Below are 125,841 nucleotides of genomic sequence, written 5' to 3'. Positions count from 1 at the left end.
GCGTCACGGCATCAGGGCACCACATAATAGAACCCTCACTCACCAAGGATTAGTACACACGGGGCAAGATCTCTAAATGGAGACCTCCAAGAAGGGCCAATGTCCGGGTCAAGTCCGAGGGACTCAGGAAATTCCCAGTGAACAAGCAAGATAATGATAAGACGAGACACAGAAAGTTTGAGAGGGAGATCCAAAATATGTAATTAGAGTATTGAGTAGAAAATACCATAAAATGTATTTTAAATAGAGTACAAATACACAAAACAAAAACTATTGAGTAGAGTACCAAAATACCTCAAATTGTATTTAAAATACAGTATTTTAAATACAATACTCCAAATACGTACAAGTCTGCCGACAAGCCGACCGAGCAGGAAGCGTTGTTGTTCATCGGGCGTCGTGGAAAGGACAAGTGATGAACTGAACACTCTTTAGGCGACATGTCTGCTCTTCTTGAAGAACCGTTTTATGGAGTTGGAGCCTAAGCTCCGCCAGCTTCGATTTCGCCACACGAATGTACCGGAGGCGGGTAAGTGATGCTGCTAAGTGTGAACGAACATTCGGATTGAAATATGGTGCTTATTCTTGGTTACAAATGCATACTCATGCAGACGCGGCGCAGTGACCAGTGTTTTCATTTGAAGAGGTCGTCGACCATCATGACTTCTCCGTGTTGTGGTCAACACTATGGGCTCTGAACCGCATGGACACTGGCATCTCCGAGGCGAAAGAGCGGACCGATGAATGCATAGCTGTGTAACATTGCGCTTACCATATCTTACTGATACCAGGAGCGCAACGTCTCCACAAGCACAACAACATGGATACCAAAATGTACCAAAATAAGCGTTTTCTTTTTTGAATGGTCATACGCAGCATAACAACGGCACATGGAATAAATCTCCAACTGACAGGAATGTATTTAGTCGTATCATATATATATATATATTCTGCACACACAGGCACAATACTGTTCACTAATTAACGATACCTCAGCACAATCGGAACAGAAACCACAACCGCGTACGATCCACCTCAACCCGGACCGTCACGGCAACACAGAGGCCTAGCCACACCTTTTACACTGCCCACAGTCTTGTTTTATGCAAAACGTATGAGACAAATCATGTAAGAACGCAAGTGAATGTCAAACGCAAATACATAAATAGCAACAGCCGAGACACAGAAAGTCGGAGAGGGAGATCCAAAATATGTAATTAGAGTATTGAGTAGAAAATACCATAAAATGTATTTTAAATAGAGTACAAATACACAAAGCAAAAATATTGCGTAGAGTACCAAAATACCGCAAATTGTATTTAAAATACAGTATTTTAAATACAGTACTCTAAATACGTACAAGTCTGCATGGCGGAAATCAGGAGGCTGAGACGACAATATTGTCACGAAGCGAAATGGGCCGGCGAGTCGTTGAATAAACAGCAAACGGTTTATTAAACTACTTGGTAGCAAGTAGACTAACACAAGAGTGATAGCTCTCTGAACACAACTAAGTCCAAAGCATGAATGCTCCAGCCTGGAGCGCACAAGCATTTAAGCGACGCGCCGAAAAGTCTAGAAACAGCACGTGCGTTTGCCAGAGAGCAGGCGATGTGTCTGGAAGCTTCTTGCTTCTTCTTCTTGAGCATGTGCCGGGATGAGATGTACCGTTTCGTGCCTGCCCTGGAAGTGTCTCGAAGATGATTCGTGGCATTGCCCCCTCCGTAGACGTGGCATCGTCCCGATGCCAGAACCTGTGTCGGCTCATCGCATTTCGTTTGCACCCTGCGAAGCCTCGTAGCCAATGTCGTCGTCTTTAACATTGTCGTCGGCGCCGTTATCGATTAATGCAGTTTTCCCATGGTCGTGATTGAGTATTTGCTGGTCACTGGTAAGGTTTTGAGCGTCGCGTCGGTCTGTATTGCTGTTCGTCGAGCTCGGAGACTGGTCGCGTCGTGAGTCAGCAGAAGCATGCTGCTGCCGTAGAGAGTCTTCAATTGCGGTGGGGTGACTACGCGCTGAAGGCGGGAGGCGTCAGGTGAAAATCGTCGGTACGGGAAACGGCGGTAGACCCGGGTGGCTTCTTCACAGTGGTAGCAGAGCGGCCTCAAGTCTGACGTTCGCCGTACGACTGTCTTGCGAGTTCCTTGTGCGTGTGGCTGGTAGCTGAGTGGTGCAGGTTGGGCGGGTCGCGAATGCGCCCAGCTGTTGCCGTGCCGCGCTGCCGATGGTGGCTGTCGTATTCATCTTCTTGGGGTGGGGGGGTTCCAATTCCAATGGCCTGAATTCCGAAGGTAGACCACGCTGTCTTCGACTAAGTCGTTTCTTTTCTTCCCGGCCGTTGAGCAGAGATTGCCCCGCACCTCCACCAGAAGTGTCACGAAGCGAAATGGGCCGGCGAGTCGTCGAATAAACAGCAAACGGTTTATTAAACTACTTGGTAGCAAATAGTCTAGCAAATAGTCTAACACAAGAGTGATAGCTCTCTGAACACAACTAAGTCCAAAGTATGAATGCTCCAGCCTGGAGCGCACACGCATTTAAGCGACGCGCCGAAAAGTCTAGAAACAGCACGTGCGTTTGCCAGAGAGCAGGCGATGTGTCTGGAAGCTTCTTCCTTCTTCTTCAGCATGTGCCGGGATGAGATGTACCGTTTCGTGCCTGCCCTGGAAGTGTCTCGAAGATGATTCGTGGCAATATGCTGCGCTGCGTGATCGTTTCGTCTGTCGAATTTGCCGATTCCAAGCTTTCGCTGAAGTCAGCTCTGGAGATTGTCTTGGTAGCCAGAAGCGGCTCATAAGTCATCATAACGTCTCCGAGATTAAAGGGGTGACAAGCAATGTCCTGTACGCGACCGATCTAGTCCAGCGCAACTCTGCTCCACAAAGGATGGCAGCGAAACAGTCTAAGAAGCGTACGAAGCCTTACACTCGATATGGAGATCTGGGCGCCAGACCAACCTCCTATTTTTTGGGAGGCAGTTTGCCATTTCGGCAACAAGAAGAACTTTTAGAAAAGGTCTGTTTCAAGAAGAGCCGGGTCAAATTGGACGGTAAACCTTTGGCCATAGAAGTGGATCGTGAAGCTGGGCAGTCCATTTTGAACAAGCCAGTCTACCGTCAGCTGTGGCCATACCAGCCACGCAGTGCAGCCTATAGGGTGTTTTCACATGACGTCAAACGAACGCGTTTGGCCGCCATGGTGGTGGTCACTTTTTCGGCCCAGCGGCCGAGTTTATCTAGCATTTGCTCGAAAACGAAGCCCTGAATGGTGTTTTGAAGTCCTGTCGCGTCCACTCCCTTCTTTTATCCCGAAGACACTTCGTCATTTTCGTTCTCACATTTTCTTTTATGAAAACTATGGCTGTTTCATTGGAAAATAGCGCAGTTTGTCATCTTTCAATGCCGCTAGCGCGAAAAGTGACCACCAGTGGGAGGAGCTTACGAGCATGCACGTCACTGCCACGTCACGGTATGACGTCGGTGAAACTCCGGATACTCCGGACCTGGTCGCAACAGCGACAGTTAATTCTTGGATCGATGGAAGTCAAATGGAGTACGGAGCTCTGATCTTTGGATAAAAGACTTCCAGTCATTATTGCACCTGGAGAAGGCCCGTGTCTCCTTGGCCCAGAGCCGTAGCGATGGGGGTGCGAGAGGGGCAGCCGCTCCGGGCGCCCTCGCCAGAGAAAACGCCGAATGGCAGGCCCAGGCAGGTTGTTGGTACAGTATAAAGCGGGAATGAAAATAATTTGAATTTACGATATCGGCATTGCGAATAAGCTTTTCCTTTTCTTTGTTTACAAAACTTCTGACGGCAGTGAGGGAGAGAGATGGTGGTGGGGGGGGGGGGGGGGGGGACTTCATGTTTACCCTGCCCCGGGCGCAAACTCGCCTCGCGACGGCTCTGTCGTGGCCATTCGTAGTTCGACGAACTTGGCATTAAGGTTAACGGAATCCTCGCGATTAGCAAGGACCCGTCAAAAGTGGCTTCACAGCCCAGTTCTACAAGAAGGTCGGCCGAATCACAGGTCCCCAGGTCCAGGAAGCAGGAAGGACCCGTCGGCTGATAGGCCGAAAAGGCTGACAATACTGATATGTGCCCACCAGCATGCTTTCCGCGGCGGCAAAACGTAATCGATGACTACGGACTCAGGTCGTCTATAGGTGTGCCTGGCCTGTGTTATCATGATAATACTATCTCTGGGGCTTCCTTAGATGCAGAGGTAGTGCGAATCTTTCAAGCTGGTTTATTCAATATGTAAGCTGTTTTCGGAAGAGAAATTTGGCCAAGTAGACTGTGAAGCGGTGCCAAACATTACTGTATTGGTCTCATACAGACTTTTCCAGATGGCCGAAATTTCAGCACACGGCACACCTGCAACCTTGGCATCAGCAAGAGTTGGGAAATAGTCTCCTTCAAGAGCCTCGATCTCCTCGTACTTTTCAGACAATAACAACAACGACAACTTTATTACAAGATGATGACTGGGGAGTTTCATCGCCAGGGGCGATACCCTACCCCATTGGTGGCGGTGATGCGGGGAATGAAATAATGAGCCCCTTCACAATAAGGATCGAAATCCTATGGTATCCAGAAAGGTGAAAAGAGCTTTGAAGGCAGAGCGTTCGTGGACTGGATGTGGCCAGGGACCAAGCAATTTTGTGAGAGAGAGGGGGCGAGAGTCTAGCTAGAGTACGATTCGGGAAGGTCGGTAGTGAGGGCGATGGAGAAGAATGTGCTCTAGATCTTCTACAGCACCGCAGTGACAGCAGTGGGGAGAGTCAACTTGCCTCAAGCGGTAACGTCACTGTGCTGTGAAAGCCACATACAGGCGCAATCGATGAACTAATGCGGCATCTTGTCGAGAAATATGTCGAGGCATACGGAAACCGAACGCTGGATCAACTCTGCTCAGTATGGCTGGGGGGAGAATGTCAGCGGTCGATAGGCGGGTAGCCAGAGGAGTCACGAGGCGCAAAAGTACGAACCGACGATCTCCTCTTAGCAGCGCAATACGCGTCCGTCTCCGAGACGAAGAAGCTGCTTCTGCGGCGCTGTCGGCCTATTCATTGCCTTCGACACCGCAATGGGCTCGAAGGTTGTGCCTCATATGCACCAAATGCTCATAACCTCCAAACGCTCAAAACCTCCGAACGCTCATATGCACCGAAAAAAAGTTGGTGGTTTTGAGCGTTTGGTGGAAATGAGCAGGAGGGGAGAACCTGCTCATAAGCACCAAACGTCCAGAACATCCGAATGCTCATATGCACCGAAAGGCGGGCGACCACAAAGGCCGGGTCTTCCTCTCCCGCATTTGGAACAAGGTCATAGGGTGATAAAGGTGGAATGAATGGCGATTACCAAGACCGCTTAATGTGTCAGTTTGAAGTTTATGTAACAGCTTGGTCTAGCCAGAACGAATAGCGCCTTCTCGTTTATGGATTTCAATTTGAGCTTTATTTTCATAGACATGGAGGCAGCCTAGGACAAAAGACTTGATTCTAGCTCGAAAGGCACTCGGCTCCCAGGGCTGTAGCAACAAAAAGCGTGGTCCCCTCCGAACATATGTCCGGGTTCACTTACAGTGCAGAAGCTGGAATACGATATTTATATAGGGTTTATATTATGCATACATAGGCCTGCAGTGAACGTTTGCGCAAAACCCTTCTTTCGAACAAGAGAGAAACCAGGAAGGTAATCCAGAAGATGTGGGTTCGATCCCTACAGCTGGCTAACCTTTTCAGTGACTTTCATCTTTTATCCTTCTTTCGAGCCTTGTTCTTCGCAAGTTGGTTAATCAATGCATCATAGTCCAGAGATATGATAACCATGTTTTCGGTTGACTACGAACTCAGAAAGCCTGACATCTCTTATGGTTAATTGAGCACAGGATATTCTTGATCGGTCACTTTCATTGTGCTGAGACTTCTTTCAGCATCAGCGACAGTAGCTGGTGTGGTCAGAAAATAGAGTGCTGACGCAAATGCATCGTGTACGTTAAAAATTGTTTGGCGTCTCTTTGTTTTGCGTCCTCTCTTTTTCTCAATGACACAAAAGGATATTCCATTATAAGTTCGCTGGCATCGATGTCTACCATTTTTACTTCAAAATTTTTGCTGCGATTCTCCAGTTCAAGTTCCCATTGACGCTGCCCCAAGTTGTTAGCGTTTTACAGAAATCCAAACAACCTTTACCACTCCACGAGTTGGTTGACAAAACAGAAGATATGGCCTGATCAGTGAGAATAAGAAAGAACTGAGATTTGAATTTTAGTTCTGCAGAAAGACGACTCTTCCTTTTTTTTTTTTCACTTTTAGGAGAAGGTAGCAGACATTGCAGAACTGCTTCATGATCTTGTCGCGTTGTCTGTACTCCGCAAAATAAAGAGAGGAACAGAAAGAACAGACGCAATTTGTACAATACAAGCCGTGCAGCAAATGGAACCGCTTTTATGTTCCTCATTAAATGGCGTCCAGCATTTATTGTTCATTAAGATTAATGCTAATTTAAAAAAGCATGTCTTCCAATTTCGAACAAATGAGGAGTGCGAATGATAGCACTTTATTGGCTATGATTCGGTTTATCAGATGTCCACAACGACGCTCCTGTATTTTTGGGCGCACGGAACCGCGCGCAACCAGGGACCAATTTTTCCGGGACGAACTTTTCCGGGACTATTTTTTTCCGAAACTCCATCCAACTGCTCTACACATTCTCGCTCCTATAGTTATTCTACCTTCGGTCTGGAAGATGACTGGTTTGGTTCTTTGGATGATTGGTTTTCAACTCATTTCTGTTTGCTCACCGTTTTAGGCATTCAAGAACAACATTATTTCCTCTTATAAGTAGAACTCGGAAATTTACGTGCCAAAACCATGAAAATGGACAGATATTTAGACAAAAAAAAAAAAAAAAGAAAACCTAAACAGGCAAGAACATGCAAAAACAGACACGTTGTAGCACATGCCAAAACTACTTCTAATGTACGCTTCACGACGCAGACTTTATACTGTGGAACTGTAGCGAATGCTACAGAACCATTCGATGACGCCAGTGCCTGACTGCGACGCTGTGCAGCGTCAATCCTCCTTCCTGCACCGCTAGTTCAAGCTCACTGGGTGTTATCGTTGAACCTCTAACATATATTCAGTTTCATGTTATTTCTTCAGTTTATTTTTACTACTCGTTTTCTCTTGTGTTTACTCGTTTATGTAGCTTAAGGCGCTATGGAGTCGACGGCGTTCCATGTTGATATCCGTTCATCGGCCACATTTTCTCTTACACGTTTTGTCAACCACACTCTACCTCAGGTAGGCGAATTTAATTCACTGTGGTGACGATGAAAGGTCTCGCCGTTGTTGGCCTCACAGAGGTGGGCAACGTCATGACTGACGGCGTTGGGGAATGTGCATCCTGGTCGACTTCTATAGGAACTGTGCCGACATATGATTTGGTCGAATAAAGACATTTAATCGAAGATCGAAACGGCAGCGGTCGTTTGATCGATTTTTTATTGGTTCACTTGGAGTGTTGAACGCCGGAGTTCTAAATGCCGTTATCCTAAGCAACATTTAACTGCGTGTAACCCGTTTGCTCGTAAACACATTCCTCATGCTAACCCACTTTGTCAAATAATAATTGATTTCAAGTATTAAACATTCTTGGCAAATAAGTAAAAAAATAAATTAATGACATTTTTCGATTATTTATTCCTGTTGTATGTGGATAAATTTTAACAATGTATTATTGTTTCTGACAATCAACTGACCATTGTATAGGAGAAAGAACAGTTTTAGTTTATTTACTTTTCGCATATGTGCAGGTGAATCTAAATTTAGTTCTTGCAACAGACATGTAACCGAAGAAGTCCTTCGAAACCTAGACAAGATAAGCAGGGCAGCAGATCTTTGTCCTTTCTCTATTTTTTTCGGATAGCGTGCATGTGTAGTGACCCAGATTGCAGATGCATACACTAAACGAGGTTGAACTAAGGTTTTATATGCTGTTAATTTAATATCGTTAGTTGTGCCATGGCGAAATTTCCTTCTTAGCATCCACAGACTTGGAGTGGCTTTCGCGCACATATGGCTATCCCGTTTCAGACCGTTCCCTTTAAATATGTCACCAGCAAGAAGGGTGCTCAGAAGAAACACAGACTATCGGCTGCTCCCAACCTGGGGCAACTTTCTTCAACATGTGTCCGACTGGTTCGTAAATTACAAACGTCTGCAAGTAACCAGCGGTCTCCCTGCAAAAAAAAAAGAAAAGAAAAGTTAAAGAAATAATAATAAAAAAAAAAAAAAAAAAGCAGAGTACCCTGATTGCCAGCTCCGTATGCTCGAGTCAAAAGTTACAGAAAAAGAGGTGCGGATGGCACAGTGCATGCAGTTTTGAACTCCCTTCGAACAAACGTCTTTCGAACAAACGGCATCGATCAACCGGCTTTCGATCAAACGGTTTTCGACCAAGCGGCGTTCGATCAAACGCCTTCGATCAAACGTCATTAGACCAAACGGCGTTCGACCAAATGGGCGGACACTACGGCGTTCAAACACCAATTGACTCACGATAGATAAAAATAAACTTCCATAAAAATTCATTCTGACTACATACAAGCAGGACCAAGCTGTTACATAAACTTCAAACTGACACATTAAGCGGCCTTGGTAGTCGCCATTCATTCCACCTTTCTCACCCTATGACCTTGTTCCAAATGTGGGAGAGGAAGACCCGGCCTTTGTGGTCTCCCGCCTTTCGGTGCATATGAGCATTCGGATGTTCTGGACGTTTGGTGCTTATGAGCAGCTTCTCCCCTCCTGCTCATTTCCACCAAACGCTCAAAACCACCAACTTTTTTTCGGTGCATATGAGCGTTCGGAGGTTTTGAGCGTTTGGAGGTTATGAGCATTTGGTGCTTATGAGCTACTACCGGGCTGGAACCCCTTGGGGAACCAGCCTGTGCCTGCTCCATAGACAAGTTTGTAAGCCATTAACACATCCATAACCAACGGTGCGGTTGAGCCTCGGATGCCAGAATTTTCAATTGCTTGTAGCGCAGATGTTAAGTCGTGGGGTAAAGTGAACGATGTGCTACAGAATGAAAAGTATGGCATATAGAGTTCCGCAGCCGTGGATGAGGTTTGATGCGAAAGGAGAGGTCAGACAATAACTTCGATGTGGAGGTTACGGTTTTTGTTGACTGTTAGCACCGGTATCTTCACGTCCGTGGTGCGTGTTATACACCCAATATTATTATTATTATTTTTTAATTGCGCTAATCTTCGGGGTGTGCGCGTTTTACACCGGAAAATACGGTGTCTAAAACTCGTTCATGAAGGCTTTAATTTTTCGGGGAAATGTGGGATAGCAGAATTGCAGCCAGTCATTTTTTGAAGGCACTAGTTTTCAAAAAATCTCGAAACGAGCACGTACATTCATGTATCTGTCGCCAAATTTTGCTATGCAAAAGAGCCGAAACCACGGGCATCGCGAGCGCAGGAAGGACACTACCATCGCCATCGGCGGCATATCCGGGTCGCAAAGCGTTTTATCTGGCCAGCAGATCAGTCTAATCAGTGCCTACACCAATCAGTTCTATCGCTTCAAAGCACGTGACCATCCGACGTGGAAGGAGACTTGCGCTTATTCCGCTTTGGGCTCATTTACATGAAAATATTTGGTGATGGATATCTCAAAGTATGTACTCGTCTCGGGATTTTTTATAAATAGGGTCTGGCTTAAATAATGACTGACTCCGATTTTGATATCTCACATTTCCTCGAGAACGTTGAATTAAAAAGTTCATTAATGATAATAATGATGCATAGTGTTGTCCGCCTGGCCGTATAACCCACCTGCAAAAAATGGCGTCCATGTTGCTCCCTGTTTTATATATATATACATATAAAAATTATGTGTCGAATAAAAATAAACACCCTGATCTTCAAACTGTACGGATACTCCGCAGCAGACATGTACAAGATACTCAAAAATGTACTTAAGGTAAGATAATAAATACTAACGTTAAAATGTAATTAAGATAGAGTACAAAATACTTCAACGCAAAATACTTGAACGCAAAAAGTCACTGGTCAATGCGGCAGGTCGCCACTACGTGACATGAATCACCTAAACCCTGAACACTACGCTAACCGCCGCTGTGTGATAGGAGTCATCTAAACACAAGTCCCAAAAAGATGACAAAGAGATACCACATAGCTCCACTAAGTATATGTGACCCAGAACAAAGCAAACTTCTAGCATGTCCCTGCTAGGCGAGGTCAGAATTCGGCATCACCATGTCAGGATACACATAATCGAACCCTCACTGGCCAAGGATTAGTACACGCGGGGTAAGATCTCTAAATGGGGACTTCCAAGAAGGGCCAATGTCCGGGTCAAGTCCGAGGGACTCAGGAAATTTCCACTGAACACGCAAGATAATGGAAAGACGAGACACAGAAAGTCGGAGAGGGAGATCCAAAATATGTAATTAGAGTATTGAGTAGACAATACCATAAAATGCATTTTAAATAGAGTACAAATACACAAAACAAAAAGTATTGAGTAGAGTACCAAAATACCGAAAATTGTATTTAAAATACAGTATTTTAAATACAATACTCCAAATACGTACAAGTCTGCGTCCGCAGGAACCACAGCCAAAACATTGCATAGGTTGTATGAAACATTCCGAATCAAACCCACCGACAACACTTTTCGCGGCCAGCTAATTTTCGGTCAAACATTTCTTTCCAAAAACGCGCCTGATTTCTTTTTCCCTTTCACAGGAGCCGTGCGTACTGCTAAGAGAGAGAGAGAGAAAGTGCGCCTTCTCTGCTGCTCTGGCGCCTATGTGTCTGGCCGAATGAGCGGCCGCGTTCGAGTGTTCGTTGCTGGACGAACAGTTTCGACTTTCTCCTTTCAAGTAGAAGCACACTGCCAGAATTGGTTAAACACGATGGATGCTAGGGCTGCACTACAGTACCTGGAAAAATTCCAGTATACTGACAAGGGGTTGAACGAGGAAGTCGAGAGGCTGCTTCGAGAACCGCTGAGAAACTCATTGGCTAACGTGGAGAAAAACACGCGTGAGTTTCTTCCATTGCATTACCTATTGCATCTGGTGTCGGTCAGACAATTTCACTGTCGATTTAACAACTTCCTCCCGTTTGGGGGGACCTTGTGCCTTCTGACGGGACCTTTTTTGTGTTTTCTTTTTTCTATCGCGTACTGACATGTGCGCGATATTACGTACATTGAATTCACCGTGCATATTGTGGCATGACCTATTAATTAATAGTCTTGTTTTGTTTTTTGTGGGGTGGTTTGTTCCGAAACAACGCAGCAGTATATTGTCGCGCCTTCCGACATGATCACTGGCTGAACAGGAAAGGAAGCAGTATACTGATTCGAACCACCCTGATATGCTAGCTAGGAATAATTTTACGAACCGACGGATTAATTATGAATAAATTATGGGGATTTCTCTATATAGCGGTTGCACCTGCTTCGCCGAAGGTGACCGGGAGCAAGGCAGTACTGGACTGCAGGAGTGGTCTGCAGGCTGGTGACCAGCTACGCAACGCACGACCTCCTGTTGACGGCTGCGCATATTGCCGCAATAACGGTGAACAACGTTCTTTTTACATGAGCCATCGTTTGCGGAACGTGGACGGCGCAGTATCTTGTCCAATTCTTCGGAACTACAGATGCCCGGTGTGCCACAACCAGGGCGGCGACACTGCACACACCATTCGGTACTGCCCTCTTAACAGGGGCCAAGTAGTAAGCGCCTCTTCAATCTACACGACTCCACGCCAGTCCAATGGAGAACTACGTGGAGCTCGTTCACGCAAGCAGCCTTCTGCAATCAAAATCAACACGCTGCGGAAATGATGTGAACTTGCGTCACTACATATCATTTGTACACTGATTCGTCTTGCAAAAAATGCATGTAGAAAATAAATTACAATAAATCGATCACTTTCATTCTCGTTGACATACAGGCAGTCAGTAAGTGTGACATGGGATATGTTTGTCTTGCGTTGGAGACGAGTCGTTATGGTCATTTCCCATGTTTGTTAAGGGAGAGGAGGCACAAGTACTATACAAGTACGTGTGCAACAGTTTTCTTTCTCCTTTAGGACAACCGCGCGCATTTTGTGCGAGCAAGAGGTGGCAAATGCATGCCTGCAGGAATATTGTTGGTGCAGCATCATATATGTGGCAGCAGTGTAGCGTTACCTAGATATTGCGTTTAGGTCAGGGCAATCATTCAGCTTACAAGGCGAACTTGGTACAGGGGCTCGAGCTGGCAGGCCCTGCCTTACAGGGTCTCGATATGGGCTTGTCTCAGCTGAATACGTGGCACGGCGCACCTTGAACCCTCTGCCAGGCCCGACGTGCACTTGATTGCTGGAGGTTCGATCCGTGCCCGAATAAATATATAAATACATACGTATTGCGCCCGTGTCGTAGGCGCCTTACCCCAATTTACACTCCTCTCGAAACTGGATGTGATGAACCCGGCTAGCACAGTCCACGTATGACAAGAACTGATGGACCCATTCCTCTGCACCAATCCGACCTGGCTGAGGCACAGAGCCTTACCGAAGAACAAGCAGTGTACTGAGAGGGAATTTGGTTTAATGCGTCCTTTGTAAGGAAGCTTTATCAAGTGACTAGACCTCGGATGTTTAGGCCCTAAAAAAAGGCCGTCTTAGGCGCCTATAATAGGCAGGAAAAGTACCGATTTAAGCTCAATCAAATTCAGTCTATCGCCCTTCGGCTCAATGGTGACGCGAAGGTTCCCGCTAATTGCGCTTCCGCTACAGGCTTTTCAACTGTGTTTGAGTATGAACTTTATTTAGCTAAATTTAAGAAGTGAGGCTGACTGGGTCAAGTCAAGAATGTTCACAGAACAGTTAAACGACAAAGAAATATTCATCAGGTGTAGTTGTAGAAGCAGTACGACATAAGCACCATTTCCAGATTTGTCGGCGTAAAGCTCAGGCGCTTGTCGCCAAGTGGTAGCTTATATACCGAACAGGTGCGTTCCACATCCGCCAACGTTAGCAGTGCAAACTTAAGAATGCCCGTAGGACGAACGTCGTCTGGTATGGCTGACCTATTTACAGCTAATACGGCAGCCACTGACAGCAAAGTTCTAAATCCCAGGTTTCTGTTGAGTACATACTTTAGTTTTTGTGCAACTCTATCCTTCACAGCCTCCAGACGCGTGATGCTGCCGGATGAAAGCGTATAGTTAGCTGAAATGTACGCCAGCTCAGCAGGAGTCTTGGTCAACTGTAAGATGTCTTGGGCGCGTTTCACACTATCGTCATCTTCCATCGAGAACTAATGTACAACCGCGCAAAGTTCATCAAAGCGCAAAGTTCGTGTAGGGGTACTCAACGGCTCTCAGTTGTTTCGGGGGGGGGGGGGGGGGGTAGCTGGATGTCAGGCAGTCTGTCTTTGAAGGCCTTCCCCCTTGCGTTCAGGCCTTCACGGCCTCCCCTTCGAGGGCTTCAAGGCCTTTCCCCTTGCGTTCCCCCTTCCCTTGCCTTCAGAAACACCTTCTTTACAGATGAGATCAGCTTATTCACGTCTGTAAAATTGTTCCTGATTTTTTTATGCAACACGATGCAAAGCGTGCGCGAGACAGTTGACGTGAATCATTCTGGGATAGAACACTTTTAGCAATGTTGCGGCGCGATGCATGTATGCTGCGGCATCAGGTAGAGAAGCAGCACTTCGTCATGGATCGAAAACTTTCATGGATCGTTGACAAAGTAAGCCACTGTGTCGCTGTTTGTCTTTTCCAGTGGCTTGCAGGATATCAAATACGGGCGGCTGCTTTTATCTTGATTTAATTTTCCGACGACTTGGCTATATGTATATCGGCCATTTGCATCCGTCGTCTCGTCCACCTCAGCAGGACTCTCCTATTTCAGAACGAATGGTATACTCAGTCCTCCTTCGTACGTGGAGCCCAAATAATTTTTTCGCAGCGTCGACTCGGACGGAATTTTCGCCTTGCATTTCTTCTCCAAGAACGTCTAGAAGGCTGGGTTCTCGAGCTTCGCCCGCGGTATGTTTGCTGCAACAAGTGCAGTACACAAATCGGCGTGCAGTTCGCTCTTCCTTCCGTCCTGCACAATCCTTGAGAAAGATTTGGCGGGACGTCGACGGAAAGTCCTTTGTGCAGTTGAACTTGTGCGTGGCTGTAGCAACATGTTGCTCTAGGTGAGATTTTTTCTCGCACGGAACCTGTAAATCGCCGATTCTTATTTTAAACAGAGAAACATTTTACGGAACTGAACTGCCGAATGTAAGCACACTCTGTACTTACTTACTTTCCGCACGGCTGACAGCACCGCAACTCCGTCAGCGGTGTAGCAGTTAAAACTCTCAATCCACGAATTAACCAGACTTCGCCTGGTCGCCTTTATTTTCGGCATTGTGCAATGCCAGCGACCGTCCGCGGAGCTCATGTTGTAATGTGTTGTGCTGAACGACCGACGTCAATGGATAGCGTCGTTCTCGCTGTAGTTTCGTTTTGCTCCGTGCCACTATGGTAGCAAGGATGTGTGGTACCCCAACCATACAATACTCTAGCTACCATATTGCCACTTCTCCCACTAGCTCTGCACGTTTTGCTGGGTGGTGCGTCGTGGTACTCTGCAGCCCGGGAACGAATAGCGAAGCAGATGGCAGATCGAGGGTCCAAGGTTGAGTTGAACGCGCCTGGGGTTCAACTTGAAAACGTGGCAGGTCAGGCTGCAGCTGTTGAATGCAGGACCAGAACTTGTTATTCCTGCGGAGGGAAAGCTTCAGCAATAAAGGATGCCGCCGGTGATGGGCCAACAAACGGAGATAGTGACGGCTCGTCTCATTAAAGCGCTGGATAACAAGCGGTTTCTCTCTCGCTTCTGTCATGACCAAGCAAGTATCCGCTGGTCTTGGCACGCCCAGACACACAGGAAGGCTACGTGCCACAAGACACTGAAGCTTAGGCTCGGAGGATGGGAGATCCCGTGTAGTACTGGCGGACTGTTAGGAGCGGACCACGTACCAGGGCTCGATGAATGGCCAAGAGAGATCAGGCATCGCAGCCCCACCTAAGGCCAGCAATGTGTCGCACTACAGCAATCCCCCTGGAGAGTTTCTCCTCTAGGCCCGCTATATGTCCTTTCCGCGAGAGTCGAGAGTCCAGCGTAACACCCAAGAGCTTGCATGGGGTACTTGCATTGGAGTACTGGAGCTGTTGTTCAGCCACAGAAAGACGATATGGAAGTATGTTCTTTCGCGTGAAGGCGATAACGTCTGTCATCTCCCACGAGATATCTAAGGCCTGCCATCAACGGGTACTGGTGCATGAAGTTCAGTGTTGACTGCAGGCGTCGCTGAAGGGCTGGGCGAGATTTCCCGGTGGTTCAAATGCAGATGTCGTCAGCATAAATAAAGAAATATACTTTCCTTCCGATGCAGTCCTTAAGACCTGCCATAACTAAGGGCTAAGCACACTTCCCATTGGTACCCCGTAGTCTGATGGAACGGGCGCGATATCTCCCCCAGCTGTGCGAATAAACAGGGTCCTACCGCGAAGGAAATCCGTGATCCAACGCATGGCCCTTGATGGTAAAGAAGCACAAGTAATCATATAGAGGATGAAAATGCGACTGACTGTATCATACGCCCGTTTCACATCGAGGAATACAGCTACCATTATCCTTTTGCGGGCCATTGCTTCTTGTGCTGCGGACGCCATGACGGAATCCAGCGCCAAGCGATGCCGACAGAAACCAGACATTTCTTGGGGAAAGAAGGATCTCTTCTCGAGCCACCATTCGAGCATGTGAAGTATCATGCGCTCCAACAGCTTTCCTACACAACTGGTTAAACTCACCGGTCTAAATTAGGACAATTGCGAAGGGACCTTACCTGGTTTCAGCAAGGGAACAACGCGTGCGCATTTCCAGGCTTCGGGCAATTTACCTTCCCTCCAGGATGCACTCACTGCTGACAGAAGGAACCCCCGTGACTGCACGTCCAGGTTACGTAGCGCCAGATGTGATATGTCGTCCTGCCTAGGAGAAGACCAGGCTCGAGAGAAATGAAGGGCGTTTATGAGTTCAGCAAACGAGAAGTCCATATCCATGGCGGGATCACTGACTGGGGCGGCATCTGCAACTTGCGCAGGTATGATGGAAGATTCATAACACAGGAACGTCGCAGTGGACATTGCTTGTGACCCAGCTGTTATAAGGTGGCAAAAAGAGAGAGCAGCGTCTTTTTCCCTTTTGTGCTGCGCCAAAGCAAGGGCGCCCAATGGGTTGTGCGGGGGAGATATATCCTTGAGGGAGCACAACACGCAAAAATATGCAAAAATGTGTATTAGTACTTGTATTAGTGCATTACTCATAAGACAGTAATACTTCTTGGCCTTCACACTCACCATTGCTCATGTATGACTCTGCTCTGGTATTCACTGATAACAGAGGCAACTGATAACAAAGGCCTTCAAACCAGATCCATGACATTACACATTTGCACTGTTTTCCACGACGAGACAGGGAGGACACGCGGGTTCGAATCCCGGCACCGGTTGTGCGGTCTGGAGTTTTTCCGGCAGATTTTCAGACAAATGTTGGCACAGCTCCCCCTGCCCCAGGACGCATACTAACCCCCCTGTCTCCCCCTCCTTCCTCTCTCCATCTGTTCACGTCTGTACGCCGCTCATAGCCACAGTTGCTTCGCGGCGCTAACACGGAATTAAAAAAAAAAACATTTGTACTGTTCCATTTTTCCCACTGGCTGCTACATTTTTCCACTATTATACCTGGAGAAGTCACAAAGCATATAGTTGAGGCCATTTTTAGGTCTGAAGAAGGCCATGTTTTTTTTAAACATGTATCTAACCGTTAGGTTGAACCACTAAAACGGAGGCGGAAGGCCTCATTCTTCCCATTGTGGAAAGACGCATGATCCTGAACAGTGAATTTTACGTGGTGGTTCGCAGTGAAATCTGTATTTTTAGGGTTAAACAGCAACCTGTGTTCGTCTGCTTTGGTGGAACGACTTTCCTTTCCAAACCACGTGCTCATACCGAACAGACGAGCACGTCCAATATTCCTTTTTGAGAAAATGCAGTTAAAGTCAAATTGTGTGTATAGATGCCTATTGTCTAATAGCACAGGAAATGTAAGCACCGAAATAAATGTTTCATGTGCGTTGGTGTTTTTTAAAGGCAAATTTTAAAGGAATATGTATTTCCCGTATTACCAGTGTATTAATACAGTAGTAGCATTACGTATTATAGTACGCGGTTTCAAAAGTATTACTGTATTAGTATTATAATACACATTTTCATTCAGTATTATGTATTATTATACAAAAAGGTACTACAGCCCACCACTGGTTTGCAGCAACCTGGTAACCAGATAACCTTGGTTTCGAAGCACTTTTCCAATTCAACCCATAAAATAGATTGTGTACATGGTACGGCTGTATGCGTTGTCGTTATCCAGCCTGGTTTTAGAATTTTAGCAAACCGTTGATAACGTGGCTTGTGTCGAACCGGGAACCAATCAGTGGATAAGATTCTGAGTCACACGACTGCGATTGACTCCGATAGGCACGATAACCTTACCAGCGGTATGCTAAACTCCTAATCTCCTTTGTCGGGCTAGTGTTGTCACATGCCGCTTTTGTTAACACACGCACGTGTTAGCCCTCTAGTGGGCTGGGCAGCGTGTACAACATCTTACCCGACAAGCTTTCATTCGGTGTTTTTCATTCATCTGAGGAAAAGCATTACGCTCGAAATGTCACTTCTACGCCCATTCCACCCCTGTCCTCCCCTATTTTATAATTTTTTTTTTTCGAGTTCACCGGTCTCTTATTTTTGTCTTCTTGTATTTTGTGTACCAGGCACCCATTGGAACTTCCCTCAACAGGATGTGCTACGTCATCCGGAGAGTTAAGTCATAGCATTTTTTTTTTTGCACTTTTAAGCAACAATGACTTTCACGCCGAGGCATATATTTGTAAGTACTGTGTCCGCTTCATTGCGTAGTGCAGGGCTCTAAATATTGCTTTGTACCGTCAGCTTTCATATTTTAGATAACGAGACAAGCTCACGTTAACGCAGTGGACTAAACCCAGTCCAAATATTGCGAGCAGAATCCTCGTATCGAGAACTCTTGTTGGTAAAAATGGGGGGGGGGGGAATATGTTTAATGCAAAGTAAGAAGGAAAGGGAAAGGTTAGCCACGGTGTGGGCTTGCTATTCCCTAAATGGATAACCAGTTGAGCGTGGCAAAAGTTTCTAACTATACATCCTGCCTGCCTTGGGGTAGTGGGCCGCATCTTAAGTGGCGAATTTCCCCATTCATTATCATTAACTTATTTGTTGTTGTTGTTGTTGTTGTTCTAACTATACACCGTTTTCTCGTGGACGCCGCCATATTGAAAGCACAGCGCCGTCTAGCCGGGGGAGCACGTTGAAAACTGTTCACTGCCCATGCCAGAAAGAAGGAAAGCACACGTGTCGTGTGCTTCCTCCCTGGCATCGCTTTCCTCCTTGCTGGAGTGGGCTGGGTGCGAAAGCGCTGGGTGTGAGGCTGGCTGGAAAACAGTGTATAGAAGCCTGTTCATCAGATGCGAACCATGTTTGGTTGTGATAATTTCACATTGAGAGCTACAGAAGCATGATTTTGGAGGCATGTTGACTCGGTTTGTGCTGAGTTTGGTTCGGCGAGCGCGATTTTTGATGTACGCGTCGTTCAGGTGCATCCATCCTTGTGACACACGTGACAACATTGCACCTGGTTCTCATAGCTGCACAATGTACGAGGCATGCCAAGTGTGTACAGGAAGGTTTTTGTTTCTGCGCTAATATGGCTAATTAAGCGATACATCGATATCGAATGAGACGACTGCAAGCCACCCTTTACCTTCTACCGCATGTAGATGTAGATGTAAAAAGTATACTTTTTCTGTAGTATTTGCGGTTCTGGCTCTTGTACATGGGTTGGACAAAATAACTCGAGCACAAACCACACATAAGACGTTCTTTCCTTAATATGGAGTAGGACCCCCTTTAGCACATAATTGAGCTGAAATTCGTCGAGGAATGGGCAAATTCTTCTTTCATATCCAATCCAATCCAGTGGGCAAATATAATATAAACCATGAACAACATTCACGTCAATTTTGTGCCACTCTTCAACCAGTACAGAAGGTAACTCCTTGATGGAAGCAGACGATGGAAATCTACTCCTGACCTTGTTCTCCAGAATGCCCCACGCAGGGTCTATATAAGCCGACGGTTGGCAAAAAGTCGGATGACAGCTGGCCAACGACTCATTCGGCCAGTCAACGTTAGCGCAGTGTTGCATTGTGATAGGCAGCGCGAGGTTTGGCAAGCCGTCGGCCAGGGGACAGATCCATACCAAGAAACGAGCTCGGGCCGCAAGCACTTGCCATGCACGACTAGGTTGACAGGCCAAGCTCTTGCCAAGCTTGGTCCAATCTCGGTATGTCGCCTTGGGGAGAGGGTAACGCGGAACGGTGTAGCAGTGCATAAGTTCGACTGATGGACCAAGTGAATGTTTCAAACCACAAGCAGTAAGAAACAGACGTTATCTTCATGGTGAGTTAATACGACAAGCAATTCATCATTTCAGTGTTGTTTGCGCACACATCAAATTAAACTTAGACACCTGACCCTTTGACTAGCTGGCAAAGAGGACTCTCGAATTTGTGGAAGCTCGCTAGACAGTCTAAGTACAGTATCTGTTCATCCTCAGGAAAGAAAGGCAATTGCTTTTCTTTGTTAACTGTTTGGCCCTACACTCTTAAAAAAAAAAAAAGGGTGTACTTTAACTCCTTTGCTTGCCACATATATAACACCCTTTTGGAGAGTACAATTACGCTCAAAAGGGTGTCTCCTCACTCCCTCAAGGGAGTAGCATAACACATTTCTGCCTACTGGAGAGTAATATTACTCCCCGGTAGGGAGAAGGTGTATGCTACTCCCTTGAGGGAGTGAGGAGACACCCTTTTGAGCGTAATTGTACTCTCCAAAAGGGTGTTATATATGTGGCAAGGAAAGGAGTTATAGTACACCCTTTTTTTAAGAGTGTAGTGGGCTCCCTTGTTATTTATATATTTTTCTTTTTTTGAACTTGTCGTGCACATTGTCTGTTGTGGGAAAGACGTGCAACAAGCAAACAATGATAAATCGCTACCTTACGCCGCGAGATAATTGAGTATGAATATGAGTGACGCCGCGGGAATGCTTCGGTGTCTTGGCGCAAGCTTGGCACAATGTAGGCTGGCCAGTGCTTGGCAAGTCATTGGCCAGGATACAGATCCGTATCGAGAAACAAGCTTGTTGGCCGATGATGTACCAACCAAGGCAAGATAGGCCAGCCTAACTATTGCCAAGCCTGGCCCGACCTTTGTTTGTTGCTCGGGAATATTCAAGTATGGTGACTGATGGGCTGGCCAGGGCAGATCTGTAAGTTCGCTTTCATGCTCCCCGGACCAATATCTATGTAAAAATAGTGGTGTTCGAGTTATTTTGTCCAAACCCCTGTACATCCTGCTATTAATTTCGTTATATAGACTTCTTCGGTTTTTCTTATTCTTCTTTTTCTTTTTTTGGCGCAGGCGTGACACAACCTATTGGCCCAACGGCAAAACTGCAGTCCATTTACTCATCACCATATGTAGAATGCACCAAAAACGTAATGCATCTGTTACTTGTACACAGAGCGGATGAAGCGGCATCGAAGTCAGTGTTGTTGAACTCAGAGAGGGCAGCGCTGCTCTGCGAGACGCTGTAGATCGCCCTGCATTCTTATTTATTCTTTTTCTCGGCAACCGCTGCTCTGTGAAGTCCGAGACCACTGTTGTTGTTCAGAGATGATGCTTTCCCCTATAAAATAATCACGAAAATTAAAGAAGAGCCGAAGGGGACCGGCTTGCCTGAACCGACATGAAATCGCCCAGAGAAGCCCGCATAGTTAGGTAAACGCACAAGGAAAGTGATCTCAACACTTTCCAGCGTAGTGGCTTTGTCGTGAGTGTCCGCACACATGGAGCCCTTGCCGCGGTTGCAACTGTCCCCACTCCCAATATTGCTATGACAACTATTTGTTGTCGGAGCGCACTGCACGGTCGCGTTCCTCGTGTGCTGCACCCATGTTTTCAAATGAGGTCGTTGACTACAATGAATTTCCTTCATCGTGGAAGAAAACCAGGTGGGTAAATGAAACTCAACATTGTCATTTGGACTGTTCGAACAGTAGTACAAAATTAATACTTAATTGGAGTCATCCACATGCATCCATCACATCACATAGATTCATCCATGGCTGCTGGTTTTGTGGCGTTTTGAGCCTTGTCTGTATTTGGTTAGGGGGGGGGGGGTTGCAAGATCTTATTGGAGGTGTTAGGGGCCCGCGGGGGGGGGGGGGGGCGTGCTGGGAAAATCCTTCAGCGGCACGACGATTGAAAAAGCGAGACCTGCCCCGCCTAATTCGGGACGTCTGGTCAATTTACTCTTAACGGGTGACTACACATGTGTAGCGCAAGTAGGATGAAGTAACTAATTGTTTCATACCTGTGGGTAGACTGGATGGTGGGGTGGCACTCTGGAACATTAGATGGGAGGAGCAGTTTGGTGACTGTGGAACTTATCCCCCCCCGCCATAAATGTCTCTAATTGGATGGTAGCTGAGTACCGATCAAGTGCTTACAAATGGGTAACTACTCTTAATTCTGTTATTTCGAACTTGTAGTTGAAGACTATGCTTCTTGTTTCGTTGTCATCAGCGGCATGGCCGAGCGGGTAAAGGCATCCGCTCATTGGTTGTAGCCAAGGTCGTGCTGAAGACCGGGTGGTGCTGGGTTCGAATCCTACCGCGGGCTGTGCTGTGCTGTCTGAGGGTTTCCCTGGGTCTTCCGGCAGACTTTCCAGATGTATGTCTGCACAGTTCCCCTTGAAGTCGGCCCAAGACGCATACTAAACCCTGTCCCCCATTCCTCCCTGCTGTCCACATCTGTACGCCGCTCATAGCCACAGTTGCTTCGCGGCGCTAACCCGACTTAAAAAATAACAAAAAATATCGTTGTCGGATGTTATTTCATGCGTTAGTTAATTGCTTGAACACATCTTCAATGAAGACGTCAGGAGCGACTGTAACAGTAATTTCTTACATTACGGTCTCACTGGGGTTGCTATATAGAGTAACTACTGTTATAGTGATGTCTTTGCAGCTTAGAAGGAATTGTGGATACGAGATTTTGCGCCCCTTGAATGAACACTTTACTGGACTTACTTGCATAATCTCGACAGGCAAAATGTAGATTGTATATTACGAGATTAGAGTGGTTTTCTGCAATAAACGCCATTATATCGTCAGTCTGGGAAGCATCAAACACAAGAAGGTATGTTGAGCTGCACGCACGAGGGCTGCTAAGAACTTCGTTTACTCTCTCTCTCAACTGAGTCTCACCCTCACTCGATGCGCTCCAGACACGGACATACACTACCATTGTTGTATTACTATTTGGGTGAAAATGATATACACGTACCGATAATGAGACAATTAACGTTTCCTGCTTTGTATCGCCTGACGCCCCAACCTTTAATGTCTTCTCTGACGTGACAATGAATACCAGAAGCATAGCTATGTAGGGCTGAAATGGTAGGCGCCGACTATATAGGTACATCATATGTACCTAGACTATTGCCACGTGAAATCGCGTTGAAAAATTACGATTGATGTCATGGTCCAGATTTGCCTGATTATCAACCTAGATCCAGGGCTAACTTGCACGAACGGTGAGGAAATTCCTCAGTGGTGTTCTCAGTAGCTTCGGTAGAGCTTCTGGCACACACTAGTGTCATCAAGGCTGCTCTTTCGTAAAGCATTGGCAAAGCTACTGAGGACGGCACTGAAGAACTTCCTCAACGTTCGTGCAAGCAGTCCCAGGGATGAAACGCGCTCGTCACTTTCCTTCACTCACTTCGAATGAGTCTACTTTTCAGCATTTCAGTTAACACTGAGATGCAGACTGAGCAAGTGAATTCGCACGCAGCTGCTGTGCAGACTCGGACGTATGCTGATGCTGAGGTACATTACTCTTCAGTACGATCGTATGTGGCAGATGTGCCTGACGAATATGTATCATTCAATAGTTTTCCTCTCCAATATTCAACCTTCACCAGGTACAGGCAGCTCAAAACGATGCGAAGATACCTAAACAAAGGGACTGGGATATGACGTCGGTGGGCTCATTCCTAAAAGAGACTTTACCACTGATGACAGCACAGCTGCAAATGGCGTCCAGGAGCACAGCTCTTCCACATTACTGCCCCGTGCGTGACAAAGATCAGCAACAACTATCTGTATCACCATTGTTTCAGCTAGCCTTTCCTGCACGTGTAAGTAGACACGCTTAAAGGTCTTTTTTAGCTAATATAACAATAGTTTTTGGAATCATGGCGAAAAACATAATTTGCCTTTGTCTTTTGCAGCTTCGTTGCAGTGGGATATCGTGGAACTGTACTGGCTCTGTCGTCGCACTATCATATCCTCTTCGTGCGCAAATTTCCTAAGCGTCTGCTGTAGTCGCTGTCGTGTCGTGCTGCAGTTGTCGGGTGGAACCGCGATACGACTTTGGTAATGCTGTTGGTAGGGAGTTGGAGAAAGATGCAACTGAGATGGCTAATGGGGGTTGTTGCGAGCCGCTGAGGACGTAGGTGGCCAGATCGAGGCAGAGACAACCCGTAGGTTGCAGCCTTGAAGGATTCCGGGAAGTCGTCCTCGTTTTCCCTTTTCATTTGGGAGTGGAAGGATTCCGGTGGCCCTCGGGAAGATGTCCGCTCGCGTACCCCGGGAGGCTCAACATTGCGAGAGGTAAACTGATGTTCTGAGGCTGGAACAACATAGAAGGGACAGATACAAACAAAGCCTCAAATTACCTAAGAAATCAACGATGAAAGATGAAAGTCACTGAAAAGGTTAGCCAGCTGTAGGGATCGAACCCACATCTTCTGGATTGCCGGTCCAGGGCTCTACCAATTGAGCTAAGCTAACACGCCACTCCAGTGACTTTCGGGGTGCGTCATCTGAAGGGACGACAAACCAGCCACTCACTCTCACTCACCCTCCTTTCACTCTTACATTTTTGCTCACTCATACACACATTCATACGACGGAAATCGACGCAAGCGGCACCTGATGAACAAGAGATAAACTGATGTTCTGAGGCTGGAACAACATAGAAGGGACAGATACAAACAAAGCCTCAAATTGCCTAAGAAATCAACGATGATATTTGATGATATCAACGATGATATCAACGATATTTTCAAGTCACAACAGGGTCCATCCAATAATTTGTTTCGGGGCCCACAACAACTACATGAGTGACGATGGGATGAGGTGATTCACCGCAGCAACTGCGGTACCATACCTCAGTGCATGTGGATTAACATATGAGCGGGATGACGATGAAAAAGATGAGGCATACACACTCGCACACACACATGACACACGCAAATGAGATATCACACACGCGGATGCGTCGTAACTGATGGGGATAGGAGTTCATCCGGTCGGCCACTGGAGATGTAGTGCTGTGAAGATCACATCTCCGCATTCATGGCAAAAGCTCTGAGGTCAGAGGAGTTCAAGCACCCAACCCACACCCAATACTTCACACGCCTATGCAATCGGTGTCAAAATATAGTATTAGGAGGTGTCACCGTTGCTCATTTTTCATTAAGGTGGTTTATACGATAATGTCTCCGACGGGCAAGGGACAGCATTTAGTAGTGCTGTGGTTTTCCTGAACGCCCATTACATGCAGTATACCCACTCACGATGGCTGGTGTCTGCATGATTCATCTGCGTTTTTATGGAGCTTGCATCGTCAAACTTCAAAGGAGTGCAAGCCAAGCAGCATTCTAAATACAGAAGGCTGTTTGTCGGCGCTTGCATTTCACTCGCACAAGTCTGCTATACTTGTTGCTGGGACACTTCACGGTATGTACTGGCTGGTACCATAGTCCAGCCACAGGCGACGATTCTTCCAGGGGCCCACAGTTCTTCAGATTTTTGTATTGGGGTTGTACTTGCATTGTTCAAAATCCGGCAATATTGTTTTGTACGTTTGAGACGTTCTAGTGGGAATTATATAACCTCGCGACGTAAAACCCAGCATTGAATTATCTATGGGAATCTTGTCCATAGAAATGTCCAGCAAGCATCGATAAAGGGCTCATGTATGTCGCTGCAAGAAGCAAATAGAGCGCGTAAAGGAATGTGGAGCGACTACCGAACACACACGTCAAAGTCACGTTCAGTCAAAGTGCCAGGAAAATAGTTACCTAGTAGGAGTTCCTAGTGAATAGTAGGTACCTGTTATCACAACCACGCTCCAGGAGGAGGACCTTTATTGCATAACGTATTGGAACGGTTGGTACATAATCTAAAACAGCGCCGAAGGTAACACAGACAAAACAGGTGAAGTCGCACTTTCAACCTTTAGTGTGAACGTGTGTTCAGTGTGTGGACGCTTTGATGGGATTCTGAAAAACATACTATATACAGGGTGTCCCAGAAAACGTGTCATTGAATTATAATAAAAAAACTACGCCACCTACAATCATGTGGTCAACGGCATTTGTTTTTATTAGGTTTTTGCTACTTCATAATGTGAATGTCGTGTACTCCGAGTTTAATTATGTAAATATTTGCGAACTGAACTCGGAAATTTGCCAAGTAAAGGTCACTTTTTTACCCCACCAATATGAAGAGCGTGCCGAATTCACTCAAATTCATGATAATTGACAGTGATATTCACGAGCTATCCCATCGGAAAAAATAGCCGAATATCATGCTTTTTGGAGCATCGGACCATAACGCGCGATGACTTTTTGAGCGCAATCGCTGTCCGCAATCGCTGTCCGCAATCCGACGAAAGGAGGTTCCGAAGCCAGCCCACAGAGTGATAGTAGAAAAAGTAACAGTTCCTAAAATTGGGAGAGGGAAAGTATTATCCAAGCGAAAGTCGGACGTGATAAGCCGTGCCTATTTTATCTCTTTCTGCGATGTCGGGGAGGGCTGGGTTTCCAACCTCCTTTCGTCGGATTGACAAAGATTGCGCTGAAAAATTCATTGTGCGCTATTCTGTGCGACCTCCGTAGAGCATGATGTTCGGCTATTTTTTCCGATGGGATAGCTCCTGAATATCCCTGTCAATTATCATCCACTTGACAAAATTAGACACGCTCTTCACATTGGTGGGATAGAAGAGTGACCTTTGCTAGGCAAATTTCCGACTTAAGGTCGCAAAAATGTACATAATTAAACTTACGTTACACGACATTCACAACAGGAGGTGGCAAAAACCCAGTAAGAACAAATGCCATTGACCGCATGACTCTAGGTGGTGTAGTTCTTTTATTATAATTCAATGACACGTTTTCTGGGACACCCTGTATAGCGCTTGCTGGTACTTACGAGTAGGATACTTATCGCGCTGGCGGCAGACATCTTGGCTCTTCAAATTCACGGTTATGGGTCAGCAGGACGTCGAGCGGAGGACAAGTGTCGCTCTGTAAATCCCTTCCAAGATGAGCATTCCCTCGCTCGCTCGCTCGCCCGCCCGCCCGCCCGCCCACTGAGCGGGGCGTGGCGTAATCACGCTCTGCTAAAACTGCCTAGTATTATTATACGTTACCCCTTGCTCCTGTCTTGTTCCCCCCTTTCGCACTTCAAAAGGCGGCTAGGGTTTCTGTTGGTAATTAAGCAGAATGTCATGAGGATACTGAGTATGAACACTTCAGTTTCTCATGCTTTTTCCTTTTCTTTTTAGGTGATATCATATTGTGGGATTTGGGGCGGGATCTTGAGAACTGGATTACTGGATCGAATGTCATCAAGGGTGAACACCACGACGCTGTCACGGGCGTACATTGGAGTACATATGTTGATACAGCGGATTCGGTTAGTTACTGTTGTTACACCAGGTGGAGTGGCATTTTTGCTGTTAATGATGTTCGTGCAACGGTAGGACGCCAGAGACCGTCAAGTACGGCAAATACTTTTTGTCTTTAGTTTGCGCCCATTGTAGTGTCTACATATGATGACAAACCCGTAGCTCAGGGACTGGTTTGTGTCCAGATACGAATCTCGAAGATTGCTGACATCGTTTCTCGCACTTATTTCTACATTTTGCCATAGTTTCTTAGCTGTAGTCTGGATGGAAGAATATTGTACTGGAAGCTCATTCATCCTAGCCAAAAACCAGAACCAAAAGAGCGGTTTATAATCACCACAGACAGTATGCCCCAAAGCATGAATATCAAGTCCGGGGCGAGCAGCAGCTCTGCTATAGGAGGTAAGATAGCACTTTCATTCTGTTCCTTCACTGCTTCATAGCTTCATATTTGTTCAGTGACATCGGTTTCTCTGAACCAGTTCGACCCTTCATTGTTCGTCATTGGAACAGAAGGAGGCGCGGTGCTCCAAGGGTCCCTCAACTCATCGAAACACTTGCCATGTGCGTATTCCTGTTTATCAAGAACCGCAGAAGAATGCTGACAGTTCAGTTTCACCGCACGTGTTTTTAAAATTACAAGTATTGAAGCATGCTTCCGTTGAAAGTATATTCACGGGATTCCATTCCACGGGATTCCACATTGTCTTCCCTGACGTTGTTCCTATGTGGAGCTAAAGTTTGTGAACCTTTGGGACATCAGCTACTACTATTTGCTCATTGCGCCAATTAACAAAGAGACAACGAACAGAAATGGCACCGTTGAACTTGTCTCACTACACCGGCCCAAGCAGCACAACATCTTGGACCAACATTGCCAATACCGGCCCAATATGGGTCCAATATTGGCAATACTGGCCCAATATGGGTCCAATCTCGGATCCATATTGGGTCGGCATCGCCGATATTAGTCCAATATTGGGCCACGACGTTGTGCTGCTTGGGGTTCACGTTACTCACTGACACTGAGTAACGTACAAGAAAAAGATTTTGGGAGGGGTTCTATGGCAACTTTACATGAGGAGGAGGATTTCACCCCACTTTCCCTTCTCCAAATGCACTACCCCCCATCCACCCCCTACCCATAGCTGCTGGCTTTTCGGACTTTCTTTGTGGGCTGTTACGGGGGTATTCTGGGAAAATCCCTGGGATATAGTATTACCACCGGCATGGCCGACCGGATAAAAGCATTCCACTCGTTACTCCAAGCCCGTGCTGTAGACTGGGAAGTGGTGGGTTGGAATCCTACCACCAGGGTTTTCCGGCACGCTTTCCACAGACTGATGTCGGTACAGTACCATGAAGTCGGCCCAGCACCCGTACTAGCCCTTCTGTCTGTCAGGAGCCATACAAAATATTTATTACGCGAAGAGAACTTTTTCGCACTTTAGTGCCCCTTTAGATCATCAAGCAGTCTGTCAAGGGCTATGCTAAATATTTTTCATTCCGCGATGAGAAATTTGCGCACTTTAGTGCCGATTTAGCTCATCAAGCAGTCTGTCAGGAGCCATGATAATTTTTTTCTTTCCGCGAAGAGAAATTTTTCGCATTTTAGTGCCCCTTTAGCTCATTAGGCAGTTTTTCAGGAGCCATGCGAAATATTTTTCATTCTGCGAAGAGAAATATTTCGCACTTTAGGTGCTCCTTTAGCTCATCCAGCAGCATGCCAGGGGCTATGCTAAATATTCATTCTGCGAAGAGAAATTTTCGCACTTTAGTGCCCCTTTAGCTCGACAATTTAGCGCGACAAATTCATTATGCGAAGACAAATATTTCGCACTTTAGGTGCTCCTTTAGCTTATGAACCAGCCTGTCAGGGGCTATGCTAAGTATTAGTTCCGCGACGAGAAATGTTCGCACTCTAGTGCCGATTTAGCTCATGAAGCAGTCTAGATTAGATTTGACTAGAAATACAAAGAAAAAAAATTAAACTTCGGTCGCACTGGTGTGACCAGCTGTTCTAGAACGCTTGGCGTGTGAGAGCACTGAATGATTTAAAAGATTATTTCAGCACGTATGTCCTTCGGGTAGGTCGTCAGTGCACACAGTGCATGAAGCAGTCTGTCAGGAGCCATGCTAAATATTTCTCATTCCAGGAAGAGACATTTTTCGCACTTTAGTGCCCCTGAAGCTCATCGAACAGTCTGTCAGGAACTATGCTAAATATTCATTTCGCGAAGAGGATTTTTTCGCACTTTAGTGCCCTTTTAGCTCATCGAGCAGTCTGTCAGGAGCCATGCTAAATATTTATTCCACGAGGAAAAAAATTTCGCACTTAGTACTCCTTTAGCTTATGAAGCAGTCTGTCAGGGGTATTCTAAATATTTTTCATTCCGCGAAGAGACATTTTTCGCACTTTAGTGCCCCTTTAGCTCATCAAGCAGTCTGTCAGGAGCATAGGTGGGCATTTTCCTGCGCCTCACTCATCCTCACCTCACGAAGCACAGACTTTCTTGGCCTCACTCACCCTCACCAAATTTTCCTCGCCAGTAACTAAACCTCAGTTACCCTCACCCTCACATTCCATTTTAAATTTTGTCCTCACAAACCTCACCTCAGGGCATCGGGATCCCGAGAGGCCTCACCATCCTCACCCTCACATGCCTTCACCTCATGAGGCTATTCACATCCCTTATGGCCTCATGTATCTTCACCTCATGAGGTCCTTATCCTCACGTGTCTTCATGTCATGAGGGCCCTCATGTCCTCACGGTGCCTCACGTACTTTCGCCTATTGAGGACCCACATGGCCTCACAAGTCCTCATCCTCACGTGCCCTCATGGCCTCACGTACCTTCTTCTCATGAGGACCCTCATGGCCTCACGACCCCTCGCCTCGTGAATACCGTTATGGCCTGACGTGTCTTCAAGTCACTAGTAGGCACATGAACCTCAAAAGAACTTTCCGTCATGTTCACATGACACATCGGCGTTGAACTACTGTGTCAGTAGCTGGTACCAATGTTACTGCGCGGCATTAAACTGTTTATACGGTTTCGTGCAGCGCTTGGATCAATTCGGTAACAGTTGTTACTGTCACAGTGAGGTTTAACGTTAGTGTTTGGCATCAGCAAAGAGGAGCCCGAACCCATCACCTCATCCGTGAGGTCCATCACGAAAGGCCTCATGGCCTCATCCGTGAGGTTCCTCACAAGGGGCCTCACCTGTGAGGCTCCTCACGGAATACGTTGTACCCTCACGTATTGATGGCCTCACGACGACTGGCCTCATGAGGGCCCTCACGGTGGGCCTCATGAAGGACAATGCCTCACGACGGTCCTCGTGAGGAACATTCAGCATGGTCTGGCCTCACTCACCCTCACCTCACGACGATGAGGTGAGTGTAAGGCGTCTTCATGAGGGTCCTCATGAGTGAGGACGCCCAGCTATGGTCAGGAGTGGTGCTAAATATTTTTCGTTTCGCGTAGAGAAATTTTTCGCACTTTAGTGCCCCCTTTAGCTCATCGAGCAGTCTGTCAGGAGCCATGCTAAATATTTATTCTGCAAAGACAAATTTTTCGCACTTTAATGCTCCTTTAGCTCATGAAGCAGTCTGTCAAAAGCCATGCTAAACATTTGTCATTCCGCGAAGACAAATTATTCGTACCTTAGTGCTCATCAAGCAGTCTGTCAAGACTCGAGAGCTATGCCAAATATTCATTCCGCGAACGGAAATTTTTCGCACCTTAGTGCCCCTTTGCTCATCAAGCAGTCTGTCAAGAGCTATGCTAAATATTCATTCCGCGAATAGAAATTTTTCGAACCTTAGGTACGTCTTTAGCTCATGAAGCAGTCTGTCAGAGGCTGTGCTAGATATATTCCCAGAAGAGACATTTTTGCACTTTAGTGCCGATTTAGCTCATCAAGCAGTCTGTCAGGAGCCATGCTAAATATTTTTCATTCCGCGAAGAGAATTTTTTTTTGCACTTTAGTGCCTCTTATAGTCTGTCAGGAGCCATACTAAATATTCATTCCGCGAACAGAGATATTTCGCACTTTAGGTGCTCCTTTAGCTCATGAACCAGCCTGTCAGGGGCTATGCTAAATATTTATTCCGCGAGGAGAAATGTTCGCGCTTTAGTACCGATTGAGCTCATGAACCAGTCTGTCAGGAGCCATGCTAGATATTTTGTATTCCGCGAAGCGAAATTTTTCGCACTTTAGCGCCCCTGCAGCAGTCTTGCAGGAGCCATGCTAAATATTTTTCATTCCGAGAAGAAAATGTTTTCGCACTTTAGTGCCCCGTTAGCTCATCGAGCAGTCTGGCATGAGCCATGCTAAATATTTTTCATTCCGCGAAGAGAAATTTTTCGCACTTTAGTGCCCCGTTAGCTCATGAAGCAGTCTGTCAGGAGCTATGCTAAATATTAATTCCGCGAAGAGAAATTCTTCGCAGTTTAATGCCCGTTTATCTCATCGAGCAGTCTGTCAAGCGCTATGCTAATATTCATTACGCGAAGATAAATTTTTCGCACTTTAGTGCCCCTTTAGCTCCTCAAGCAGTGTGTCAGGAGCCATGCTAAATATTTTGTGCGGAACGGTGTGTCATCTTCACTCAATTCAGTTTACAAAAACGCCCTGCAAAATCAGCCGTCAGCAGGGATTTTCCTACACCCCCACGGAGGTGTACACCCTCCCTGTTTTTTTGCAACACCCTTCACCTGAAATTTCTGAGATTGCAAAATACAGCTCGGCTAACAAATGCACATACCTCTCTGGGAGCTCTGTACCGCCCAGATGTCGATTTCTGGGAAATAGACCTATCCACTGTTTACAAAAAAATTACGTCAGATGGTACAACAGCGCCGCCAAGTTGGTAGACTGGAACTACTATGTATAGCAAAAAATCGGTAAGTCACAAGCACGCCATGTTTAAATGTGGCTTCTCATGATGTAAGATTTTTTGTAATTCTTTACATATTATTAGTTGTAATTTGTATTGTTAGTTACATATTATTAGTTAGTATTGTGGCCTTGTTCTGCTCCGTTTTACCGGTAGCCTTACCTTTTCGGTAGCACTTTCTAAAGATGGCTACCGGGCTCTTCCATCTTCTGTAGCCTGAAGGGCACGAGTTCCTCTCGGAGTGCACGTGGTGTCTCTACTATACAAAGCAAGCGCGAAGTAAGTCTGAATAACAAACCACACTCCGCACAGTATTACGACATTGACTTTCAGACAGGGTGTCGAACCGAAACGTTTTTCGTTCCGGTTTTCGTTCCGGTTACATCATAAACGATCCGGTACCGGTTCTGCTCCGGAGCAAAAAATAACGGTTCATACCGGTTTTTAACCGGTTCCGCTTCTGCTGGGAATATTCATCCCCCCCCAAAAAAAAAACAAAACAAATCAATGTTACAAAATGTAAACCCGTTTATTCCGCATACATGGTATTTAATATTCATAAACAGCTGTGAAATTGGTAGCTCCTGGTTCCTGTAGGTTACTGTCTGTTCAAATGGGCTTTCTTCTTTCTTGAAGCACATGCTACAAACGGACTTGTTTGTCGTGATGTCATACGTAAAGTACTTTCTTGGTGGATTGGAGCGATCGCGTCCCATCCGAATGTCTGTTGCTACTGTCTAGCCAGCAAGCACCACCGCACGAGTACGACGCAAATCGAGGAACACCTTCACTCACAAACGCGCTCGACGGCACCGTTTTATTTTCTTCGTGTCCTGTCCACAAAAGAGTTGCCACTTCGCACGGGCTTGCCCTCGCGTATACGTAAATGTATTCAACTTAGCTGCTCTCAAACAAGGGACGCGTTGCGCGACATTACCGATAAACAAGCCGTTATGCAGCCCCCTTGGGTCGCTGTTTAGTTGAGGAGAGTTTGCGGGGATCAAATTAAAACGAACACTACGGCACATTGCTAGAGAGTCACATGTACCTCTAAGTCTGTGTGCGTGCGCGAACGATAAACCATTACAAAGGGAGCCTAAGGGTCATAGTATACCGACATACATTCCACAGTAACCGTAACCCTCGTATAGTATCCATGACATGACTTCAGAGCACACGACGTCTGTTTCATTCGCCTATCCGTAGTCCAAACCGGCGAAGTTTTTTCATGGACCGAAAACCGTTAAATATATTTTTCGGTTTCCCTCCTGAGCGAAAAAAACGTATACGGTTTCGATTCCGTTCCGGTTCGCACCAAAATAGCGTTTTTTTTCGGTTTTCGGTTCCGGTTTTCGGTTCGCTCCGACACCCTGCTTTCAGACGATGCAACTCGTGGGTGGAGCCTTCTTTTCTTTCCGCGGTGGACTGGGAAGGCGTAAGACACGAAAGCGACGAAAAACGTGACCTCGTTTGTTTGTACCACTAATACAAAGAAGCCACCCGCGACCCCGGTAAAGGAATATGGCTTTGTGAAACGGCGGTGTTCTCCGCCCGCGCTGTTTCGGTTTCACTATGTCTACCAACGTCATGATTACGTCATGGTGACGTTTCTTCGGTAGAGGTCATGGTCTATTTGCTGGCCGTCAGACGAAAAACGCGACCTTGGGGCGCGGCCCGATCTGCTGCAAGTGACGTAGCAGCATCGTAACGAGCCTCCTGATCAAGTGCTCCTGATCGTACTCCCATCGAACCTTGCTACGTCGACGTCGACCTCGCTCGTTCTCTTACCTGACCCCGGAAAGTGAGTCGGTATTTTAGAGGGTGCGCAGGTCAAAGGGAGCTCTACAGGTTAGCTTAGATTATTGTCCTTGTTGAAGAACGCGTGATATTTGTCGTAGAGCATGCCGCAGTCAACAAGGGTACAATTTATATGGAGGCGTCTTTCGCTGCTCGCACGTTGTTGCGGCAAAATAGTACAGGGTGTGTATGTGTGTGTTTTTTAAATTCGTTACACATTTTTAATAAATCTATGAGTGCTACAGATACTGTTTTTGCAGGTTGATTAGACGGCCATGTACACATTCTGTTGACATAAGATGTAACTACTAGATGACTAATCACCTGAAATTCGTTAATAAAGTTTTTAATTCGAGGTTTTTGGGGAAATGTGAGCCATTAAAATTTGATAGTCATTTATTCAAAGCCACTCTAGCGCACACACAGAAAGCGCTTCACTCACGACCTTTTTTTTAACCAAGCTGTTACCCTGCCAATTAAAATGCACTATGCGAAATTATTCACTAGACTGATACGCAACGGTGGCAATGCCCGCAACTAGCCGCTTTGACGTCATCGTGGTACAGTCCACTAACTGGTTTGGAGAAACGTCGTCTGCTACACAAGGAGAGAACTGGGAGAGAGACGAAAAAGAAGAAGAAGAAAAAAAAAAAAAAAAAAAACAAAGTGGCGAAAAGCGCAGGCTCCGATTAGAGCGCGGTCTCTTTTGTAACCTGATGACGTTGCCCACCTCTGTGAGGGCTTTGCTGCCAAGACAAATCGCCGAAGGCGAAGGTGGTGCCCTCTCCGCGCCCCTTATGTCTGCCTGATGCCCGTGGTTTCGACTTATTTTGTATTTTGTCGGACTTATCGGAATAATTCGGTTTCAGCTTATTTGGATGGATACATCAAAGCATGTGCCCGCTTTGGGGATTTTTGAAAAGTAGGGTGTCTTCAAATAATTCCCGAAAATCTTTCATTAGAATGTGAATTAACGAATTTTAGGTGTAGTACTTTCCAATGTATGATGCCCACCCCCGAGAATTAGTGAAATTTGAAAAATATCCGGTGTATAGCGCACTGAACAGTTTTTTTCAAGCTCACTTTACTACAGGTACTTGACAAGTCATTTCAGTTCCACACTCAAGCAAAGGGAATGTGGTATATTTACTTTTGGGTGTTAAAAGGCAACTGTCGCATCATTATGTGCCGAGCAGATCAGCAATACTGTAGCATCTAACTAATGCTGCTAGCACCATCTGTTTAGGTAACCTTTTGGTGCCCACTTCTCCCATCGTCCCATACCTCCCTCTCCCCTACTTATTTTTTCCCCATACTTCATTCTAAGGTTCACATTTATACTGTGTCATCAAGACATAGCCTGACCCTAGCCCTGGGAAGATTCTGGCATGGGTTGGGGGTGGATGAGGCTTCCAAGAATGTAGGGTAACAGTACATCAAACAAACCAAACACTTCATAAATCGACACCCTGGTACATTTCCTGAATGTTGCATTCCTCTGCACTCCACATTGTTATTCTAATTATTAGACTAGATGGGTTTTCGAACGTAATTTTGATTGTTTGTGTCTATTGTGTAGCTTGTTGTTGGTTTATTCACAGACATATGGTTCACAAAACAAAACGAGCAACTGTTCTGCATTTCAATGCGCTAGCATTAGAACCCCCTAGCTGGGACAGATCGGGACCCTCGGTTTGGGGGGCGGTTTCTTTGTCGGAGCATGTAGTGGGGGAGGGGGAGAGGGAAATCCAATGTATAATCTAACGTTTTGGGGAGCGATCGCCCCCCCCATCCCATGGATCCGGCACTGCCTCCAAGTTGAAAAATCGTGACCGTCTGACAGTCATTTCCGCCGCTTTAATTATTTTAATCATCCTTCAATTTTTTTTACTGCGTAATCCGTATAATTCTGTACATTTCAGACATAAGTGGGTCTCTAGATGAAGGTTACAAGTGCCCAGTAGTGAAGGGGTTTCACCCCCACAAGGGCCATGTCATAAAAGTCTGCTATTCGCCATTCTCAAGAAATGTCTTCCTGTCCTCCGGTGTTGATCAGACAGTGAAAGTCTTCAGCCATATGCAGGTACAAGTTAATTGCCTATTATATTGTCAGATATAGCAAGATATCTCTATCATGAGTCAAATAAAATTAGAATACTCCACTTGTGGTCAAGGAACCGCAATCCTAACTAGTTGCATAGTTTCTAATCCGATATCTAACATGAATGAAAAATTCATATTCCGAATATTTGAGCAAGTCTCAACTATGCACATTACTTTACTCTATTCCAGGCACAACCAACTGCCGTTATCCAAATGGCACATGAAGTAGCAAGTGTGCAGTGGTCTCCTAAAACACCAGTGATGCTGACAGTCCTTCAACGCGATGGACACATTAAGTTTTTTGATATTCGGTCACTGTCCATACCTTATGCGGAGATTGAATCTGGTATTCAGCATTGTACTGCGAGTGCACTACAGTACTGCCAAAACCAGTAAGTACGGTGCATATATTCTATGGCAAGCCAGGAACTTACACCTATTCCTATTCAGACCAGACCTGTTGTGTGCCGCTCGAGATGACGGCTCTGCAGAGGTATGGCAACTTGGTGAGAACTTTGTCTGTGAAACAGATTTCCTTCAAGTTGAGTCAACAATTTTGCTGTAGAATATACTGAAACTACTCGTGTAATCTTTTCACTTATTTTACGGGCATTAAAAGCATTTATTTTGCATAGACCTCACATTGCTATTCGTAAATCTCCTAAGCGGTTTGTATAACAACATAAATAAATAAATAAGGAGCCCTTATACAGATGACCCCTCTTCTGTCTGCTCAAAAATCTCTTCCTCCTCCTCTTGTCCCTGAAGGGCGTCGATGATTGCATCAAAACGGGCATTGACCCTCTCCTCCATTTCCTGAATCTTGACTTCCACCTTTTCTACTACTTGTTGCTTTAGTTCTTCCATATGTCCTCCCAGTAGATTCAGTAGTTGTTCTTGTGCTGCCTTGCTCATCTTTTCAAACAATGTTTCAAGGTCACCTCTGGAAGAAGCAAAATTACAGAATTCAAAAATCATGTCTGCAGAATTTAAATGGGGCATAGGTGATTCTATGAAGACATCATTTCATGCATAGCTTCCTGTATCTTCAGTCATGGCAACCCAGTGTCAAATATCACAAGTGTTACAGCAAGTCAGTTCAGTGGAAGCTAGCTGCATAATTATCACACCCACTCTTATGGTTCCCAATCACAAAAAACCTCAGGGCATTCCTAGCAATCGTCTTCACAAGGATAAATTGCACACTATGACCCAATTCCACATTGTTAGGCCCACACAGAGCTACACATACAAATGAAACACAAAAGAAACAAACAGACGTTGAAGTCCATAACTTCTTGATCGCCACATGTGAAATTTCCTTTTGACTTTTTTTTGCCTGCAGAATAAGCTTTTAATTTTCAAATAGACAAAACCTTTTACTCAAATCTAAGAAAACTGTAGATATTTTGCAAGAAATGTTACTGTAGAGAGTTATCATTTCCTGCTACAACCCTGATGATTCTGCCACATCCATTTGGTATTGCACAAATTCTTTTTAATTTTCTTGACATTGCCAGACAATGTGTGTAACTCGGGCTGGCCCTAACCATAAACTAACCCAGATGAGCCAATAACTATGTGATACATTGTATGAGCACAATTCCGTTTAGTGAGGAATTATGAATTTTATGATAATTACTAATTCATTTATAAAATATAGAACTTGTAATAACACATAATGAAAACATACTTGAGCACATCTAAGACCATCTCCTGAGTGACCTGAGGAGTTGCTGCTGAGCCCTCTTCCTGCATAGGTTCTGTCTGGCAAGCACTGTCTACAAGTTCTTCTGTAACTGTCTGAACTGCTGCTGTCACAGGTGGATGAGATGGTTCTGGTAACACTTCTTTATGTGGTAGTGCTGCCGCACTATTCATCACTTCTGGTTTCACCAGTATGTTAGTATCAGCTTCCTTCTCGCCGTCTAACATCGACTGTGGCTGTGCTTGTGCATATTTCTGTATGACATCATCTTGAATTCTATCAGGTTTTTCAGCATCTCCAAGAGTCTTATGAAGGTGAAATTCAGATCCACTTTTCTTAACAATATCTGTCAGAATAGCTGTTATACTCTCTTTGCTTAACAGTTCTGATTTTGCAAGGTATTCCATGATGACTTCATTGCTCACAGGAAGGGGAAATCCTTCTGCTGTCTTCACTGGTGCTGCTGGACTTTGGACTGGGGCTGAAGGAGGTTCCGCTATTTTCGATGTTCTGATAAGCTCTGCCAATGTAGTCAGTGCAGCCTCTTGATTTTGATCTTGCACTGGTGCTGTTGCCTGAGGCATTTGTTGAGCTTGATGTTGCACAGGCATATGTTTATACAGTTCCTGTACCATCTCTGGCTTTAAAGCAGCTATCTGCTGCACAAGGTCGAATGTATTATTTTGAGCAGGCTGTATTGCAGCTGGTGGCACCATTCCCTGAAGAAGTCCTAAGAGCTGTGTAACATTAACACTTTGTGGGAACTGGACTTGTGGTTGTGCCTGAAATGCAAGGCCTGGAACTGTTTGCTGCATCATAGGCATATAAGGGCTTGCCCCCTGAAATGTTTCCATCAGCTTTTTGAATGCTTCAGCCTTATCGCTGATCTGAGTATGAGAGGAGTTCAGTCGCTCTTCCACTTCCTTCATTGGTATGTTTGGTGGGAACATACCAGGGAGGGTAGTACGACCCTTCTGCTGAAGCACAATTTTGATGCCATACAGCCACATAGATTCCTTCGACTTCAACGGCATGAACTGCAAGAGCAAGGGGGCATACCCATACATCCACAATGTATGCACAGGTAGCTTTTTTTTTTAATTTGTATTTTCTGGGTGCCCATGAATGGCCAAAGGGCCTCCCTAATGCTGCACCGTACAAACAATCAACAGTAAAGAAATGATAATAAACAATAAATTTCAAACACACCATAATTACATAAAAATAAAATAAAAAGACTGACACCGACAAAAGACAAACTATAAAGTTAGTAAGGCGTCAGCTGGCTTAGCTTAGGACCTGCCAATGAACTGGCCTATGTATCGAAGGAATCATTCGTGCAGAAATTGGCAGAGCACACTAAAACATTTGGTAATAAAAAATATGCATGAGACAGTCTGGGACAAACTTAACTGAAACCATGAATTTTGTTCCTCTGCTCCCATACATATGGCTAACAGACTACTGAATGGAATGCACATCTGTGTTCACCACAACTTATTATAAATACTTAAGGTCCTCAACCTTCAAATGAAACACAGATGTGAGTCCAATTTCCTGGATACTAAACTTCAAAGAGCACTTTTGTAGGCTATCTTGGTCGTAATTCTTAACCCATACAAGTGGCACTTACAAGGTTCAGTAACGCTACGAGTTAGCCTACAATAGAAATGTGTTTAGTACATAACTGTTTTCAGCACAGTACAATACCATAGAGTTCTTATTTCCTTTTTCAACTCTAAGTAAACTGGTGAAAGCAGATCACAATCTCCATTCCAGGACACAGCAGTAATGATCACATTCTTATGAGATGCTAAGTACTACCAATGTAGTGTAAATATGAAGAGCTTGCGTAAAGAGCTCGCAAGAAACAACCTAGACGACCTCGTGAAGTATACAAGCAAAGTACTGGGTGTGCAAACATTTTTCCAAATAAATGCGCAGAAGGAAATGCAAACTTGACAGATATGTCCCCTTTGATGGAAAGCACCCACCAGTGCTGCAATAGCACCTCAGGTGAAGTGTGCTGAATCCACCCTTCCTGATATTGCTATGTCTGCACCCCTGCCTTGAACCAGAGCCCAAATATCATGTGGGCACAGACACATCTGACTTTTCATTCTTCGGAAATATAGAGTACTATAATGCTGTCATAGTGACTGAAGGTTAAACCTGAAAATATTTTAACCCACATCAAGAAGTGTCCTTTATAATGCAGCGTGCAGAAACCGTGTTGGGGACAGGACTGTCATGCGGTGGTTTGTGCAGCTCTTTCTTGAACAACAAATACAGAGAAATAACATGGATGAATGGGGAGTTTCATCGACACGGGCGATACTCTACCCCATTGCTGGTGGTGAGGCGGGGAATGAAATAATGAGCCCCCTTCACATCTTCACAGAGAAATAAAAAAAGCAATAGAGACATCTAATATGTTGCCTAGCTCTAATTTTCAACTCAAACAACTGTGCTTATTCTTGTTATTTTTTCACTCCTCGTCAATAAAAACACCTCAACTTCAGGAAGATACAGAATATATTAGTCCAATAATAAGTCTTAAGATACTGTCCACACTAGTGTCTACCAGGTGAACATAAACACATTTTAGTGATAACATATGTCACCAGAACCTTGGTGCTCTGCATGACAACAGACTATTGTTGCCTCAACACCAATGACAACATACACAGATGATAAAGAAAGCAGGAGTCGTCCATCTACAAAAGAACTTGTTTGATCTTTATTGGTGTCTTACAACTGCAAGTAAAAATTACAGCACTAGGTTTACGAATTGTTAATTTCTATTACCGTTACTTGTAAGGTAACCACGTAAAGGATTGTTTTCAAGGTGCTTCAACTTTGTGTCCCTGTCCATATTTGCACTCTGATGATGCTCAGACTCATCCCTGAAGAACCCCTTAAATTCCAATAACCAGTGCCATCACATATGCCTGAATACCAAATCTACCAACACATTTCAGCTAAGTCTGTCCCAACCTGTGCAGTGTGAAATGTAGCATTATTCAACAGCTTGAACAGGTGCCGAAGTAGCAAACTAGGTATTCTCATCAGATTTGCATCCATTTCTATGCACCCTGCTAATGCACAGCTGTACTGGGTGATGGGCTGTTAGTGGGCACCATTGAAGTAAAGGAAAGAACAAAACCAAGCCTTTGGTAGGTTTTTTGCACTGTCAGGTTTACTTTTAGCCATAAATATATACATAACTAGTCACATGTATTACTAGCATGCACATATGAATGTGTTAACTAGCAAAGCTCAAATAAACCATACCTTAAGACAGCATTCCTTTACGGGACGTTCAAGGTTCAGGTCCCCTCGAAATACTGATAGACCATCTACTTCCTCCATGAGTTCATTCTTCATAGTGCTGAGGTATTCACCATGATAGCCATACACCTCGATAACTCGTGCTTCGGAAAGAATTGAAATGCTGCTGATCTGACGGCTTTCAATGCAAAACAAGAAAATCTGACATGCAGGAACAATGTAGTTTCCAGCAATGTCGTCATCCATGGGAGCTTCCAGCTGAACACAGTTCTCTGCTGAGATAGCATCTTCAAGATCAATGCTGAAAGAAACAAATATTTTTGTTTAATATTGAGAGCATTACTGCAGAAATCAAATTGTGTTCACTTGCCAGTGGTGTTTGGTCAAGGCAAATCTCTTCATCAATCTCTCTAAGAATAAAACGATGCCACTTGTGGAATGCCACAAGAATTTATAACAAGCATTCTCGCATAATGTAAAAACTCCACAAGCATTCTTGTTTTTTCTTTTTCTTTTCATAATACCAATCATCATGTCTAAGCCTCCAAGCATAACAGGAAGTCTGAAACCTGCATCTGGAAGCTACTTTTCAAGTGTTAACACAGACACTGAACAACTTTGTTACGTAGTTCCGTCCAGAAATGGTACTGAAACTCACATAGTGTTAGTACATGTTTTAAAATGCAGTATGCTCAAACTTTAATATGCCTTAGTATGATCAGTGAGACAGACGCAGCAAAGGTCAGGCACACACTCACTCTCTCTAACCCTGTCTGGGGAGGATGCCAAGTTTTAAAATAGAACACTTATTTGGACTAGATATTTATAATGGAGCTGTACAGAATAAATGCTTCACACACACACACGACAAGTACGTGCTTGAAAAAGAAAAAAAAAAACTTATTTGTCAGAGTGAACAGGTCACAGGGTTACACAAAATTTTTCAGTACACCATGCCCATCAAAAATTTGTATGAAACTGCATGGCATTAATTCTTGCCCTATTTGATTTCCTACAGCTCTGTACTGTGGCAGCGTGTAAGATGAAGCCTGCTTTTTTTTCTGACAGTCAAACTTGAAGTATAATAGTAGTGTAATGTATCGGCGCAGTATTTTGCAGGCCCGTAACAAAATGATACGAGCTTGAGAGCTATGCAAAACGAAGTAGAACAGCAAAGAAAAAAATCCCTAGGTGACGAGATCAATGATCACATAACCAGTACAAGGAAGATTCAAGCAATGCCTAGAGCGATCACTATACCTTACCTTTCGTCGTTTTCAAAATGCACAATCGCATCGGAGACTGGGCGATCACCCTGTACTTTCCATGTGCACTTCGCTTTTATCATTTTCATTAAATGTTCACTCAATTCATGTAGTACAACTAGAAAATATGCATACGAAAAGAAACGAAGAGAATACTTGAAGCAACGTTCAATTTCTTCGCCCAACACATGGCTTCGACTAAAATACCTTCCCAATGCCCAAAGCTCTAAAGCCGCATGAAGGCATGAATGGCAGCGCCGTAGCAACCGTAGTTAGGGCATCCAAAATATAACGTACCTATCATCCTCAAGACCTCTGTTGACAGCGTGACACTAGACTTTTCTGACTTTACCGTGACTCTACGTAACACCCGTGACAGACCCAACAACCACAAGAGTACGAAGCGTACGAAGTACGAACTACGAACTATCCAGTGCCATCGTCAGCACTGTGGGTGTCACCGCAGTTTTTCGGTTTCGGTTTTACAGTTGTGTGTTGGTGTGTTGTCTCCTCCCTGGATAGACGTGCCCGTTGCAAATCAAAATAACCTCAAGATGTCCTGTGAAAAGTCTTCTCATTCGCCTTCTTGGGTAACATGAACCTTACATGCCTTCAAAGAAGCTAAAGCGGCTAAAGCTTGCCTATCTATGCGTTACTTGCATGCGTTTGTCCCTGTCGCGTATGCCCTCAAAACATCCGTTATTAAACTACTCAATATTATATACAAGCCAAGGAACTGCAATGCCAGTGTAAACTATGCCAGTAGAACAGTAGAATGAGCCATTTCCAGCAGTATTGCTATGTTATGTTTTTTCTGTATTTTGTCGGGTCGTCGGGCAACGCTCCCTTATCAGAGTTTCCGGTACAGTTTGACTAGGCTATAATGGTTTTAGCCAACATGGTCTCTGGTGCCAATGAAATCCACCCGGAAGTGTAAATCGTGAAAATGGCGGGGCTTGAACTGCTTTCTGACGAGGGCTACCGATTAGATGGACGTAAATCTTCTGAACAACGAAGAATAGGATGTCGTCTTGGTGTGTTCATGCAAGCAGATGGGTCAGCTTACTTGGAGCAAGGCAATTCAAAAGTTTTAGCAGCTGTCTATGGGCCTCATGAAATCAGAGGGAGTCGTGCGAAAGCACTGCATGACCGCGTGCTAGTGAATTGTCAGTTCAGTATGGCGACTTTCAGTTCTCTTGAACGAAAGCGGCGACCACGAGGAGATAGAAAATCGCAAGAAATGACTCTTCATATTCAACAAACTTTTGATGCCACTATCTTAACCCACCTTTATCCACGCTCTCAAATTGACATTTTCGTTGAAGTCCTTCAGGCTGATGGGGGTACACTCAGTGTATGTATTAATGCTGCGGCATTGGCATTGATAGACGCTGGAATTGCGTTGAAGGACTACGTGTGTGCCTGTGCAGTCGGTTTCGTGGACGGCGTACCTCTTGCGGATATCAGTCACCTTGAAGAAACCATGGGTGGCCCTGTTTTAACTGTAGCCCTCCTCCCGAAGACGCAGCAAATAGTGTTGCTTGAAATGACATCTAAAGTCCACGCAGATTATTTGGAAAGTATGTTAGCTGCAGCAGAAAAAGGATGTACAGATGTCCATGCTATTTTTGACAGCTATGTTAAGGAACGTACTGCACAAGTTGGTTCATGCATTGGTTGGGAATAAAGGTGCCATACATCAAAAGAGCAAATCTTTGTGCTTGTTGGTATTGCATTGTGACACAGAAGCGCTAAGGAAGGAATACAGACAGACAAGACAATGGCCATGTGTGGATGTGAGCCAACAGACTTTTGGAAATAGTGCACGTATGTTGGTTTGTCTCCATGTTACCACTTCTGTGTCATAGCACCATACATGTTCACAGAGCGTTTGTACATGATGGACTCATGCCACATAACTTGGGTGGGCTATTTGAGGTTCATTACCAGTTTTCACGCTGTATCACCAAGAACTTGTTCAGGCTTGGAGAGTCGGGTGCATACGTCATGATGTATACGACTTTGTTAGACTTTAGGCACTTCAAAGGCTGACTGTTTCCAGTCACCCTTTCATGGTACTGTTGTCAAGGCTCTCTTCACCTTTCTGGATGCCACAGGACTTCGATCCTTATTGTGACGAAGCTCATTATTTCATTCCCCGCCTCACCTCCCGCAATGGGGTAGAGTATCGCCCCTGGCGATGAAATTCCCCACCCATCGTCCCGAAATAAAGTTTTTGTTTGTTTCCAGTGTGAATGTGGTATCCTGAATCCTTAGGATCCTTTCCTTGCTCAATGCTGAGTAGACTCATATTGGCTTCCTCACTTACTGTGTTCAGCACAACCATGGTACCCAGTACCCAAGCTGACTTGGGCTGCCATTGTGGTGCATAATACCGTTAGATGCTTTTGAGGCAAAAATACTATCTGATCGTCACCACCATTACTTAGTCAGTAGTGACAGCTAGCAGGCTTATTTGCCTGCAGTTGTCACCTATTCCCAAGTTCTGCTGGATTGCCGACATATACACGTCACAGAGGAACATAGACCAGCTGGTCTGATAAGATTGGCATGCTTTTGATTGCAAAAAGGAATCCTTTTCGCAGTCACGCACCACCTTGTCAGTGCCCTTCTGTTCCTTTCAGTCATGCTTTTGATGTTGCTAATGAATGCTTTATGTGCAAGAGTCAACACAGTCTCTCCTTCCACACGTCACCTACAAGTGTGGAAGAGGTTTAGTGGAGGCCTTCATACTGTGTGCCTTCACAATAAAAAAGCAAAACAAGGAACACTTGAATAATTGCAGGGTTGCAATCCCTAAACCATCGTGATATGTTGCCACCAGTTTCCCACTCTGCTCCTACTGTTTACTTCCCACCAGTGGCAAATCCAGGGGGGAGGATCGCCCCCCAAAACGGCAGTTTATACAATGAATTTCCCTCTCTCCCCTCCCCCACTACGGGCTTCGACAAAGCCCCCACCCCCCAAAAGCTAGGGTCTGGATCCGCCCCTGCTTCCCATCACTAACACCGTATTATTGGTCTTTGTTATAGGATGCAATAAGAATGTATAGGAATTGTGTGTCAAGATTGAATGTGTTAGCAAATGCAGGGCTTAGACAGATGCCAAGTACACCAGTCTTATCCCCATTTTTTTGAAAATCCAGTACACTGTTGTACAGGTTCATTTGTGGCTAAAGCTAGATTTTATTTGATGTGCGTATATTATTTCGTTTTATGATCTTGCTTTCATTCATGTGTGTCGTGTACGATACCTCCTGTCTTATTGAAGGGACATTAAGGATATGGGACCATGATGAAGGTGGTCATTGGCACGATGTAATACCTGTATGAAAAGGGGTTGCTGTGGGATTATTATTTTGTGGTGAATAATCCCTCTACAGAAAGAGGTATCATTTCCTTGAGTTTGAGGAACACACAAAACTGAGGACAACACAAGACTGACTGACACCAGGCTGTTGTTCCTCAAACTGAAGGAAATGTTACCTCTTTCTGCAGTATACCTGCTCGCTTCTACCATTCTAATTTGTTCATCAATCCCCCTACACCTGATGATGAGGAATGATTTGGCATATGCAAATGTGCAGATTTTGCAACATGCAGGACGTCTTTATGTCCAGCCAAGGTATATTCAAGCTCGTAACAGAGATTGCGAAATAAATTTGTAAGTTACTTTGCTGCAAGAACCTTTGACAACGTTGTGATGCTAGTTTTCTAGTTGTGTGCTAATATAGCAGTTTCGTTACATGTAGACCAGAACGACACTTTTTACTTAAAAAGGTTAAGAAATTGCTCTGTTTAGTCTGACATAGTAAAATCAAATCAGTGCTTTGTCATCCGTACCTTTTTCAGTTCCTCTGCACTGCGATTTTATAAATTTTAATACTTTTTACTTGTTGCCTTGTTTTTATGATAGGTTTACCAATCATCATGCTTGTATTTATTTTACCTCGCATGGTTGAAGTACCACTCTGTGCAACCCATGGCACAAACATGGCGCTTCAAAGATTTCCAAACAATTTTTGTTGTTGGAAAATCCATAAACAACAATTAGGGTCTGAAAAATGGTCGAGAAAAAGATGACACACTCAGCACGTACATCAGGAAGACACATCAAATTTAAAAGATAGCTCCAGATTTCTTCATTCACTCATTTAATGAACTAAATTGGCAGAGAGTGAACAGCAGTGGAAAATTTACTATAGGGTGCAAATATGTCTATGGCATGGTTTACACAAAGGATTTATCGGGGTTAGTTTGTACATGTAGTTATAAAAAACAGGATGTGATGTGATGATCACATGTGGGTGCATAGAAGTCTACCAAGGGTAACAATACTGGGTAGTCGAGAATGGCATGTACATACCCTTGGGTTCTATGACATGCTACTGTTTACAAATTTAAGTTGGTCCAAGTCCAGCTGCAGTGAGACTGCAAAATCTGTATGCTTGGGACTGATTCAGCCTATCAACCTAAGCTGTGGTTTATTTTCTGGTTTTTCCTTTGGCTGCCAGAATCAGTACTGATAGGGTGTGTCAAATGGCAGGTAGTGATCGAAGATATCTGTTGTACACTGCTTACTCATTAGTGAAAAAACTGATATATAAAGAAGCATAAAGTGATAGATTAGTATCATATGTTCAGACTTTTGCAACGTTTTTCTTTTCTCTCTCTTATCTTACTGCACTTTGTAGCGCATGTGTACAAATAATGTATCAACTGACCAGGCAAAGCAAAACTTTACTACAGGATCTAAAAATGAGAGAAGAACCTTCTCTGTTGACCCTAGATTAGGTACATAGAAGAAAAATATATTTCCCTTCTTATGCAGATACCGAATAGGTTTGGTGTTGTCCACCACCTCGCCTGCGTATATGCTATTTTATATGGAAACCCGAAGTTCAGAACACCATGCCCGAATAACTGCATTTGACATTGCTTTCCTTTATTTCATGGCGCATACAGGTGTTTAGGCGTTACGTAATGCAAACAGCTCCAGTAAATAGTAGAACTGCATCTTTAACTTTTTTTAATTACCACGAAGGCGAGGAAGCAGCCGGCGACAGAGGGGGTTGGTGCGCGTTCCGAGCCGACATTGTTTCGTGGGAAGTCTGTCGAAAAGCCTAGGGATGAACAGAACGCAGCCTGGCAGATTGGATCCCAGCTCCAGTCATCTCTTAGTCTTAAGGTATTAGCGTAACCCTGGACTTAGCTTCCGCAAGCAGAGGATGTATTCACTCGACTACGCCGTTGATAGAAACTACATTTTGAAGCGCACGTTTGCTCTTTGCTCACTCTAGTCACGTGGCCAAGAAGAATGGGGTCAAGCAATAAAAAGCCTGTAGACATAGGTGCTGCCATCTACCTGCTGCGATTCCGGGCGTTCGGGGCATTCTGGGATTAGAATTTACGCCATGTTGGAAATCGCTGTCTGATAGTACTATTTACATCTTGCTTGTAAATAAATAGTTCGAGCAGTTGTTCTGGTTAAGTTTAAGGATTCTCAACGTAGTTCATGATGAGTCCAGCTGAGACCAAGAAGGCTAAGAGAAGGAAAAACAAGAAGGTGGCACGTTCGCCAGCCAGAGATCTGATTGAAGGCGTAGGCATGAATTCAGAAGTTGACAATACTGATACAAGTAGACTGCAAAATGAACAGGTATATAATGCACAATATTCATTTTTCGCCGAAGACACCATTAGTCATAACCATCGCCAAAGTGTGATGGCCCACACGACAAATATGTGAATTTGACACTCCTGTAGATTGCTCGTAAGTAGCAAGGTGTCCTGCATTGATCTTGGACATTGACTCATATGCTTTGTGTTCGTGATTGCCGATAAATGGTTTACATCGGTACATGATAAAGCTTCAGTGGCATAACAGACGCGTGCAAAGACCGGAAAATGTGCTAGGTACAAGAATGCAGCAGCGTTATGAAGTGTTTGTATATAGTACAAGCATTAGAGTACTTCATGTAATCTAAGGTAAACTAGGTTTGCATGTTTCTATTAAAAGTATTGCTCCCTGTCCGACAGGCGTGTTTTCGAGGTGTACCGTGTGAATACAGTTACCTCTTATGCATACTTCAATGATTACATGGTCTGATTAGCCGTTATTTCTTCACTGTTGAAGTATCAATCAATAGTATTGCTGTTTGACATGCACAGCACATGCATGATGAACTTTCGACATGGGTAAATGTTACGTTAGATTATGTGAGAGTAGCAGAAGAAAACATTGTAAATATGGTTTTCTACTTGCAACTACTACTATTTCTTACAAACAAATAAACAAACAAACGTGCTTTTCTACATTACAGTAGTCTGCAGAACAAAGGCATGAATAAAATGTAGCATCTGTTTGTATTTTATGAGGAAGGTATTCCTGCATGCAGTCTTGTCTTTCAATGTTGTTCAATGTTGTTAAGAAAAGAAGGCATTCACTATAGCATACTAGAATCATGACCATTCAAAAACTGTGTCACAGTTGCGCCTGACAGTTTTGCATGTCCACCATACTTTACAAAGAATTTGAAAGCAGTTTCTCAGATATGTAGTATTGTGCAGCCCAGTCAATAATTGAGTTGAAAGCAGTAGAACTTGCTCACGTTGCCATCTTCTAGTGACTGTTATTTCAGCTGCACTATGTAATAAAAACACAAATTTCACATTACCATGCATACCCTGAGATGTTGTGCTTAGGCATCATGTGTACTGGGAAGAAATGACAAGTATCTAATTTCTCTGGGAGGAGACATTAACTGTGCTTTGAAGTCAAGGTGATAGCATCATGATAAAGTCATCATGGGAGACCAACCACACTCATCTTTAGTCTAGCTTCTCCTTGCATCAGGTCAGATTGATCTAGTCAGGAATTGTGAATGTTTCTTCAAACTGTTGCTTGATTGCTTTTGTCAGTTAAGACGTTCTTTTGAAGTGCTAGCTTTTCAGGGCAAGCACTGCATAAGTCCGTCCATGACTTTATAGGGCTATGTGTGACACCAAGTGACACCACTGTTGTACCTTGTAGATGTATAGCATGCCAATCACGCTATACCTCTGCAAATGATGCATCACGACTGCCAAGGATAAGAAACTGTGCCTTACTGCTTCAAAAATTCATCATTGTCATCATGATGAGCCAACAGGAGTTACAGGCAGTTGTGACAGTTTTGTTAGGAAGTTGATGTTTTAAAATGGTTTTGGATGAATCTCAAATGTGAAATCCTGTTTCAATGTGGAATTTCAAATGTGTCATCAGAATATCTTTATGGCATGATTAGAGACACATTTTTCAATGTGCTAAGGCAGTTCTAGCAATGTCTAAGATACAGATACAAGATACAAAGATACTGTAATACAACGCAATAAGATACAGAGTAGAAACAGGACTGTTAGGGCATGCCCTGTCTCTTACTGTAGTGATTTTGATAACATTTTGATAATATCGTACAAAGATGATGGTGAACATCAATCCTGTTTTCTGAGAATTTTGAAGTGTGGTGTGAAAGTACATTAGAACTTTTCTGATGCCGTCTGTAGGACATGTTACATAATGCTTGAAGGTAGTCAGCTGTAGTTAAATATGATTCTGATTACATAAACTAAGAAACAGTTTAACAGATGTGGTTTTAGTCATATGATATGATGGAGCAAAGTATCTCTGAATGAATGTAGAATGAAGTGTGCCGCATTGCTCTTTCCTTGATTTTCTAACATTTGTTCTTAAGATTTAATAGAAAGCTTGGATGTAGCAAATCATACTCAAAATGACATTCTCTAGTTTTGAGTGTAACATACACAACTTCTCTTCAGGGCGGAGGACGTCCTTCTGCAGACATTTCACCTGCGTCCTTGTGCAGCCTGAAGGATAGCGTACCTACATGTATTATCTGCTCGAAAGCCTACACTTCTAGCTCTGAACTTGGTGAGTACTTTGTACAGGTAGTATGGTAATAGATTCGAAGTCATGTTCCAGCTTTTGCAGTTCAGATTGCTGGGAAATGGCACAGAAGGGATAACTAACAGTACATTCAAATTGCTTCTTCTAGGCTCTGATGAGAATAGGGACACCATTGACCTCTTTGGTTCGGTAGGCAGTTTGAATGACACCTCTTTTTGACACCACATGACACCACATTTTGTTGGATGCAGGGACCTGTCTGGGTTTGCAGTGAATGCAGAGACAACTTGCCAACAGAGGAAGCATTACTGAATGATGATGTGAGTTCAATTCCTGGTTATCAGCATAGCATGTAGTTATATACAGGGTGTTTATTTTTATGTGTTACAAAATTTTTATTAAAAACTAGCTGAGCGAAATAGATGCCATTTTTGTAGTTGAGTTCTACGGCCAAGCTGACATCCCTCATGCAACTACAAGATGACCAATTACCTAAAATTCATTCATTAGCTTTTTAATATGGCGATTTCGGGCAAGAGTGGGAGATCAGAATGAGAGATCAGCCTAGTTGAAAGTCATTTCACGTTTAAAAAATTGCAAAACACGGACCTGCATTAAGATATCCATCACCGAATTTTGATATGCAAATGAGCCGAAACTGAAAAAACGCTCCTGAGAAGCGCATCACCTTCGCCGACGGAGGCTTATCTGGCCTGCAGGTCGGCACCTTCTCCAATCATCTCTATCACTCCAAATCACATGGCCCTCTGACGTGAAATGGGGGCTGTACCCCCTACATTCCAGGTCGCCACGGTTTCGGTTTTGGCTCATTTGCATATGAAAATTCGGGAGTGGATATCTTCACACACGTGCGTTTTTCAGGATTTTTGAAACGTGGAATGGCTTTCAACTAGAATGGTCTCTCATTCTGATCTCCTGCTTTTGCCCGAAATCCCAAATAGTTAATTAATGAATTTTAAGTAATTGGTCATCTTGGTAGTTGCATACTTTCTTCGAAGGGATGTTAGCTTGGCCATAGACCTTAACTGCAAAAGCAGCATCTATTTTGCTCTGCTAGTTTTTAATAAAAATCCTGTATTGAATAAAAATAAACACCCTGTATATATAAAGCAAAACTCATATTTGTGACTACACTGCAGATTGACTTCCCTGCCATTCGGTACCCAGATGACCTGGATGCATCGACATGTCTTTGTGAACCTTATACTGGGTGGAGGTAATAATGTTGCTCTTTGTTTTATGCTTTGGAAGTAAGAAATTTGACTAGCATATAAGGATTGAAAGAAAATGAGGTCCACACAGCAAGGAAACCCCGCCTTGTTGTGTGTCTATTTGCAGAGCCTCAGAAGCTGAGCTTCTGTTGGAACAGCAGGAGCTGCGTGTCTGCTGGCAGGGAGTCAAGCAAGCCTTGCACAGAATATACCAGCAGGCTGGGTTAAGCTTGGGCGAGGCTCTTTCAAAGCAGGTAGCTGCCTTCCGAGACAATAGCCTGGACACAACGGACGCGGAAGTGAAGCGAATGGTCTCACGGTTAAGACGCAGCGATCCACACAGGCTTTTCCAGTGCCTCAAGTATCAAGCACAACTGTTTGTTGTTGAGTCACGCCTTAAAATGCTCCGACATGTGGTGGCAAGTGGCACGCAGTCTCTTAGCCAGGTGGAAGACTCCCTGGTTGGAGAATATGCAAAGTTGCAATCTGCGTGGGAAGCCATGAACCCTCTTCTTGACGACCTGGTATGTTTGAAGTTGTTCCATTTAAAACAGGTTCATTGTTTTATTTCATCCTCTCAAGTATGTTAACTGTATGTAACTGTTAGCATATTAAAGAAAATAGGGAACATCATGAGAAGGGAATTTAAGGAAATTGCTCTTAAAATCTGGGAAGTACCTGCAGTTATAATTGCAATAGCTGACGACTTTCTCATCTGTGCAAATTGCTTAATAATTGTGCAAACTGCTTAACGATGTTGCTTATAGTCACGTATCAGGAACAGCAATCTGTTCTGCAGCCTTTGTAAGGTTGACTATAAACAGCTTCAACTGCAGAAATATTGCTGTGCTGTGATTTGGGTTATGAACAGTATTTGAGTGCTGTTGCTCTGCAAAAGAACTTCTGTGGTATGTGGCCTCACAGCACATGCTTGTACTAACTGGCAGGTGCTTTAGAAATAAATGGCCCTTTTGCTTTAGTTTTGCTGGAATAATGCTTACTTTAATACATGTAACATTATTATTATTATTTTATTTTTCACTTTTTTTGTGTGAAAGTGAGGATCAGGTGCAAAAGGGAGAAATTGTGGAGAAAGGACTATGGAGTAATAATCTGGGAATTACACATTATTGTGTCAATTAAAACCTACAAAGTCAAGGAAATTGGAGGTTGAATTTTGGTAATGCAGTGATTATTGTAAAGTGGCCTAGTAGATAGCTGCTCACTACTAGTGCATGTAAAGCTACATTTGTGGTAAGGTTTTTAAAGTGTACATGTACAGGGTGTTTGCTCAAACGTGTCCAGAAATTAAATTTAAAGCGAGCGATAAAAGAGAAACGAGCGTTACTTTTCAGCTACTTGACTAAGAAACAGGTGCTACTAGTGAAGCAGTACCTGTTTCTTACTCAAGTAGCAGAAAAGTACCACTTGCTTTTCTTTTATCGCTCGCTTTAAATTTAATTTCTGGACACGTTTGAGCAAACACCCTGTATACATATACATATGTATATTTTCTCACTGCGTGATACGAACATACTCTCTCCTGGAACTGTCTTACAAAATATTTCCTTTGAGAAGGGTACGTTTCCTGAGAAAATTTGTTTACAAGAGTGCGCATGGTGGTGAGAATCGTCTGCTATGATGAGGGACGTAGGCGACTGGTTGACTGCTCTGTGTCAGATGTGGGACGGGTGGTGTCAAATACAACCGCAAAACGTAAGAAAGGAGAAAGAAAGCATGAGCCTTAGTATTGGACGGATGATGTTATGCCACAGACTGGTAGTTAAGGGAAGCAGCTTTTCTGACCCGCGAAATTGACAGCTTTCTTGTGCACCATGCTCACTCACACTTTTTATGCTAATACGTATCCCAAGTCTTGCAATCCTAATTTCTACTACTCCTGACCTTTTTATTCTTTTCTTTTTGTCGTCCTTCCATGCTCCCTTAATCTGCAGGTATTCAAAACACTTGAGGTAAACAAATCACTCTGCAGACCAATACAAGTTTACAATTTTTGCAACTTGACCCTTTCTTGACTGAATTTCTAAGCCTTACATTTTTCTCTCACTACTGTTCACAGGGCATCCCTGACGTCAAGAAGTGTAGCCTGTCTTGGGAGTTGATGAACAAATACCTTTTCCAGGCGATAGTTTATTCTGACCCAGCAATTCAAAAGTGTCTCCCTGACCTGCTTAGTACTAAAAAGTGAGTTGTTATAACTGATAGGTGTGCATTCTTCTCATTTGGTTATTTTTTTATGCAGTTCAGTTAAGTTTAAAGAGGATCATAAGGCTCTCTTAGAATTGGACAGTGAGATGGCACTCACAGCAATTAGGTGGAGAAAAGTGCAACAAGTACTGGATGAACCAGTTCAGTTTGAGGTATGTTGTTCCCCGTGGTTTAATGATCCTTTTGCTCTGTGTATACTTCTTAAAATGTGAATTAAGAATACTTTATTGTAGCTTGCAGCAGTACCCAAGTCTCAGCAACTACTACAAGCACAGTGGGAAAGGGTTACATCAGGTTGGAAGGCACTGGACCAAGATGCAATAGCTAAATCTAGGTAGGGCACTGCCATTGATATGGGTTGTATGCAGAATGGGCATGCTCTTTCATCAAGAAAATAAAATTGACTACCTGGGTGGTGCAATATATGTTGACTTAATGTTTGCTCGCTTAATTTATGCTGAATCTTTAATGTCTTAACTCGAATGCTGATAATTTACTGAACTGGATGTGCACATCACTTAGCTGCAACCTACCTGAGCACTGCCCATTTGCTGAAGCCAACCTGCAGACATCAGTGTTAGCAGCTGGAGAGCCCTCAGCAACACAGCTCATGGCTTCAGTGCCTCCACTAACCCTTCACCGGCCATCCATAGCGTGGGGTACACTAGGGGAGGTACCTCTATGTAAACCTACGCAACCACTCTCCTTGGAGGCCATTGAGGTCAAAGTAACGGATCCTGAGAGCAAGAGTCAGAAGGTATGTCAAGTTATTCTCAAGTATTCAGTGTGCATGGCATCTGTGCTATTTGCATAGAGATAGCAGGAGGAAATCGCAACATTTTACTTCCCTTTGTGGCACTTGCGCGGAAGTTATTGCATAGATTGATCATGAATTCATGACACATTAATGTCACTTTGTACGGCGCTTGTAATTGTCCTTGATAATCTTATTACACTCTACCTATTACCTTTAGTACACCTTGACCTCTGTCACAGGGTGAAGTGCCATGTGAGTGCCACGCCTGCTCACAGCTTCAGTGTCCGTTACCACCTCCATCGCCTGCACCAGCAAAGCCTATGATACACCCCCACTTGTATAGTGGTGGCAGTGCCCCTCCTAGAGGTATTAACCTAGAGCTGGAGTCCTTGGACACGCTGCAGCAGCAGGCGTACCTAGCCACACTAGGAGACTGGGATGACAGTCACTACAAGCTGCCTCCCCCACCTCCTCCTCCTCACCACGGACTTCCAGTGCCTCCCACTACAGTCACCTCCTCGAGTGCTGATGTCAGGGGACTTCCTTTAGCATCCTGTCGGCATTCAGATGAAGGTGGGCTTCGGCACATACTTTTTCATATGCACACATTGTGTCCAGATAAATTATTCCGGTGATAGCAGTAGGATCCTTTTGCTAGTACATTGTCGTATGGGCGTAGAGCGTTTTCTCATGCTTTTAGTTTTTGCTTTTTTATTTCATGTTAGAGTATGTACCTTTTGCCGCAAGCTTTATTTTCCTGTATCATTCTTGATTGCAATCAGCGACCAGCCATATATAGTGGCTAAATTTTGCCACTGAATTCATATTTATGTGGAATTTTCCTGGTCACATTTTGCTTGTGAATGTGCTCGGTGGAATTCACTCAAAGAACAAGGAAACTGACACTACTATAAAAGCTCTATAGTCTTGTTTATCACTAGGGTCTGCTCAATAGAAAGTACAGTAAAGCCCGCACACAGCGATCCCTCGTATAACGATATACCCCATAGAATGATCGCTTTTACTTTTACCGTCAAAATATACATTGTCTCTATGGAGAATGGACTCGCGCATAACAATAAAGCTCACCATTCTGAGTACTCATACGGCGATATCTGACGCCCTCACGCTCGCAGACCAACTTTGGTAGCGCGCTGTCCGGCGTTGCACCCTTCCGCGAATTGTAGGACACTGCGGGAATGGAACCCTCAGTGTATCAGTGGATCAGGTCAGAAGGATGTACCCTCGCACTTTTTCTCACGGGGTAGCGGAAAAAATTCTTATAATCTGAAATTTGTATCAATAGAATTAAACCAAAATAAAAATTGAGGCAAGAAAATAGACAGTGACCGTTCATTTTCCATTACTGTTAGTGAAATAGGTTCGTCCTAATGTTTACGTTTTATGTCTCCGTTTTTGGGCAGTGCTGTCCAAATTCGCAAAATGATTCAAAAGGCCCAGGCCCAGCTTTCCACCCGTGAGTCGCGCGACAATGTTACAAAGCAGCTTCTCCTAAAGCATATAGGCGGTAGGTGAAGCCGACTTGCGGAATGGTGACTGTGTGGTGCACATTAGTAGCATTTTGCTATAATTGCCTGAGCCCTTGTTCTGGTATCGTTTTCTTTGAGATGCACATAAAAATGATGTGAATTTATTGGCTTATTTCTGCTAGATCATCTTGTCCAATCCAATTTGTGCTCGGTAAATAGTGTCTCCTCAGGTATTGAAGGCTTCTACAATATTTCAGTGTACCCAGTCTTTTGTAAGGTAGTTCTTCAGCATTTAGCTTTCTTCAACATCACCATAAGTTAGCTCCGCCAGTCATACATAAAATTTCTTACAACGAGTTCATTCATCATAACTTGAGGAGCAGTTCTGCTATTTGGGATCCATATCAGCACAATTTGGTTTACAAATTTAGTACAATTTATAAGTAAATTTATAAGAACAGAACACAATGTTGCACACATACTAGAACTGGTGGTTTAACCCCACAACAGCACAATACGAAAGCCCAGAATGCAAGCGGGCAAGCGTGTTATTGTTGCGGTACAAGTTTTTGTGCGTGTTGTGGACAGATTCCTCCTTCCAATCGCTTGCGCTCTCCACAATCTTTGCGAGCATGTGAAAGATGTGAGGAATCATGAGCAATGCGAAGTGGCTTTGAGAAAAGTTCTAGAGGATCAAACCATGCACATAATGCAGTGTCCTTTGTGTGTTGTTGAAAATACAGTCGACCCCCGTTTATCCGGACGGTGCCGTTCCCGGCGAAATTGTCCGGATACCGGGGCATCCGGATAAATCAAATGACCGAATAGAAACGTCCTACAGAGCAAGGTTTACCGTATTTTCACGCGTATTAGCCGCGGGTTATGCGCGATTTTTTTTTTTTCGCGGACGCTCTGCGGCTTATCCACGGGTGCGGCGTATCTGATAGCTGTTTTTCCCTGGTATTTTCGCCATACCCCGGATTAAACGAAAGGGCCGACAGTGCCTCATGTTTTTCGGAACAGGACCGCCCTGCTAGTGCATGAACAATACCGAACAGGGGAGGGCCCACATTCGAGTGGACTGACCTTCCGAATACATTCCCCCACGCAGCTTTAACAAAAGGGGTGACAGTAATTAATGTCTCCTGGAACACCATTAACTCGTCAATCGACAAAAAACACGCAACAAGGGCACAATCCGATCTTAGTAGAACACTACAACTGACTTGTTATACATCATGCCGACACCGCGGAATGTGGACCACAGGGTTTATGGCCTTCCCTACGGTTTCCTGTATCGGCTGACCTGCAAGAAAGGTTCAATACACCTGACATCGGGATAAAACGTGGTCAGCTAAGCGTCTCAGCTAAGTTCTCATTTGACCTGAGCAGCAGCATTCGTGGACACGGGCACGGCAGTTAGAGGTAAGGCATGGCTCCAACGCGGAGGCACACCTACGACAGCGGCTTCAAACTAAAAGTTGTCGACGTCGCGGACCAGTACGGGAACAGGGCAGCTGGCAGGGAGTACGGCGTCGACGAGCGATGAGAGTCTCTATTGATTTTGTTTGGGCATCACTGGTTTAGCGCACAAAGCAGTCGCGTCGTATTACCCGCGGCTTATCTGTGAGTGCGGCTTATCTGCAAAAACATTTTCAAAATGTATCTAAAAACGAGTCCTGCGGCTTATCTGCGGTGCGGCTAATACGCATGAAAATACGATGGTTAAAACACAGAAAGCTCGTCAATGGCGGCTGTTTCATAGCAATGTAGGCACTCAATTCCTGCAAACTTTTGCAAATTGCATAGACTTGAGCCACGTTATTGTGCTGGGGTCATCGTGCACGGTTGTCTCCTCTTCGGAGGAATGTAGGTCGCTGACGTGTGAGGGGAATAACCCCAACACAGTGAAAAGGGTGACGAGGCGGGGTCAGCATCTCCTCCTACTCACGGTAGTCCGGAAAACTGCAGCTGGATTACAAGAATTTTCGACTTTTGTTCCGTGGAATTCTTGTCCGAGTCCGGAAGCTGAAGTCCGCATAAACGAGAACAAAATACATGGAGGAAAATCGGTTCCCGTGCCTTTTGTCCGGATACCGCGGGATCCGGATAAATGAAGTCCGGATAAACGGGGGTCGACTGTATATGCACGGAAATGACGCAAGCAAGTGATCATATGAACAGATAGCTCAGCATTATATGGAATTAGCTGTGCGGGGACATGTTTGTGAGCCTGGGCCCGGCCTAGCCCGGGATGTTGGAATATTTTGTCGGCCCAGGCCCGACTTGGCCTGGCCCAGACCACACAGCAGAAAAGAAACCCGGCCCGGACGCATTGTGGGTACACCCACATTTAACCTGCAACCCGCAGTAACATTGAATTTCTGCCGCCAATTGCAAAACTGTGCGAGTGTCTGCCGTGGGTATACCCACACCCACGCACACTTCTAGTTACCAGTACAAGTATTTGGGCATCAGAAGTTTCTATAACAGAGCAAACTTGAAGAAAAGTGGCAAGAGTTTGCAGCATGTCTATCATTACGATGTGGAGTTTTAATAGAATACGCCTTGCAGCTAGGTCAGTTGTCTGTGCAGCTCCACAGTTTTCGTCTTCCCCTATTGAATTTAAAGGAAACTTCTTAGTCTCTCTCCAAAGTGGGTAAAAGCTCAAGGTTAGGAGCAGGTTGATTCTTCCGTGAACCCACGTGGAGTACCAGTACGGCTGTCCATGAGTATTCGAAGGAGTGCCGATTGTGAACAATTTTTTAGCCTCTTCTCTCAAAGCAGCTAGAAATGCTTGGGAAGAGTGCCCTAGTTCAAAATACAATGGCAAATATATGAAGCACATCTGAAGATGGAACTTCCAGGAGGTCACGGTTGCTCACAATGTTTTGGAAATATTTTGATTTGATGGATGTTTGGCGGTTCCCATAAAAAAATGTGACAATATCTGGTCCTTGCCTATGCTGTATGACTATAAACTGTGTGCACTCTGTAGTTAGTGAATAATATGTCTCCAAGCAGTGACTTCTAGTGAATGGGGTATTTCTGTAAATAAATCTACAAAGAAATGTCAGTGGAGAATCTGTTATTGCCCTTAGTGTAGCGCGCATATCTGAAATCGTTAGTGTTTCGCAGGGGCCTGCTTGGACTCTGACTGTGATAATGCCTTATTGGATGGTGAAGACTCTCTCGATGACACCTGCTCAGAGCACAGTTCATCGACGACAACCTCAAATCAGCGAGGGGGTAGCGGTGGCGGCGGAGAGAGTCGCGTGTGTGACTGCTGCTATTGTGAAGTATTTGGCCATGGGGCACCACCTGTGGCCCCTGTCAGCAAAAATTACCAGGAGATGCGAGACCGCTTAAGGCAGATCCTTAGTAAACGCAAGGTATGTTATGCAACTTTTGTGTTGGGGCACTGGCTGCACAAAATACGAGGCTTTGAATTATAGTCAACTCAAATATGCTACCTTGAAGTTTACTGCAGTGAACTTTTGTTAAATGTGTTTACCGGGGGGCACAAGCCTTTCTATATTCTACAAAATTTCTTGTAAAACATGTTCAAACTAAAGCACGGAAACATGTAATTGCAAAAAAATGAACTGTTCTAGGCTGAAGCAATTCATGCAACCAAAAAAGGCCATGCGGAACAGAGGCATGAAGACGACAGAGGCGTGGACGAGTTGCTCAATTACATTAACGGCACAGATGGAGGTGAAAAGCCTGAGGGAAAAAGTGCTTCCAGACGGCACAAGCGGAAGACCAAGCGGGTAGGGAGCACTGACCAGATATTATCTTGGTAGCTTACGGAGGAACTCTTATCCAACTTCTGGATCCAATCTTCTCCCTGTTGATTGCAGAGAGATGAATGTGACAAGGGGAAAGATGCAGCAGAGTCAAAGTCTCACAGCCCCTCTCCGATTTCAAGGCTAGTTGAAGAGGAGCCTGAACATGCAAATGTAACCTTACGTACACTCTCGCGGCTGTGGAGACTGAGTCTTATGTGACTGTTTTTTTGTGGACAATAAGAATGCTCTTATATTTTACAGCAGTCACAGCCACCTCCAAAGGCAATAGTGAATGTGAAGGAGTCGCGGAAAGAAAATGGCATTAGGTTGAACAGGTGCATCAAAAATAGTTGTGGAAGTAGCAGTAGCAGCAGCAACAGCAGTGGCAGTTGCAGGATGAATCATTGTGCAAGGGCAGAGAAGAGAGAACCCTCTTCAGTTTCAAATCAAAGTCTGGTGCCTAATTGCAGAGTGCCCATGTCTTTAACTGACAGGGCGTTAATAATTGAGGCATCCAAGGTTTCTACAGGTATGTAGGCCACTAATTTGTTTAACTCTCCGCCACATCTTCCTTTCCAAACATGCTTTAGTCGCGATTCATTTTTATAATGTGCAGTTTCCTTCCTAGCAGTCGCATGCATTTTGCTTTGAAATATTTCAGCACCTAGCTTCACAAGCAGAGCTAGCCCCCGGAAGAGTCAAGCAGAAGGTACAAGTGCCCCCCACGTGACAGTACTCAGCAAAGTAGCAAACTGCCATTCGGAAACATTAGCTACACCTACAATGGATCAGCAGAGGAATAATGTGAAGAAGGACACTGCACAAGGAAGTGAAAGCCAGGTGAGCAAATCTATGTGCAAATATTAGTTAGACTGTGACACAGTGTTAGTTAGAAGTGCACAAGGGTAAAAATTTAGAAATAGTTTTAATTGCCCAAGCTGTATTTAAATTCTTCTGAAACATGTTAATACACACTACATTTAGGGCACCACCAACCCCTATTAACCCTTTAAAACAAGCTGGTCAGTGGTTGCCTGGTTAAAAAAATCCATAGACAAGGTTGTAGCTCATGCGCAAGTATTTCCTCCATTTATGAATACCGTAGGCGAGTTGAGCTCGTTTGACTCGTTTTTCGTTCCTAGGACTGAGGTGTTTTGCATTTGTAGGCCACTTCACACTAGAATAATGTGCCACTTAAAGGTTAACAAAGCTTCTAACTTTCTGTAATTTATAAGAACTGGAATTCATAATTGTTTAGCTGAATGTTCAGAATATAATGTAGAACTCCACAGCAGATGTTTGATGATTGCATTCCACTATGTTAATTTGCGTATAGCATGGCATCACATTATGTCAGCCATTCACTTCCTTTGCAAAAGTTGTATTTATTAATATACCTTTTTGAAATAGTAAAGTTGATATTTTCCAAAGGTGTTCATAGAAACGTGCTTAAAGCAGCACATGAGTACTTGGTATATCAAGTATTCCTCATAACTGCCTTTCATAGAAGCAAGGTACCACACAAAAGGCTGAATATCAATTGAAATAGACATTGGTAACAAGAATAAAACAACTGTCAATGAAAATTCCTTACTGTAGCCCGACGCTGGAAAGATTGCTATATTGTTGAATGCGTCTACGGATAGAGTACATTTGTTAATCTTGTAATGCATTGATTAGTGCACTGACCACATAATTTAAGTCTAATGCTGAAGATTGCAAACATGTAATATAAGAATGCAAGCATGTGTCGCATATCCAGACTGTTACGCGCACTACAAGTCAACATAAGTTGTGAAGAAGCTTATGATAATATAAAGTGTGCTTTTTAATCCTTTAAAAATTAAAAAAAGCTGTGAGAGCAGCAGGGATGATATTTTTACAGGTGCATTATGCAGCCAGGCGAACATCCTGTGGGAAAGCGCGTGTCACTACTGGATGACTAATTACCTACAATTAATTAATTAATGTGCCTTTGGGAAAATGAGAGAGAGCGGAATTGGAGGCAATCATTATTTGAATCCACTCACCTTTTAAAAAATTCTTAAACGAGCACATACTTTGAGATATAAATTGCCAAATTTTGACATGCAGATGAGCCAAAACCAGAAATGTGCACCAGAAATGGCATGACATTCAGCTTGTCTGAGCCAGAAAGTGGTCTATCTGGCCGTCAGGTCAGCACCTACTCCAATCTGCTCCATCTCTCCAAAACATGGCTCTCTGATGCGAACGCCCGTTGTTCCTTTTGCGCTCGAGAAGGGTGTGGTTTCGGTTCCAGCTCATTTGCATAGCAAAATCTAGAGATTTATATTTCAATGAATGTGTTAGTTTCAGGATTTAAAAAAGGGTGGGTTTAAAAAATGACTGGCTCTAATTCTATACGATCTTCCATTTCCCCAAAACATCTAATTAATAGGTTAGTTAATGAATTTTAGGTAATTAGTTGTCCAGTAGTTACATACACTTCCGATAGGACATCTGGGTGGCTGCATAATCCACCTGCGAGAACCGCATCTAGTTAACTCTCGAAGTTTTATTATAAAAATTCTGTAAAGGATAAAAAAAAATGCCCAGTATTATAGAGTGTTCACAATGAAACAGGGTGACGCTAGTCAAATCTGCCCTGACTTCATTATTTCAGTAAGATGGGAAGTAGTTGTGCTGCATAAAGTCCTTGTACTGTCATGTTGAGCTAACAAAAGAAGGTACTGTCATTTGACTCACTATGTAATTAACTCAGAAGACCATGTGCACCATGTGCCGCTCACTGCCATGATCACATTGCACGCTTTTGCTTGTATCTTGATCTGCTGTTCTTTTATGTCACCTCTACATGAGACACTTTTTCTTCTGTGCAGGAATGTTATGGTAAGCACGATCCTTTGAAAGGTGCATGCTAACGCAAACATTAATCATCATTTGCATCAGTCATCCTTCAGTCATCATTTGCAACATGCATGTTAACGCATGCATGTTGCAATTGACTGGAATGTGTCCATTTTTACATAACTACAAAAAATAATCTTGCCAGTTAAAAAACAGCACTGTTGGGCTTCAAATTTGATATCATTATCCATCATCAAAGTGAATACAGGTTATTATTGCATTTGACGACTTTATATTAAGCACTTTTCGATTAACTTCCAATAATCTTTTATACGAGCAAAATTATTGATGTTCTTTGGCATTATGCAACCCATAAATCCATAAATAGTACTAAACTTTTCCATGGTGCTCTTCTATAAACTAAGGAAGAAGGTGTATAGTCTAGGAAGGAAACACTTCATTTATTAACAAAACATGCAAATAATGCTACCATAAGCATTTGACAGGTTTGTTGCATCGCTATTTATAGATCATTACAAAAAACAAGAAGTCAAGAAAAAAGAAAGGTTCTTCAGAAGATGCCACATCACCAGGTAAGTTATACATTGTGCGTTTCTTTCCACCGAGCATAGCTGTTGATGATTGTCATCAGGAGTGTCAAGATGGAAAAACTTGCACATCGGACACTAATAGCCAAATGCTGCTGCATACATTCTGCAAATAAATCCTCTCATCTCTGTATAAACACTGTTCAGTCTTTAGTGCAGTGCCTTACATAGTAGTAGTATTAATCATACATGGGGTAGTAAGAGTTAGAAATATTTGTCCCGTTCACATTTTTTAAAGGATTCTTATTTTCTGGTGTTGATGCCTTTTCTACCAAAATTTTTGCAGATGATGTTTTCTTGCCCAAAGACATTGATCTGGAAAATGGGGAGCTGGACGAACTGGAACGTGAAGTGGAAGCCTTCAAACGGTAAGTTGTGCAAGTGACTTCAAATTGTGACACCGGGGGGTTGGTGCTGGAAATGTTGAGACATAATAATGTTTTCTTTTTTAGGTTTTGCTTCAACTCTGTTCCTGTTGCAAACAAAGAAAAAGTGCATGTCAACCTTAAGGACATTTTGGTGCGACGAAAGCCATCCTCTGCAACAGTGCTCTCTCCAGGATTGCTGCAGAGAACGTAAAAGCGTCCAGGTTTTCGCAGTGTCGACAACACATCTTCTTCCCTGCATTTTGTGGCTCAGTCATGAGGGGATTATTAATGTCCTATAAATTTTAATGGCACAAAGAAAATGAACTCCAGAATTTCTAAACAGCAGCCATCGTTAAATCACAAAGAATAAAAATTGTGGAGCAGCACATGTCAGTGTTCTTTCCTTTTATGGAAATAGTATGTGCTTCAACAAGCTGCTGCCTGAAATCTGTTATGCAAGAATACTAAGCACGGGCATACAAAAGAAACAACAAGAGCAATGGTACTGGCCTGGTGGAGCAGTTGGTAGCGTATCTGCCTGTTGACAGCAAGGTTGCGGGTTCGATCACGGTCATAGGACGCCAGCAACTTTGTGGCAAAGCAGTACAAGTTGCTCAGACACGCAGTCTTCTGCGAGGGACGTTAAGTATAGTGTGTTGTGCGCTGAACTTTCAGCTCACATGAAAGAACCTACGGTGGGCAAACTTGATCAACAGACTGTCTGCTGTGACGTCATTCGTGATCACACTTGTCTCGTGATGGAAAGCCACGAATTGTAAATTAGAGGCAATGGTAGGGGGGAAAATATGGAAATCAAACAACAAATTCTTAAATAATTCAAACTTTGTTACTGTTAACACAGTAATCAAGTTTGAATTATTTGAATTGCATCGGGGGAAATTCAGACTTTTAAAATAGTAGTGCAGTTCATTCACAATTTTATGCAGGCAATGCAAATATGTATATATATATTTTCTGGTCACATGATGACAGGTCTTTAATATTGATGCTGTTAGTGCAGTGAAAACCAGGAGTGAAGCTATGGAAGATGCTTGGTAAGGACTTTTCCTCTGTATTTTCCATCTGCATGCAAATTTTTGGAATAACTTTACTAATGATTGGCATGGTGCAAATATAAAGCAGTGATTCCACTCTTGTGCCATTTAGTGCCAAAGGAAATTTACTGCACCATCCAGATAAAAATCCCCAATATTGTGCCAAACTGCTCCAAAACTAGCGGTGAGCAGTTGCTGATTGTAGGTAGTGATTGTAGAGCACTAGAAAACAAGTCTCAAAATGGAGCATTCCTTTTGCGACTGTGGTGCACATTATTTTCTTGCAACTACAAGAACACATACAAATACAATGATCGCACGTGACTTCGTTCCGCCAGAGAATTGGTAAATTCACATAAAATGTTTCCATCTGTTCTGATCTAAGCTTATTTTTTGCACTTTAGCAAGGTAGTCATTGTAACCACACGTGAGCACACGCTGATGCGAAACTTCATCAGTGCTGTCCCACAAAGTCATCTCACTTTGTGATTAGATATCTACATGTGTGTTTCTGTGCTGCTTAGAATCGTCTTCATGCGTAATTCCACATGATTTTATTTGAAACAGCAATTGCCACACAGCAGTTGCAAAGCGTGACCTATAAGTACTTGTCCCTGCTGGAAGGAAAATGGCGACACTTGAGGTCACGCGAAGCCAAAGCAAGCCTTGGTAGTACTGCTAACAAAGTACTCTGAAAATATATATTTGGGTGCTCCAAAGTGCTCAAAAATGCGTATTACGATGCTCGGAAAATTGCTCCAAATTACATTTTGAGAGTAGCTTCACTAATTTAATGCAATGGTGACAAATTGCCGAGACACCTTGTTTTAGCAAGGGATGTCGCACACAAGGTGCCATGTACTAGAAATTTTGGTGCATGTTAAAGAACCTTCAGGTGGGCAAAATTAATACGCGCACTAACCACTGTGTTGTCGTTCATGATCACAGTTGCCTCCCGACGTAAAGCCGTGAATTATCATACATCGAAGTGACAAGGTCTTTGGGGAAGTGTGCTTGCAGCATGTTGAATGTTATTGTTGGCTTCAACTTTGTACTATAGGTCAGTATACTTGTGACTCCTGCTCACTCATCTCCAACTCAGCTCCTTGTTTGCTCACTCATGCTCAACTCATTCGTCATATTGAGCATGAGTGAGCATAAATTAGCATGCTCATGAATGTGAATTTCGTCGGGTATGCCAGTCACGTTCCGCCGTGTAGCAGCTGCGGGTGCTTTCGCCATGAGACTGCCCTTCACTCACGTTCTTTTGCCGTTGTAACTGTCCAGAATATTGAGAATGACTTAATGGGCTGTCATGATGATTAGGGTGATAGTGAAGAGCTACCCACTTCATGTTACTTGTTCGGCTGATCTACATAGCACCAGCGGTAATCCGGAGACTTTCGTTACCACTCACTACAGCTCTCAGTTTGCTCACTCACTCCCTGCTCAGCCCTCCATATGCTCACTCACTCCCCATTCGGCTCTCCATTTGCTCACGCATGCTCAACTCATTTTCTACATTGAGCACTCATGAGCACTCATGAGCACTCATGAGCATGCTCATGAGTGAGTTTTGCCGAGGTACGGTTGTACCTTGTCAGTGGTCACGTAAATTGCAGAGGCTAAACGAACAATAAAGATAAACACAACATTTAAGCTTCATCAGTGCCAACGCAAGGATCTAAAAGACTGCAGTTCACGAAAAGTCAACTGTTCCAATCTTTTCGTCAACTGCCACCTTTCAGATTGTTGTCAGTGGTGGTCCCCTGTTCTCTCTGGTGAACAAAGGAGTGTCCACTGATAAGATATAAAATCAATCTCAGCAGTCAACTTTAAGATGGCTATGGTTGAATTGGGAAAAGTTCCTTCTATCTTAAGCCACATCTTTCAATATCCAAAACTGGAAAATCTACCGCTCTAGATAAGGTGGATTCAAACAAAAGCATCAGGTCGGGAGCCAACCATACTGTGAAGAGAGATTGTTCTTAATTTTCTTTTTATTCTTAATTTATTGATTTCCATGTCAGGGGGTGTTGAGATTCCGTATGGCGTGTGAGTTACCCACATCCGCTAGATTTTTGGGCCTTTTTGGCAGGTATTTTTTGGGGGTGTTGCAAGATCTTTGGAAGGGGGGGGGGGGGTGCTGAGAAAATCCCTGTCTGCAATAATGAAGCATAAGTTATGCATGAATCTAAATCAAGCATACCCGATTTAGTGTGTCTCCTATGGTTGTAATTACATGAAGATGTTGTTTGGTTCCAGCCTGTAATGCACCAGACTCACTGAATCAGTTATGAACATCATAAACAGGAAGCTCACTGATGCCAAGGTTGAGGGTTCGACCCAGCTAATGACACCAACAATCTGGTGGTATGGTGCATGTTGCTGAGACACAGTATCCTCTGCAACAGACATTAAACAATATCTGTCGTATGCAGAGATTTCACTCTGTGTTAAACTCTCAGGTGGGCAAAATTAAGACAGTCGGATCACTGTGGTGCCTCATGGCATGGAACCCCAGGTTACTAATCATGTCTTGTACGATAATGGTTCTATGAGCAATATGCGACATAGGAGGCTAACAAAAACACTATTTATTGTGCCTCAATACATATGAAAAATGTCGCACTAGTGTTTCATGACAAGCTAAGCACCAAATGAAGTATTTGATTATGCTTATCATAATGCCCACGATGATTCACAATGTCAAAATGGTGGCATGTAAAGAATATATGAAGCATTCCATATTACAGTGGCAACATACAGAGAAATCAGTCAAAGGGCTGTAAATTTTCTAGTGTATAGTCCCTTAGTGACCAGAACAAACAGTCTGCAGGTGGCATATCAGTCCATTTTCTCCAATGCCACGAGTCACAACGACACGACTGCAGGGCTTGAGGTTCCACTCCTCGAATACTATTGACAAACCCACGCATAAATACTGTTACGCTGTGATAGTCTGCACTGTTTTCTACAGTATCCACAATGGAGCAGACAGAAATTTCTTTAATATGTAATGATGTGCTCTCGAGAACTTCACGAAAAGCTGCTTCTTCCCAAGTCTCTCCGAACTCAATTTCTCCGCATGGCACTTGGTACAGACCACCACCAACAGTTATTTTTCGTTTTCCTATGATAATATGGCCAGGAAGCTCCTTATTCATAATAAAAACTGCCACTTCTGCAGCAGGCTGTTTCCTAACTTTAGCTGTGCCATGAAGCAACTGTTCCTGCCATATCACCTTCGTAGCAGACTCGACCACATTTCTAGCAGTCTGTCTGTAACGATCCTCTTGGAAGTTAACCAAAGCTCCTGTGAGAAAGATGGCATCTTCAAAGGGAAGCAGCTCTGCCTGTCTGAGGAGCAAGTCTAAAACATTTGAGGACAGTTTTTCTCCTTCCTCCCTGTGTTTCTGCAGGCTTCTCAGGTCACTCTTGAGCTCAGAACACAGAAGCATATATTTCTGCAGTGGAGTTTCTTTCACTTGTGCTGGTCTCTTAGCAACAAGACTCTTCTTCTGAGCTGCACTTCTTTTACTTGTTGCTCCAGCAACGCTGACACTACCATTTGAGGGAACAGATGCTTTCGACGGCTTTGCGATAAAAGTTTTCGTTGTAAATGACGAAATGTTATTTACACATGGTGACACTGTATTTGGCACAGCAGTTTGCATTGAAGACACTGACGGAGATGAGTCTGTACAAGATGTGGGGATTGGAGTACTCAAGTAGTCATGGTCGATCTCGCTGTACGTTCTTTTTTTATGAGGAAATATCGTTGGTACAGCATCCGGTAGTAGTCGATGTTCATCTGCACCTTGCTGGTATTGAAATGGCCCGAAATGCAAAGCACATAAATAGTAATCGACGTTGAGTTCTTCAGGTTGCTTATTCAAAAGATTACTATTTCCACATTTCTCTACCCACAATCGACAGCGTGCTCTGTCTTTGGGAAACCGATAAAAATTGAGGTCTGCACAGTACCTTTCGTGGTTTTGACATGTGCTGGAAGCACACTGGATACTCTGAGTATTTTTGGTCAGGACAGGGTCGCAGTCTTGTGAACCCATATCAGAGTCCATTGAAGTATTTGTATCGATACATTCCATCACGGTTGCTTGCTAAGCATTGATTACAGAAGTCAGCATAATATCAAGCACGTCAGCAATACCTAGATTTTCTCTAGAGCTACCGAAGAACGATGTCGTATTTGATAACCCGCAAGTTCAAAATACAGCGCCGCGTTACACGACGGTGTGGTTGTTGGGCTGGCGCATGGGCGCATGGGCTGGCGCTTGCCTTCCGATGATGATGACCCTGTATTGTTGACTAGCAAGCGCACCTGTTTCTTGCTTTTATGTTTGGGGTTTCACTCATAGTGATTTCAGTATGTTGTAACTATTGATATTCTTACGGTATAGACCTGCTGCAAAAGGGAAAGCCTCATCATTTCTTCGCAGTTGTCATGGACACGTCGTGGTCATGGAGGCAGTTGTTCATAGTTCTGAAGTCGAAATAAATAGATAGCCAATCCAATCCCAGCTTGTAAGTTATCTCATCACTGTGATGAAATTAGGCACGATTACAGTGGTTACAGCAGAGAACAGCATGGGTTACACAAACGGCACTCATGAACCCGATCAGGGGTATATATGGATAAAAACAAAAAACAAAAATTCCTCCAGACCAACCAAACAACCTTGAGGATGGGGTGAGAGAGAGGGAATGGAATCAAGCCTTCTACGTATATCCATATCGCATATGAAGTTTGGTCAAAGAGCAAAATCGCTGTAACGGTCGTCTTCACGTTGTTGTCTGAACATGTTTGTGTTATTTCTTGTGTTCTAGACACGGTGGATAAACAGCCAAGGACACTCATACAGTTCCGTTTATTAAAAATATATATCCATATTCGGACTAATATATGCATTGCCGGAGGGACAAGGACTGTTGTATACAACACAAAATGCTGTGTTGAATTGGATTGTGAAAAAACGCTGGATGTGGGCGTTGTTGTGTACGGACCACGTGGTATGGACAATGTAATAGAGCACAAGAGCATGCAGAGCCAAACAAATACTACGTTGGCAACAGCATTGGTGTTGGTGGGCAACAGTGGGAAGGAGTGGTGAGAAGTGAGAAGGGACGAGAGAAGAAGCTTGTTACTGTGAGGGGCATCGTTAGAAGGAGGAAAGAGAGAATGTGAAGGGGGGAATGGTAGGGTGATGACGCATGCGCACAATCAGTGTCAATAACAGTCGGCTTTTGGAGCTTTACTTGCTGTTTTTAAGATAACAAGCAGTACACGTTATAGATACAACTGGTTTCATGAAAATCACATTTGCACTTGTCCCAACAGCGTACGAAGACATCTGTTGCGAGACAGGAACATTCACGGCACTTGTGTCGCACTAAGGTGAGGATTTCAGTGCTCTTGACCCATTATGGCGCTTGTTTCTGGACCCTTAGCAATGGAATGCGTTCTAAAGTTTTATTTAGCAAACCCTCAAACGTCGTTGCTGATGTTGTTTATTAAGGCCATAGTTCCGACACTTTAGACGAGCATTTTTCACGACGTTTAGGTAATCTAGCTGTCCGTCCAGGTTGTGAACCTGAAGGTTCAAAACTCTTGTTTACACTTTCCTGCAGAGTATTTTTACTATCATACTTTGAAAAGTTATTGAACACCGCGAATGTAGATTGTCCACACAACGACCTGCGTGTTCTTAAGGAATTGTGAACTGCTTTCAGGCATTTGAATTTGAGTGTTTTCCTGTAACTTCTCTGCACACTCAGACACACTCCGAGTTCTCATGTAGGTCAGCTGTATTTTAGAGCAATGTGCCTAGTTTTTTTTTTCTTCACCTTTTTTATGTGGAGTGTTATAGATCTCAGTTTTGTGGGCACGCGGACCTGACGAATTAAAAATCAGATGAGCGAACACTGGCGTCCGACTATCACACAAGTTACAGATTAGCAGTGATGGTACGATTGTGTAACGTTATGTAAAGAACAAGAAAAGCACCACCGCTTGGAAGCTAGACGAGTTCTGTTTCACGCTGTGAAAGCCCTCATGGGTACACTGCGCAAATGTCAGCGTGATATCGTACACTGTGTGTAGAAAAATTAAGTACAAAAAACAACATTCGTACGAACACAGTTGTTTCTAGTTGCAGTGTGAGTACAATGCAGCTTAGAACTTTGCCAGATACATGCACGTGATATGGGCCTCAAACCCAGTTTCTACATACTGATCATCAACCAGAGACTGCCCAGACTTCTGAAATGCCTACTGAAAGAATGATGAGAAAACAAGAGAGCTGGTGGCAAGGGTTCATGACGAACCCCCCCTCTCCCCTGACCAGGGAATGTAGAATGAACATACACCAACAAGGTCTCAAACACGTCTGGGAACTTTAATATAAGTTTATACACAGCAAGAGTAACAGAGGGGATCAAGAAGGGAAAGACAACAGCTTCCCTAAAACTAGACCTTTTATCTTTATTTATTTGCTCTCTGTCAAGAGTATCAATCGGGATGACTGCATTTTGATCCATGTGTGTTGACCTCATATTTTTTGTTTTCTTACACATAGTCCCATGAAGAAGACCCTTTCCCTTGTTTCTTTACACATAGTCATTTATTTGTAGAATATATAACGATACAGAAGTGGGCTACTTAAGGATTGTTGAGTGCACATGCTAACATATAAATTGTTAACTTGTACTGTGGATCCTGTATTGATAATGGCTATGCAACTGCATATGAAGTCAGTTGTTTGATTCTTGGCTCATTGTGAGCTTGGCATGTTATCTGTTGGAGAGTCATTGACCTTGTGGTAAATAGGAATTCATTGTTGTAAGTTCCATTCACTCATGTTCAGACAGATAGAATGAAATCAGTTTATTTTGCGAACATGTTTTGTGATGTCAAAATTGGGTGTGGTATCATACATTTAAAATATGTAATTCTTCGCAACCTGTTGAAGCTGCAATAACCTAGTTTCTTTTGCATGATGTTTTCATACAATGCAGTGGCGTTTATGGTACCTGACTGTCCGTGACACTAAGATTTTGCTTAGCTGAATTTATCATTTATTGTGTGAGAGAGCCTTTTGCCTATATTTACATGTGCATGTGCCATAAATGTGTCTCATCACATGCAGCAACCAAACATCAGCTAACATAGCCCTTTATACTTTCAGTAAAAAGACCTGCTATCTTGTTTATAATATATGATAGATACTCATCTTTCATATTGACATCAAAATATAAAACCTTTGTTTAGAATTCTGACAAGTACAAAGAACTTGACATCTAATACGCTGGCACTGTAATGACAGGAGATGCCACACCACATTGTAGGATGATATATTAACCGGAATGTCCTTTCTCTAGTTAGCATCACTACACAGCAAAGCTTACTTGTTAATTTGACTACTTAACATGCATGCATTTGCTGTGACTGTTCTTTATCTGCTGATGTTTAACAGGGTCAAAAATGTTTAACAACATTTGACTGCTATTTTGCTCTATTTACATTTGGTGCTGTGGTAAAATGAATTCTTTCTAGTGTTATCGGGCATTGATATCAGTATGTCATTTGTTTCTGGGGAAGGAAATTGGAAATTTTGTAATACTATATACATACAGGGTATCCCAGAAAACGTGTCATTGAATTATAATGAAAAAACTACGCCACCTAGAATCATGCGGTCAACAGCATTTGTTCTTACTAGGTTTTTGCCAACTCCTGATTTGAATGTCATGTATAGTAAGTTTAATTATGTAAATATTTGCGAACTGAACTCGGAAATATGCTAAGTAAAGGTCACTTTTTTACCTCACCAATATGAAGAGCGTGCTGAATTCACCCAAGTTCATTGTAATTCACAGTGATATTCACGAGCTATCCCATCGGAAAAAATATCCGAACATCATGCTTTTCGTAACCATAACGCGTGACCGAACCGAACGTTTTTTCACCGAACCATAACGCGTGATGACTTTTTGAGCGCAATCGCTCTCAGTCCGACGAAAGGAGGTTCCAAACCCAGCCCACAGAGTGATAGTACAAAAAGTGACCGTTCCTGAAATTGGGAGAGGGAATGTGCGACCCCAGCGAAAGTCGGACACGATAAGTCAAACCTGTGTTATCTCTTTCTACATTGCAGGTGTGGGCTGGGTTTCCAACCTCCTTTCGTCGGACTGACAAGGATTGCGCTAAAAAATTTGTCGCACGCTAGCTCTGTAGAGCATGATGTTCGGCTATTTTTTCTGATGGGATAGCCTCTGAATATCCCCATCAATTATCATTAATTTGAGTAAATTAGACACTCTCTTTACATTGAAGGGGTAAAAGTGACCTTTACTTAGAAAATTTCAGACTTCCGTTCGCAAAAATTTACATAATTAAACTTATGTTACACGACATTCACATCAGGAGGTGGCAAAACCCTAGTAACAAATGCCGTTGACCGCACGAATCTAGGTGGCGTAGTTTTTTTATTATAATTTAATGACACGTTTTCTGGGACACCCTGTATACAGGGTGTCTCATGTAACGTGTCAATAAATTTTATTTAAAGAGAGCAATAAACGAAAAAATGACCGTTACTTTTGTGCTACTTGAGTTACAAACAGGTGATACTTTTGATGTAACACCTGTTTGTAACTCAAGTAGCAGAAAAGTAGCGGTCATTTTTCTTTTATTGCTCTTTTCATTTATAATTAATTTTCAAGATACCCTGTGTACTATTATAATTCACATGTCAAGATATAATTAGCACACATATAGAGGATGTTCCACCTAACGGTTTAAAAATTGTATTAAAAATCTACATGTAAAAAAAATTATGGGGTCAACACTATTTATCTTGGAGGGACTTTTGCCATGACTTCCGAGTGCTTTTAATAATTTTAAGTTGGGAGAAATTAAATTTTCTGAATTGTAACCCCCCAAATTTGCCAAGTCAGCCTCATATTTTGTTGCCAAAAACTGAACGCATGTGTTGGAATTACCCCGTTCCATTGCAACATATGTTCTCTACTAGAATGGTAATAGCTGAAAATTGGCCTCCTGGCATAACTCAACTGCACAAACGGTCAACTGCACAATGGTGGCTCCTTTTTAATAAAAATTCTGTAACCATATATATATAACATCCTGTATATGTAGGTGGTAATGACAAACAAGCTGCTTGTATCATTTTACATACATGTAGCACAAGACAGGATTCAACAAGGATATACATGCATGCTTGCAAGGTAGTAAGAAGAAAGAAGGTTGTTTAACACAAGTTCATGGCTGCTATTGTGTTTGGTTTCATTTCTGCTCTGCCTATGCTGTAGACAGTGCAAGCACTGAATATTTCTGTGATTGTAGGGTGGCAATAGATGGGTTGTAGGGATTGTGTCTGCTGTACTTACAAGGAAGATAAATTTCTAAGGTGTGCCACCTGGTTACTGTAGAAACAAGAAATGGTATGAAGCACCGAAAGTGCCAAATTAAGGCTTAAGAATATCAAATTTGCTGGTATTTGATAACTATTAATACTACCCTTTATGAATATTAGTAGTCAACACATTGCCTAGTTACTGCACTTAAAAATCCATGTTCATAGATGCAAGCTTTTGTGTTAATTCCATACTATACAAATGTGAAGTGTGTTTCCAGCATGTTTTGTAGAAATTAAAGCTTTCGTTACTGTTCTTTTGCAGATGCATTTGATGTGCATGACAGCATGGGAAAAATCACTGATGATTGTCCAGGTGACGATAGAAGCTCGTTGGCCTTTGCCAAAGGTGATCATTAGGAGCTTTACACAAATAATACTACGTGCATCATGTTGCTGTCACAGTCACCATGCAGCGGCTTCGAGAATCCACTGATATTTAGTTAGAGCCCTTAGTCACATTTTCTTGACAACTGCTTTGCCAGAATGCTATGCATCATAATTTTTGTTGCTCTGCCAGAAGAGTGCTTTCTCCCTTGCCAAAACAAGAGAATAAGACCTACAGCTTTCCTCCCATGCATTTAATGGCAAGGGAGAAAGAGATTTAAAATGGCCTCCAATTGTGGTGTTTGGGAAGCCATCTTCTAGTACTATTCTGGCTCAGGCCTTTTTGTGAAAATGGCTGTCGTCAGTGCACCAAAAGGAACTGGCGTCATTGTAATGAACTTCCATCATTCATAATTAGTTAAAGTTAATTAATCGAAATTAATGAGGATAATGCCCCAGGCGGTTCCTAGTGCGATGATAAGGTGGCCCACTTGAACTTGAATGTATTGCCGTGTATTGTTATTGAAAAGAAGGCTTCCCTAATTTATAAGATTTTGTCCATAGTTCGTGTGGACCATGGAGGAAGGAAACATTAAGGAGGAAGGAAACATAGGAGCGGCCATTTCGAACAGATTTCCGTGGGACCCCTATGGCATTCGCTCGTGTCAAAACTGCCATTACATCCTGTCCACCACGTGATCCTCTCTAAAGTTTAGGTTTAGCAGCGCTTTGTTGGTCGCGCTACTTTCCGTGCTTATATGCTTTTCTAAAGCCATTTACTCTTAAAATGTAAGCACCATTGCGGAAACAACGTTTTGTTAGCGTGTTCTTACCACGGTTGCGGCTGTCGTTCAACAGGAAGCAGCTGTGCCACAGGAATGTTTCATTCGTAAGTACGTCGTACTTGATCGGCTATTTCGTACCCCTGTCTGTGAGAGAGTCATCTTGAACCGTTCGCTTGCAAGCTGGCGTTGTGCTACAGCTGCAGATTCGTTTGATTTCCTGCATTGCTGTACAAGTTTGATTACTGGTATGCTTTACCACTTCAGCAACAAACACACAAAACGTGGCCACGTTGTCACACAAATGTTGCTGCCACGAATGATGTTTCTAGTCCTGCATACCGTGACCGGTCTTGTAATAGAAGAGTAAACCTCTGAACACACACAAATAAAACTGCACGCCAGAGCCCTGCTGCACGCGCAGCGTTCATCACAATGCAGATGTCTGAACTGCAAGTCAATCACGACTCCTGTCGTCTGCTTTGGGAGCTGGCATGTGCATGCTCCTGGGGTCATGTGAGCGTTCACATGGTAGACAGGAGCATCCCAGAATGCAATGCGAAGGCTGGCACGCCTGTCCCAATGGCAAAAAGTCTGAAGGGCCGCTCCTGCGCTTCCTTCCTCCGTGGTGGGCATTTTCCTGTGCCTCACTCATCCTCACCTCACGAAGCACAGACTTTCTTGGCCTCACTCACACTCACCAAATTTTCCTCACCAGTAACTAACCCTCGGTTACCCTTATCCTCACATTCCATTTTAAGTGTTGTCCTCACAGACCTCACCTCAGGGCATCGGGATCCTGAGAGGCCTCATCATCCTCACCCTCACATGCCTTCACCTCATGAGGCTATTCACAACCCTTATGGCCTCATGTATCTTCACCTCATGAGGTCCTCATTCTCACGTGTCCTCACCTCATGAGGGCCCTCATGTCCTCACGGCGCCTCACGTACTTTCGCTTATTGAGGACCCACATAGCCTCACGAGTCCTCATCATCACGTGCCCTCACCTCATGAGGGCCCTCATGGCCTCATGTACCTTCTTCTCATGAGGACCCTCATGACCTCACCACCCCTCATCCTCACGAGCCCTCGCCTCGTGAATACCGTTATGGCCTGACGTGTCTTCAAGTCACTAGTAGGCACATGAGCCGCAAAAGAACTTTCCGTCATGTTCACATGACACGTCGGCGTTGAACTACTGTGTCAGTAGCTGGTACCAATGATACTGCGCGGCATTAAACTGTTTATAGGATTTCGTGCAGTGCTTGGATAAATTCGGTAACAGTTGTTACTGTCACAGTGAGGTTTAACGTTAGTGTTTGGCATCAGCAAAGAGGAGCCCGAACCCATCCCTTCATCCGTGAGGTCCCTCACGAAATGCCTCATCCGTGAGGCCCCTCACGAAAGGCCTCACGGCCTCATCCAGGAGGTCCCTCACGAGAGGCCTCACGGCCTCATCCGGGAGGTCCCTCACGAAAGGCCTCTTGGCCTCATCCGTGAGGTTCCTTACAAAGAGCCTCATCTGTGAGGCTCCTCACGGAATACGTTGTACCCTCACGTATTGATGGCCTCACGACGACTGGCCTCATGAGGGCCCTCACGGTGGGCCTCATCAGGGACAATGCCTCACGATGGTCCTCATGAGGAACATTCAGCGTAGTCTGGCCTCACTCACCCTCACCTCACGACGATGAGGTGAGGGTGAGGCTTCTTCATGAGGGTCCTCGTGAGTGAGGACGCCTAGCTATGGCGCGGACACCCTGTATGTTGTTAGCTTTTAGAAACTTACAGCTGGAGCTATTCCTGTTTTTCGTCTGTGCTCTAGCATATTTCATTTGTTGTATATTTAATGATCTGCATTAATAGAGAGGGTAGTGTTGCTTGAAGTGTCGTCCAAGAGAACAGTCTAAAAAAATGCAAAAACAGAATTTAGGAACCTGGGCAAGCATTAGCTATTGTTGTGTTGTAGTACTATTACTTGATTTGTTGCATTATAAATGTACGAGTCAAATGATAATGCTTATGGAAGTGAATGTGAATATTTTCTGGTCTCGTTAATATGTGTTTCAGGAGGAAACATTTCATTTGTAACATCGTCATCCACACATGAGACCGAGCACACCTACACATCATCTTCGGCATTTCGACGTGTACCACAGTACGGGAATTCTGCATTCTTTTCTTTGCAACCCAACCCCAACATGGAGTCTAATCTGAGCACCTTAGATGTCACAGGCGATGGTGTGAACCAGCATGAGGACTCTGTTTCGTCTACAGTTCATGAGTTTACACAGGTGTGTGTTGTGCTTTTTCTGTGTCACTTTTTGCTTCAAATTCAATCATTCTTGCTGTCAAAGTGTAAGTATATATGATAACTTTAAGAGGGGTATGAAAGTTTCCGAGCACCCCGGATAATGTTTGCTGAAAACAGTTCTTCCTGCTAAGTTTGTTCAGTGTAGATATAATTTGATGCATCGAGATATGTAATCGGAATGGAGCTATTGGACAGCGTTGCACACGGTGCTCCCTACTGTCCAATGGACACGTTTGGATTATTTTTCTCGACGCATCAAGTTATCTCTACACGAGGGTTTCTCAAACTAGGTTCCGTGGGCTGTTACCGCAAGCTACTATATTTACTCGCATATTGGACACACTCACATATTGAACGCTCTCCAACTTGAGCACCAGAATGCTGCTACTTTTTGTTCGTGACCCTGACGTTCCATTTCGAGGAGATCCCCTTGGACATCTCGGAATAAAACAGGAGTTAAGTGTACCATAAGTGTTGGGTTCCAATTTGCCTCCATGTATTGAATGTACCCCCTCAATGGCACAGTGTTTTTGGGTAATAAAATGTGCGTCTTATATGCGAGTAAATATGGTATAAGTATCGCTCATTCTAGCACGTTATAGTCATGGCTAAATCCCCACTGGGATTGTCCCAGATGCATTTAATTGTTTATTTGGTGGAATAAAAATAACTGTGTTCTCTATTATTAGTTTTGTGTGATCCCACTTATGTTCTTTCAAAAGTAGATCTGGGTGGGGGTTTCTCCAGTGTGCCCACAAATGTGCTGGGGTTCGCTGGGCCAGCAAAGTTTGAGAACCCCTGCTCCACACTGAACGAACTTAGCCTCCCAGAAATTCTTCCCCATTAAAGGAGCTCTGAAAGCCGTCTAAAAAATTTTCCATTCCGAACGTGTTGTGGAAGCAGGTAACTTAACTTGAGGATTAACACGAAAATTTTCTCTGCACGCGATGTTTTTCGTAGAAAAAATGACACTTGAACATTGCCGCACGCGTTCCCGATCGACTCGCTCCTCCGGGTCAAACGAGGAGGAGAATGAAAAAAACGTCATTGGTGACGTAATAAAAGTGGAAGGCGGCGACCGCGCTTCTATCCGTGTCAGTGAGAACTGTTTTTTTTCTTTCTTTCCGTTTTCTTCCCCCCTGCTTTCTCCCTGCCATGAATAAGGGAGGACCTCGATATTCTGGGTCGTGAAACCCCCGTTCTCGAAATTCATGTTCTGGAAACAAGGAAAACCAGGGAAAATGTTGCTTCGTAAGATGATATGCCGCGATTAAGAACATAACATCACTATTTAACCACACAAATTCAGGGGTTTTCGATATGTGTCCAAGCCGTCTTAGCGAACGAAAGGCACATTTTAGCAGCCATTTGTCTCAGCAGGGCGGCATGTTGGTTAGTTAGTTGTGTGCTTGCAATATTATGGCCGGGTAAGTCACAGTTTCCCGCTGGCAGTTTCCCGTGCGTGACATGTAGAGTCAGCTAAAATTTACGCTAGTCACGTGTTGTTTCAGTGCACGCTGATATGTCGGCGGACGCAAACTTAACCGGCACTGTTGGTCACTATATGGTGGATAAAACTGATGCACTATATGGTGACAAAACAAAAGGCGCCGAGCACGGATGAACTCATACTTGCGTGTCTGCGTCGTCCACATTTTGATCATTTTGAGGTGTGAACTGAAGCAGCGCTTAGGGCTGCACTGTGTTTATACTTATTGCCGCCAACAACACAACAACAAACAGTCACCACAATAACAAACAACATACAAAACACAGACATGAACAGAACAGCGTTCAACTGGCACCAGAAGTTTACTTTCACAATCCACCTACTCCGGAAGGTCGCTTTAGGGAAAGCAAGGTCGAGCGGGGAGAGGTTGACCGATTTTTGGTTGACTTTGCTCGGGGAGTTCAATGAGGATGGCCTCCACAATCTCACGGCCTAACCTTGAACAGTGTATGTAGACCAATGTTCGTTTACTGTATCTGATAAATCAAAGAAAAAGCATAAAGAAACTTCTTCCACCGTTGCGGCGGGGTTCTGAGTGAAAAATAGCAGACGACGTTCCTCGGAACCAATCAACGGCTCCACTTTTCCTACGTCAAAATGATGCAAGCGGCTCGACGGCAAGGTCCGGGCATTGCCACCGTTGCGCACGGTCGCGATTTTCAAAATCGAATTCTGCGATATTTGTGCACCTGTTGATAGAATTGCTTCGCATGGCACGTTTTAATACGCATACGAACCGCTTGGTTAAAAAAAATGGTGGTGTTTAAAGTGCTTTCCGAGCTCCTTTAGAGTGTGCCGTCTTTTAACCATGCTGTTGAAGTTGCCTCTGGACCCCTCCTTTGCATTCCTTCTTCCTCTCGTGTTCCTCCTCTCGTTTCTTGACTACTAGATGCATGTTCCCGGTGCCTCCTTATGTTGGGTGTGCACACAGCTTGCACAAAGGAGTGTCAGCCAATCATTGACATTCCATTCTGTGGCACGTCACCGGGTTTATCAGCTTCGTATAACTTCTATACTTGGTTTAAATTCTCTTGTGAGAAAACCGCCCGTTTGCTGAATGGGAATCTTTGGCTGTGCGTTCAGGAAAATCTCTTCTGTCAAACAAGAATGAGAAGAAAAAATTTCATAGTCCCTTTACGGGTGGCGAAGAGCATTGAAGGGTACTCACTGCAAATGCAAATTTAGATATCTTTATTGAAGTTGTATAATGTGGTACTACATGGGTGCACCACATTACATATTACATAGATAGTTTTATGCTGTTGTAACAAACATCATTATCATAAAGCGGTGATCTTTCCAACACCCCTAATGCTAATACTTGCAAGAAAGGCCAAAAATACCTGAAAAGCTAGCAGATATGGGTGTCACACGCACCCTCGGGCATACCAACCCCTCGTCTGAAATAAAAATCCTGGGAAGCTGCTGCTGTAAAGTGAAATGTATGCCTCTGATAGATTTGATATTATAACCATTGCTTAGCAAATGGTCAAGGAATAATCAGGATTTTCTGGAGTGGGACTTTGCATGTTGATATTACACAGTGTGTTTGGAGCATGTGGGTGTATAGTATGGGGGTACATGATGCCAAGTTAAATATGTAGTGGGTGTAGTGATACCTATCTGCCCTCTACAAAAACGTATGTGGCCATTTTGGGGGTTAAAAAAAAAAAAGTGTATTTAAATAATGACTGGCTCTAATTCTGCTATTTTACATTGCTTCAGAAACTACTAAATAAAAAGTTAATTACTCTCTTTGACAGAACGTCTGCCTGGTTGTACAATAGGCCAGCAAAAACAGGAGCTGAGCTGCTCTCATAGCTTTTTATTAAAATTCTGTAACGAATAAAAAAGCACCTGTATAATAAATGCTGTGTGTTTAACAGAGCCCAACGTTCCTACGATCTCTCATGCAATTTAGATACAACAATCCAGGTCTGTTATTACCACAAGTTAACCTTATATTTTTACCACCCATATAGTACTAAAATTTCTTGCAACTTAAAATGTTCTGAATTGACTACACATTGCTTACCTGCTTAGCACAATGCATGGAAAAAGACTTTGTGTCAGTGATGTGATCAATTGAGTTTCAGCTTTTTTCTCCCCTTACACACCGCCAGCAGTTTGTTACAGTTGTTTTATAATGACACTGCTACTTTCAGGGTCACTATACCATAGTGCTTTGCAAACTTTGCTATGTCACATGATATAGAGTTAATAATACAGTCTAAGGTATAGCGCGGCAGGGGATGTCATGTGCACCCAAACTTTAAAATGTGCAGATGGTAAAACAGTATAGTCATCTTACTGGGAGACCACAGGAAATTATGATACCTGTAGCAAACTTCAAAAACTATATTGATGAAACTACTTTTTTACCACTGTTGGGTCTGCTGCATCTGCAGCCTGCTCTCTCTTTTTTGAAGTACTGTTCTTGAGAGGATTTATAGGAAGGTAGTTGATAGTTCCCATGTGGTGAATTTGAAGTATAATGTAAGAGTCCTGTGCAATTCATAATGCTGATGAAGCGAACATTTCCATGAGTCTGAGGACAGAACGAGGGACAGCAGACAACAAGTTGACACAGAGACTCGCAAACCAGCAAAGGAACTCAGACTCAAGGAGATGTTCACTTAATCTCCACACCAGCTCGCTTGCCTTCTTCTATTTTACCATCATTTCCTGTTGTACCCCTTTCTTTTGAGAATTTTCTATCAAACAGTTAGCTAAGTTCCAAAAAGTGTATAACTGTTGCCCATATTTTTTCCCCTAGGATACAAATACTCTGACACAAGATCCCAACTCCATGTTGTTACGCATGCTCAACATGTCTGTCACGGAAGAGCAATCTTGGCTTGACACAGCTACTGCCATGTCTTTGAGGACATGCTCTCCCCCTGGCACGCCATCATCTCCTTCTAACCGTGAATCTCGAAGTTCAAGCCCCTCCCCGTCCCGTAAGGGGGGTGTCTCCCCGCTTGCGCTGGCTGTGTCAGAGGAGGCCACCTTGGGGGACACCCTGCTGGTTCAGGGCAGCTCTGGTAGCCCAGGGGGAAAAGATGTAGCACCTGATACAGGTTCACGTACTGCTCCTGATCTGCAGAATCTGCAGATGGCTTTGAGAGCCCTGATAAAGTGAGTATGATGTGCAGTCCTCTTGTTACACTTGTGGGATGAGGGGCTTAGTTGGGACTTGCACACAAGTGTGTAAAGAAAATACAATAAAAGACCACCAAAGAGCCACTGTAATGGGCCTCACAAGAAAAGCTGCAATCTGCTGTCTCTTGTATGTGTCCAAGTACAGGGCTACATGATTTTATGACTTACCGTAATTTGAAGTTTGCGATTCCCACAGAGCAGACCTGCAACAACTGTCTTTGAAAGTTGTGTCAAGCAAAAGTAGTCCACAATTATTTGTAAATCTGCCACATCTTCCGTAATGTTACTCACATGGCTGCTTTCTGTTTATTACATAACACATTTAGAAGACAATAAGTTTTGCATATGCCAAATGAGGAAGCAAATGTGACCCTGCAATAACTGGTAGACATTCTGAACTTTGTGAAATCACAAATAAAATATTTGAATGACATTGGTTAACATGCATAGAGTTACTGCTCACTTTTTGTGTATGTGTGTAAAATGATACATATATTGTGTACATTTATGTTGTAGGACACAGAATATCACGTATGCCATGCACGTTGAAAATGTCTCATTTAGAAAACAAACAACTGGCATATCAGTTGCTTCTGTTAGTGAGTTCCACCGATTGATCTGGCGCAGCATTTGATGCTCTCCAGTAGAGAATGCACATTTCACTTGTTTATCTGGAGCTGATTTGCCTGTTTCACTGGTCACTTTAGATAAAGTTGCTGCACAATAGCTTGCTCCACCAGGGAAGCTTGAATTCAACAGGAACTCCAACAAAGTACTGTCATTGCTTCTGCATTTTGTGAAGCAAAGTAACGAGCGTTGGGATGACTCGCTGAGTTCGCTAGATATACACAATGACAGGGGACGCTTGAAGGCGGTTCTGGTTTCTCTGGTGGATTTGGATTGGGTTGATTTTGCTCTGTAGTGGATTCAAGTGCTCACACTAGGTTGACCAGTTTAATTCACGATATGTTGTTTTGTTCTTTATGTTTTACTGAAAATTTCAGGGGCGTAACACAGGCATCACCTCAAGAGTCTCGATGTGCCTCTGCTAGTACCATATGTGGAGTGGCAAAAACTTTGCTCTCAGCAGATTCAACGACTCACTCCACAAGTAACCTTTTTAGCCCGCATCCTGTATCAGCACTTTCTAAAGGAGGAGCAGCAAGGAGGATAAATCAGGTTTGTTGATGTGCAGCTGCATTATATTGGTATAGCTGTAATATATGACCAGGTTTTTTTTCTTCTCTGGTTACTTAAGTTGGACAAGCCAAAGAACTGTTGAAGGAAAATCAGAAAGGTTAAAATAAGTGAAGAAAATTCATCATTATTGATCTTAAACCTGCAAGAAGATCTGCTTTTCGAATGGTCTGCTTGCATTCTTCACCTGATAAGGGTTTCATTAAGACACCTCTTTGGGCTTGTTGGTCACTCATAATAAACGCGCTAAAATTCATAAGACAGGGACAGACGTAAATAAACACACCGAACGCACACTGTGGGGCTCGGTGTGTGCGTGTTTAAGTTTGTCCTTGTCTTGTGAATTTTAGCACTTTTATCATGAGTGACCAAGAATCCCAAAGAGGAGTCTTAATGAAACCCTTATCAGGTGAAGAATGCCATGATAAATGATGTGTCGAGGTTGCAGTCCCATACATTAATGGTCTAGTGTAGTGTGCCTGAACTTATGCTACTCGATAAAACCTGTGATCTTGTCAGCATGACTTCAGGGAGCCTACCATTATTTTAATGTTACATAGGAATATGCATAGCTTTGCAGAAATGTGAGCTCAACACTATCAAGTTTGTTGCAGCACAGAGCAGGCTGGAAATCTGGTTGAGAGCCACTGGTCTAAAGTATAGAGAAAGTCTGTGGTGATTGGTAGCATTGTCCAGTGCATATTTATGTGCTGTATACATTTTCTGCATATATAGTGATATCCCAGTGATACGAGTGTTGCAAGAATGCAGATGGGTTGTGATGCTGTCTGTGTCATTTACAATGTATTCCTGTGTAACCAGGCTTTTATGGGTCCTATCCAGATTCGACTGAAGTTCAATATAACGGAGTGCCACTGCTCTGAAGCTACCTTTTGGTATGATCATCAGAGTCTGTGGCATGTACAATAAAATCCAGAGAGGGAACGTATAGAATGTGTTTGTTATGTTGAGGACCATGAAGTGCTACATTATGACATACAACACATGGTGACTGCTTGTATGTGTTTCGGCTCATGTCTGTGTGTTCCTGCAGCCCTTCTGGTGTCATTTCAAAACATTTCAAAGAAATTGCAGTACTCAGTGGGGGTTGTTCGATCAGTTGCAAACAGCCAAGACAAATGTACAAGCTGGTGAAGTAGACAATAGCTGAAGTGGTTCATTGCAACTATGGAAAAAATGCCCTTTTCAAACTGAGACACACTGTGCATTTCTCTATTTTTTTAAGTAAACAAGCATAAATGCCTTGTTTTCGTGGTTCAGGTATTGGTGTACAACCTGAAGGTGATGATTTCACAGAGTAGCATTTGTAAACGCACATGGTGTTGCGGATTAATTTTTAAAAAATATTATATTCGTAGAAGACGAGAACCATGAAGTTAAAATCTTCGTTATTTGTTGAAGACGAGGCCAATGAAGTTAAAATCTGCGTCCTTTATAATGCGTGGAACACTGCTATTGGTAAAGCAGTTTCTGGGGCTTTCGTTGTTACACTGAGGATAAAGTTAGGCGTAAGTGTCTGACTGGTCTCTTCACCTTTTACTGAACACATGGTGTTAATTTCACGAGTTAACAGCACATATTAGATTTGCTCCCGGAGTCGTTATTTGATACATCGTGTGGTGATACTGTATCTAGGTGGTTCTTCACGTGACATCAGGCTGATCTTGTTCTATTTAAAATGCACTACCACCTTTTCCCATCTGTTCCACAAGTCCTAGCTGGATATCCGTCACATGGCATTCATCGATTAATTTAGCACAAAAGTTCAGTGTACACCAGATAACAGTAACATAGATAGAGCTTCCTTATCTCTAGACCATGACTCCTTGATATTTGCCGAGCTGACACAAGGATTGACTACTACGACACCGACACATGCAACAGAGAGAGGACCTTCATTGCACAGTAGTGATGAAATTTCGTTCCTTGGCTCATGCAGAAAATCGTGGTGCATGATCACCATCACAACCAAATTTGCATGGCCAGACATGAACATTGACATACGTTGCTGAACTCACAGCTGTCTGGCTTGTCAAAAGAGAAAAGAAGCCTAAACTTCTTGACTGCATATAATACAGTCAATCCTTGTTTATCCGGCACTGGCTGTTTACAGTGAAAATGTCTGGATAGTGGAGGTCCGGATAAATGAAACTCTATTCGAGACAGTCAAGCCATCAGTTGTCAACAGATCCTGTGTTTATTTTTGAAAACATAGGAAACAGTTCATCATCAGTGGTGTATAAAATTCAGCTCCTGTGAACTCTTGCCGATAGTGTTAACTTGAACATTATTCTTTTTCTAAAGAAATGCCACAGCGATTCTCTGTATACTTCACACATTCTCAAGAGTCACAACACTGGGTTTATCACTGTCATCGGATTCAGGCTCATTTTCAATGACAGTGACAATATTAATGACATCTTCATCCGTAACTATGGCGCAGGTGCCATCATATTGGTCAATGTTGACCCCAGAACTGTGGTGTCCTCCACAGCTAACAAACTTAGTTTTTACATGAGAGAATGCAGCTCTGCAGGTGAGCAGTTTTCATCACTCAGTGGTTCATCTGTGGTGGACTGGACTGGTGACTGCGTGGCACATGGTTATAACAGGAAAGGGGATGCGTTTTTAATTCGAGTGTTGGTGCACCAACAGCAGACAGCTGTTCTGGTGCTGCCGATAGGGTCCCAATGGGGCTCAAACAGCTGTACTGTACGCTGCTGGTATGGCAATGCTTGAGTTGTAAATGCAAAGTTCAATGGTACACAGTGACACCACTAGTATCGTTCCAAACTCCAGATGCGTGCTTCATGCATTGATCTATTACCACCATTTGTAGGCCATACTTACCTCCTAATGTGCATCCACTGCTTTACTGGGTAGCTGAAGGTATTTCCCATCTTGGACATCACAGCCCATACCACTTATATGGCCTTCCTATCCACACGGGCTCCTCATTTTGAGTTGCCTTACCATAGCAACAGACTTTATATAGCAGATTGTCTCCAGCCTCTTTATTGACACATGCTGATTCCTCAGAACCCAATATTGTGTAACCCCTATGTGCTACCCCAGCATGAATGGAATGATGACAAGCAGCTCTCTCTTTGGGCTTTGTGGGAACCTTCCCCTTGTTCTTCTGCGGCTGCGTGCTGCACCAAGACCGCTTCAGTGGAACACATAAACTATGATGCAATATTGTGTTTCCCTGAAGAATTTTTTGTTTTCTTGTCTACACGCCTGATACACTCCTGTTCCTGGTGACTGGTGTTCCCACTTCCAACCACCTCACCCATGACAATCTGCACCCGAGGCATGTATTTTTCCTCCTCGACCCCCATGCTGCCGCATGGATCCTTTTCATGTGGGATGACTTGGATAAACATTTGTAGCCATCTTATGATGGCCTGAGTTTCTACAGGTGCAACAGCGAAAAGACCAAGACCTAGGAAGTGGAATGGAAATGGGGTAAAAATAGGGCAAAACGTGTATGTTATAGGAAGAATCGTAAACATGTGGTAAAATATACAAAGCATGCTGTGGCACGAGTGTGCTGCCACATACCCGCCACAGGGCATTAAAGGAAAAAAAGAGACTGACATGAAGTGGAAGATGAGAAAAACAGGAACAGGCAGTTTGAACACTGAACGGTTTAGGTGGCCTTAATAAACTACTGGTAACTTTGACTACATCACACATGCTATCCAAGGAACAGTCTCATAAATAAATGATATCCCCACGAAAATGTGTTCCATTTTTATAGGTCTCCTGATGGTGAATGTAGAACCATTAAATGATATGGGAAATCATATGGTTTGATATCGTATCATTGAGCGTTTCATGGTATGTGGTAGGACAGGGACTTCATTGGGTCTGTGCTTCTGGAAAGAAGCAGAGGAAATGATATAGAAATATCCAAAATGTAATACGGTTGACCCGCGTTTTTTGGGACTCGCTTGTCCAGGTCCTGCACCATTTAGACTAGAAACATGGGGGCAGATTTCAGCCAATACAATTTTCCTCTATTTATCCGAGCTTCAGTTTCTGAACCTGGACAAAAATTTCCAGGAACTGCCGAGGAAAATGCCCAACAGACCACCTCCATTTATCCAATGTTGAGTCTGAGGCAATGTGCAACGTCAAGCATTGTGACAACCTTGAGCACTTTTCTCCCTTTTTCGTTGTGTCCATGTACCGCACATTCATCAGCCCAGTTCACTGCAGACGATCCACTGTGTGACGAAAACTGTTCGCTTTTAGAGCCGTGTTCTCTAATGCGGAAACAGCTATGCTCGACACCACAGTTCTGCATTATGTCAACATTTGCTGGCATGATGACACCTGTGTCACAATTAGGGATGAAGATGTAATTGACATTGTCACTTTTACGGATGACAATGAGGAACACCGTGTTATGACTCTTGAGAATCTCCAAAGTGCATTGAGAATGGCTCTGGCATTTTTTGAGCAAAAGAGCAAAGCTTCTCAAATTAACATGATTAGTAAGGGTTTTCAGAAGCTGAATGTCTACTGTAATTTTATACAAATGATGCTGGACTGTTTTATATGTCCTTTGAAATAAACACTGGAATTGTTGACAACTGATGACTTGTCTGCTCTTGAGTTTTTTTTATCTGGATCTCCCATTGTACGGACATTTGTTCTGCAAATGGCCAGTGCTGGACAAACTAGGGTTGTCTGTAATTATGTGTTGCCCATAAAAGTGCTGCTTCTCTTTTTCTTTTTCTTTTATCTTTCCTACAGCAGACTTGTTGAGGGAACAGCTCTCTATGCCTTTGTTTCTAACAACACTGGTGACTGAAGGGTTTCCTTTTTTCTTCCCTGGAACTACTGGAACATGCATCATGCATGGAACTATACATAAATGCATCATTGCTCAGATGCATTGCGGTTATGGTTTTGCTGGAAGAAGCTTGACTGTAGAAATAGTGAACCACTGAGACCTGTGGGCAAAGTAGATACAACGCTGTACACTTTGCTAGTGTTTAGCACATATTTTTTATTTTTGAATGAGTGTAGCTAGAAATGCCAATTTTACAGGTGGTAAAACGGCCCACTCTGTACATGTCTTTCCCGAGCCGCAGCAGGCATGGAGCTGTGGAGGTAAAAATACTTGCACAGCCCGAGGAGCAACATCGGGCCCGCTACCTAACAGAGGGGAGCCGTGGAGCTGTCAAAGACCGTACTGGAATGGGATTTCCTAGTGTAAAGGTGAGGAAATGCCATGCACCACCACCAACGTAAAGATGTTTGACTTTTTGCAATTTACAGTAGTGAATTATTTCTTTTTGTAGCTGGTGGGCATCCAAGAACAAGTGAAGCTGCAAGTGTTCATAGGGACAGACCAAGGAAAAGTGCAACCTCACATGTTCTATCAAGCAAGCCGGGTTTGTGGCAAAAATTCCACTCCATGTGTGGAACGTAGAGTAGATGGGACAACTGTCCTTGAGATTGACATGCTTCCTGCAAAGGACATGACAGTCAGGTATGGCAACAGTTAACTTTTATGTCATTTTTGTTATTGAAAACAAATCACTGTTCAGATAATTCATGTGACAGCAATTGTAGGAGCATAATGAAGTTTTTATCTATTTGCTAAGCATACACCATATAGTAATTGGGGTTCCGCGCTTTTGGTTTTTATTTTAGGGTGGATTCGGCATATGTTTTTCTGTGTTTATTTATTCGCATGAAATAGGCATTTTTCGGTGATTTTTCTGGCATGTGCAGTTATCGGCGGATGGAAATCGCAACGTAATGTCAAAACTGTGTACCTCAGTGCAGTTTAAAAATAAAAAAATTAAAAATAAAATTAGCCTCTGTGAGCCATCACAAAAGGAACACTTTAGTGCTCCACTGTGAAGTGGTGGTACTTAAATCATGAAAGCAGAGCTCTCTTTTTTCCCGATAACGTTAACGTGTGCAGCCATTAATCCCCTTAATCTTTCCTCGGACATTCATTTGTATTTGCTGTTTTTTTGTTTAAAAAACTGAATGATGGAAAAATTTACTGGCATGCTTTTTCGGTTAAAACCGAAAACGCGGAACCCTACATATAATGCATCAGTTACATTAGAGGAGCCTGGAAGGCACCTTGGACATGTATTTTTTTTACTGTGTGATATGAACATACTACCTTCAGGAATTGTCACGCAAACCATTTCTTTTGATGGTACGGTAAGTACCCAGACGTCGGATAATCTCGGTACTTTTATTGGCTGCCAAGAATCGTCTGCTACAGCGCAGGAGTAAAGCAACCGGTCTACTGCTATGCATCAGATGCGCGATGGGTGGTAAGAAATGCAACAGCAAAAAGAAAGAAAAGAAAAGGAAGGCACGCATCTAACTATTGGGCGGACGAGACAATGTTGCAGACTGACAGCTGAGGGAAGAGGCTTTTCTAAGCCGTGACCTTGCTGCTGCTGCTGATGATGATTGCAATTTTTTTGGCATACAAGCAACTAGGGCTATAGTGCACCAAAACAGTGATTTGTGTGACTAGCAAAAACTGTAACGGTTAAGTTAAAACCAAAGTGATTGAAAGCTCTCTTGCGCACACCAGGATTGTGCGGTGGACTCGTATTTACTGTGCCAATTGGAGCTCTGCACGGGCCGACTTTTCCAGGCCCAACCCGCCCTGTGCATATAGAAAAATGGCCTAACCCGGGCCTTCCTGTTTTTATGCAGCTCGGCCTGGCAGCCCAGTGAGTTTAGAGCCTAAGCGGGTCCAGTGACTTGGCAAAGAGTGCCCGGCATGGCATCTCCAGCTGTGACTTACGCGTTTCTAGTGCTAACCAAACAAATTTATTAATAAATTTATAAGAAGAGAACATACTAGAACGTGGGACGTGTTACGGGGGGGCACTGGCTTCCAGAAACGTAGGGGATATAGTTGCGGGTGCAGTCGATACACCACCACCCCAGCACCGGTTTAACACCACAACAGCGCGAGACCAAGTCCAGAAGGGACTACAGTACAAGATTTTGTGGAGGTAGAGGATGTTCGATGACCCCTGCTTCTAATCACTACCCCTCTCACCAAGCTTTGCAAGCCTGACTGTGAAAGGTGCGAGGAGTCATGTGCAACGCGAAGTGTCTTCGAGAAGGTTCTAGAGGGTCAAACCATGCGCATAATCCACGTCCTTTGTTTGTTTGTTTTTGCAATATAGCACAGAAATGACACTAACACGTGATCGTATTAACTAATAGTCCCGCATTGTATGGAATTAGCTGCGTGGCCCGGTCCGAAGCACGGAGCAACAAAGATGCCCGGCTTGTGAGTCGGGTCGGGCGCGTGCCCGTGCAGAGCTCTAGTGCTAATATGGGTTCTACGGGTTGTAAACTTCATTTCGACTCCTAGTATTTCTTTCTTCTTCTCTCCACATTTCTTTCTGGACCCTTCCAGGCTCTTTTAATGCAAAAATGGCATGTTCAGAGCCTTGATATGTCTACTCATACTAGATTTGTATCGTACCACTTCAAGCTACAATATTTTTTCTTTATTCATCCTTAGTTGTGACTGTGTGGGAATTCTCAAGGAAAGGAATGTAGATGTAGAAAAACGTCTGGTGCGATATGGTGGAACTCGAAATAAGAAGCGCAGCACCAAATGCCGTCTTGTATTTCGGGTGTGTTTGCCATCCCAGTTAGCACCAGATGGTTCTACAATACCATCAGAAATACTCCAGGTGGCATCTGCTCCAATACTTTGCAGTAAGTGATTTAGTCGCTTATTCGGTTTAGTTCGCTTTTCACCTGTGTGTCGCCTGTCACCGAACATGCGTAAGAGAGAACACACATTTATTTAACCCTTTTTGCACATTTATTATTTTTTTCATTTTTTATTTGGCTGTTTACTGGTAATGACTCAACATTTAAACAAACTCGAGCAGACCTATTGCAGAGTGCTAGAAGTTGGTCTGACATTATTAATACACAGGTAAGTCCACTTGCAACAACAGTGCAAAAGCACACTCCAATGGCAAAGCACACTCCAAAATGGAAAGGGAAAGAAAAAGTGCCACATAACTTGTGCAGTGCCTAACTGAGCCAATCAAAGCATAGCCTAGTACGAGCAGGTTTAGAATTAAGTGTTTCTTTTGTGTCCTGGGGAAGCAATTCAGTGAGGGATTTTTGCTATCAAGATCTCATGGTCAACTGTATCAAAAGCGTTTTTTAAATCAACAAATATGCCAGCAACAAGTGAGCTGTCATTAAGCATTTCCTTGAATATAGTCCGAAGGCAAGGAACATCCATGTTTGTTACTAAAAAGGCACACCGGCACTACAACATTAGAAACAATGTAAAAATTGACGTTTCGGAACCAGTCCTGGTTCCATCATCAGAATGAGCTGAGCTACCTATTTATCTATTAATGGTGAGCAACAATCTATTATCTATGTTTTTGATGAACCAAGATTCAAGTTGTTTGCGTACACTCCAACGACATTCACGAGCTAGAATGTCCAGGTTATCAAAGTGAGACATTATGTCGGGTTAATCGCACGTGGTCACAAAGTCCTGTTGGTTTACCTGTTAACGTGGTGATGTCTCTTTTCTGTTATTCCGTCCTTGTCTTTGTTTTTCTTCCTGTTTCACCTGTATATACAGCGGGGCAGTCTTCACACTATATTAAATAAAGGACCCCAAGCTCGCCGTCCCGGGCAGTCTTATCCTTTGGGTGGCTTAGCACGTTCCTTAGTGTCATCTGAGGTTTGAAAGCAGTTTTTATGTCCAACTGTGCAAGAATTCGTCATACAGGTTCTGAGACACCTAAGGTATTGAGATGTATGAGCTTTCTGTCACTTTCGTCCCTGTCCCCATTGTCCCCAGCATTTCCATAGCAGTTACCACTGCAGAGGAGGTCGATCCCTTATATCTAAGCCCTGTGCTGTTCGGGTAGGGAATATCAAATTTGTCTAGAAATAAAGTAATTCTTGCATTAACCAGTTTTTTAAAAGCAGTGATGATTACAGATAATATACAGTGCAATTCTATTAATTCGGAATCTCTTAATTCGAACTGGTGCTGTGGTCCAACGGTTTATTCGAATGAGATTGGCTTAATGGTGTGCAAGAACGTGCAGAACTGCTGGTTATTTGTGGTTGACAAAGCAAGAAGCCTCAAGGGGACAAAGCAAGAAGTGCATGGGGGTACTTTAAGGGGATCAAGACCCTTCTTGTTGACAACACAGCCAACAAACCAACAAAAAGACGTTGGATGACAGCCGACATATTTTCGAATTGGGTTCGCGCCATTCGCTTTTGGGTTTCGCGGTTGGGTTGGGCTCAACATCGCAAATAATATTGATTGAGTCGTGGCTGAAGAAACAGATGCAACCACATATAACACATTATTTTCTACTCTGATGTGTTTAAAATAAGCCTATATTTCCAGTATCACGTGACCGTGAATGCACTCATTCAGAGCAGCTCCCTCAAACTGTTTTAGCTTTTAGCGCCTTTAGCTTTATTCAAACAAATTTTGGGTCCTCTTCGAGTCCAAATTAGCTGGATTGCTCTGTACAGTGATGGAAGTGCTGTGCCATCCTGTGTAGAGGCTATATTTGGCTATATTGGCTATTGGCTAAGACGCTATATTTGCTCTGTCTGCGCCAAAGTACGGAGGTAGACTACCACTTCGCACCCGGAGGAGGTTGTGACAAAACAGAAACGAAAATGAGACGGGAGCCGAATGCGACGCACACACGTCGGACAGAAATTCAACATTAGGGAAAGCTGTCACAGCGACTAACTCCTGGGCTAACTGCGCCAGAGGGCTGAAAACCAACTCACAAGTGTGCACATATAAGGTGCATATGCCCCATTTCCATTGCCCATTTCGTTCCCCATTTCATTGCCCAGGATATCACTTTCCGCTGACTGGTACACATATCAATCTTTTGTCATCTTAGGTTACCAGTCTGTGCACGTGCAAACTCTGCGTTTTTCTATAGAAAATTTCGGCCTGCTGTTTTGAGTTCCGTTTGATGCTCGTTTCAGCATCCACAGTACCAAAAACGTTGCAACTCCTTTCGTACTGTGGCTGTCAGTTCTGTCCTTCTTTCGCTTTCCCTGTTGCAGCATTGGTGAAAGTGAGCTGTGTGAAATGCTGTCATCACTACATGGCTGCTTAACGAGACAGACTGTATATTTCCTGGACAACAAAACAGTAGATTGCGTGCGCACACACCTAGCTCCATTTATGGCTCCGTCGTCATTGTGTTTGTCGCCATTTGTGTTGGTGCATTAGCTTCGCGAGATGACTCACCCAGTCTGCGATGGATAAATGGCTGACTCGGGGTAGATGAACGAAGGGCAGTGAGAATAGCTACTGTGTCACGCCATTTGTAGGTGGTGATTTTCATAACCTGACTGAATTGTAAATAAAAGCCCATCTTTCATTCTGTTCTTCAGTATGCTTTTCATTCTACCTGCATGCTGTCAGCAGGAATCGGAATTGCTTATGGAATGACCCCTCATAAGCAGCGATGCTAGGTCGGCGTCAGGGTTCCCCGCGCTTGCACTTGTGTTTTGTTATATCGCTCGAATTGTGCTCCAGACGGCTTAAAACTAAAAAAAGGCACATAAGAAGCATTCATTCCATAGCATCCATAGATGATTTCCATGCGAGGCCCTTCCGTGGGGGATTGGGAAGCTGCGCCAGCGTGAGCCAAAATTCTGTTTTTTTTGCTTGAAAGGCTACACCAGAATGCTTCAATGCCCTTCCATTGCTGCATATATGTTTGCTATGTGCTGCATGAACGAAGTGACGACCAGGTCGGAACGGTGAAAGTATTTTAAAGGAGCAATGAGGTGACATCTAACATGGTTTGAAACCAAGCTGAACATCAGGAGTCACCCTGCAAAATATTTTCGCTGTGCAGTGTATTCTCACTGCGCAATAAAATTTACAAAAACAGTCTGAGAAAGCAGCTGGGGACCGCAGACACGATCCTCACGTGATATCGAAAAGTCCCGGTTCCTTTCTTCTTCTTTGTTTGTTTCTTCTCAGCTCACGCGTTGCTTATGGACCAATTTGCGCACGTGACATCACGGCTAGTGGCGGCGCTGCAGTCAGCAGGTCGTCTGCTTGGTGTGGGCAAAACAGCAATCAATTGGTGTGATTGGAGTGATCATTTTCATGCAACATGGACATGCCGCAAAGCCGTGTATCCTTTGGGTACACAACTCGATGGGGAAAGGGTGGCGAAATTACTTTTCATCAGTTTCCGTGCAACGCAGAGCGAAGAAATCATTTGATTTTGAATAGTTTGTGTGATGGAATTATTTTGATCAGTTAAAGGGAAAGATTCCCTGACATCGCCTTTGTGAGATTCCCTTGCGATACCTGTGTACAAATAAACGACGCTAACGTTAATCGGTGCAAGGTAGCAAATCAGCGCTGTTTTCAGAAACGCCTCGATCAAACAACTCGCCTAAGGTGAAGTAATTGTGTGCTTCCAGTGACTTGCACGCTTGCACAGTATCAGCAGCGAACTGGCTCGGCAAAAATATTAGATAAACTAGAATGCAATTGTGATCGGCAGCATGTTTTGTGCCTGTGCTGTCCAGCTGTCGATGTGCAGCGCAAAGGAATCATCATGTTGTATACCATTCATAAACAACTTCGTCTTGTAGCAACGCTTCTCTCATTCCTTCAGAGCTCTAAATTATTTCGGGTATTTTGGAAAGAGACAGTTGAGAGCGGTGTAGCAGTGCAACACAGTTGATCGATGTCGCACTTGCGGAACACATTCGCACGACTGCGTCCCATGTGTTTTGCCCACACCAACTCCACGCATGTGCACCCGTTACTGTTGCACAACGTTACTGTTTACAAACAAGAGGCGTCATCCGCGCATGCACAGATGGCGCCTCTTGTTTGTAAACAGTAAAGTGGTCTATACCTGCTTGAGCCGTGCCAGTCTACGTCATGAGGCGTTCCCTCATTCTCTGATACGCTCTTTCCCAGAGTGGAGGATTTTTTTAAAGGAGTGCGGAACAGAGGCCTCACATGCATCCATGACTGCAGGTCAGATACGTCCGTTATTCTTCCTTCACACAACGACCAGATCTAGTATGGATGCGAGCATCTCCCGAACAGTTTTGCCCAGAAGTACTGTCTTCCATGTCAGTGCTTTCTTCCCCATCGTCAGCAGTTTAGTTATGGAGCACCTGTGGGCCATCAGCTTCAAATATCTGCTTGGAATAGGCTCTAATGTTGGTAATCGTTCCGATTTCCGTCCTTACGTACAGGGATCACCTTAGTTATGTTTGGTATATCTGGATACGTAGCATCATCCTGTCATACACACATGTTGGTGTGTCACCCAAAATGTCAAAGTTCTGACTGATCATGGGGACACCAATCTCGTCAATGCCAGGCTCACCATATATGCTCACCATATTGGCATCATTTGAATGAACTTTTGACTATGTCCACATGTCTAAACAAGAACATTCCAAGAAACAGCTTTGCTGAGTGCTGCTCTCGTTTTAACTTGCCCATTGAGGTCACCCTCATTCACTGTTTCAGTTTGACATACATCAGTCAATATAAAACAATGCCATTTATCTCGCACAATTAAAGGTTTACTAATGGAGGTCATCCAATGTCATTTAAGCAAGTCTTTCAGTTATATCTCTCTTACATGTAGGAGCCAAATTTTGAGCATGCTGAATACACACTTTGTGTTGTGTGTCTGTTTTCTGTGCATTTTGTCCACCTCTTATCTGCTAATCTTCCAACAGGGGCATGTGAGCCTGACTTTCTGTTGTCATGCTCTTATCATTTCAGGTGCATTTCCCTATCAGTAATGTGTAACTTCTGTTATCATCACAGTTTCTTGTTTGTTTGTATTGTGGAAATCTTTATTTTCTTGAGGAATAGATGCTTGAATCAAATTACATATTACCTGTCACCAAAGTAGAGATAGAATGATATTGATAGTTGTATCAATCTTATCTATTATTTTTCTCAAATTTTTAAAAATCGTTTTCTGTTTTAAAAATATTGATAACTGTCTAACAGATATCAAAACATATATAGATAAACATTGGTATATACAGGGTGTTTTTCTTTTTTTCATTCGTTAGATTTTTTATAAAAAATGCTGGGAGAGGCAGCTCTGATGCCATTTTGGCAGGCGGGTTATGCGGCCATGCAGACAGCAGCTTGTAGGACAGCGTATGCAACTACTGGATGACTAATTAGCTAAAATTCATTAGATAACTTATTTATTACTTTTTTTTTTCTGTAAAATGCGAGATAGCAGAATTGGAGCAGGGCATTATTCAAATACATTGTCACTATTAAACACCTTGAGAAGTGAATCTTGATATATAAATTGACAAATTTTGCTATGCAAATGAGCCGAAACCAGAATTATGCACTTCTCGAGCACAGAGACACGACCTTCGCTTAATCTGGGCTGGGGAGCTGTCAGCCTGACCAATAGATTACTACCGCGCCTACTCTAATCAGCTCCATAATAGGCCGGCAATAAGCTGGCCTTCTGTATGACGTGGCCCTCTCACATAAAATGCCTGTTGCTCTTCCTGCGATTGAGTTGTGCATAGTTCTGGTTTCGGCTCATTTGCATGGCAAAACTTGGCAATTTATATCTCAAAGTACGCCCGCTTCGCAAGCTGTTCAACAAGGACAATGGATTTCAAGAATGATTGGCTCCAATTCTGATATCTCGCATTTTGCAGAAAGCATCTAATTAACAAGTTCATTAATGAATTTTAGCTGATTAGTCGTCCTGTAGTTACAAATGCTTTCCGACGGGACGTCCGCCCAGCCGCATAACCTGCCTGTACAAATGGCATCTGTGCTGCTCTCATAGCTTATTTACAAAAAAATCTAACGAATAAAAAAAAGCACTCTGTATGCATACTGATAAATATAGGTAAAGTACCTAGTATCGATAAATTATCGATATTTTATTTGATGTTTATCGTTATTCTGTTTCAGATATCGATATTTATCGATATTAGAAATTCTGATGTGTTTGCACATCTACACCCAAGTGAGTCAGAATCCCTTAAGTTAGAGAGAGGGTACTGAACTATGTTCAAGTGGCATTGGACAACCTTCATCAGCAAACATATAATTGGATAGTTGTGCCTAGCTATTCAGAAAATCCCAGAGAGCCAAGCGCTGCTTTGAACTGTGGGAACTTTGTTATCAGAAAGTAGGATAAGGTCACCAAACAGTTTTGATTTCTGCTCTCTTTGCCCATAGTCCACGAGGTGTCAAGGTCGGGAAAATGCTTGGAAAGGAAAATGAAACGTGACTGACTGTTCTCTCTTCCCCATCACAATAATCTCCCAGGATGCAATGCATGCGCAAGGAGCACTGGGATTTCCTGAAATCATCTACAGTCAAACCTCGTTACAACGAAACGTGATATAACAAAATTAGCGATAGAGCAAAATAACTTGCATTCCCTGGTAAAGGGTCACAGAGACCCTTCTATTTTAACTCGCACTACAACGAAATACTGTTTAGCTGCCTTGATACAGCGCAAGAACAAGATAAGGTTTACGACCCCAAAGTAGACTTCAGGGTCACGAAAACAAAGGGTGCAACCAGCGTCCTGTTCCAGCGGCAAAGGAAGAGCACTCGCGATTAGGGCCAGGAGGAATCTGTGCCTACAAAAGGAAGTCTGAGTCATTGGAAGGTTCAGGATTTTCCTCGAGGTTGCCTTTCTTGGGTGTTAGAATCCTCTGCCTTCTTCTTCTTCTTTCTTCTTCTTTAGACTCTTTTTACGAATCGTAACGTATGGCTTGGCCTGTTACTCCTGACCACACGGTATATTTCTTTCCGTGGTGTTACATAACAGCACGTGACATTAAGGTTTCTCCTTTTGGCTTTTCATGCTGGTTTTGAACTGTCCAGTTGCAGCCAAGTACAGGACGAAGGCAACAGCGAAGAGCATGAGACGCAAAGCTCCATTGCAAGTGTGTGGGAAATACTTTGTTCTTGTGGCGGCATACGTGGCGAAATTAGCCTAAATGATTTTCTTGGCGCGGACGAAGAGGATGTAGCAGCAGAGAGCGTTACAGAAAAGGAGATTGTCGCTGCCGCTTGCAGGCAAGGCACAGACAACTATAGTGACGAACAGCACAATGACGAAGACATAGAGCCTTGTTTGTTGATGGCTCATCAGGTGGTTGATGCCATAGACGTACCTTGACGTTAGGGAGACGTACGTAGAGGTTTGCGGAATCGCAACACGGATGTGGAGAAAGCTGTGGAGGCTTTGGCGGCATATGGACAATGCGTGACACTGCATCTTCTAGTCACGAGGCAGACGCGAATAGCTGGCTATTTCACTTAAGAATAAAATACCGTAGGTGCCCTTTGGTAGATATTTGTCGTTGTTTTTCACGAAAAACCTTTCTGGATCGTAGCGGGAGTTATCGACACCTATGTACAGCACGCACCTTTGCGACCTTCGACTCGATATGATGAAATGTTCGATACAACGGAAGAAATTGCGGTCCTCGTGAGTTTCGTTGCATCGAGGTTCGACTGTATTAGTTAGCTCAGTCACTAAAAAAGTGATTTGCTGTACACCCCCTGTATTAGGGTCTGACTTTTTTGGGTCAAACTCGATACCTTCAGACTATCCCCTCCAAAATCAGTCGAGGACCAGTTCAGGTTAAACCTGTTTCCTCCCTGAATTCTAATCACGTATCAGGTTGCACACAGTGTCACATACACTGTTTAGTAGCAATTTGTATGCGTATCTGATGTGAATATTATTTGAAAAGGAGATTGTCGCTGCCGCTCGCAGGCAAGGCACAGACAACTATAGTGACGAACAGCACAATGACGAAGACATAGAGCCTTGTTTGTTGATGGCTCATCAGGTGGTTGATGCCATAGACGTACCTTGACGTTAGGGAGACGTACGTAGAGGTTTGCGGAATCGCAACACGGATGTGGAGAAAGCTGTGGAGGCTTTGGCGGCATATGGACAATGCGTGACACTGCATCTTCTAGTCACGAGGCAGACGCGAATAACTGGCTATTTCACTTAAGAATAAAATACCGTAGGTGCCCTTTGGTAGATATTTGTCGTTGTTTTTCACGAAAAACCTTTCTGGATCGTAGCTGGAGTTATCGACACCTATGTACAGCACGCACCTTTGCGACCTTCGACTCGATATGATGAAATGTTCGATACAACGGAAGAAATTGCGGTCCTCGTGAGTTTCGTTGCATCGAGGTTCGACTGTATTAGTTAGCTCAGTCACTAAAAAAGTGATTTGCTGTACACCCCCTGTATTAGGGTCTGACTTTTTTGGGTCAAACTCGATACCTTCAGACTATCCCCTCCAAAATCAGTCGAGGACCAGTTCAGGTTAAACCTGTTTCCTCCCTGAATTCTAATCACGTATCAGGTTGCACACAGTGTCACATACATTGTTTAGTAGCAATTTGTATGCGTATCTGATGTGAATATTATTTGAGTGCAACAATAAAGTATGCGAAGCACATTTGATGTTACAACGTGTGGTGCTTGCGGCATATGTGTGACAAACACATGCACTTAAACTGTGGGTGGCTTGCTGGACGAAAAGCAAAAAATAAAATCCAGATAACACCCGAATGTACCAGTAGCACCCGATTTCAGCCTGAATTACAGGTTCAAATATAGCACCCAATTTTTCTCTCCCGAATCTGGTACAGGCATTGAACCCAAAAAAGTCAGACCCTACCTATAATACCTTCGCTACCAGATGCCATGAAAGAAAAGCTCAGGATGGACCTCGACAATTAGGGACTATCTCTCATGGTCCTTCCCACCCATTCAAGCTTTTCAATTGTTTGTGACTCATTCTCAATAGCTTACATGTGTAGATATAAATAACATATTTTATGTAGTAACATGTGCTACATTATAAATGTGTTCAGAGTTGGCAGTATTACAAAGTTTTGTTAACTTTCTCTGCAGCACAGCCACCTGGTATCCCTGAAATATCAAAGAAATCACTAACAGAATGCTCCAGCAAAGGCGAAGTGGAGTTGTTTATTATAGGCAAAAACTTCTTAAAGGATACACAAGTACTTTTCAAGGAACCAGCATCAGGTAAATAAATTATCGTACTAGTATGATTTTTGCTAGCAGAGTGTGCAGTTCATTTCAATATATATCATTTCAACTAATATGGCAAAAAGGACAACATTTTCTCAAAGCTTGCAGTAATCAGGTGTGGCACTATATGAGCTGCAATCAGCCATTTAACCTTTTTTGGGTCTTTCTGCACACCACTAACTAATGCGCTTTAGAGTTGGCACAAACAGTGTGTCACTATTGTGCCATGACAGCAGCCACAATGCAAAGTCAGAAAGCGCATACTGAAAAAATAAGCAGTATCTTTATTGGATCATTACATTGAGATGCAGCCAAAAGACACAGACAGAGATTAGATTAGACAAGTAATGTAGAGGACAGAACTTCAACACCAACTACCCCGTCTTGCACCACTTTTGAATCTTTATTGGACTGTTTCATCATTTTGGGGGCTTAACACAGCACAGAGAAGTGACACACTTTACACTCAGATTAAAAAATATCTGCCTGTGGTTGCTGCCGTTGATGTGCTGCTACTTGGATGTAATGGAATTTCGTATTTCATTATGAAATGAAGAAATGCCTCATTTCTAACCACTTAACTTTTTAAAGACAAATTCTCTCATTGTCTCTAATTGCAACTGTTTCTGGCTGTTACAGATAATGTGGACCATGAAGTAAGATATATATGGGAAAAGTCTGTTACACCAGAGAAAGAGTATTTACAACCTGTAAGTGGACACTGATTGCTGTGTATTTTTCTAGTGGAAAGTTTTCAGAGGGCTAGACCTTATACTATTGATAAAGCAACTGCAGTAATCAAGAATTTGTGTTGCATTATTTATGATTTTCAGCACTTGGAATGTGTAAGTAGGGTTTCATGAAAACAAAATCCTATTTCATTTCAGAGCTTAGAACCATGAACAATTCTCAATTGCTTCATTTGTCATGCATTCTTAGATTTGGCCTGCACAAATAATTCAATTGTTTTGGCCTCTTAAGCCAAATGTGCAGGTTGTATGAGTTCCCCTTCCATTCTTACTGACAAGGAGGAAGGAACAAAAAGAGTGCTCTTCTGCGTCCTGAGGCACTGCTCATAATATGCAATAGGAAGCATAATAGGCAATGCTCATTAATACAACAATAGGTACACCCATTGGTATATTAAATGTCTGTATAGTAGATCAAATAGCTGAATGGCACTTGTTAAAATTTGCAGATAATTTTTGAGACATCTAGAAATGTTTTTGAATGACGCATGACTTCGAGTAAATTTTTATCACAAAAGTGGGGCACTAGCTGGAACATTGCTTTACCTTGCTTTCTGAGTGTTCTTCTGCAGTGACTACCACTGTTATATATTTTCTGGAAATGTGGAAATGATAGCACCTAAAGTGCTATAATGCTAAAAGTTTGTTTGGTTTCTGACTTCACCTCATCCTAGTGAGGCTAACAGTAGGGGAAGTGACCTCATATTCACGCCTCATGTGGGTGAGGTAGTAACAGCTTGCACTACCTTACCCTTACCTTGAACTCTTATGGAAGACTGCCTTGAAGCAGTTGTTTGCCTTGGGAGATTGCTAGGTAATTGTAATTTTGTTTCTGACCCCTTAAAGCTCTGTGAGTTCTGCCTGTGGCTTAAAGCATCCGTTCCAGTCGAATTAGAAACTGTAATGTTATTTTACGAGGCTCGCTCACTTAATTCCGGGACTGAATTTTCTGCTCGGAAACTATGAGACGCGAAATAATGGCAAGGCGGCAGGTCATCTGGCAACCTTGTGCGAGTGCACGTGTAAGTTGCAAGCCACTAACCTCTCTTTGTTTTTGTTTGGGAACTTTGAAACTAAGTGGTACCTGAAGTGTATGTCGCGTTTCAGTATGGCCGAGAGAGTTCAGCCGCGTGTCTGCATCGACTTCTGCCTCCCTCTCTACCTCTGTCCGTACATCACCGACTCCGATCCTTTGAAGACGATCCCAGGACTTCAAAATCTTCAAAAGATCGGCGTATGCTTTTAAAACGAGAATACCGTTCAAAAGTCTTGCCGAGGTAGAGACGGAGGCAGAAATTGATGCAGACACGCGGCTGAACTCTCTTGTCCATACTGAAACACGACACGCACTGCAGGTGCCACTCAGTTTTGAAGTTCCCAAACAAAAACAAGGAGAGGTTAACGATTTGAGACTTTCCGCATGCACTCGCACAGGGTTGCCAGACGACATGCCGCCTTTCCGCTATTTCACGTCTCATAGTTTCCGAGCAGAAAATTCAGTCCCGGAATTAAATTAAAAAATTAAACGATCAGGCCTCGTATTGCCTGTGAACCACTGACCATGGTATCGAAAATCCGGCTTGAGAGAGTTGCGTAGTTTGACTGTTATTCGATGGAATACACGACGAGAGCAGATGCCGGGGGTTGAGAGTGGGCTGGAATTCCCTCTCTGGAAAAACGAGAAAACGTCACTCCCTAAGAACCAATGAGGGCCACAACCTTGAAAAGAGGAGTGCTGCGGCAGTGCGGGCGTCTGGACAGCACCTTTCGCCTCTGAGCACTGCCCTCTCACTGCTCCGCTTAGGGAATGACGTCACACTGCCGGAGCCTCTGCAGCTGCGGGAGCTGTGCCGACATTTAAAATTTGTTTGTTTAATGTCTAACCAATTTACGGACGAAAAAATGAGCCAAGTAGATTGTCGTCTAATGCCGAACATAGTGGTATTGGTTTCATAGATGGGTTTCCGGATGCAACCGTCCGTGGAAGAGTGAACGCTTTCTCCCAGAAAAGCGTCAAGAAGCCATAATAAAACAGATATTTTGACAATTGCAATGGCATTGCTCATGCATGAATCTGTTTATTCCAACTTGTTAGAGGGTTATCGAATGGAATTCATGCAACTACCCAAATGTTGCTTAGTAGCCTCAAAGGATGTGCCGCACATTGAAGAATGCACCTGCTGTGGTTTTCTGCTGCTCTACCACAGGCATCTACAGTAAATGGCTTCATAGGCCCTATCATAAATTCAGTCCCCACAGTCCCAGTCATACAGTCCCACAAATGTATATGTAGTCGAGCACGGTTATTATGATCTTCAATATACTGATAACTCCAATATTATGATCAAGTTCCAGTCAGCTCACCCATTTGAGCAAATGTAAACAAGACCTTGATATAATGATCGTCATGAAAGAGCTTGCTTGCATATAGCAATCAAAATGCTCCCGGCGTACTGTAAAACATGAGAAACTCGAGAAACAGTATTCTATTTTTTGATTGAAAACAAGGAAGCACTTTCAGGAGCGCATTGAAGTGAGAGCGTGGTGTGTTTAACTACAAATAACGGACAGAGATTAGATGACAGTGTGACTTGAAAGGCGCCTGCGAGAGGTAAGGGAAGTTGCTCGCTGTCCACATTGTCCTCTCACCCTCAAGTTTTTTATGGCACCTACAGCTTCGGTAAGCGTTTTGACGAGGAAAGGCACATGCCTCAAAATGAAGTTGCACGTGATTGGCAAATTTTCTACTGATGTACCAGTGTAAAACGTCATTGCGAAGTATGGTGCCTTCCAAAATGTGCATTCAAACACGTGTCGACAGATTTTACCGTGGACGAGGCGCATTCTACTGGACAACGAATTTCCAATAGTAAGAACGATCGTTTTCGGTTTCGGCTCATTAGCATCTCAAAATTCGAGGATGGATATTTTAACGCACGTGTGGGTTTCAGGATTTGTTAAACGTGAAATGGCTTTCAACTAGGATAGTCTCTCAATCTGCCATCTCGCTTTTGCCCGAAATCCCCTAATTAAAAAGTTAATTACTGAATTTTAGGTAATTAGTCATCTTGTAGTTGCACACTTTCGTCGAGAGGATGTCCGCCTGGCCGTAGAACTCAACTGCAAAAACAAAATCTATGCTGCTCTCATAGGTTTTTTATAAAAATTCTGGTCAGTCTTATGTGACGCACCCTGTATTACGGTACTCTGATATAACGATAAAATTTAATGTTCCCATCAACATCTGCTTTGATGACAAGACGCGAACATGCGTCATTCACCAGCGGCATAGGCGAGTGAATGCAGCATTCATTCGTTGGTGGTAGCTTCAAGTTCATGCTAAAGACTGCGAGGTGGTGGTGGGTTCAAATCCAACCTGTGCTGTCTGAGGTTTTTCCTAGGTTTCCTGGCAGACTTTCTGGACAGATGTCAGCACAGTTCACTCTGAAGTCTGCCCAGGGCACATACTAACTCCCTGTCTCCTACTCCTTCCTGCTGTCCTCTCTTCATCTGTCCACGTCTGTGCGCTTCTCATATCCAGACAGCGCTGTGCACTTCTCATTAATATGCGCTTCGCATATTAATTCGCACCAACATGGTGTTAAAAATAAACACGTCGTCATGATACTCATTCTCCTCCTGAGTAAGAAGCAGCAAGCTTCTTCGAGCTTCAAGTTCTTGTCGTGACAATTTAAATGGCAGCGTAATTCCTGCTCTGTTATTTTTACCACAGTTGTGATTTTAATTTGGTAGATGTTTGCTTGTTTTTATGAGAAAGGTGACACATCTAGTATTTGGCAGTAGGAATGTAAACAGACCCCAATGTTTCTGAGCATAGTTTGGGACCATACTCAAGGTGTAATTCTACATTTAACAAAGTATCCATTTTAGTGATGTTGTTTAGGTTGGGTATCCAGAAGCTTGGATTTTGTTATGTGGATGTTACGTCCGCTTTTCTCATCTAACGTCATATATTGCAGACTCATTTAATCTGCCGAACGCCCCCGTTTCGTAATCCTGATATCGCTCATCCAGTACTTGTTCACCTTGTGGTCACGAGTGGAGGAAGGGCAAGTGAACCCCATCCATTCACTTATACCCCTGTCAAAGGTATGTCTGTTATAATTAGCGTTTCCGGTGATAATGATTTCTGAGGCATAACGAGGAAGGGCGAAGATAGGTGACAAAGACAAATTACCTTGTTATCTCATGATGTTATAATCCAATTGAACCTTGTACCAATGTAATTTAGTTTTGAGTTCATTTTTGCCGTGTTTCGTGAGGTCCCAAAAATTATAATCACCGGGAACCTTAGTTATAATGCGATCCCCGTGTTACATTTATTCCTTTTTGTTTTCGTTGATAGTAACAGTGTGTTTACACGTGCACAGTTTTCTTCTGAAGTGTTAATCTTTTGCACATAATTAGGAGATCTTGGACCCCTCAGTCCTTCGTGCAGCTCTAAGGTTGTAGCAGCTGCTGTCACACGTAAGTGATGCATGTTACTGGTGACAGGGCTGTACGAACAGTGGAATTATCTTGCGTAAATATGCTGGATTTTCTGTGGGACTCACATTACTTGATTAGGCTAGCCCAACCTAAAAAAAACCTTGCATGCCAGAATTTGAACACCATAAATAAAGTACTGTACTAGAGTACAGAAGCAGTAGTATAAGAAGATAAGAGGTCAAAAGTTCTATAATTTGTGCATGGTCTGTGGGACAAAAAGTGGACCACAAAACAATTTTTCATGTGATCGTTAAACATGTAATATGTGCTGCCACATACGGTATAATGCTGCAGGGTTTCTTTTTTTTTTTTTTCATTCATTTTTGTTTGTTACAATACAGATGGGATACGTTACCTTGGGAAACTCTGTATACATATTTAGTTTCAGGCATACTAGAGGGTGATTCTGTCAAAGTGTCACATGTTGATGAGTGTGACAATCTTCAGACCCTAATATTAAGCATGCATTCATGAAACCAACATATGCAAGTGCAGTGCATACAGAAGTCATTCTCATGTAACCCTTGCTTTACATCTATGTGATTGGAATGATGTTGCAATGTTAGATCCTATATTATGGTCTTTAACTCAGTAAGCATGATGTACCATGCAGTGTAAAGCTTTTCATATATAAAAAAAAGGAGAGAGAAATTCCTGATCATAATTCAGCTAGCTTGCTGTAGAAAGATGAAAGTCACTGAAAAGGTTAGCCAGCTGTAGGACTCGAACCCACATCTTCTGGATTGCCGGTCCAGGGCTCTACATCAGAACAGCCTCAGAACATCAGTTCTTTCATGTTTGCTGTAGAAACAGGATCCTGTAACAATTGTAAGAACAGTTACATGGTAAAATCACTTAGGCTAAATATGTAGAAACGCAGATGTAGAAGTGTGTCTCTACAAATTATGTTTAGCTTGAGTGAATTTACCATGGTGCTGTAGTATGAGCAAGCATACACATTTCATATTTGTTGCTCATATCTAACCTAATTTAAAAAATATTTCATGCCTGAATATTTTTAGACATGAGGCGCACTTGATCAGAAACAGTGTACAAGCAGCATACATGGACAGTCATGTGTAATTTGTTCAGGCTCAGCAATCTTCTGTGTGTGTTCTGACTTTCAGGTATCAGTTCCCCTTGCTTTAGATGCCTGTCACTTCTGAAGTTTTGCATCTAATGTGTTTGTCATACTATTTACAATGTTTTCAGAACCCTTGGATCTGAAACCCCAATTTGGCGTTCCTTCAGGGAGTACTCCCACCATTATCCAGATCCCAGTGCTAACAGCAGCGTCCACAGGAGGGGCACAGCAGCAGCAGCAGCGTCACTCTGTTCCTACACTTGTTATTCCTACTACTACAATTTCACTTTCAACAACACCAGGTGCGACAGGTAAGGGATAATTTGAGCCCTCTTTTGAGTGCTTTTGGGCTTTAGTGCTTTAGAACGTGATCACGAACATCTACATCTGCATAACAACATCAATGATGTTGATGCAGCTTTCCTAGGGCTCATGCTCTTCTACAGTAGGCTGGTTTCGTTTAGATTTTAAATTTCGTATAGTTTCCACTAGGGGTGTGTGAGTACCAAACTCTGGTTTTCAAATATCTAAAATTCACTGCAGATCGAGCACGAATAGTTTCGAATACTTTCGAGTAATACGAAATGACATGTTATGTGTTCCTTATTTATTTCGTTCTCACAAACAGCATACATTTTGAAACATGTAGGGGTGACATAGTGTAATTCGAGCAGTCTCAAACACACTGAAACGCCTTCACACCTTCACACAGTTCTTAGTTCAGTCTCAACACACTAGAATACTCTCAGCACAGTTCATAACTCAAAGGTTGTCATGAAGAAATGTTAGCTGCCTGACATGCTCAGGCAGCAGGGCAGCTCTGCATGGTGTAGCAACATTTCCTGCTGCTGAGAATGCCCGTTCCAGTCTTTCATCGTATCGGGGAGAACTAATGCTATTTGTGTTGCAGTATGCCTTCCCGAAAAACTACACGTGTCCAAGTTGTACCTGTTCACTTGAAAGCTGTGATCAACAAAGTGACGTGTTAGGCTTATAAAGCTGGCGTTCGATCGTGATGTCCGCATGTCGGACGTGAATGACAGGGACTCAGTGCCATTTTGTAAGGCGTTTTCAAGTTCTGCTTGAACTGCACTCCTTGTGTCGTGAAAGAGTTTCGGTACTAACGTCCTGGAGAGCGTTGTTCTCGAAGGAGGGCAGTAGTCCTGCTCCGCCTCGGCTAAAAGTTCCTGAAACCCGCGATCCTCGACCACACTGTACACTTGGTAGTCCAAGGCTATCATGCGTGCCACTTTGACGTCCAGTGCTTCTTTATGGGCACGTGATAGCTAAGGCCTCTGGTTTTCTGCTGCGGCAAATTCAAAATTCTGCGGCATCGACTTGTACACCCGCGCTTTTCCGCAGCAAGCACTCAACGTCTGCTTGTAATGGGAAACACTTTATATTCTTGGATAATGTGGGAACAAAAAATATTTAATAAAATTACAAATTCAAAGCACTGTTGCAGCTCAGCATTACATACATGATATCTTGTGTTCTCCTCTGACAAAGAATGCCGTCTGTCGCCTGCAATAATTTTATACTTGCTGAAAGACCTTTCGGCATCTACAGAGTTTATAGGAACTTTATAGGAAGTTTATAGGAAGGAGCTTACAATACATGCCTTGTCGAAGTTAGATCTTTAGGACACCTTTTTTGTTTCTGAGCTGTAGGCATTATTTAAAAGTCTTTAAAGGTAAACTCCCAAACATCAAATCAAAATCGCCCACTGCCACTGCTAAACTGCACACGGGAGGGATGCCGCCCCATCCTCAGGTGGTGTATGCACAATAAAGTTGGGCTAACGTTATCTCAAGCTAAACTATAATCTGTTGGTCCTGCAGCATGGGCAATTTCGGAAAGCAGGCATCACCTCATGCAGGGAAGTGTCAGGTGAAGCCCACCTTCGCGAGGTGTCGTTCATATTCTGCGAATAGTCGGATATTCGGAAATCCGAATATTGGGTATTCGATTCGCTAATGAAATACTTCGAGTCATTGATATTTGATTCGAGTTCGAGAACTCGAATATCGGCACACCCCTAAGAATAAGGGATTCCGTGAAATTCCGCGCCAAACGAAGGATTCCGCAATGAATTCCAGATTCCGCGATATTTCACGGAATCGGGAAACCCAGGGCCTTAGAACTTGTCGGGCGAACTTGTCGATTCTTGGCTGTTCCACCTTCTTAGCTTCATGTTTCTTCTGAAACTCTGCATAAACTAGGCAATGCCGCTTCAGATGGTCCACGAGGCTAGGTGTGGACCCCGATGGTCGGACCAACAGATGGTTGTGGACTCACACGGCGCTTCTGTTTGCCCTTTTCGCTGCTGCGTCTTTCTGCACAACTTCACGACCGTGTCCATCATCAGTCACTTTCTCAAGTGAACGCATTGAATCTGCCTAACCTGCCATGTTCCACGCAACTCGTGTCTTGCGTTGTCTCATGCGTTTCATGTCATTTCGTTTCGGGAGAGGAGTGAGGGCAAGGAGGAAGCTCACGCGCGTTGACGAAACCACGCAGCGATAATAGCGCGCTCGGGTGTCTTCGCGTGTGTCTCTGCCTGCCGGCAGATACTAGAAAATTATTTTAAAAATTGCGCATATCAACGGAATATACTGAGTTACTCGATTCGTATTTGAATATTTCAGTACTCGCACACCTCTAGTTTTCACTGAATGTCTTGATTTAGTGCTCTGTGGTCAGTTTGTATTTGATTGACTTAACTGCTTCAACTGCTCTAGGGCAGGCAAATGTGGCTGTTGGTTGAGAAAGTGCAGGGACACATAATCAAAGTTGGATACGTGAAACAAAAAGGAACGTCATGTTTCTTACAATACTGTACTGTATTTTGAGCATTCAAGTATTCAAGTTGAGTATATGTGCATTCAAGGCAAATTTACTCAGCACTGTATGCTTTTATTGTTTTGGACATCTAAAGATGTAAATAACTAGCGTCATCAACATAAGTAGAAAGAGATATCTGCTTTGATGAGCTAGAAGGACATTATTATGTGCTCACAGAGAACCCAATAGACGTGGTGTTGGGCACAGTGCAATTAGAAATGTGATAGTGACACTACTCCATACGGCTGTATGTGCACTTTTCTTTGAAATGAAAGTAGTGTAAGGATGTACAGCACTGTACTTGTGGAATTTCTTCGTAACTCACTAAAGTTGAATTTGTGAATTCCTCAAGGTAGCTGCAACTTGAAGCTTACACAACATTTGTTTCTTTGATGTTGCTTAGATACAGCCCAGCTGACATCAAACAGCAATTCCCAGGCCTCTAGCAGCAACATCCAATTTGTAGTAGTGCAGCAACCTGCTGCAGCCCCACAGTCACTATCTTCCTCTTCTGGACCTGTTAATCTGATGGTGTCCTCCCAGTTACCCACTGCTCTCAAGGCTGGCTCGGACGATACCCAGCAGTCAGCGGAGTCGTGCAATTTGAAGAGAAAAATATCCTGTATCCCAGAAGAGTTACCTGCTCCAGAGAAGTGCACAAGCTTTGAGACACAGGGTGAAGATGCAATTGCTTCAGGGGAGGCTTCCCTGGCAAAACTGGGGATATTCTATCAAGAAGGGAACTCAGCTCAGGCGACAACATCAGCTCAGCCACTATTGCCACCCAATGTACCCCTGAGAACACAAGCTGTGGAACAGATGATAGTACAAGAAATTCCATCAGATCACTACTCATCTTCAAGGCACCATGGCTTTGAGTCAGGCAGCCACTGGCATAGTGTGCCTACTATGGCAAACAGTAGTTCGCCGACGGCACTTTCAATTCAAGAAGCTGGAACCGTGTCAGTCTCTGAAGCAGTCTGGCCAACAATGGGTTTGACATCCTGTGAACCCACGTCAGACGAAACCGAAGCAAAGACGTCGGCAACCGAAGGTAGCGTGATGGATCCTGCAGCTGTGGGACAGTGTGGACCCTTTACTGATGAGCAGCAATTCAAGAAGCAGAAAGTAAAGGCAGGTCTTGGAATGTCACTTCCAGGATGGGCTCCTAGCACATTAGAGCCAGTCCAAAGTATGGACTATATGTCTGTTTCCACGGCAAACAATAGTCAAGTTAAGGCTGAGCCATCTGCTTGGTCTACCTCGGTACCCATGAACGAACTCCTGAATGAGTCTGTCAAGCCAGAGCCTGCTGCTTGGTCTACAAGAATGCCAATTAATGGTCTTCTAAATTCTTCAGAGAGTGCCAAAGTGCCCGTGGTGTTTGGGAACAACGTAATTATGGATACTGCAGCGTCAGGACCCACATCCACACCTGTATCAGAAGCTCACTTCGTCACTCCGACTACGTTTACAGATACACCTCAGCCCGCTATTGAGACAGCGAACAAAGAAACGGGTGTTTCCCCTGTAGCAGTCTCAACAGAGGCAAATTTTGCTCACACGGCCTATGAAAGTAGGGTGGAACAACAGCAGACGCAAACACAGTTGCCGTCCTCCATGCCAGCACAGTTACCACCTCAGTTGTCGCCTCAGCTACCACCTCAATTACAACCACAGCTGTCTTCACAGTTGTCATCACAGCTCTCACCACCCGCAATCCAGCCACATCTGAGCAATCCAGCTCCTGGGGAAAAACAGCAGCAAGCCCAGCCACAGGTTTCGACAGCTGGCCAAGGATCATCAGCGACCAATCTTGACCATAATATCTCAACTATGTCCATGCTCCCAGAGTCTGAGCTGTTGCGTATGATCAACCCCAATGCTTTTGACAATGGTGAGTGATAAAATGAAAGTAGCATTTCTTAATAGACATTGCAAACATTAGGCAGTTATGGAATGCTGCAATCTATGCAAGGTGTAGGAAAATATAGAAAATGTGGTACTCAAAACCAGGGATCCCAGCTTTCTGGGGCAAAAATATCCAAATTCTGTGCTAAAATATTAGATATTCTGTGTTTTACAAATATTTGGAAGACCGAAAAAGTAACGGTTAAACTGTTTGGTCAAATATTAAAACGCTTCCACTTTCAGAGTTGCGCACACGCAACTCTGAAAGCTTGCGTGTGCGCACACGCAAGCTGAAAAACTGAAGTGAAAAACTGACACTGAACCGTAACCGAACCGATATTCGTTTTGGTTTCAGTCCCTGCTGAAAACTGCAGCTTTAAAGTGGCACTGAGGTACCCCCCCCCCCCCCCCCCCAATATATTTCCCCCCCTTGACTGTAGTGTGTTCTGCAACATATAAAATGAGCATTAACAAATGCATATTTATAGCAATAGAGTAAATTGAGATTTTGGTATTTATAGAAGGCCTTGGCCTTGTATTCTTGTTCCCCAGTTTACCTACTACACTATGAACAAGGTGATCACTGTCTAGTGCTATTTTCTTTCATTTGAATATGATTGTGATATTTTGGTACTAGCCAAATTTCTTTACAATCTGTGCTTCTCTGCACAACCTTACACTGAAGGAAAATTTCTGGGTACATCAGTAGGGTATGTCCGTATGTCCATTTCCATGAGAATTTTTAAAGGTGTACGGAACAGAGGCCTTCTGGAGCTTTTTGAAGGAGCAGATTTTATTTGTTGCAGAACATACAAAAAATTATGAAGGGCTACCTCAGTGCTCCATTAAGAACTGATGAAATGAGTGCATGAAATGCAAGCAGTTTTGGACTTGCATCAAAGTAAATGTAGCAAAACTATGTCTGATGACTGGATTCTGTTGCAGGTTGCCTACTGTTCATTGTGTAATATTATGATAAGAACACATACAGAAAAAACAAAACACAAAAACTCTTATTCAACCAGGCATAAAATACATTTTTCTGGTTTTCATGACTGGAGCATAATGGCAGAGCTCATTGGTACCATTGGCACTGTGAAGAAATACGCAAGGGAAAAATAAAAAATGTGTCCTGAAGTGTGCCTAACTGCCTATGAAAGAAAGCGGAGTTCATAATAAAATGCTTGAACCATGGTTTCTGAATTTTGTACAACGTTTATGAAACAAGTTTGATTTACCTTTCATGCTGTTTTTTTACAACAACATTATTCATTTTAATTTCAGTTTGAAGAGCATCTTGCCTAGTCAGGATGGAGAACTGAAGTTTAGGAGGTGTCAGCACATGCCCACACTTACCACTATGTTGCTGGCAGTCAGTAGTACTGGCAAGTGATCTCCTCTTAGGAGTGTGATACTAAGTCTGTGTAAATGGTGTTTGCTTGGCAACAAGTCACTGTGTGGATTACGGTGCATCAATGTCTGGTTATTATGAAAATATGACTCATCTTGTCTTGTTAATGACATGTCATGTTATCTGTGTGTTGGCTATTCTCACTTTATTTGCACACGGAACTGTGCAGCTTTTACGATAGAGACAGATAAAATGCTTTGTAATGCCTGGTGGTGTGGTGGAGGAGGTGCACAGGAAGGAAAGTTATAGGATTACACTTGAATGTGGTGTTGGTAGATATGAAAAATGCAGTACGGGCACACATTTAGCTGTATATGAGGGTTCAATATCAACTATGTTAACATCTACATTTGCAGTTGAAATGCAACCTAAGGTATAGATTGCATTGAAAGTGCCCTCAATTTTTTTTATGTTTCGAATGATCTCGTATTATTGAGTCCTGCTTTATTGCCCTAGTACCTGGAAGCTGTAATCTTGTCTAGTGAAAAGTTGCTTTCTAAAGAGAAGAGCAATTAGGAAAAAAGTATTGGATGATTTCAAATCAGTGTCATAAGTTGGAACTTACGCCTATATTTTGTTGAGCTGTAAGCTGTTGCATTTGAGAGAAACATGCCATCATGCATACTAGTATTTACCAGCTAGATTGAAGCACTGCAGTCGAGCAAGGTATACAAGTCAGACACTAATCCATTGTTTTAGCCCTTCAGTGACAATATTTTTTGTGTGGTTGGGATGGTCGACCAGATTAATTTTTAAAATGCGTTTTTGCATGCATTGTGTTTGTGATGTGTTGTAAACTGGATGCATGAAGACTATTGTGGAGTCTCTGTATATCTGGCACTTGTGCAGGAGATGAATTATACACATATGCAGGTGCATAAAAGACCTGAGGGTATGCTGCTTTTACTAGCTCAGATGTTGTAGAGCATCTGAGTATGGTGCAATACATGTACTTCCCCACTATAAAGTTTGTGTCGCGAGACACAGCATATTTTCTAAACTCAAAGCTACCCATGCTTTGATTGGAAATGGTAAACAAGCTGTTTGACTTCCGTTGTAGGGAGTCAAAATAAAAGGGATAAATATTTTGCTTAATAATGTTTCCTGTGAAGCTGTCCACAAGATGTTGGGTAGCCCACACATGTTCAGAATAATTGACGTAATACGAGAGGTTTTTTGACGGCATGCATATTATTATTCAAATGTTGTTTTAGCACATCACGAGTAGCTTTTCATGATCAAAACAGATCAGTATGACATATAGCATGACGTATAGCGAAACATTTAATGCAAATTTCCAAATTCTTCCAATAAAACCAGATTCTCATAATGGCATATTGAAGTACAAAACAACACACATAAGTGGTCCATATTCATGGTACTTAGCAGTAACAACATTTTGCTATTGAGCTTGACAAAAATGGTCATCTCTTTGAGCAAACGACCTGCTCGTGTTAAGTTGATTAGTCTGTGTGCAATCTAAAACACTGTAGTGGTGTGTGTGTGTACTTAGCTGATGTGTGGCGGCATTTGTAAACCCAGTGCCCAAGCTTTATTTTGATGGCATATGACATACAGGGTTTGGTTTAGCTAGTACCTGGCAGTACAAAGCTGACCAAGCTATTATGTAATTTGAGATAACACATAGTATAGCATGTCATTTTGCACTCAAAAAAATGGTGCTGAAGTGTTAATACTGATTCTTTCCATATCACCTAGTCACCACAGTGCGCTGATTTTCTTTAGCATATACACTGAAATGAAAGGGACCTGCTGCAGGGTATTGTTACTGTGACATGAGGAGTACCATTTCCTGAACTATAAGACTGCTGTGTGTTGCGTTTCCAGTTGCATTGTTCTTGGTGAAAGCTAGTTCCCACTTTCCTGCTACTGTGGTGACATACTTATCCAAACAGACTGCAGTGGAATCTAGATTCTTGTGACACTACCATAAAATCATTTCATGAGCGAATGCAACAAGTAAGGGCACAAGATAGATTGACACCTCTCCACATTTGGTGTAATTGTTTTGAAACCGTCGGGGGGGGGGGGGGGGATTTGTGGCTCATATCAAAGTAAATTTGGCCATAAATTGTGTGTAAGCTATTAACACATTTCTAAAATGGTTGCTTGACAACTTACACATGTATGGAAATGTACTAGTTTTTGGGGTGCTTGACTGCACATTATTGACACTTCAAGTCAATGTTGTGTTCTATTGTTTGATCCTGAGCTAATAATTCTCTAACATAAAAGTTGCTTGAATGAATATATTACCACACGTCTAAATCTAGATACGAAACATATTGTGGTGTCAAAGAAGTGGTCGGCAAGCAGTGCATAACAAATGCGCCATCTACACTGTAATGTGCGTTACTGCACTTTGGGTCGTAGCAAACGGTTCGGTGTCTTTTACTCACGCTGATGCTGCATGTTGCCCTGCATTAAATAGCGTTCTTGTTTCCGTGACGTCAGGCAAGGAATCAGTTTCTGTCTTCCTTTTGTGTGGGCATTTGTAACATTCCAGAGAAGTTTTGTTTTTACAAAATTGTGTTTTAGTCATAACAGGAATTGATCACCCATCAAACGCGTACCCACCCATTGAGTTTTGGTGCATCAAGCATCCCGACACGTGTGAAGCATTCTTGTCTTCCTTTTTCATTGTCACACATTTTCATTTTCAGCCAATCAGCAGATGAGTTCTCATGCTTGGTAAATATCATCGATAATGTGAAATGGGTCTGGTACAAAAATGAAAATAAAGGATAGGGCATGCAGGCAATGCCTGCGAACTGCGGTTCTGTGCAGCGTGATGAGCATAAAATCACGCATTGCCTTTGGATATGTGCCACCAGGGCATGCAGCTATATAACAGCTGGCTTGGCAACACTCCTAATCTGGCCCAATAAATGCAGTAAGCACAGTCTGCAGTAAGCACATGGCAAAAATGTGTACATAATAAAATTGAAGTGATGCCAAGTGCTTTTGTCATTAATAATATTTAAATAGTTAATTACAAATTTACTTGGACAAAAAAAAAGCTTTATTGTAATTAAATGATATTTGTGCAAGTATCACTGCATGAGATTCTTTCAGGTTTCAAAATCAAATCCTACTGGCACTGGTTAATATTGGTATGTTGTCAGTGTCATTTGGATAGAAAAAAACTTTCTGCTTGATTTGATGTAATTAGCAAGCATAATTTCTCCTTGGAGGTCCTCAAAATTTTGCCACCCATAGACCTGCCTAACAGACCTTGTTCATGACATTCTGCACTGATATTTCTCAGCTCAAGTGTATTGCATGAAGCAGCTGTGTATCAGGGCATGATGGCATTGTGTTTTAAACAATGCTATCTTTGTGATGGCCATGGACAAACTTGTGAAACAATGAGAAGCTCATTTGGATAGAGAAAGACTCTCAATAAAATGGATAAATAAATTAAATTAATTAAAATAAAAACAGCTTGTAAAAAGATTACCAAAACCGTTTAAACCACAAAAAATGTTTTGTATAAATATTTATGGTATTTTGCATGTGTTTCATTACAACATATTTTTGTGTGGGGCCAATGAACATATCAGCGTAAAGTGCGTGTGAACAACTTGACAGTTTCAGTGGGCATAACACAGCCCAACTTGCAGCTTTACTTTGAAGGGAGCCATGTTTAAAACATGTTAGCGGTGTCATATAAATAAATACGGCAAATTGCCAACACACTACTGGCACACATTTTGGAAATAAGTTTTGTTAAGTTTGAGTAGTTAAACAAAACCCAATGTGCACATGCTAGAATATTGACATGATGTAGAGTACCGAAACTATTAGATGTTCAATCATGATTCCACTGCAGCAATGTTTCAAAAGCTCTTGTGCAATGAGTAAGAGACGTACACTCTTGTACTGTTTGTAACTGGCCAGTTCCTTGTTGCGTTTGACAGAAAAACTTGCATTGTTCTTGCTTTTGTTATTCTGTGTCTCGCATGCAGTATTTTATGCTGACGTATATATCGAGGAAAAAAAAAGAAAGAGAGTTGAAACAGTGTGTCATCTGGTACTTTGCATAGTTAAAGTCCTGCGTTCCATGGCATGTAACCCTCTTTGGAATGATATACGTTGCAAGTGCCAAAACGCGAAGGATGCAATTACTCCAACCAGGAAATGTGTTCTGGCAAGCACCTGACAGGCCTGGTTTGTTGACCTATTTCTCAACAGACACTTCTGACTGAGAGTATGAAAACAGTACAAAAAATATGAAGAATCACGTCAATGTCTATGGAACTGGAGCTTTCAACTTATTTAGTGACACAAGCCTTCTTGTGGCAGACAACATTTCTTCACTGCCGAAGAAATGTAGTCTGCTACAAGAAAACTTGTGCTATTAAATAAGTTGAACGCATCAGTGTTGGATGTTCGTACTGTTTGAGAATATGAAAGTAAAGCTGTGAAAATCTGTACCAGTCATGACAATCCTGACTGGATGTAATTGCAGTGGATTCTCGATAGAATATATCACTTAAAAATACAGCAACGCAATAACTCCAGGTTAGTTGGTCTCGTGAAAGCGGGCGTGGGATACAAATAAACCTCTTCTGCCAGCCTGCGTCGCCACCAAGATAAAAAAAAACTAAACGGGCCGTTTTCGCAAGCGGCAAGCACTCTTGGCAGGCGGGCACTCCTCCGGTATGCGTCGGTATGTGTCATATAGACCATGTAGTAAACCCTGCATTGCCAACAACAACATCGATGACAGGTTATATGTTTTGCATTTCGTGTTACCACCGCGAAGCGTAGGTGGCAATGAGCGGCGTAGAGATTGGGACAGACGAAGAGAGGACAGCAGGAAGGAGAGGAGGTTAGTATGCGTCGGCGTCATAGGTGTTTTAGGCCTACTTTAGGGGTAACTGTGCCGTACATCGGAAAATCCAGGGAAAACCTCGGACCGGTGGAAGGATTCGAACCCACCACCTCCCGGCCTTCAGCACGACCTTGGCTACCACCAACGAGGAGGACGATTAACCCACTCGTCCGTGCCGCTGGTACAGGTTATATGTAAAGCGAAAGAGGAAGTGACCGAAGGAGCATATGGATGTACGACCTTGGTTAAAACCAGGAACGGATCCAGACCCTCACTTGGTGGGGCGGTTTCTCTTTCGAGGCGCGTAGCGAGGGGAGGGAGAGGAGAAACCTAATGCTTTGGGGGGATCGTCCAACCGGAAAGCCATCTATGAAACCGATGTTCGGCATAGGCCGTCAATCTACGCGACAAATTTTTTCGTCGTTTTAAATGAGCAAATTTTAAAGATCACCGCTGCTTCCGCGGCCGCAGAAGCTCCGTCGGCGTGACCTCACTGCCTAAGCGGAGGAGCGGCGCTGTCCAGACGCCCCGTGAGACGGAGGAATAAAATGACACTGTAGTTTCGAAATTGACTGGAACGAATGCGATCGTCCATATAAGCATGCGGTTCAACCATAAGCGTCAGGTTTCTTTCCCTTTTCATCACTTTCTCCTCCCCCACTACGCCCTTCCGAAAGATCCCCCCGTGTGCTAACACTACATTGCATTGCATACTAGTACATAATACAAATGCAAGTTAGTCGGCAACAGGAAAAGGCCATCCTCTCGACGTTTCGCAGCTGGTTGGCTTCTGTGCTGCCGGAAAAAAACTGAGAAAGCCAACACGGCCCCCCCGGGGGGGGCAAATACTCCAGGACCCCCACCTTCACAAAATTAGCCTTTTAATATTGTTATAAAATAATAAAAGTCGCTTTATTGGCGAGTGAACCAAGCACGAGTTGGCTTTATTGGCGAGTGAACCTAATATTGTAATATTAGGTTGATGTGGGGTCCTACTGAAGTTCAAATTCTGTAAACACCAGACAGTTCCTCCATGCGAAGGAACGGCAAGTACTGGCCATGCAGATGGGCCTCCACAAAGCAGTTCCCTGGGGCCCCCACTGTTGTAAATCCTGCATTGGTCTTTAGCATGATCTTGGATGTACCACTATCGAGCGAGCGGCCCGCAACAATCCTTTTCCATCACTAGGCGTACGACAGCTTCGCTCCGCTTGGTATTGTACACGGTACACTCCATGATCCAGGTAGAGTGTCCAGAAGATCGCAACCAACTCTAACGAAACCGATACGATAAAGGAAGCTGTCAAATCAAGTATCAGCAACGTGACGAGAGCCGCTTCAAAGGAATACAGCTATTGGCCGTCTCGTGGTTTCGAAACTGTTACTGTGAGCACGTTGCGATCTCCTAAAACTCGATGAACTCCCAAACTCGAGACTGGAAGGGTCCTGGCACGATGCCTGCGGTTTCACGTGATCATTGGGAACCTGGAACAACTTCATTTGCTTGTCATTCTGCTGCGACTTCTCAGAGGCATAACCATCTTTGTGCAAAGGACAACAAATCCAAATCAGAAGATGCATGAAATTTCATAATTTCACTTGTCCTTGTTCTTTGCATATTTATTATGTTTACCCTGTACCACACTTTGGGTGCGGCCAAGTTATCCCATGTACACCACACAACCTTAGGCGAAACATGATACTTCTCTCTGGTGATGTCTCTGATCGACTGCTACTTATTTGCATGCTTCTTCCTTCAGCTATGTCATTGACCGAAGCCTAGAACTGTACCACATGTAGTCCAAGGAGACATGTTGCGAAGTCTCTTCGGCTGCGTTGGTCACACCCGCAGTGACTGTGAAACATTTCTCTTCTTCACAATGTTCCTTTTGGTCCTTTTACCTTGTGCCTGGTAATTCATCTGGAACGCACCGAAATATGCCATTGGTTTGAGCACTTGCTCGAGGACTTGTTCGAAGTCTTCCCTCTGGGATATATCTGCGTGAGAAACAACCGTAGTTTGTTTCACTCTGCGTGTAGCAGGGCCGGCAATGGGGGGGGGGGGGGGGGGGGGGGAGTAAGGCGACCGCCCTAGGCCCCGTGCACGAAGCCCTCAACCAGGCATTACTTTAATCTCCCACTGCGAAAATCTTATCATTTCTTATCTTTTCATTACTGCTGGTGTGAAACAGGCCCCGCGATGTGCCTTTGCCTCAGGCCCCGCACATCCCTAGCACCAGCCCTGCCTGTAGGTAACGTCGGTAGAACGATCCTGTAGTCCTCTTTGGACCCTGAAGTTGGTTCGAACCCTAAGAATATCGGGTATATATCCCGTCGTCGGAGCCGCTCTGACAGGTACAGGGTTAATGATTCCTCGTCCCCTTCGCACAAACGATGGAGAGGCATAGCTGAGGACCGTATAGCGCATGCCCGAAGCTACTGAGGAGGACACCACTGAGGAATTTCCTCAACGCTTGTACAAGCGGGTCCAGATACAGCGTGGCCGGTGGGTTTTGAGATACGTGCGTCTGAGTGTGTGTCATTTGGAAGGCGAACTTAATTGTTTCGTGGATAAGACTCAAAATGCAGGCTGAGTAGTGAAACATGACGAAAAGTAACCCCGAGACAGAGGAAACACACAGACAACCGCATATTCATTGTTTCATTTGCGGATTTTGTTGATATTTGATCAGTCGTGTCATTTCCGGATGCCACAGGGGCGTGCGACCGAGATAAGAATGATTTACGGTTGGTTTGCTGATTTTCGAAAACGTAATCGGCAAATTTTGTCTGCAGCTTTATGGATTCCCCTATATGCTTCCCATGAGCCAAAACTGGAAATTGCTACCGGTCATGTCAGTGCACCACTGGCTATAACTGGCTAGGAATTTTATTAAATTATTCTGCATGGTGGTTCTGAGCATCACAAGAAATCATGCGGCAATAGTTTTTCTTTGTATTTAAGTTTTTGCACAGTTCTGGACTGGAGCGCCGTCCCTGCCAGCGGCACCTGAGTCCATACTGACTAAATTGGTAAGCCCTGTGCAAGCTTTTTTTTTTTTGATTCCGTGTTAGCGCCGCGAAGCAACTGTGGCTATGAGCGGCGTACAGATATGGACAGATGGAGAGAGGACAGCAGGAAGGAGTGGGGGACGGGGGGAGGGGTTGGTATGCGGGGTTGGTTGGCCGACTTCCGGGTAACTGTGCCGACATTCGTCTGGAAAGTCTTCGGAAAACCCAGGAAAAACCTCAGACAGCACAGCCGGTGGTAGAATTCGACCCCACTACCTCCCAGACTTCAGCACAACCTTGGCTACCGCCAACGAGCAGGACGTCTTACCCGCTCGGCCGTGCCGCTGGTGTGTGGGCCGTTTGTTTGGGAAGTTTGGGCCGTGGATATTTGTTATCTAATCGCTATTCAAAGGCGAACCAAAGAGAAGGAGGAATCGGTTGAGACCCATGAACATGTAATGCCCATTACGACAGAGCGATCATTGAATCACCACCCAAACTTGGTGGTTGTGGGCATCGGTGATCTTCCATTTGGTGGCGGACGAGCATTGCTTGGAGATTTGGTAGGTAATCGAAAACCCACGTCTCCATCTTTTCCTTATCGACCTCGTTCTCACTCTGGTTTTGATCAGGTTTTCATTCATCGATTTTTATTATTGGACATCTCCAGCATGAGGTAACTTGGGGCGTGCGACTAATCTGGATTTTCATGTACCAAAGCGAATCATTGCGCATTCGATTTGGATACCGAAACTAACGATGCCTCTTCCGAACCGAATATGTATTAAAATAGCTCCGAATCTGCACCTGTAAGCAGGAAACACCACAAGCAAAGTAAGCTGAGATACAAGTGCGAATATCACGTAAATGCTCTATGTCAGCATATATGCTGCACATGGGTGTGTTACCCACAAGCACCGAGTACCCATAACCACTGAAAGGTGGGACACCTCAACGGACGTATTTGCTTGCCGCCGTTGGGTAGGAAGATTACCTCCACCATAGCATTATATGCTGTATACCTAGTACGCCGCTACAGTTGCGTGTAGCGTATACAACCCTTGGGTGTTCTCACTTTGAATTGATGCTTAACTTTTCGTTATACGTACTGCGCGATAAATGCATGGCTTCGCTGTGATTCATCACGAACTCCCGCGCGGTGATCAGTCGTTTCTTTGGGTTTCTTTACCACCTTTAGTTTCTTTGAAATCCCAGCCTACCGAAACAGTTTCCACGTGACGTTTGGAGTGCGCCAAGTTGTGTGGGGGGTAACTCGTTACTGTAACTAAGATGCATTTTTCGGTAAGTTCACTCGTTGCTTTTGAGCTCAGGTAACTTCTTGAGGAACTCGTTCGTTTAGTAACTTGAAATAAGTTCCAAGTTCCTTTTGTTCAACTCTGTACTACACCTAACGGAAGCTGTGTCCTCCCCCTCCAATGGTACGGCAGCCATGTGTGCGCCGGCGGCGTTGCTGACTCCACGCCCTCGTTGTTGGGCAGTGAACTTTGCGAATTGTGTTCTGGCCCATATACTCAGGTGACGTTCATCATAGTGACGAGCAGTATAATGGTTACTGTGTAGCAAGATTAGACGTTACACTTGGCGCGGTTCTAGAAATATGCTTAGCCTTCTTCAACTATGGAATTTATCCACCAGCTTGCCTGCACTTCAATACTGTATTATCAATGCGCAGAGGACAACCACCTATAGTACCTAAAATTCCGATCTCAATACTTTCTGCTCCGTTGAATAACTTTATTCCGGAAACAAAATCACCGAAAGAAGCGCATAAATGTACGCTTATTTCCTCATATCAAATCCCGGTACAATTTTGATGCAATAAAAGTATTATAAAATGTCTCGCACTACCCATTGTGACATTAAGATCTGAATCAATTATAGAAATGTCAAGAACTAAAAAGTGTACATATAGGTAACAAGTAACTTGAAAGCAGCTCGTCATTTTTTCAAAGTAACTTACGAACTTCAAGTTCATTTTCATTACCGGTAACTTCGTTAGTAACTTATAGTTGCATTTTGCACACAATAACTTAACTTGTATAGAGTTCCTTTTGTTGAGTAACTTCCTCAACTCTGCTTGAAATAATAATAATAATAATATAGGGGTAGCGTTGGGGGTTTTGCGCACGCGCAAAACATATAGAGAGCTTTGCGCACTGCGCAGAAACACCACGCTATCCCTTGCTTTCAAGTTTCGCTCAGTTGGAACAAAGCAATAGTTTATACAGGGTGTTTCAGTTAAATCCCCGGGCTAAATAATTCGCGAACCGGTGCACCAATCGAATAACTTTCTTTTTTACAAGTATCTGTCCAATACCGCCTACAAGATGCGCACCGCGTGAATGAGCGGGAGGCGCTCATTATTTAAATAAAAATGCAAATGAGTTTCGTAAAAAAGCGTAACTTCTAAAGCAGGGCGCTGTCGGTATTAAAATGGGTACTACCCCTTTTGGGACCTTCAGTGGACACCTTTCAGAGAAAAATCTGCCACCGAAGCGGGTCATTTGTTGCAGTAATTAATTGGTTTCGGTTTACGTATTTTTGTCGCGGCTGGTCGCGGCGAAGCGCGAAAAGACGCTCTTTCACTCCCTTATCCATCAATGAATTACGTCCTTACACCAATGAATTACACCAATGAATTACACCAATGAATTACGTCCTTTTGCGCTTCGCCGCGACCAGCCGCGACAAAAATACGTAAACCGAAACCAATTAATTACTGCAACAAATGACCCGCTTCGGTGGCAGATTTTTCTCTAAAAGGTGTCCACTGAAGGTCCCAAAAGGGGTAGTACCCATTTTAATGCCGACGGCGCCCTGCTTTAGAAGTTAGCTTTTTTCACGAAACTCATTTGAATTTTTATTTAAATAATGAGCGCCTCCCGCTCATTCACGCGGTGCGCATCTTGTAGGCGGTATTGGACAGATACTTGTAAAAAAGAAAGTTATTCGATTGGTGCACCGGTTCGCGAATTATTTAGCCCGGGGATTTAACTGAAACACCCGGTATACTCTGACTGAAACGAAAACCAAGATGAGTTCGCCTGGAAACGCCTGCTCCCGAGACAAGCATGTAACTTTAACAAATACATCGCACGCACTCTTCAAATGGCAAAGACTAGATTTCGTGACATTTCGTGCATGTTTCGGTTTCGTTTTGCGCGCGCTTTGAAATCGCGATGTTTTGCTGTGTGAAATGTTTCGTTACAACGCGGTCAGTTTGACGTTTCAGATAATAAAAAGAACAAGCAACATTTCAGATATGGTACAACGAAATGTACAGGCAGTATTTTACGCTGCAATCTTCTACATCCTGAGGATCATACGCATGTAGTCGTTTCATTTTAGTTTGAGACGAAGTTGTGGCTTTAATGAAATTATTTTCACATTATGAGTTTATAATGTTATCACAGCCACGCACAATTCAACATGGTGAGTACACAGCACGGCATTTGGTGACAAGTGCCTACACCCCTCAGTTCAATTTTGTTTTGCGCTGATGACATTTTTCCAAAGGCGCAGCATCCCATGGTACGCGATACAAATTTTACCATTTTTCTGCAGAATTACTGCAGCGAAGCATTCTATTCATATAATATTTAATCGTATTTCCGATTTTTATGTAATTAAAATATGTCAGTTTGCTACCTTATCCCCCAACTCCCTAAAAATGAAAAGGAATACTATTTCTTGGGCGCCACCGTTGAGAGCAACCCGCGCAATGAATGAAGCCCTTGTGGTCCCTCGCGTATTCTAAAAACAGAAGTTCTCTAATTTACGAGGTCACATCCAACTACCTCGATAAATGGTGTCACTACTTCTGCTTTGTGTTGAGGCAGAAACCTTTATGGCACACTTGTGCATTCACAGCGTCACCGAAAAGGATAGCATTTCTTCCCAAAACGGAAAATGTAGAATTTGGTTCACACTCAAGTTCACTCTTGACACTTAAGGTATATCATTGTTTCGGAATTTAGCGAGACCCAGAACATCCCAGAGAAAAAGAACGAACGAAACGAAAGAAGAAAAAAAAACCCGATTATTTTTCTACGTGTTGTACTTGGCGAGATAAAGACCCTCGAACACACGTACGCTTCAAGCTGTGGCATCAGAGGCGCAAGAGCTACGGCCATTCCCATTGGAAGTCGTAAGCATGTTACCTGTCTTAAGCATAGTAAGCATAGTACCTGTCTTACGCTGCCTCACTAGCGGAGACGCTTGCAGTGACGTCACAGCCGGATGAGTTTCAGTATGCGCGGTGCCCTCTCCCTTTTGCTGTAAAACTTATGCAGGTTCACATCGATGGTCTTTCGCATTTATTTGGCATAGCGGGACGAAGTGTCGAAAGCCCCCAATGGCATGTAGAGTTCCTATGGAACCAGACAAAATAGGCTCCTACAAGACAATCCCACTCTTTGCGGTCCTTCCGGTATAGCATGGAATTGAGGCATATCTTTGCTGTTGGTAGTACATTCTAGACGTTTTCTTCTCTCATATATTGTCCTTCTCAGTTTCATAGGCTCACTGCGAGAGTCGGATGACGGTAAAAGCCCACGCTTTTACGTGTGGCGAGGTGAGCAGCAGAACTGATGGGCATGTTCATCCTCAGACTCACTACACGTGCCACGTGGGAAACACCATGCCGTTGGTCTTTGGCCAGAACTCTGTAGAGAGAGAGAGAGGGAGAGGAAGAAAAATGGAGACATTTGCCGCTCCGGTGCAGCCAGCTGCTCCAGAACTCTTGGTGATATTAACTCAGGACGCTAACCACTCCGGACGATTAACGTGGTTAGCGTACCATAGTGTTGCAACGCTTTCGCTCTTATTTATAAACCACGACTTCAGTAGCAGTACTGTTCACGGAACAATGAGGCGCATAGAGTCGTTCTGCAATATGGGTGGACTCGATTTGACGTCGTGCTTTCTCACACAAGTAGTAGGATTTTCTATTTGTTCGTTCATTATTTTGGTTTCCTTGGAGGAGCTAAGGCAGGCTATGATGCTCAGCACGTAATGTAACTGGAACAGCGCTGGACAAAAGTTTCCTTCCGGCGCATTCCTTCATCAGGGTGACACGCTAGCAGCGAATGGGACCATACGGACTGACAGACATGTGCCTAGGTAACCCAGTCACCTGTTTGCAAGTCCATACGGTAC

At 43.6% G+C, this 125,841-nt stretch overlaps 6 protein-coding genes across 8 annotated transcripts; 4 read left to right on the top strand and 2 right to left on the bottom strand.

Moving 5' to 3' along the window:
* Positions 1-17,781: 17,781 nt before the first annotated feature.
* Positions 17,782-36,466, top strand: LOC135377643 (cytoplasmic dynein 2 intermediate chain 2-like). 2 transcript variants are annotated; one of them, XM_064610217.1, is made up of 11 exons: positions 17,782-18,053; positions 23,069-23,153; positions 23,249-23,464; positions 23,558-23,612; positions 24,891-25,070; positions 26,905-27,035; positions 27,273-27,429; positions 27,487-27,591; positions 35,650-35,810; positions 36,020-36,222; positions 36,281-36,466. In XM_064610217.1, exons 2-11 carry the CDS (start codon positions 23,088-23,090, stop codon positions 36,393-36,395), a joined length of 1,389 nt encoding a protein of 462 aa, XP_064466287.1. In that variant the 5' UTR covers positions 17,782-18,053; positions 23,069-23,087; the 3' UTR covers positions 36,396-36,466. The 2 variants fall into 2 exon arrangements, with proteins under 2 accessions (XP_064466287.1, XP_064466286.1); XM_064610216.1 differs by lacking the exon at positions 17,782-18,053 and adding an exon at positions 21,123-21,275.
* On the bottom strand, positions 36,419-42,355 carry LOC135377644 (uncharacterized). The gene is made up of 4 exons (XM_064610218.1): positions 42,095-42,355; positions 40,833-41,130; positions 37,524-38,575; positions 36,419-36,773 (listed from the first exon to the last, which is right to left on the bottom strand). Exons 1-4 carry the CDS (start codon positions 42,181-42,183, stop codon positions 36,536-36,538), a joined length of 1,677 nt encoding a protein of 558 aa, XP_064466288.1. The 5' UTR covers positions 42,184-42,355; the 3' UTR covers positions 36,419-36,535.
* Positions 42,356-43,002: 647 nt separating this feature from the next.
* LOC135397554 (exosome complex component RRP41-like) lies at positions 43,003-43,806 on the top strand. Its single transcript, XM_064629150.1, has one exon. The coding sequence runs from the start codon at positions 43,041-43,043 to the stop codon at positions 43,779-43,781; it is 741 nt and encodes a 246-aa protein (XP_064485220.1). The 5' UTR covers positions 43,003-43,040; the 3' UTR covers positions 43,782-43,806.
* A 3,418-nt stretch (positions 43,807-47,224) lies between these two features.
* Positions 47,225-63,707, top strand: LOC135377642 (protein FAM193A-like). Its single transcript, XM_064610215.1, has 20 exons — positions 47,225-47,302; positions 47,415-47,773; positions 49,933-50,044; positions 50,169-50,209; positions 50,272-50,340; positions 51,181-51,257; positions 51,344-51,776; positions 53,333-53,457; positions 53,516-53,633; positions 53,715-53,815; positions 54,004-54,238; positions 54,478-54,811; positions 58,867-59,120; positions 59,343-59,501; positions 59,592-59,690; positions 59,781-60,048; positions 60,181-60,359; positions 62,878-62,941; positions 63,243-63,324; positions 63,409-63,707. The coding sequence occupies exons 2-20, from the start codon at positions 47,630-47,632 to the stop codon at positions 63,533-63,535; spliced, it is 3,021 nt and encodes a 1,006-aa protein (XP_064466285.1). The 5' UTR covers positions 47,225-47,302; positions 47,415-47,629; the 3' UTR covers positions 63,536-63,707.
* Positions 63,708-66,955: 3,248 nt separating this feature from the next.
* LOC135397543 (uncharacterized) lies at positions 66,956-69,015 on the bottom strand. Its single transcript, XM_064629140.1, has one exon. The coding sequence runs from the start codon at positions 68,489-68,491 to the stop codon at positions 67,154-67,156; it is 1,338 nt and encodes a 445-aa protein (XP_064485210.1). The 5' UTR covers positions 68,492-69,015; the 3' UTR covers positions 66,956-67,153.
* A 479-nt stretch (positions 69,016-69,494) lies between these two features.
* LOC135377641 (nuclear factor of activated T-cells 5-like) lies at positions 69,495-116,523 on the top strand. 2 transcript variants are annotated; one of them, XM_064610213.1, is made up of 15 exons: positions 69,495-69,798; positions 74,103-74,186; positions 77,020-77,243; positions 81,550-81,911; positions 82,940-83,114; positions 88,215-88,385; positions 88,469-88,659; positions 90,688-90,887; positions 100,145-100,279; positions 100,925-100,995; positions 105,015-105,144; positions 105,463-105,522; positions 106,756-106,938; positions 109,875-111,368; positions 112,667-116,523. In XM_064610213.1, exons 2-15 carry the CDS (start codon positions 74,126-74,128, stop codon positions 112,669-112,671), a joined length of 3,462 nt encoding a protein of 1,153 aa, XP_064466283.1. In that variant the 5' UTR covers positions 69,495-69,798; positions 74,103-74,125; the 3' UTR covers positions 112,672-116,523. The 2 variants fall into 2 exon arrangements, with proteins under 2 accessions (XP_064466283.1, XP_064466284.1); XM_064610214.1 differs by lacking the exon at positions 105,463-105,522.
* The last annotated feature ends 9,318 nt before the right edge of the window (positions 116,524-125,841 follow it).

The sequence above is a fragment of the Ornithodoros turicata genome, chromosome 1 (assembly GCF_037126465.1).
Source record: "Ornithodoros turicata isolate Travis chromosome 1, ASM3712646v1, whole genome shotgun sequence".
Taxonomy (NCBI): Eukaryota; Metazoa; Arthropoda; class Arachnida; order Ixodida; family Argasidae; genus Ornithodoros; species Ornithodoros turicata.
The sequence above is the reverse complement of the archived record's forward strand: the minus strand, read 5'-3'. Positions and strand labels throughout refer to the sequence as shown.

Bases quoted from the DNA above. Each gene is read 5' to 3' on its own strand.
- LOC135377643 (XM_064610216.1), top strand. From the start codon at position 21,217: ATGTTTTCAAATGAGGTCGTTGACTACAATGAATTTCCTTCATCGTGG. The intron at 23,154-23,248 runs GTACATTACTCT...AACCTTCACCAG, and splicing joins GGACGTATGCTGATGCTGAG to GTACAGGCAGCTCAAAACGA. The intron at 27,592-35,649 runs GTGCGTATTCCT...TGTACATTTCAG, and splicing joins CTCATCGAAACACTTGCCAT to ACATAAGTGGGTCTCTAGAT.
- LOC135377644 (XM_064610218.1), bottom strand. From the start codon at position 42,183: ATGAAAATGATAAAAGCGAAGTGCACATGGAAAGTACAGGGTGATCGC. The intron at 41,131-42,094 runs GTAAGGTATAGT...TGTTTCTTTCAG, and splicing joins CATTTTGAAAACGACGAAAG to CATTGATCTTGAAGATGCTA. The intron at 36,774-37,523 runs GTATGTTTTCAT...TGCTTCTTCCAG, and splicing joins ATGGTCTTAGATGTGCTCAA to AGGTGACCTTGAAACATTGT.
- LOC135397554 (XM_064629150.1), top strand. From the start codon at position 43,041: ATGGCGGGGCTTGAACTGCTTTCTGACGAGGGCTACCGATTAGATGGA.
- LOC135377642 (XM_064610215.1), top strand. From the start codon at position 47,630: ATGATGAGTCCAGCTGAGACCAAGAAGGCTAAGAGAAGGAAAAACAAG. The intron at 51,777-53,332 runs GTATGTTTGAAG...TACTGTTCACAG, and splicing joins ACCCTCTTCTTGACGACCTG to GGCATCCCTGACGTCAAGAA. The intron at 62,942-63,242 runs GTAAGTTATACA...AAATTTTTGCAG, and splicing joins AGAAGATGCCACATCACCAG to ATGATGTTTTCTTGCCCAAA.
- LOC135397543 (XM_064629140.1), bottom strand. From the start codon at position 68,491: ATGGAATGTATCGATACAAATACTTCAATGGACTCTGATATGGGTTCA.
- LOC135377641 (XM_064610213.1), top strand. From the start codon at position 74,126: ATGGGAAAAATCACTGATGATTGTCCAGGTGACGATAGAAGCTCGTTG. The intron at 88,386-88,468 runs GTGAGGAAATGC...TTCTTTTTGTAG, and splicing joins TGGGATTTCCTAGTGTAAAG to CTGGTGGGCATCCAAGAACA. The intron at 105,145-105,462 runs GTATGTCTGTTA...GCACATAATTAG, and splicing joins CACTTATACCCCTGTCAAAG to GAGATCTTGGACCCCTCAGT.